The 144,179-nt window shown below is 35.6% G+C and overlaps 1 protein-coding gene across 1 annotated transcript; it reads left to right on the top strand.

Moving 5' to 3' along the window:
• The first annotated feature begins 54,662 nt into the window (after positions 1–54,662).
• On the top strand, positions 54,663–56,698 carry LOC131026820 (molybdate transporter 1). Its single transcript, XM_057956813.2, is given in 1 exon segment — positions 54,663–56,698. A coding segment is annotated over 1 exon segment (1,488 nt). The 5' UTR covers positions 54,663–54,853; the 3' UTR covers positions 56,342–56,698.
• The last annotated feature ends 87,481 nt before the right edge of the window (positions 56,699–144,179 follow it).

The raw sequence follows: 144,179 nt of genomic DNA on the forward strand, positions 1-144,179 counted from the left end.
TTGATTTCACTTGTTCTTCTATTTTTGCTAGCATGTCCAAACCAATGCTAATCTTATCTTCTAGCTTATCCTAGCTTATGGGAGTTTGGTATTTCTTTTCATATAATGCTTCAAATAGAGCCATTTTGATTGTGGAATGATAAGAATTGTTGTAGGAAAATTCCACTAGTGGAAAATAATCCTCCCACTTGTACTCTTGATCCATGCAATAAACCCTTAACAAATCCTCCAAGACTTGATTAACCCTCTTTATTTGTCCATCAATCTTTGTGTGATATGTTGAGCTTATGTTAAGTTGAGTTCCCAGTGAAGTAAATAAGGCTTGAAAAAACCTCGATGTTATACAAGAATCTCTATCTAAAATGATCTTCTCAGGAACTCCATATAATCTGAACACCTCTTAGACAAATTTATGAGCAAAAACTGATGAACTATCAGTCAAGTTTCTAGGTATAAAGTGTGCTACTTTGGTGAGCCTGTCCACCATTACCAAAATAACATTATGTTTGTTTCTAGACATAGGACATCCTTGCACAAAGTCCAAGGTAATGACTTGCCACTTATTTTCTAGAATCTCATTGTTATATAGGAGTCATATTTTTTCAATTTGTAAGGATCCGCTAGTCCTAACCTTAATTAAACCATCAAATCCTATTAAAGTCTAACATGCATTTATACAAATGAATATAAATTACCATTTATATAAGTACAAGATTTAACATTCATACATAAGGAATTGAGATTAAGTAAAGTAAGAGCTAGATGTTAATGAGTTTGTAGGAATATGAAATCTCACGTCATAAATGATAAATATTGCAGCCTATAGTTAGTGTGCATATGAATAAGATAAATTTATCAATCTTAAATTAACATCATCATAACCATCCATCCTAAGCATTAAGCATTCATAAAAAAAAAAAATTTAAAACTCATCAAAGAAACATGTAAGCAATGAGTCATGCACATGATGGACACATGTTAGTAGGTTAGTGGGATAGTAGTTTTCCTTATTTTTATGTTAGTTACATTTACATGGCGACTTCTTGTCGCATCTACGACAGCAAACCGCATCTAGGTACTTTACATAATTTATTCATGAGTCCACATAGGTCATTTACACAATTACATCATAATTACAATCGTACAATAATATCATGATATAATAGTCTGTAGGACTTTACAATGCAATAAATATGAATCTTTGTCTCTGGATGTAGCATCTTCATTGCCATTGAATTCACCTTCATCTACAAACTAGAAGACAAACATATGACCCAAGTATTTTATCCATCAAACCAAATAAAGCTTTCGCTTCCTGGTGCTCATGATGAGCTCTCGTCCCTCACAACGAAGTTACCTAGCAAATTGGAACCAACTGTCAAGAATGAAACTTGTCTGTGCATGTAGTATCTAACAACCAAATTTTTGAATTTAGCTACATGTGTTATGGCAAGGAGAAGATCTATTAAGTTATTGGCCAATTTTAACCCTTTTGGGATAGGTGAAAGGAAAACCACCCTTCCCTTGTTTATCCCATAACCAAGCGCATCCTTCAATTACATCCATAAACAGATAAAAATAAAATTACTCCCTCCTGGTTAAATTTTATTTATTATTAATAATCTATATTTTGAATCATTCCCAATTATAGATTTGCACAACCTATATACAGATACATATATATTCATTTTATTTTGATTTGAAATCTAATCTTTACCCAAAAGAAAACTAAATGTATCGACCAAGAGACATTACTCGTTAGATATATATGCAACATAAACGAGGAAAAATGTAGAATCAATTTGCTGGCGAGATATAGATTCAATAAGATTTATATGATTGATTAATCTAAGAACAAAAATAAGTGGGTAACACGATTTGTTAAAGCAAAGAATGGCCAGAATTACACGCAGAGGAGGGAGAAGAAATAACCCTTATAAAAAAAAGGTTTGCCTAGTTTCAGGAAATATCGAATATATAAGTACAGAGATAAATTTAATCTCATTTTTAAGAGAAAACGACAGTCAAAGTGGAATAAGGATATAAGGCAAGGAACCAAGGTACGATTTTACTCAAGTAAAATCCACTATGTCCACAGGGAAAATCGCCTGTGACAGCAAACAAAAACAATCTGGTACAAATCGTAGACCATAAACAATGTAAGGGATGCGATATGCCAGTCACAGACAATGAAATTACCTTCCAAACTGTTTTGATGCCAAGTCAAAAGCTATGCCAACAATCAAATTTAAATTCAATATATATATTTGGATCGACCCATTCAAAAAAAACGCAGAAGAAGTGTGTGGGGCGGGATACAAAGAAATGATACCCTGCAAAAATTGTAGAGAGGAGAGGAGAATAGTGGTGTGGTCTTCCTGTAGGTAGTCCAACACGATTTCCCTATCACTTTCGAGATGCTTCAAAAGGCAGTTCGATCTCCTCAAATCTCTTTTGCGAACCAATAGAAATCGCAGAGAAAGAATGGAGAGGGGTGTGATTTTGAAGGGAGCCCCAAAATATCGATTTCACCCTATGAAAATTACATTTCTACCCCAAGTTCATGGTGAAGAAAATAAAAGCTGGCTCCTAAAAAAAATTGATTTTCAATCTCTTGCAGGCATACCAGAAATTCTAATCACCCCTTCCCCCAATAATCGAGTTCTGGATTGATATATAATGGCTCAAACTAAAATTTGATCCTTAATACATCTATCTAAAATTGATAAAGAAATAGGGCTGATGGGAAGTTGAAGAGGAGAAATTCTCATGCACTAGAGTTGGGAGAAGAAATTAGAGAGAGAAAATAGCCACTTACAAGGAAATCAAAATTGATGAACTTGTGCATTCCTAGAGATGACTTACTTATGTCTCCTAAATTGATGCAATTGATAGTTTATACTAGTCACACTAGTCACAGGGAGCTTATGAAAGAGAAAAGAATGCAAACTCATTAAATTTGTGTAATCAAGAGTTTAGACTATTAAATTTTCAAATTATATTTAAATTATAATTTTAACATTTTATTTTTTGAAACTTTCAATTTAGTATTTTAATTTATTTATATTTATCAATTATAAACAATTTAACTTTGATTTTATTATTTAATATGATTAATTAATTTAGTTAATATTATTATTAATGTATGTGTATGCACATATTTGCATTCCGCGAGTTACTGCTGACGAGCTAGGAGACCCCTTCTCGGTTATATGTCCGCCTTCGACGGTCGACCCTGCATCCACCTCATACTCAATGAAAACATCAGATCATCATAATTAACATTACACCACATAAATAATATCACAAAAAATATATATTTTTAATAGCATTAAATAACATAATGTCAAGTGTCATCATTATTTCAATGTATAATGGAATAAATTAATCTAAAAATTAATAGCCTAGAACTAGTCATGACATCCTTCCCCACTAGGAAGAGACACCATCCCGATGTCTTATTACATAAACATGCATGAAATAATAACTAAGTCCATCAAAGTAAATGTGGTAAAGAACGCTCAATATCCTCAGCGTTTTACCATGTAGCACTATCCTTTGAATATTGGTCCCACTAGACCTTATACTACAAGATCTCTCTCTAGTGCACCTGTCAATAATTCGAGTGGGCTCCACTAGCACCACCCCGGGTTCCAACTTCTTGTACCTATAGTGCATACCAATAAGGAATATGAGAATCATTTGGATGATAGGGCTTAAGCAATGAAACATGAAAAACATTTTTAATCCGAACAAGAGCAGGCGGTAGGACAAGTTGGTAGGCAACTAGATTAACCACTTATAGGATGTCAAAAGGTCCAACATATCTAGGTGCCATTTTTTAGGACTTCCCAAAGGAAATGGAGCTCTTCTGAGGTCTCACCCTCAAAAAGACCTTATCCCCTTCTAAAAATTGTCGGAATGTCTTGTTCTTATCTGTATAACTCTTATGTCTATTAGTTGCTTCCTTAAGTCTAGCCTTATTGACACCATATGTTCTTCCAAGTTCCTTAAGTAGATTAGGACCAACTAAAACTTTGTCTTCTACTTTGTCCCAATTGATAGGTGTTATGCACTTATGCCCATAAAGAGCCTCAAACGGTGTCATACGTATAGATGAGTGATAGGAGTTGTATATAAAATCAACTAAGGAAATAAAGTCCTCCCACTTGTACTGTTGATCCATACAGTTCATGTCCTTAGTAAGTCTTCTACTACTTGATTTACCCTTTCAATATGTTCGTCTATTTGTGGATGGTAGGTTGTGCTAAAGTTCAACTTTGTTCCTAAAGCTGCATTCAAAGTGGTCCAAAATCGTGAAGTCATTCTCACATCCCTATCTGAAATTATTGTCTCAGGTACCCCATGTAATCGGAAGACTTCCTTAATAATTTTTTGTGCTAGAACCGTTGATCCATCCTTAAGATTACCAAGTATAAAATGAGCTACCTTAGTCAATTTGTCTAATACAACCAATATCATGTCATGCTTGTGCTTGGACATAGGTAATCCTTGAATAAAATCCATACTGGTCACTATGCCATTTATAATTTGGCACATGGTGCAAAAATAATAACCCTGCTAGATGCATATGCTCATCCTTGACTCCCTGGCATTCAAAACATTTCCTCAAATAACATTTTTGGCATAACTGATGGTGTTGGCACAACCGACTCATCAGTTAGTATTGTCATTGATGACCAACACTTACTGGTGAATAAGGCCAAGCTCATAGGCAAGAAGATGTGGTAAACGTCAATGGTTTATTCATGGCTACAAACAGTATGGAGGATTCAGTGCTTCCCTAATATGCATCATTGACACACTTAAGCAGTGTGTCGGTAGAAGACTAATCGGTTGAAGGATAAACAGAGTAGTCGTTCGGTCAGTCAAGCACCCGATAGGTATTGAGATCAGTTTCCTAAAACTGGCAAATGAAATGATGATGCGGTCATAAGAGGTGACTCGGATTGTAGTTTAGTAGTCTTATGCACGACTGAAACCCTCTGGACAGACAAGTGATCAGTTTAATTGATGATTAGTGACCGGTGGCAAAAGGTGAAGAGTTACACCCATGAACCGGTGATACAAGTTGAAGGATGATATCCACCAGGAATCTCGGAGCAGTGTCCAGTAAGTTGGATGTGATGACCAAAGGTGAAACAATCATGGAAAGATATCATCAAACAAACGGATACTGAAGTCTACAATAGTTAACAACCAGAGATTTGTGCGGATTTTTCAATTCGCATTAGAAAGACAAAACACGACCCAGAGGTTGGTGAAATTATGAGTTGCAGAGGCTGTCAAGGATGAGTTGCTGGCGAGATTGATGGAGAGCATGCAGAGAGAGTGCAAGAAGATTTGGAAAGATTTGAATTTCATCATTTGCTGAGTGTTATGTGTAAACTGATTGAGGAATCAGTGGGTATGTGTTGGCGAAATATGGTATAAAGATTTTTGGCGAAAACCAACATGATTGATCGTAAAAATTGCAAAGTGTGATTTTGAGGAGAGGCGATCCAGTAAGGTGAGAAGAGGGCGGAACTGCTAAGTGAATAGCAGAGTGGTGAAGAGAGTTTGCAGAGCTCAAATAGTGTGAAGAGCAGAGAAAGAATGCAGAGCACTAGTAGAGTGCAGAGCAAATGTAACTAGTGGTCAAACTAAAGAGCTTCATTTGGATTTGATTAAGCTAAGAGTAGCTATTTCACCAGATCATTCTCTCTATTGTTTTCTAATAGCTACAATAGTAAAATCCCTTAACTGGGTGGACTTTAACAGGTCCCTTTATAAAATCCCTTAATCGGGTGACATCTTATATGATGATCCTAAGTCCTTTGACAACGCTACCTCTAACAGGGTAAAGGTTCTAACGGGCCTCCTTCACCAGGTGGCACCTAACAGTGTCTTTGTACTCTCCTAACAGGGATGGCTCCTCACCGAGCATACTCGACAAGAGTGTGGATTTTGTGAGTTTCTACTCACACCATGGTTTTCTCCCATTTGGGTTTCCACATGATAAATCTTGGTAGTCATGTATGTTTGATTGTATGTGTGCTTGTTTCTTATTAATGCAGCTTATACTAATAAGTGTTAAGTTTAAATAGAATTTTTTATTAAGGTTAAATCTAGTAAATATGGTATTGTGTTGATTCACCCCTCCCCTCTCAGCACCGGTTGGGACTAATAATTGGTATCAGGGCCTTGGTCCTTAGATTTAGAAGAGCTTAATAGCTTAAGGAAAGATCCAAGATGATGAGAAAGGAAGGCCCCAAGTTCTCTAAGGAGAATTACACATTATGGTGCAGTAGATTGAAGTTCTACCTAAGAACCCCGGGAGATCAATATTGGAATAATGTAAGCATAGAGTACAATGAACCTATAGGGGTCCTCACTGTAGATCAAATCAAAGAGAGGCAAGATAACACTGCAACTATGGATGTGATTGCTAGTACTCTATCTGATAATGAGTATGTTGAGGTTCAAGATCTGAAAATAGCCTATAAGCTGAAGATTGTTTATGGAGGAGATCCTCATGTACAAAAGACTAAGGTACAGTTTAAGAGGCAAATTTGATGAGATGAGGATGCAAGAAGGAGAAAATATAGAACAGTACGACAAAATAATAAAGGATGTGGTAAATTCCATCAGAAGTGTTGGAGGAAAACTTGAAGAAGATGATGTGTTCAGCAAAATCTTGAGAAACTTGCTACCATAATATGCCATAAGGGTTTCTGCAATTCAGGAACTCGGATCTTTGGGAACAGTTAATGTTTAACTTTATCCCATGATCTGTGTTGGTAAACAGATTTATCCCTTTCTTGAAACCTTAACAATTATCTTCTTTAAGCAAAATATGACTCTGTTTTACCCTTTAGAAAGAAACAAATATACCAACAGTTGGAAGAATTAATGAAAATTCAACCTCTGCATTAGAGGGCAGGTCCTCGTATGATTTGCAATGAATTTATTATATATGCTGACACTTTTTACTAGAAAGCGTTAAAAGGCCTTAACATTCATCCATCAACACAAATGAATGCGTTCAAACTAAAAATAGAGAAAACCTTATGAACATTTAGTGAGAGTTCACAGACTCTAATTTACAAACATGCTCACTGTATAAATCCAAAGCATAGCAAAAAACACAACAGTATTGATGCCTAATCGATTCTCTCTCATGCCTCATAGGACAAGGGGTATTAGCACAAATCAATCCACAATGGGTCTGCTAACAAGTAATGACAACATGAATTGGAAAAAACATAGAAATAACTAATAATAAAATGCTATCGTGCTCATAGAAAACTTCCTAGGAAATATTACTAATCTTCAAACACACAGATTTAAAGATAACACCATAACTTTTCATTAATTTCCAGTCATTCCAGTTTACAGCAATTCATAAACAAAACAAAATGAATATTAACTACTGGCGAAAAATCATAGTTTTTCCCCCCATATATATAGTCTCTCTCTCTCTTTTTTAAAGAGACTTTCAATTATCAATAACTGATTCTTGAAAAGATAATTAATTAATCTTTTCTTTTATCTTTTATCCTCTTCCTGATAACTTTTTTTGTTTTAAATCTTCAAATATTTTATCTCAGAAGTTTTATAGACCCGTACTCAGAGATAAATACCTTTTGATTGAGATAATATTTTCCTAATCGCTCCTATGAGAATTTAGAAAACTGGGTTTTTTAAAACATATTAAATTTTCAGCGCTATCCAGCGGTTCAATTAAAAGTTATGCCCCCCACACTGAGACATATTTTTTTGTCTCAGAAAATCTGTGGTTCTAGATTACATTGAAAATTACAAACATTAGCCATGCCAATGTTATTGGATTTTTGAACTTTTTTTTGAAATCTGGAACTCTCACACTTCCAACCTGCATCTGATGAATCTTTGAATTCTGAATTTGAACTTCTGAAATCGAACCTTGAACCTGCACGCTTGAACCTTCGTGCTTGAACCAAAGAAGGTTCAAAGCTCAAGTTCAAAGACTAAAAATTACAATGACCTCGAAATTTGAACTTTGAACCTTTTGAACTTTTTGAACCGCTTGAACTTACGGGGTTCAATTAGAAGGTTCAAAAACACAAATTGCACCCACATTATATTTGATTTATCACTTTGTTTTCATATTTGGCTGCACGTTGAACCTTTTGAACCTTAGTAGGTTCAAGGTTCAAGTTCAATGATAATTGTTCCTTTGGGCTGCCATAGAAAAACCTGCATAACTTTTTACTGAAAGCTCAGTTTGTTGTGAAATTTTAACTATAGAATAAAGAAGCTGAGTAAAGCATAACCCAAAAATCATCTTTGCATGAGACACATAAAACTTGGGATTTAATTGTTTGGGTATATGGGTAACCCAAAAATAAAACAATTAAAATTTCTCAGTCGACATGGAGTTTGGCTATAAAAACTTCAGCATTAAAACATTAACAATAATTGATTTTTAGCTAATTATGAGGCTTTAGGCACGAGCAAAAAAATATAGGGGTAACAATCGGTAAGTCGACTGCCTTTGAACTAAACAACTATGATAATAGTATGCCTAAAATTGATGTTGCCTTGAAATCTTCCATGACACTTGCACCAACAATGAGAAGAAAATAAATCAGAAGTAGTTCTACTGCAAGAACCGGTCATTCTCACGAATATGACAACTTGTTATCCGAAGAACAGGAACAAGATGAGCTTGAAGCTCTAATAGCAAGAAGGTTGCCAAGAGGAAAAGGGAAGTACAGAGGTAAACTACCCCTGAAGTGTTTCTCATGCAATAAAATAGGTCATATTGCATCCAGATATCCTGAAAATGATAGGAAGGATAATTTTAGAAGATACAAAGACGAGCAAGAAGGAGTGTTACATTGCACAAGAAGGAGTTACCGATAAAGAATCAGAAGGATCTGATGGAGAAGGGATTGTTTTTATAGTGGTAAAGGAAGATAGCACAGAGGAAAGTGATATGGTAGTGATTTCCAGTTTAAACTGGTGTGGAGACTGGGTAATTGGTAGTGGTTGCACCCACCACATGACTGGTGATAGGAACAAATTCCTCAGTATGGAGGACTGTGATGGAGGACCGGTGAGATATGGCAATGATGCTCCCTATGCAGTAAAAGGTAAGGGATCTATTTCCCTTAATGATAAAACTAATTGTGAAGATGTTTACTGGGTAGAAGGGCTAAAGTGTAGTCTGCTAAGTGTTGCACAACTTAACAATAAGGGTTACCGGTTGGAGTTTAATGAAGGAATATGAAAAATAAGTGATAAATCAGGAGGTCTGATTGCTATCGGTAAACAAACTAAAGGTAATATGTTCTACCTAGACACCACTGTAGGAAGTTGCCTAATGACAAAGGTAGAAGACAGTTGGTTGTGACACAAAAGATTGTGTCATGTTAATTTTGATAGCATAGTAAAGGTTAGTAAAATGAAGTTTGTCAGAGGTATGCCTGACATTATGAAATGTAAGAATGCTATGTGTAAAGATTGTTAGCTAGGAAAGTTGACCGGATCTAGTTTCAGTAGCAAATCTTATTCATCTGAGAATGTGCTAGACTTAGTGCATATGGATTTGTGTGGTCCTATGAGGACTAAGAGTTTCTATGGGGACTGGTACATCATGTTGTTTGTAGATGATTTCTCAAGAATGATGTGGGCAGTATTATTGAAAGAAAAAACTGAAGACTTTCACATGTTCAAGGTTTTCAAGGCTCGAGTGGAGAGAGGAACCGGTAAGAGTCTGAAATGTTTGAGATCGGATAGAGGAGGATAGTTCATCTCTCAAGAGTTCATAAATTACTATGAAGAATAGGGAATTATGAGGCAGATGTCTACACCCAGAACACCTCAACAAAATGGGGTTGCTGAAAGAAGAAACATAACTCTAATTGATTGTGTGAGGACTCTAATGATTCAGAAGGATATTCCACATGTGTTCTGGAGAGAAGCAATGAGTATTGTTGTGTATACCTTGAACCGGATACAGGTGAACAATGGGACAAATAAGACTCCCTATGAATTATGATGTGCAGACTCACCCAATGTGAGTTACTTCAAGGTATTTGGAAGCAAGTGCTACATCAAGAGGGATGAGTAATCTGGAAAGTTTGATCCTAAGAGTGATGAAGGAACCTTCTTATGTTACTCCACAAAGAGTAAAGCATACCTATGTTTGAACAAAAGGACCGGTAAGATTGTGGAGAGTGAAAATGTCAGAGTAGATGAGTTCTCTAAGAAAAATGAATAGGACAACAAGAGTGAGCCAGAGGACTATCAAGGATTTGATTACACTGTATCAGTCGAACCTACTGTAGAGAATCCTAATGTAGCTGCAAATGAGGAAACATGTGAAGTAGAACCTAGATAAATGGTAGAAGAAGATCCAAGAAATTAACTGGTACAACCAAGGTATGTAAAAAACAATCATCCTGCTGACAATATTATTGGTGACAAAAATGCAGGAGTATTGACTAGAAGACAAGAAAGGGAGAGTGCATGTGTGCTCTCTAAAATTGAGCCAAAAACAACAAAGGAGGCTCTGAAAGATGAAGACTAGATCAAGGCTATGGATGAAGAACTAGAGCAGATTGAGAAAAATGAAACTTGGACTCTTGTGCCCAGAACGGAGAACAGAAATGTAATAGGCACCAAGTGGGTGTTTAGAAACAAAATGAATGAAACCAGTCAAGCAGTAAGAAACAAAGCAAGGTTAGTCTGCAAAGGGTATGCACATGAAGAAGGTTTGGACTATGGAGAGACCTTTGCACCGGTGGCTAGACTAGAAGGAGTCAGAATCTTTCTTACTTATGTTGCCTACAGGAAGTTCAAAGTCTACCAAATGGATGTCAAATCGACATTCTTAAATGGTGTTCTAGAGGAAGAAGTGTACACTGAGCAACCGGAAGGGTTTTCCTCAAAAGATGGAAGAGACATGGTATGTGGGCTGAAAAAGGCTTTGTATGTGTTAAAACAAGCACCAAGAGCCTGGTATGAGAGGTTGCACTCATACCTAATAAGTATAGGGTTCATGAGAACAAGGGACAATAGTAACTTGTATTTGAAGACTGGACAAGAAGGAAAATATGTAATTGTAGACATTTTTGTAGATGACATCATCTTTGGAGGAGATGATGAAATGAGCAGAGGTTTTGCAGAAGAAATGAAGAAAGAATTTGAAATGTCCATGATCGGTAAAATAAAATTCTTCATCGGTCTGCAAGTATCTCAGCTAAAGAATGGTATATTTATTAGCCAGACCAAATATATAAGGGAAATATTGAAGACCTTTGGAATGGAAGATTCCAAACATGTTGGAACCCCAATGGTTACAGGTTGCAATCTCTCCAAAATCGATGAGGCTAATGAAGTGAATGAGACACTATACCGATCCATGATCAGTAAGTTGTAGTATGTAGTGTACAGTAGCCCAGATATAGCACAAGCAGTTGGCGTGGTTGCTAGATTTTGTTTAAATCCTAAAGAGACTCATATGGTGGCAGTTAAGAGGATATTTAGATATCTTAAGGGGACTGACGAGTATGGTCTCTGGTATTCACATAAGGGAGATTTCAAACTAAGTGTCTTCACCAATGTAGACTGGGCAGGGAACATTGATGATAGAAAGAGCACTAGTGGAGGTGCATTCTTTCTTGGAGACAGGATTGTGTCATGGACAAGCAAGAAAAAAAATTTCATCTCTCAATCCACAGTTGAGGCAGAGTATGTGGCCGCTGCAATCAACTATACATAGGTAGTATGGATTAAGCAGATCTTGGAAGGTATCCAAGAAAAGGTGACTGAACCTATGGTGATACACTATGATAATACAAGTGCAATCAACATATCAAAAAACCCGGTAATGCACTCTAAGACCAAGCATATTGCAATAAAATATCATTATCTTAGGGAGCATGTGCTGGACAAAAAAGTTAGAATGGAATATCTGCCAACCAAGGAACAAGTTGCAGACATATTCACCAAGCCGCTACCTAAGGATACTTTTGAGTATCTTAGAGGTAAGCTAGGGGTAATTCCCCTACATGCTCTAAGGTAAGTGAATATTGGAACAACATCAATCCGGTATGATTTTCCAAAAAAAATTATGTATTTGGATTGATGATTATGGACTACTCCTGTTAGGGGGAGTAGTCATTGTAGCATGTGAAATAGGGTATCTAGACTACACCTTTGGCATTGTTGTCAAAGGGGGAGTGAAGTTAGATGGAACATGAAGGAAGATGAAGTCAGATGTGACATGAATGGAAGCCAATGAAAGGGGGAGTAAGATCTTTACTCAAGATCAAACATAGCAGCAGATCAGTATAGCAGAAGTAGAAGTGACTGGTTGCTAAAAGAGAAATTTGAAGTGTTTCCATTAATGTCAAAGGGGGAGATTGTTGGCATAATTGATGGTGTTGGCACAACCGGTTCATCAATTAGTATTGTCATTGATGACCAACACTTATGAGTGAATAAGGCCAAGCTCATAGGCAAGAAGATGTGGTAAACCTCAATGGTTTATTCATGGCTACAAACAATATGGAGGATTCAATGCTTCCCTAATATGCATTAGTGACACACTTAAGAAATGTGTTGGTAGAAGACTACTCGGTTGAAGGATAAATAGAGTAGTTGACCAGTCAGTCAAGCACCGATAGGTGTTGAGATCAGTTTACTAAAACTGGCAAAGGAAATGATGATGCGCTCACAAGAGGTGACTCAGATTGCAGTTTAGTAGTCTTATGCACGACCGGAACACTCTGGATAGATAAGTGATCAGTCTAATTGATGATTAGTGACCGGTGGAAAAAGGTGAAGAGTTAGATCGGTGATACAGGTTGAAGGATGATATCCACCGGGAATCTCAGAGCAGTGACCGGTAAGCTGGATGTGATGACCAAAGGTGAATCAGTCATGGCGAGATATCATCAAACAAATGGATAGTGAAGTATACAATAGTTAAAAACCAATTAAGGTGAGATTTGTGCAGATTTTTCGGTTCGCATTAGTAAGACAAAACACAACCTAGAGGTTGGTGAAATTATGAGTTGCAGAGGCTGTCAAGGATGAGTTGCTAGCAAGATTGATGGAGAGCACGCAGAGAGAGTGTGGGAAGATTTGGAAATATTTGAATTTCATCATTTACTAAGTGTTAGGTGTAACCTGATTGAGGAATTCGTGAGTATGTGTTGGCGAAATATGGTATAAAGGTTTTTGGCGAAAACCAAAATGATTGATCGTAAAAATTGCAAAGTGCGATTTTGAAGAGAGGTGATCCAGTAAGGTGAGAAGAAGGAAGAACTACTAAGTGAATATAAAAGTGGTGAAGAGAGTTTGCAGAGCTCGGATAGTGTGAAGAGCAGAGAAAGAATGTAGAGCACCGGTAAAGTGCAAAGCAAGTGTAACCGGTGGTCAAACTAAAGAGCTTCATTTGGATCTGATTAAGCTAAGAGTAGCTATTACATCAGATCATTCTCTCTATTGTTTTCTAATAACTACAACAGTAAAATCCCTTAACCGGGTGGACTTTAACAGGTCCCTTTGTAAAATCCCTTAACCGGGTGACATCTTAAATGATGATCCTAAGTCCTTTGACAAGGCTACCTCTAACAGGGCAAAGGTTCTAACAGGCCTTAAAGAAAGTCCCTTAATCGGGTGGCACCTAATAGTGTCTTTGTAATCTCCTAACAGGGATGGCTCTTCACCGGGCGTACTCCAGAAGAGTGCAGATTTTGTGAGTTTTTACTCACACCGTGGTTTTCTCCCATTTGGGTTTCCACGTGATAAATCTTGGTAGTCATGTATGTTTGATTTTATGTGTGCTTGTTTCTTGTTAATGGAGCTTATACTTATAAGTATTAAGTTTGAATAGAAGATTTGATTAAGGTTAAATTTGGTATTGTGTTGATTCACCCCTCCCCTCTCAACACCAATTGGGACTAATAAAGCTATCACATCTCTCTTAAGTCCTGACCAAAAATATAAGGGAGTCATATTCGCAACCATCTTATTCACATCGGGGTATCCAAAATAAGGTATATTAAGCATCTCTTACATGATTAAATGCCATAACCCTCCTTTGTTAGGAACATACATCCTCTTCATATATCTAAGAAGTCCATGTGGCTCAAAAGTGTATCCATCAAAACGGTGGTTGGAAGGATTGGTCTCTAAGGCGCTCTTGACTAAGTCATAATGTTTGTCACCTTGGAGATTATCCAACATTTGATGTCTCAAGGTAGTTCTCATGGTTGCTATCAGTGCTAGGTGCCTTCTCCACCTTAAGGCATCGGCCACTCTATTTTCCTTGCCCTTGATGTAGTCTATCCCTAAATCATATTCACTTAATAATTTTAACCATCTTATCTGCCTCGCATTTAGATTAGGTTGGGAAAAGATGTACCTTAACCCATGATGATCAGTTTTTAGCTCAAATGGCTTACCCAAGAGATAGTGTCTCCACATTTGGAGAGCATGGACAATAGTAGCCAATTATAAGTCATGTGGTGCATAGTTGACTTATGTTGCTTCAACTTCTTGTATTCATAGGCTACCACCTATTCATTTTGTATTAACATTCATGTTATTCCTTCTCCTGATGCAGCAGTGATAACTATGAATGGTCCATTTGGGTCACGTATGGTAAGTACAGGTGCTAAGGTCAAATTCTATTTAAGTAAGTCGAAAGCTTGCTCACATTTCTCCATCCAATCAAATTTATTTCCCTTTATTTGGAGTGCAATTATAGGAGTTGCAATCTTAGAGAACCCTTCTATAAATTTCCTATAATATCTGGCTAACCCCATAAAGCTACAGACCTCAGAAATATTTCAAGGGGTTGTCCATTTTGTGATTTCTTTGATCGTTTTGGGATCAATGAAGACTCCATCTTCATAAATGATATGCCCCAGGTAATGGATTTTTATTTGGAAAAAGGTACATTTGGAAAATTTACCATAGAGCTTATATGTTCCCTTAACCACTACAAGACTAGCCTTAAGTGCTTTGCATGATCCTCTATGGATTTTGAGTAGAAGAAGATATCATCTATGAAAATCAAGACGAAATCATCTAGACAATCCCGGAAGACACTATTCATAAGGTTCATAAAATTTGTTGAAGCATTAGTCAATACAAAAGGTAAGACTACGAATGAATGTCCATAGCAAGTTCGAAAGGTTTTTTTGTGTATATCTTCATTCTTTATTCGTATTTGGTAGTACCCTTTCTTGACATCAATATTTGAGAACACGGTTGCACCTTTCATCTGGTCGAACAAATAATCTATTCTAAGGAGTGGGTATGTGTTCTTGATGGTGGCTTTATTCAACATCTTGTAATCAATGTACAAATGGAGTGTGCCATCCTTCTTGACGAAGATTGTTGGTTCTCCCCATGGTGATACACTTGGTTTGATTAGGCCTTTATCCAAAAACTCTTGTAACTGTACCTTCAACTCATATAATTTTGTGGTTGCCATTCTATAGGGAACCTTGGATTGAGGTTCGATTCCTGGATGTAGATGAATAGTAAAGTCAAATTCTCTCTTCGGAGGCAATCCTACCAATTCCTCAGGAAAGACATCTTGGTACTCTCAAAGGATAGGGTGTGCATCAATTCTAGTTTTATCATCCTCTAAGTTCTTTATGTCGACTGCACAGATTTCACAACCCTTCCTTTGGGCCCTCTTTAGTTGCATTACTAAAATCTGTCTAAGTTGTAAAGGCTTCTTAACTCCTTGTATCTCCACTTTATTTCCTAAATCATCAAGGCATGTTACAAGTTTGTCTTGACAATTCACTATGGCCTTATGCTCAATAAACCAATTGATTCCTGGAATGACATCATAACTTCCTAATGGATCCATATAAAGGTTTACTTATGTTAGGAAGTTGGGAAGTTGCAATTCATTGCATGCTAAACATCTGTCTACCCTCCGCTCTTCCTAGTTTCCATATTAAATATTCCAAGGTTTAGACATATAACGAGGCTTAATGTTCAATCTGGATACAATTTTGGGATCCACAAAACATTTAGTAACACCTATGTCTTTAAGAATGGATACTACATGACCAAAAATTTTACCATTAAGTTGAATTGGTGAAGCTTGTAATTCTTCTTGTCAGTTGTCAATGTTGGATATTGTTGCTGCTATGATATTTTCTTGTCATTGATGTCAACATATTCTTGTGTTTTGGTATTATGGAGACCTGTTTGGTGATCTTGTGTTTGCATTAAGTTGATCTGGTTGGTTTATCTGTTTGGGAAGTTGAATCAACTACAGATACCTCATTCTTTATTGATTTCATGATGTTGTGTTGATTTGATTGAATTGTGGATTCTGGTATGAAGGTTGTTCTTATGTGCTCTATAATTCATAGATTTTGGCATTTGATCTATTATGCTCTAGTATGACTATATCTTTCGTTGCGGTTTTGGGAAAGTGTTGTGGATGTTCACATGTATCTATATTTCATATGGTTCATGATTTGATGCTCTGCAAGTTATCTTTCAAGTCTGAATTGCTACTCTTTAAGTGTTCTTGAGTGTTAGCGTGTTGATCGATGAAGATTTGAATAAGTGGTGCTGGTGCAACTATTGAGGATGGTTCTAATGTGCTTGTTGGTGTTTCTTGAGTGTGTCCTATTTGTTTTTGGTGATTTGCATTGATCATTGTGCGCAGTATTGGTGATTTTATCGATCCAATGATATTCTTCGTGTTATGTGATATTTTTGGTGGTGTAGCATATTGCGGTTGATCTAAGCAAGATCTCTAGTGGTGATGCATGTTCAATGATTTTATTTAGATTCATGCCATGTCATCTATGGCATTGTATTGGCTCAGTGATTGATTTAAGAATCGTGTGAAGTAATTATTTAATTGAGAGTTGAGGGTTTAGCCAACCTTGTAGTCAAGGTTGATGAATTGTATAAATAGGTGTTATATTCATGTAATTTGGGTGTTGATGTGGTGTTTGCATTATTAGAGAGTGGTGTATGTGTGCATAAGAAAATGTATCCTTCAGTATGGTGTATTGAGCAGAGATTGTTGCAAGGCAAACAAATGAGCTTAACTAGAACTGTCATCAAGCATTAGCGGATGTTATCTTTGTAGTTCATGTAATCCGGATTGTAGTCCAAATATTATTGTAAGGTAGTGAACCTTCCCTGAGGGTTGAATCCTTATGGGTTATTATATTTTGAGTAGTAAGATCTAGGTAGTGTGCCTGAATGCATGTGCATTCCCCATTGTAATATTGACACATACTACTGCAGAGTATCATCTTATTGTGGATAGGTTCCCACCTTGGTTTTTCCCTTAACCGGGTTTTCCATGTCAAAAATCTTGGTATTATGTGTGTTTTTGTTGTTATCTTTATCTTTACTTTTGTAGCAATTGTTAGAAATCTAAGATTGTGCTTAAGTTGTTAGATCTGGGGAAAACAGATTCATCCCCCCCCCCCTCTTAGTTTTCATTAATTGTTGTTGCCAACAATTTATATCAGAGCTAGATCCTCTGGAAGAAGCTTGATCACTTGAGGAGATCCGAGATGGCAACTTATGTGTTCAAGAAGGAGAGTCCTAGATTTGATGGAAAAAATTATACTGTATGGAAGGACCGGATGGAAGTTCGCCTGAAGTATCTTGGAGATGAGTATTGGAAGATTACAAAGAATGTCTACAATGTTCCTCAGAATGGACCAGTTATTGTTGTTGAGATCAAGGATGTTGAACATAACATAAGAGCTAAGGAAGCATTTTTGAGTGCCTTGACTGATTCAAAGATCACTAATGTGATGAGTTTGAAGACTGCACATGAAATATGGAAGAAGTTAGAGACCTTGTATGAAAGATATGCTCAAGTCAAAGTAGATAAGTTGCAGAGTTTGAAAGAGAAGTATGGGGCATTGAAGATAGGTGAACATGAAAACATAACATCCTTTATGGCTAAGGTGAATGAGTTTGTCATGAACATCATATGTGTCAGTGGAACTCTTGAAGAAGATGAGATTGTTGCTAAAGTGCTGAGATCATTGCATCTTGCTTACAAGCATAAAGTAGTTGCTATTGATGAAATCCAGAGTGTGACTACTGTGACCAGAGACATGTTGGCTGGAAAGCTTGTTGCATTTGATTTGAGTGAATTTGGAGAATCACATGGTAAATCTAAGACTGCATTCAGATCTTTTGTATCCGTGAAGAAAAAGTATAATCTGGGAGAAAGTTCATGTTGGGTTACTAGATATGAAAGAGAAAAGAGAGAGATGGAAAAGCAAGAAAAAGAGTTGGATGAGCTTGAAGCACTTATTGCTAGAATATTACCTAAGGGAGCCCGTAAGTATGATGGAAATTTACCTTTGAAATGTTTCTCTTGTAATAAGATAGGACATTTTTCTTCTACAAGCCTAACTAGAAGTTTAGATATCATTGATGAAGGTGTGATAGATGAAGAATGAGCGAATGGAAATTTAGAAGATAAGTTTGTATTTATTTCTATCAAGGAAGATGATCCGGTACTAGTGAATCCTACAAGTTACATTGTTGGGGAGAAAGCTTTGGTTGCTAAGATTGAAGAGAAAGATGAATGGGTAATTAATAGTGGTTGTTCACATCATATGACAGGTGATAAAAGTAAATTTGTTAGTATGGAGAGGTATGATGGTGGTATAGTAAGATTTAGAGACGATAAAACTTGTGTGATTTGTGGTAGAGGTTTTATATCCTTTAATGGTAAGCATAATACCAATGATGTCTTGTATGTTGAAGGATTGAAGCATAATCTTTTGAGTGTTGGGCAGATGGTTGACAAGGGATATGATTTGCAATTCAAGAATGGTAAATGCAAGATCCTAAATGCCTCCAATATAGAGATTGCATCAGGGACTAAAACTAAAGGTAATATCTTTCACTTGAATGCTAGTGAGAAAAGTTATTTGATTGCTCAGATAGATGAAAGTTGGTTGTGGCATAGAAGGATGTGTATGTTAATTTTGACTGCATGATAAGGATAATTTCTACTCAAGTTGTTAGAGATTTTCCTAAAATTGTGAAGCCATCTAATCTGGTATCTAAGGAATGTCAGTTGGGAAAGCTAACAAGAACTACATTCAAGAGTAAGTTGTATTCATCTAATGGATTGTTAGATCTAGTGCATACTACCTTATACATGAGTGAGAAGCATGCAGGGTGATATATACTTAATATTTTTGATTGATGATTATTCCAGGATGATGTGGGCTTCTAAGGGAGAAATCGGAAGTGTTGGAGAAATTCAAGATATTCAAAGCTAAGGTGGAGACTAAGATAGGGTTAAGTTGAAGTGCCTAAGATCTAACAGAGGGGGATAATTTACATCGGGAGAGTTTGATACATTCTGTGAGAGGAATGGAATTAGAAAACAGTTATCTGCTCCTAGAACCCCTCAGCAAAATGGAATTGTTGAAAGAAATAATAGAACCATTTTGGATGCTTCCAAGAATATGCTAATAGAAGGAAATGTTGCACAAGCCTTTTGGAGAGAAGTTGTTAGCACTATTGTCTACACATTCAATCAGGTGCATATAAAAGGTGATTCTGGTAAGACTCCTTATGAGCGAAGACTCCTTATGAGCTATGGTTTGATCATGTTCCTACAGTTAGATATTTAAGAATTTTTGGAAGTAAATTTTATATAAGAGAGATAAGGATATAAGAAAGTTTGATGCAAGATGTGATGAAGGAATCTTTATGGGTTATTCTACTAAGAGCAAGACCTACCTATGTTACAACAAGAGACTAAGAAAGATAGTAGAGAGTGTGAATGTGGAGGTTGATGAATATCTTGGAAAGCAAATTTGAGCATGTGGTTATGAGTTTGATGATGAAGATGTTGTTTCAAAGCCTATGTAGATTGAGATCTTGAAGAAGAATGATCCGATAGAGACAGGCAATCAGGATATTGTTGATGTCAGTGAAGAAGTTTAAGAGCCTGACAATCAGAATAATCAAAAGACTCTAAGGTATATAAGACTAAATCATTGAGAAAATCAAATTATTGGTGATAAGAATAAAGGTGTGATGACTAAGAGAAGGATTTATGCTAAAGAGATATGCTTGATTTTAAATATTAAAACTAAAGATGTTGCAGAAGCATGTAAAGATGAGAATTGAATAAAAGCAATGGAAGAAGAGATGAATCAAATTGAGAGAAATAACACTTGGGAGCATGTTCTGAGACCTAAAGACAAGAATGTGATTGGTACTAAATGGGTGTTCTAGAATAAACTGAATGAGGTCGGTGAAGTCATTAGAAACAAAGCAAGATTGGTATGTAAAGGGTGTTCTCAGATGGAAGGTATTGACTATGAACAGACTTTTTCTTCGATAGATAGAATTGAAGTTGTTAGATTGCCTCTTGCATATGCTACTTACAAGAATTTCAAGGTGTGTCAGATGGATGTCAAGTCAACGTTTTTGAATGGTGATTTGGAAGAGGAAGTCTATATTAAGCAATCAAATGGATTTTTGTTATCAGATGAAGGAGATATCGTATGCAAATTGAAGAAAGCACTGTATGGACTAAAGCAAGCCCCTAGAGCCTGGTATGCTGGATTGGATAAGTATTTGTTGAAGTTGGGATTTTGTAAAGGTACTTTTGATTGTAATTTATACTTTAAGGTTGATAATGATAACATTTTGATTGTTGAAGTCTTTGTTAATGATACCATTTTTGGAGGATATGATAATTTGAGTATGAAGTTTGTTGATGATATGCAAAAGGAATTTGGGATGTCTATGATAGGTGAAATGAAATTCTTCTTAGGATTACAGATTACACAAACTGACAGGCATTTTCATTTCTCAATCTAATTATGTGAAGGAATTATTAAATAAATTTGGGTTAGATGATTCCAAACCTGTTGGAACTCCTATGGTGACTTGATGCAAGTTGTCTAAAATGATGAATCTCATAAAGTTAATCAGACTTTGTATAGATCTATGGTTGGTGGATTGTTGTACTTAAGTCAAACTAGGCCAGATATTATGCATTGTGTTTGTCTTTGTGCTAGATTTCAAACTGATCCTAAAGAGACTCATATTATAGTTGTAAAGACTATTTTCAGATACTTGAAGGGGACTGTTGACGATGATTTATGGTATCCGAAGAATGATGATTTCATGTTATATACCTATACTGATGTTGATTGGGTAGGTGATGTTGATGACCGGAAGAGCACCTCTGGTGGAGATTTCTTTTTGGGAAAGAAGTTGATTTCATGGTCCAGTAAGAAGCAAGATGTTGTATCTCTATCTACTGCTAAAGTTGAATACAATGTTGTTGCTAGAAAATGTTGAAGGATGTTAGAGTGATTTATAATGAGCCTACTATTATTTACTGTGATAATTCAAGTGCTATCAATATTTCAAATAATCTGGTACTGCATTAAAAAACAATGCATGTATCAATAAAGTATCATTTCTTGAGGGAGAAAGTCAGTGATGAAGAAGTCAGATTGGAATAAGTATCTACAAAGGATCATATTGCAGATATTTTCACCAAGCCTTTGCCTGCAAATACATGTGTCTACTTGAGAGACAAGTTATGGGTCTTTTCCCCTCCTGATGAGAACTAGATGCATGAAGTTGCATCAATCCGGTGGATTTCAGAGCCTTATCTTCTTATCTGGGTTGATGAGTTGGTACTACTACTCAGCCAGAGTAGTCAGTGTATGGTTCAAGATATTAAGAGTTGGAATTTTATCCTAAGGGGGAGAGACTGTCCTTCTTAGAGGATGATTTTTGGGGAGAAAAGCATGATTTGTATTCTGTCTTTGGCATTGTTGTCAAAGGGGGAGAGAAGCATGTGAAAAACTATCTTAATCTTTAGAGCTTTGTGTGAATGATCTTAGGGGGAGTTTTGTCAGAGTTTGTTGGTGTTGATTCATTCCTTTGCATTGATTGTTTTTCCTATTCATATTTTGTCATATGCCAAAGAGGGAGATTGTTGGATATTGTTGTTGTCATTGATGTCAACATATTTTTGTGTTTTGGTATTGCAGAGAGTTGTTTGGTGATCTTGTGTCTACATTAAGTTGATCTGGTTGTTTTATCTATTTGGGGTGTTGAATCAACCATAGATACCTTATTCTTTATTGATTTCATGATGTTGTGTTGATTTGATTGAATTGTGGATTCTGGTATAAAGGTTGTTCTTCTGTGCTCTGTATTTGGTAGAGTTTGGCATTTGATCTGTTGTATTCCGGTATGACTATATCTTTGGTTGTGGATTTGGGAGAGTGTTGTGGATGTTCATGTGTATCTACATTTTAGATGGTTCATGATTTGGTGCTCCACAAGTTATCTTTCTAGTCTGACTTGTTGTTGTTAAGTGTTCTTGAGTGTTAGCATGTTGATCAATGAAGATTTGAATAAGTGGTGCTGGTGCAGCTATTGCGGATGGTTCTAATGTGCTCATTGGTGTTTCATGATCGTGTCCTTTTTTTGGCTGACCCGCATTGATCATTGTGTGCGGTATTGGTGATTTTGTTGATCCGGTGATATTCTTTGTGTTATGTAGTATTTTTGGTGGTGTAGCATGTTGCGGTTGATCTTAGCGAGATCTTCGATGGTGATGCATGTTCAAGGATTTTATTTAGGTCCATTCTATGTCTTCTATGGCATTTTATTAGTCTAGTGGTTGACTTATGAATTGTGTGATGTAATTTTTTAGTTGAGGGTATGGTGTATTGATCATAGATTGTTGCAGGGCAGACAAATGAGCTTAACGGGAAGTGTCATCAAGCATTAGCAGATGCTATCTTTGTAGTTCATGTAATCCGGATTGTATTCTAAATATTATTGTAAGGTAGTGAACCTTCCCTGAGGGTTGGAGCCTTTTGGGTTATTATATTTTGAGCAGTGAGCTCTAAGCAGTGTGCCTGAATGCATGTGCATTCCCCATTGTAATATTTACACATACTACTGCAGAGTGTCATCATATTGTGAGTAGGTTCCCACCATGGTTTTTCCCTTAATTGGATTTTCCACATCAAAAATCTTGGTGTTATGTGTGTTGTTGTTGTTGTCTTTATCTTTATTTTTGCTACAGTTGATTGAAATCTGAGATTGTGCTTAAGTTGTTAGATCCCGGGAAAACTTATTCACACCCCCCCCCTCTTCATTTTTCTTCATTGTTGTTGCCAACAGTCAACTATGGCATGAATCTGGTGTTGATCCTATCTCTTCCCTTGTGTTTTAGTTGTGCACTGATCGCACTAGTTAGCATAGTGGTTTCCTCCACATATAAAAAATCCATCTCTAGGTCCCTTCTTATACTCTGGTTTATCCTTCATATTATTGTGTCTATTGTTGTACCTGTTATTTCCATAGTTATTATTCCCTTTGTTGTTATTCCTATTGAAATTATGTCCTTTGTTGTCCCCAGTGTTGTTCTTCTTCATGTTTCTGATATGATGAGTTCCACCCTTCTGATTATTGTTTTGAAATTTCATCTTCTTGAATTTTGAGTTTTTGTTCCTAGCTTCGTATATCTATTTCAATTTCTATTCCTTCATAGTGGCCTTCTCAAATGTTGTTGCCATGGTTTCAAGACTATGCATGTCAACTTCTCCTCCAATCTATCGTTTCAGTCCTAATATGAACTTACAGACCCTGAAGTTCCCATTCATTTGATATTGTGGTACATAATTTAGTAGGTGAGAAAACCTTTTGCAATATTGTGTTACCATCATGTCTCCTGGAGTCAAATTCTAAAATTCAATTATCTTTCTATCAAAGAAGGGCTATGGAAGCCACCTCTTTCAGAAAAGTTGGAGAAAATTCTCCCAAGTGAGTTCCCCATGTTGAAAGTTATTTTGTGCTTTTTCATTGTCCCATAATGTAGCTGCTTCTCCTAAAAGTTGATAGGCAGCCCAAACCCCTCTAGTCTCATCAGATAGATTCCTAATCTCGAATTATTTTTCCATCTCAATAATCCATGCTTCCACTCTATCACCTATGGTCTTTTCATCAAATTTTGAAGTAACTTTATTAAGGTCCTTTCCTAATTCTTTTGAAATCTTCCCTTTCTCATATTCTTCTTCCACCCTAGGTTTTTATTCTTGCCTTACTTCTTGTGTCCTAGGTCCTTCATTAGTATTTGTTTATTCCTAGGATTCCCACTAAGAACCTTTTGCATTTCTTGTTCCAAATTGTTATTTCGGGTCTCTTGACGATTGAGGGGCTCAAATATCTGATCAAATCTCTCACTAGGGTTATTGCTAGGTCATTCTTTGTTCCTTGTTTGCACCATGTTTTCCTATTAACTACCCTGAACATTAAGAAACTAAGTCTTAGCATAGAAGATGTGAGGCCCTAGAGTTCAAACCTATGGCTTTGATACCAAAATGTAAGGCCCGCTAGTCCTAACCTTAATTAAACCATCAAATTCTATTAAAGTCCAACATGCATTTATACAAATGAATATAAATTACCATTAATATAAGTGCAAGATTTAACATTCATACATAAGGAATTGAGATTAAGTAAATTAAGAGATAGATGTTAACAAGTATGTAGGAATATGAAATCTCATGTCATAAATGATAAATATTGCAGCCTATAGTTAGTGTGCATATGAATAAGATAAATTTATCAATCTTAAATTAACACCATCATAACCATCCATCCTAAGAATTAAGCATTCATAAAGGAAATAAAAGAATACTCATCAAAGAAAACACATAAGAAATGAGTCATGCACATGATGGACACATGTTAGTAGGTTAGTGGGTTAGTAGTTTTCCTTACTTTTTTGTTAGTTACATTAATATACATGGCAACTTCCTGTCGCATCTATGATAGCAAACCGCATAGGTACTTTACATAATTTATTCATGAGACCATAGAGGTCATTTACAAAATTACATCATAATCACAATCATACAATAATATCATGATACAAAATTCCATAGGACTTTACAATGCAATAAATACAATTATTTGTCTCTGGATGTAGCGTCTCCATTTCCATCAGATTCACCTCCATCTACAAACTAAAAGACAGGCTTATGACCCAAGCATTTTATCCGCCCAACCAAATGAATCTTTCACTTCTTGGTGCTCATGATGAGCTCCCATCCCTCACGACGAAGTTCTCCAGCAAATCAGAACCATCTGTCGAGAATGGAACTTGTGCATGCATGTAGTATCTAACAACCAAATTGTTGAACTTAGCTACATGTGTTATGGCAAGGAGAAGATTTATTAAGTTATTGGCTAATTTTAACCCTTTTGGGGTAGGTGTTCAAAGAAAACCACCCTTCCCTAGTTTATCCCATAATCAAGCACATCCTTCCCTTACATCCATCATAGAAAGATAAAATAAAAATTACTCCCTCCCGGTTAAATTTTATTTATTATTAATAATCTATATTCTGAATCATTCCCAATTATAGATTTGCACAACCTATGTACAGATACATGTATATTTTTGATAAATATGATACATTTGATTTTGATTTGAAATATAATCTTCACCCAAAAAAAATCTCCCTAAGTATGAATTTATGATGAAACCCAATTACTCAGCCATATAAATGTATCGACCAAGAGACATTATTGGTTAGTATATATGCAACATAAAAGAGGAAAAAATATTCAATGTGATGCATACGATTGATTAATCTAAGAAAAAAAATGAGTAACATGATTTGTTAAAGCAAAGAACGACCAGAATTACATGAAGAGGAGGGAGAAGAGATAACCCTCATAAAAAAAAAGGTTTGCCTAGTTTCAGGAAATATCAAATCTATAAGTACAAAGATAAATTGAATCCCATTTTTAAGACAAAATTGTTAATTTTAGATCAGATTGATAGCAATAATCAGAAATAACAAAATGAACACACAGAACACAAGAGTACCCTGGGAAAACCTCCCTCTTGGAGGTGAAAAACCTAGCAATTAATCTCATTATATATTAGGAAATAATCAATATGTGACTTTACAAGTTTACTTCAACACTTGAAGCAATATGAACATCATCATATACACAACAGTATGATGAACTTATCTGCAATATACTTGACTGAAGATGATTTGATGTTGCCGATCATAGGACTATTCGTTGATCAAGGAGTCAATTCACTAACCATGAATGATAATCGCTGATCCAAAATTAGTTCATTGTTCTTGGAGATGAATTCGTTGCCATAGGGATATGCCCGTTGATCTTTATGATGCAATTTGTTGTCCTTGTAGTTATATTCGTTGACTAGAGAATTTCATTGTTGATCAAGGACGTAATTCGATGTCTTCCATTGTGTAATGATGAATGAATGAACCTTGTATATATATGTGATCGTAGCCACCTATTTCATCCTAGATCAGCTCATAAGGATAATCAATTAATAATAATATGATGACCTAAACTTCGCGCCCAATATAGGGTCAGCCCCATTGCATTTACAAGTTACAATGTTCAATATAGGGTTAGCCCTATCCACAAGTTGCATCGCCCATTATAGGGCCAAACCAAATTAGAAGTTATATTTAATTTTGCACATTTAATGTGACTAAGGTCGATAGACCAATTAGTCACCCACAAGTTACATTATGAGTCACACCCAATTTTTATATTTGCAAGTTACATATTAACATCCTTAATGGTTACAAGTTACATAATGCATTTGGGTCCAGCCCAATACAAGTAATACTTATATTTGATCCAAACTAGCTATTATTTCAACACTCCCTCTTAGCTAGGGAGGATTCTAGCCAAATAAAAAATCATCATGGACCTTCCCATGATATCCATCTTGCATTGCCCACAAGGGATGGATCCAAAAACTTTATTATGCACACCTGCAAGAAATGAATACACACAAATATATAAATACACATCATGAAATTCTTTCATGATATCCATCTTGCATTGCCTACAGAGGGTGGATCCACCTTGCATTGCCTGCAGAGAGTGAGAAGAGGTCTTACACCTCAAAACTTCTCTACTGAGAAGAATAACCTGCCACATTGCTTTTTGCAGAGGGTGGAGGAGGTCTTTCACCTCAACCTTCTCCCAGAGAAGGATCTAATGTCACCTTGCATTCCCCGCAGAGGGTGACTCCACCTTGCATTGCCCGCAAAGGGTGGTTCCACCTTGCATTGCCCGCAGAGGGTGGAGGAGGTATTTCACCTCAACATTCTCCCAGAGAAGGATCCAATGTCACCTTGCATTGCCCACAGAGGGTGGAAGATGCAACTTAATGCATCACTAGGACTGAGACTCCCTCTCAGCCAAGGTTGTGTTCTCCATAATTTCCAAGACTATTTCTACACAAACTTCACTCGAACACAAGGCTTGGCAAGAACAACTGCAATCTGCTCATTGGTATTGACATATTTAGCTGAATGGCACCTTTCTGTACCATATCATGAACATAGTGATAATGAGTTTTCACATGTTTTGGCCTGTCATGAAACACAGGATTAACAAACATCTCAATACAATTTTGATTGTTATAATTAATGACTGAGGTTCCCAAGGTTGCCTAAACAACCTAGCAAGAATCTTTCTGAAGCCACATTGCTTCACAATGTACTCAGCTTCAGCAGTGCTCAATGCAACTCAGGACTGATTCCTGCTGACCCAAGAGATTAGAGCAGAACTCAAGTTGAAGCAAATTCTTGAAGTGTTCTAACACTTCTTGCCCAATCAATTTCTGAGTAGCCTTCTAGGGTGATGACAGTGTTGATTGGATACTTCAGCCCTTAGCCAACTGTTTCTCACAAATATCTCAGGATATCCTTGGTTTCAACAAGATGAACATGCTTAGGTTTGTTCATGAACTTCCTGAAGGGCACTCACTGCATAACAAATATTATGTCTAGTGTTAACTAGATGCATTAAGGATCCAATCAACTACCTGTACTCCGATGGATATGCAAAATCAGATTTAGCTGCAGATAAACTCAATTTTTATAGGAGTAGACATAGGTTTACAATCCATCATATCAATGGCATATTTTTCTTGTCTTAGGATAAGATCTTTGCTATACTTCTAGTCCTAGACAGTAATGCATTAGGCCTAGATCCTTCATTCCAAACACAATGGCTAATTCTTTCTTACATATAATGATGAGACTATTTCCAATGGTTAGAAATAAATCATCCACATATATATAAGAAACAGAATTAGCAGTTCACCATTGAATAATTTTAAAGTAAAGGTTAGAATCAACATCATTCTTGCAAGATCCTAAACTAATCAAATACTTGTCAATCTTCTCATACCAAGCCCAAGAAGCTTCCTTGAGGCCGTAAAGAGCTTTTCTTTAATGAAATTCTCTATTTTGATTCTCATAACCTTCTAGTTATTTAATATAGACAACATTAAGAAAATAGTCTTTATATCCAACTTCCAGCCTATAGCATTAGCTATAATAGTTCTAATATTAGTATATCTAGTAGCAAGAGAAAAAGTTTCCTTCTAACTATGAGCTACACATCTAGCTTTATATTTTCTTAAAAAAACTTCCATATGGAACTCCCTCTTGATTCTTAATGTAAAATTGTGGTAACCAAGTCTCATGAAGATTGCATAATATAAGAATCAATCAAGGAAGGCAACCAACATAAGTTACCATAAATCAAAGATGAGAAATGCCAATCTTTTCCTTACTTCACTTTTAGGAAATGGACCCATAGCACAATCATTATGATCATGGCATACCTTCAAGTGAAGAAACCAAGCTCCCTCTTAAGCTTGAAGGCATGGTAATTCAATAATATCTTGAAGAGAAGCATCAACATGATTAAATATCTCTTTATTGACTAGACTTCCACCATTGACAATATATGCCAAGATTGCTCAAAAGGATATTGTCAGTCTATGATCAGCTTCAATCATAGTGTAAAGCTACACAACATTCTTTAAATGTAAAAATTTTTTCCATAGTTGAATAACAGAGAGTTAGTTGTGCCTGATCACATCAGAAAACTAAGGCAAGTCAGAAAACTTTGACAATCTAACATTTTACAGAATCCATAAGAAAGGTATATAATCCAAATTTTCTTTCCAGCCAATGCGTAAAATCAGATATGACTATCAACAACTCAAAAGGATACACATTGTAGTTGAGCACAAGTGTGTGATCAAAAGACAACTTCAATAAGTTAGATACCTCATTCATCTTAGGTTTCATCATCACGAGAATACTTACTTCAAAAATGTAATAGGTAGTATGCTCAAATTGAAGAGATAATATCACAATGAATATTATGTGAGGATAGTGAAAGCCATGACTGAAAAATGCATTAGAGCTAAAGGCAATCCTCTACACAAGAAGAGCAGAGCAAGGTTATAATAAATGTATAACAAAGAACATGAGAGCCATTTATGAAGAGCTGAAGAGAACCAAGTGTTACACAGTCCCAGTCCTACATGCCAACCTTATTATAGAACAGAGACTACAATTCGTATGATGTTAGGAGACACACCAGCAAGACTATTAAGCATTTCAAGATTTAGATAGAATTTGATGCATCTGAACTATGCAACAACTATCATCAGAAGAAGATAGAAGGGTCATTATTGGGCATAGATACTAAATAGGATGACTAAGACATCTTACCTTCACATGCCTACCACACCAATGATTAGAGGACACTATATGTTTTCAACTAAGGTTCCATGTTTCTGAATCTCCTATAATTTTATTCAGCTTTCAATCTCCCTATTTGTGCTTGTTGTTATATCCATCATAATACTCCTAGTTTTATATCTGAATACACATGCTGAAATCTTAAGTGCCAAGGATGTACTTAGATCAATGCATCAATTTGGATCATTACATATTCATAGAAAACCATATCAAATAGGTTGAGAGATAAATATACTCAAAATAGAGAGTAGGGCATAACCAAATACTAAGTTCAATAATTCAAACTAGATTAGAACAAATTCTTAATACAAGAACAAAGCTCGAACTAGGGTGATTGTTACAAACCCTAGGAAGATAGTTATGCAACCCTTAAAGGAATAAAATGAATACTAAGATCTGAAAAACAAGTGCACAAACCAACATATGAAAGCACCCTCAGATGAAGTAGTTAACAAGCAAGAGAACCTTGTGCACTAGATAAGACACCAATAACAATAAGGCAATCAAATGCAAATCTCCAAACCAAGTGGACCCTACAATTGAGAATAGAGGAATGAGAACACCTAGAATCTTATTCTTGCTACCATCCATCCCATCGATGCCTTCAATTTGTCAAGCAGACATTGTTGTTGAACTTTTTGATTCACCGTAGACTTCTTCAACCCTAATCTGCACAAGAAGAAGTACATGTTCTTCCTTCAAGTTGTTAGGCCTTATAGAAGGAACTTGGCTCTGATACCATGTTAATTTTAGTGTTGGCATTGTGTTGTCATTGATGTCAACTGGTATGGGATGACCATCGGTAGAAGAGATGTATGTGCAACACTATTATGAAGGAGTACAGGATGTGATATCTTGGATATCACCTTGTGTTGTGTTACAGAACACTGGTAAGGTAAGGAAGAGTGATCACTGGTGACACCGGTACACAAGTTGGTGCCCAACTTGTGTGGATGGAATGGTAAGATTACAGATACCAGTATAGTGTATCCCTGACAAGGAGAGTATGTCAACTGGAAAATGGTGTGTTGACAATGAGAAGGTTGCTCAGATGGTTATTTGTGATGAAGAGGCAGAATGTTACCTAAATCACATCAACACTGGAGGAGAAGAATGAACAAGTCATAGGTATACTATGAGGTTGTTGAACAAGACTCCCACCGGATGAAGATGCTATCAGAAGTAGAATGACCTGACTAAAGATGAAGCCTTGAGAAGGTTGATGACATGGTGTCATCAAGAGTGGTAATCGGTATGTAAGCTCGCCGATAATATGGACAAGGTGCAAATACATAAGACTTCCCACTTGATCAGAATGTGCTTGCTTAGGTCAGTCATGTCTGAAGACAGGTTTAAATATTCCATTGATAGTTTAGTAGAGTGCAGACATGATGAGTGAACCGGTAGAATGTGAAATACCGACAGAGTTGGTAAACCAGTAGAAAGGAGGAACCAATAGAATGTTTGGTCGGTGATCCCATGAGGACCGAAATGAAAATTCAAGGTGGCAGAGTTGGTCGACTTGGATGCCACATGGAATCAAGGTGGCAAACCTGCACCAGATGAATATGGAATGTACACTGACGGGGTAGGTGTAGAGTTGGTTGACATTAAAGGAGATTGTGGAGCTCGAGGTGAAGTTGCAGAAGTGCGCGGCTCAAGATTAAACAGACAAGAGAGGATCGAGGATAGAGTGATCAAGCATATTAGAGTAGTTGAAGCAACCCATCATGCCATTAATGGTGATTGACCAAGAAGTATGCAGACAGACTGTTTGCAGGTTGTTGAAGAAGGAAGGCATGTTTTGGAAGGTGCGTTGATGGCGGACTTGTGCAGATGGATGTCAGGAAGATCAGATCGAGCAAGATCTAATTGGATTTGTTTTGCCTCAAGGATAGTGAGGAAACCCTAACCGCCTGGATTTTGATTTGAGCTTTGGCGGGAAAACCTAGCTATAAGTATGAAGGCCAAAGAGATTGTTTGTTGTTGCTGTATAGAAGAACATAGTGCTATTGCGAAGTGAGAAACTTTTGCAAGTAAGAGAAAATCAGCCAACTACTCAACGAGCATCTGAGAAGTAAGAGTGAGGGAGAACCTGGTTGAAGCGTTCAACCGATAGGAAGAGAAGAACTGGTTGTGGTTATACTAGCCGAGCAGAAGTGAAGGAGGTTGTAGAGAAGGTAGACTAAGAACTAGCAGAGAGTAGTACCAGTGAAGAGCATAGCAGTGAGGAGGAGATTCAATGAGAGCAGAACATAAGAGAGATGAACCGGTAGGGCTTACCGGCAGAGAAGCAGTAGGTGATGAGCAGCAAAATAAGTGAGTCGATGTAGCAAAGAAGGTATTTCACCGATAGAGTAAGATACATGATAAGGTTGCAAGATTCACTTGTAACAAGATAACTACTTATGTATTTGATGTTTATATTGTGAACACTGAGTTGTAGCTCGGTGCAGGGGTTGGTGCTCCTTGGGTGGATGCCCTAAAGTCAGGGGTTGGTGCTCCTTGGGTTGGTGCCCTAAGAATTGTAACAGTTTTCATTTTGAGGCTGGATTGGAGCAGTAGACTCTAGCAACATTGCTCATCGAGGTTTTTCCCATCTTGGGTTTTCCTCGTATATGTTGGTGTTATGTAATGTCCCCTTGTGAGTGTTTGCATTTGAGTTAGTCTCCTCACTAACTAGTAAGTCTGCATTGAGTTAGATCCATCAACCAGTATACTCACATAGGATTGCTAAAGGGAAAAGATTTAAGAACCATTGATTCACCCCCTCCCCCTCTCAGTGGTGCATTGTGTCTAACATTTAGATCAAATTGATAGCAATAATCATAAATAACATAATGAACACACAGAACACAAGAGTACCCTGGAAAAACCTCCCTCTTGGAGGTGAAAAACCCAGCAATTAATCTTAATTTATATTAGGCAATAATCAATATGTGACTTTACAAGTTTACTTCAACACTTGGAGCAATATGAACATCGGCATATACACAGCAGTATGATGAACTTATCTGCAATAAACTTGACTGAAGATGATTTGTTGTTGCTGATCATAGGACCATTCGTTGATCAAGGAGTCAATTTGCTAACCATGAATGATAATCGCTGCTCCAGAATTTTGTTCTTGGAGATGAATTCGCTGCCATAGGGATATGCTCGCTGATCTTTATGATGCAATTTGTTGTCCTTGTAGTTATATTCGTTGACTGGATAATTTTGTTGTTGATCAAGGATGTAATTAGATGTCTTCCATTGTATGTAATGATGAATGAATGAACCTTGTATATATATGTGATCTTAGCCACCTAATTCATCCTAGGTCGGCTCACAAGGATAATCAATTAATAATAATATGATGACCTAAACTTGGCACCAAATATAGGGTCAGCCCCATTGCATTTACAAGTTACAATGTTCAATATAGGGTTAGCCCTATCCACAAGTTACATCGCCCATTATAGGGCCAGACCAAATTACAAGTTATATTTAATTTTTCACATTTAATGTGACTAAGGCTAATAGGTCAATTAGTCACCCACAAGTTACATTATGGGTCGCGCCCAATTGTCATATTTGCAAGTTACATACACATATCAACATCCTTAATGGTTACAAGTTACATAATGTGTTTGGGTCCAACCCAATACAAGTAATACTTATATTTGATCCGAACTAGCTATTATTTCAACAAAAATGACATTTAAAGCGGAATAAGGATATAAGGCAAGGAACCAAGGTACAATTTTACCTATAAAATCGACTATGCCCACAAGGAAAATTGGATGTGATAGCAAACAAAAGTAGTCTAGCACAAATCGTAGAACATAAACAATGTAAGGAGTGCAATATGGCAATTACAACAATGAAATTACCTTCCAATCTGTTTTGATGCCCAGTTAGAAGCTATGCCAGCAATCAAATTTGAATTCAATATATATAGATCAACCCATTCAAAAAAAAATGCAAAGGAAAGAGAAGAGTGTGGGGTGCGATACAAAGAAATGTTACCTTGCAAAAATTGTAGAGAGGATAGGAGAATAGTGGTGTGGCCTTCCTACGAGTAGTGCAACACGATTTTCCTATCACTTTTCAGGTGCTTCAAAAGGCAATTCAATCTCCCCAAATCACTTTTGCAAACCAATAGAAATCGCAGAGAAAGAATGGAGAGGGGTGCAATTAAAAAGGGAGCCCCAAAATATCAATTTCACAAATTACATTGCCACCCCAAGTTCGTGGTGAAGAAAATAAAAGGTGACTCCTAAAAGAAAATTGATTTCCAATCTCTTGTAGGCGTACTAGAATTTATTTATAACTTGTTTATATTTATCAATTATGAAAAAAATTAACTTTGATTTTATTATTTAATGTGATTAATTAATTTAGTTATTATTATTATTATTATTATTATTATTATTATTATTAATGTGTGTGTATGCATAGGTTTGCATTTTGCAAGTTACTGTCGATGAGCTAGGAGACCCCTCCTCAGTCATATGTCCGCCTTCGATGGTTGAGCCTGCATCCATGATCTCATACTCAATGAAAATGTCAAATCATCATAATTAACATTACACCGCATAAATCACATTAATAATATCACATAAAAATAATGTCGTTAATAGCATCAAATAACATAATGTCAAGTGTCATCATTATTTCAATGTCTAATGTAATAAATTAATCTAAAAATTAATAGCCTAGAACTGGTCATGACACAATTTTTTTAGAACTTGTAATTGTTATTAGTTTAACAAGTTGGTAATTTGTGTTTTAGTCATGTTTTTTAGATTCTTGGAAGTTATAGTGATTTTTCAAATAATTTTGAAAATTACCTAAAATGGCAAATTTCAAATTTTGTAAGAATCTACCAAATAAGGAAATTTTTGGTGTGTAATTAAACAAGATTATTTTCATTTGTAGCGGTAAAGTGGTTGAAATATAATGAAGAGAAATTGATTTCATCCTTGGTTTTTTCTAGTTTCTTCTTGCTTGTTGTTAATGGTGAATGCTTGGTTCTAACTCGATTGCATCAAATAGGTGTCATATGTAATCCATTATCATTTTTCACTCTACACTTAGGGATAAGTTTAGTCCACACCATCCTGCCTACAACATGCTTCAGTATTCTACATCATCCCCTATCCACCACCCTATCTACATCCATAATCCCTTTTTGGCAAATTTTGTCTTGACAAAGCTAAGGATCTCCCTAAGCATCATTCACCCTATCTGCTACACCTCATCCACATCCTCGAATACATATCCCTTATCCTACCCATTACTTAGTTGCATATTCCATAAAAGGCATTCACATAGAGCTTGCATTCTCTTCTTAGCGATATTCGTAAATGAAAAATGATCCATACAACATTATGAAAAAGAAAGAAGAAGATTACATACAATTTCTCTCACAATAGACAGTTTAGGTATTTCTAGTTACTTGAACACTCTCATAAAATTATAAATTTCTAATTATTCTCTTCTTTAATAAAGAAAAATTACTTACAACAACAAGTTCAAGTATATGCAATTACCTCTACACCATAATAAAGTTACATACTTCTAATTATTCTCTTCTTTGATAGAGGTTGCATTCTCTTTGGAGCACTATTCCAAAATTAAAAAGAAACCATAGAACATTATTAGAAAGAGAGAATGAGCTCACTTATAATTGCTCTCCAATAGCAAGTTTAGGTATATGCAATTAGTTGTCACAAAGTTTTACACTTCTAATTATTCTCTTCTTTAATAGAGGAAAATTATTTACAATATCAACTACAAATAATGGATATCTAATTTGTTTCGATGCATTTGAATCTCGGGAATTAAAAAGAGGAGCTACAAAAAAACTAGAAGAAAGATGTATGTAACCTATCCAGACAATGAAGAAAATGAGCAAAAAATATGTACCAATTTGTATTACAATTGATACATGTCTATAGACATGTATGTTCTTTCCTTATTTGCCTATTGGCTTATCCCTTGCACCTCCTATGGCTGCAAGTGCTAGTATATCATGTCAAGTTCTAAGTGTGTTATGATTAAGTTGCCATTTACCTTGTAATCTTTCATATATTCTGTGTTTCCAACATTCTAAGAAGGTGTACTCTAATTCTTAAGGTGTAATTGAGGAAATAATTTTAATTTATTTCCAAAATACTTGGCATCTATTGTCATATGCATTAATGGAGTAGGTAGAACATAATGATAGTAGTTACAATTAACTTTAAGGTTATTTACTTAAGGCACTTTTCCATGCCTAGGCACTAGAGGAAGAAGTCAAATATTTGTTATGATAGATGAGGCCCACGTGTAAGGACCACCACAATATCAAATTAACATAATTCAAAAATTGCACATCAACAAGCATACATTAATGCCACGCATGTGCAAATATACAAAGATTAGAAATATAAATTTATATATTTCGACATAAAGTTAGAGTAAGTAAACAATAACAAGACTAAACATAGGGAAGCATACACCTTTGCAATAGACCACAAGGTTGAATACAATAAATGCATAAGGAAACAAAACATGATGACCAACATGACAGAAGCTCTTAACATTTGTCTCCCTCAAACACATCATGGGCGAGAACATTGGCAAAGCACATTTCCACTCTACCATGAAGTAGTTACACTTCTTCGAAATATTTCATGACATGAAAGATACTCATCCCGACGCAAGGAAGATTGGCAATGTGATACTAGCAAGAGTAATGGAATTTGTGCAGCATGATATATCCACATTCTAACACTAATATAATGATATCATGACACATTAGATGCATATAACATACATATGAAGATAGAAACAACAATCCTTGCTTAACTCTAAAATCATTTTAGGATCCCAATATCTCAATCACACAAAAAAAACATTACGACTTCATAATAATTTTCAATCACAAATAAAAAAGACATTTGTATACAACCATGCATTCATGAGCATATACAAGCTAAATGAGAAAAAGAGCATACAAGAGTATATAAGTGCACTCAAAATAATCATTCTATGCATGTCCACAATACTCCTTAACAATAATTGAATTCAACCTTAGCACAATTGTTCTATAAAGTTAAGTGTAACACAACAATGCATTTACACACAAAGTCAAATAATATTCTCATCACTTGTTGCATTATGAACTATATTATGCAACTATAAATATATATGTCAAAGGATAAAGGATTCTAACCTTTTAATAACCAACATCTTATCAATGCCAAAAGATACTAGTTTAACACTTCAATTCTTGATCTAAAGTCACCATCCTGATTAGTCAATTATCATAAGAAAATAAGGCTTTAATAACGATGTTTCAATCATTTCAATTAAGCATGTGATGATTATACAATAACCTCATATCTTAAGGTATTGTGGTTTTACACATGTATACCCCTTTGCTAGCTAAGAGAATAGCAAGATCAAGCCTATTACTAGTTATCTCAAGTCTAAGAACAAGTTTGAATAGCACAACATAAACTTATGAGATCAACATCATTATAGTTGATATAGACATGAATCTTCCGTAATCAATGATCTCTTATCTAACATTGGATACTATATTATTTAACATAAGAAAAACAATAGAGTATCCACTATAGATGTAACCTATGACTTTACCTCAACACTCAACATTGGTCAATATAGGAAGAAAATGACACAAGTCCCCTTTATCACATCAGTTTAGGGTTAGTAAATTAAGGAAGCTAATACAAGATCAATTTCAATCCCACAAACCAAGTTGACCCGGTACCAAAAAATAATACAAAGTGACACCATTCCTTATATAATTAATAAACAAAAGAGAATCTTGAGCGATTCCAAGGTAATTAATTAGCCAGTAGGCTATATTGTGTTGGGTTTACACCCAAACTTGTCTCACGCCTGAAACAAGTTGTGTCGCCGTGAAACCAGTGTTTAGACTCAAACAATCCTTCTGTAAGTCTGATAACTTGGGCCACCCTTAAACAACACACACTAAGCTTTGACTGCTTCGGTGGCTGTGGGCCCATTCATTCCCATCCGTTCCGTTTAAGAAACAATTACCGTTAAGATTTTGAATTTTGAATTTGAACACTTTTCCCGCGTGCTTCATTGCATAGAATAAAGCGAACGGAGAGAGGACTCTCATCTACCTCGCAGCTGTCATGGAATACCTCGTCATTGTGATATTTTCACAACCTTTCCTTCTTTATGCAGCGGACAGAAGAGATGGGCATCCTCACAACGTAGTCAATGCAGCACACAGGCTTCCATTCCGATCAGTCTTATTTGCCAACGTACTCTCTGCCTGTGCTAAAATGGGAGCTTTGAAACAGGGCATGGGCCTCCATTAAAGCAGAACGTAAGGACATCCATTAAAGCAGGACGTAAGGGCAATTATTATCAGATGCTACAATTGGAAATGCTATGTTTGACATGTTTGCAAAATGTGGAAGTATAGACAAGGTATAGGAACTGTTTGATCGGATGCCTCAAAGAAACATGGTCTCATGGAATGCTATGGTTGCAGGATATGCACAAAACGGATTTGTTGAAAAGGATTTAAAACTTCCAACCAAATGTGATCGGCGGGTATAAAGCCAGACTCTGCGACCTTTGCCAGCTGTGGGAAAATGAGAGCTTTGGAATAGGGTATGGACATCCATCACAGAGATGATGTAGCTGCAGCTACCATGGTAGACGTATGCAAAATGTGTAAGCTTAGACAAGGCACGCGAACTGATTGACAGAATGCCTCAAAGAAATGTGTTCTCATCTGAACGCTCTTGATTGCATGCTATTAACAAAATGGAGTTTAGGTTATCTTCACGGATTGCAAAAATATCCAAGGATGGTCTGTAAAACTACACCAAATGTTTGAAAACCTTAAATCTTTACTTTAAAGATGGTCTGTAAGTGTTCCTAGATATCATGCAAGAGTGGATTGAGGAGACATTTCAAATTTCTCATCATGCAATAGTTGCACTAACTATTGTTGAAGGCACCTAGACTTAACTTGGATCCTAACTTATGATTTAAGGTTGTCTAAGGTGTCAATCAAGAGTAATTTTCAAACATAAATTAACAATTTTCAATCCATTTTAAATATATTAGTATGAAATCAAAACGCTAGAAATTTTTAACCTTGGATGTTCAAATTTGTGACTATCGTCCTTGAAAATAAAGAAATAAATGATTAGGAAAATCTGATTAGTGACACCTTACATAAGACATTGTTGCAAGTTCAAGATGCCAAAATTTCTATATGACTTCATATCCAATTTATCTTATAACAAGGAAAGCTCCTTACCTTGGACTAGTTAAAGTTGGAATTATTGCCCTAAGGAAAAAAAGGTTTATGAGTCCTATCCTTAATTAGGCAAGACAAAAACATTTTAAAAAAGGATAAAAATGTTATGTTCTATTTGATCAAATTGATAGAGAAAATATAAAGAAATGTCTATCTCTAGAGGATACAACTACAATTGCAAAGTTAGGAAATTGGTTCATCTAATTTCTAATGTTTGCATATAGTTCCCACATATTTCTTCTACTCCCCTACAAACTTATGTGCAATATGTTCAAGATGCCAAGAGTAGGGGAAAGAGTCAAAAGAAGTCGATTCATCTCTTGTTGAATTTTTAACATGGCCTAATATCACTACCAAGAAAATAAAGAAGGTTTCTAAATCTTTAGTAATGGATTTGCAAACAATTTCAACAATGTTATATAAACCACCTCAAGAAAATAAAAATATAGTTATTTATCAATTTATACTAATACACCATAGACAAGGATTAAAAAATTGGTACTCTAATTGTGGATAAAGATAAAGAGATCTCCGACCATCTAATTATCAAGTGTTGAAGGTTAATTTGGGAGTATAGATAAGACAATTATAAATTGAGAATAATCTATCTATCATTACTTCCATCATTTGTAAAATGAATAAGAAATTAGACCAATCATAAGCTAAAAGAACAAGGGCTTCAATTGACCTCTTATATTAAACACCTAGTTAAACCTCTTCAATATTCTCAAGTGTTATTTTTTATACCTACTATTATCTCTCATGAGCATGCCTTAGCAATTGATGAGATGAAATTTATTGCTAATGTAACAAAGTAATGACTCATTGAATTCGTAGCTCATGGGTCCACATGGTTATTAAAGATTCCACAACCATACATTAAAGAGTGACAAATACGACACTTTGGCTGAAGTTTTAATTTTCATAAAATTCATTGCTCACTCACTTCTTACTCGACTTGGAGAATACTCTCTTCCTAGGGTTTGGTAAAAAAAATTGCAATCACAAATACTTAATGGTATGGACTTCCCCTTTGCATCTACAACCTAGAATATAGAGTATTTTCTCCTAAACAGTTGCCATTAGAGTCACCAATTAGCAAGCAATTCTTGGGCATAAGGAAGCTCGTGTTCAAATTCAAACTCGTCATTGTTCCCGCGCTACTGTAATAAGGTGTTTGATCACATAAAAAATGGGATAGCCTCTTATCAAATATGATTATTGTAGCGTATATAAGACATTGTTTTTGATAAGTTTAGCGCATATATATCCACACAAACTATTCTATAGGATACCTCAAATAAATGTGATCTCATGGAATGTCATGATTGTAGGATATACACAAAAGGGATTTGTTGAATAGGATTCAAAAACTTTCAAGAAAATGCAATTGGTTGGTGTAAACACATAATCCAAAACCTTTTCCAACATCCTCCCTTCCTATGCCAAAATGAAGCTTTGGAACAAGGTATGCAATCAATCAAAAGAAGTTAAAATTTTGAGTTCAACCTTTTTCCTCTTAATCCAATGTCAACAATTAGAAGTTGAGGCCCCATATAGGGATGGCTTTAGCAATCAATTTAAAGTTGCCTAACAAAAGTTATTACGTCCAATCAGGCCTGGAATTTGACGGCCACCCTTGCTTGTCATATGAATTTTTTATGACAGTTTAGTCATTCTAATGCCTTTCGTTTTGCGTTTTAAAAAAAATGTTAAGTGTCAAATGTTTTTAAATTTGTGAATAGTTTAATACAAATTCTTTATGCTTCATAGAATTGAAGTTACTTATTATAATTTTTTACGGCTTATTAATTTTAAGTGTCACATATACGATTTTTGGAAAAAATAGCCTATCGATAGATACGATCCACTAATTTAATTAGTTGTAATATATGATCTAAAAGTACAAAAACAGACAGCCATATAGCCTGTCAAATTCCAGACCTGCGTCCAATGTATAAAACACTCCACTTGCAAAGGTTATTGAGTCTGGCTTTACACTTGCCAATTGCATTTACTTGAAAGTTTCCAAGGCTTTTTTGGTAAACCCATTTTGAGCATATCCCGCACTTATTGCAGTCAAGGAAACCTCATCTCTGTTAGGCCTTCCTTCGAAGAGCTTTAAAGCCTCATAGGAACACCATTTTGCAGATATCCTCCAATCATAGTACTCCACGAAACACCCATTTTGCATGGCATTTTGTCAAACAATTCACGTGCAGTGTGTATGCTTCCACAGTTCGCATACATATCTACAAGGGTACTTGCAACTGCAACAGTCGATAAAAATCTGATTTCGATTATGGCTTGATGTATGCCTATACCTTGTTTCATATCACCCATTCTCAGCATATCCATTTTGTGTGTATCCTGCAATCATTGAATTCAAAGAGACCACATCTCTTTTAGGCATAAACTTGCAAATCTTTAAACCCTTTTCAAGAAAACCATTTTGTGCATATCCAGCAACCATAACATTCCGAGAGATCACATTTCTCTGAGGTATACTGTCAAATAGTTCATGTGCTGCGTATATGCTTCCACATATTGCATACATGTCTCTAAGAGCACTTGCAACTACAACATCTGACATACATGTCTCTAAGAGCACTTGCAACTACAACATCTAACAAATATCCCCTTTCCATTATACTCTATTCCATTATACTCTATTTTATTTTCACGCGCGGTTCCAAAGCTCTTAATTTGGCACAGGCTGGAAGTTCTGTTGTGGAATGTACAACCTTTCCGGCAGGAGGCAACATTTTGACCCACCACTACATAAGGAGACCTGCAGGAGCCCAAAACAGGGGAACCGGTTGCTGATGCCACAATGCAAGACATATTTGTTGTTCAACTCTTTGTTGAACTCAAAACCCTGAGCTTCCATAGTGAAAAACAAAAACACCCTCAACAGGCAACAACAGAATCGTTTTAGAATCAAATAAAACACAACAAAAACATTGATCCAGTTGCATACAGATTCCGAACAATAAAACTCACTCAGTCCATGGTAAGTGACTTACCTCAAGATCCTATGCAAAAATGATGCCGACAGAACAAATGGGCAGAGTTTGCAAGTAAAAACTACGAAAACATACCATAGAAGATATTTTTAAAATTGAGACAAACCAAAACCAATCTTCAATCTAGGGATTTTAGGGCTATAGATATCTGATAAAGATCAAATCAGATCTGATATGATTCGAACATCAAATCAAATCAGCAAACATAAATGTATTCAAATCAATCAGATGCGAGTAGTTGCAACTTATCGGGCTGGCTTAAACAGCACACACTAAGCGGTGACCGCGCTTAGGTGGCTGGTGGGCCCTCTTCAACCGTCCCATTTGCCGTTCACCATCTCCGTTTCCTTTGGCTTTCAAGCCCGCGCAAATTTTAAATTCTTTTGAATGGTTTTGAATGGTTTTATCCTGCCGCCCATATTATGTTCATACGTGACAAAAAACTTTTCAGACCAAATAGTTTTCATGCGTACTCCCGGCCTGTGCCAAAAATGGCAGCTTTGGAACAGGGTATGGGCGTCCCTCAGGAAATCCTCTTGTAGACATGTATTCAAAAGGTGGAAGAAGAGACAACGCATCTGAACTGTTTGAAGGATATGCACAGAAACCTAATCAACGAGCCTCAATTATTCTCCATTTACAATTTTCATGATTTCTCTCCTTTATCTTTAAGTATTCACCATCCTTCTAATTTGAGGATTCACTTTTCCTTAAGTCTAAAAAACTTGGGTCTGTTTATTTTCCCTACTCATTTTTCTCAACCCACTTCCCATCTCCCTTTCTTCTTGTGGAACCCATACTTGTAGGATTACTCATACCATCATACCGAAAAGGTATAAAGTATGTGGTAAAACCAATCTTTAAACCTTGAAAGTCTTCCACCTTATTTCCCTTGCCATTTTTTCTTCTACCAATAGATACACCACATTTATAATCCCTAACCCATTTCCATTCACCTAATGTATAAACAAAAATAAACAAAATATGGAGGATGACAAAAACTAAGGAAGAATCAATAGAATATTATGAACAATGATTCAAAAGTGTAGTTAGAAAGATAGAATATACCTTGACATAAAATAAATTAATTGATTATTTTATTTTAGGGTTAACCTCTCACATAAATAGATGAGAAGATTTTCTCTTGATATAAGGATGTACTACAATTGATTTCCACAATAGAATCATAGTCAAAGATAAGGGAGAATGGTTTAGTAGGAAAGGATGAAATTGATCAATTCAATTGGAGTTCATAAATGTAATGTTGAGTGATAAATTATAATGAAAGGTGAGAAAGATGATACTTCTCCCCCACCTAGAGGAAGTACTTGAGTTTTAGTTTAAAGATCACATTAGGGAAGAAATCTAAGGAATGAATGTTTGATAATCAAAGGCATGAAAAGGGCTACCACAGTAAGAGAACTTGAGAAATTCTCTAGAAAGATAGAAAGTATATATCATAAAGTATAAAGTGGGACAAAGATGACACAAATAGGTGTCCAATGTTACTTCATGAAGAAGAAGAATATGAACCAATAGTTCATGGATTGACTAGGGAAGAATTTTTTTTGAGGTGTATGGAGAGAACATAGGGTTTAACTATAAGAGCATTCAATGTTTGTTGGGCCTATGGCTATGGGAACTTTAATTGAGAGAAAGTATAAGACCACATAACAATATATAATATATGGTACTACAAATCAATATATATGAGCTTCCATGAGTTACCATGATAACTATTAAGGAGATGGAAGGGGAGGCTACCATGGTAATAATAGAGGTACCAAACAAAGGAACAAAAGACCAAGATATTATAACTATGGTAAACTAGGACATTGTGCTAATAAGTGAAAAATAATAAAAAGGAGGAAAATATTTATTTAATTTTGTGGTGATAAAAGACATGATATTTATAATTCTTCCTAATTGAATAGCTCTATAATAACATGTTGGCACCAATGATTAGACAATGAATAATTTTCTAGTCGAAATGTAACCTATGATGCTAAAGAAGGTATGAATAACTAAAATAGAGGAGAAAACAAATCAATTATAGAAAGTAAATGTAGAAAAGGAGAATCCTTATTGACAAAAGGAAATTTAAAAGTAATACAAAGGAGGAAAAAAAGGAAAACTCAAGAAAAAGGTGTCATGTAGAAAATTAAGAAAAATAGAGAAAAAGAAATTCAGTAGAACGTTACTAGGGTTGGATTAATAGAAACATATCCTAGGAGAACCTTATGAAGGTGAGGATGAAAAAACAATATTTAGTTAAAGGGGGGACATGATTCGGTGATAAGGAATTCCAAAGAGATAATTAAGAAAAATAGGTCTATATACTAAAAAGAATTGGTGAAATTTGTAGAATAAGAGGAGGCTAGGGTTCAATGGTTGGATAGGATGAAGTTGGATAATATTCAAAGAAACTCATGAAAGATAGAACTAAGGTTTGTTAACAAAGAGGAGTAATGAAAATTTAATTAGTTTAGTCAATTCTAGGCTTGGATTAAGGAGAAAACTTTAAGGTATTAATGTTCTTTGTAGAATTATGGGTTTCTTAAGAAGTGGACATTGTCAAAAAATAGAGGCATAAAGGTTAAAAAGATTACCTTAAAGTGATCTATCACCTATAACACAAGGCGGTAGAAAGTGTTATAAAAGTTGGATGTTTATGCAAGATATTTTGATAGCAAAGCTTTGGAAAATATTCATAATAAATACCCTCTTGATATTACAATAAAAAAGAACATAAGAGATCTATGATAGAGGGCATTAATAATAGAAGATAAAATCCATAACATCCTCATTTATGCCTTGATTATAGTACATCGTTGATGAAATTGACCTACTTGATCCTATATTGACTTGAATGTGTTCCATGAAAAGATAAGTAAAATAAAGAAAGAAACCCATTATTAGGTAGCTAAGGAGTAGAAACATTTTAAGATGTTTTCATTAATGAAGTGAGGAAAGGATTAGCTATAAATTGAACATCAAAGTAGTACTTAATGCACATTGATCTATAAAGGATTGAATGTGTATGTTAGGATCACTTATGTAAATAAATACATACATATTTGTCAGATGTTGTAGTTGCAAGTGCTCTTAGAGACATGTATGTCAGATGTTGTAGTTGCAAGTGCTCTTAGAGACATGTATGCAATATGTGGAAGCATATACGCAGCACATGAACTATTTGACAGTATACCTCAGAGAAATGTGATCTCTCAGAATGTTATGGTTGCTGGATATGCACAAAATGGTTTTCTTGACAAGGCTTTAAAGATTTGCAAATTTATGCCTAAAAGAGATGTGGTCTCTTTGAATTCAATGATTGCAGGATACACACAAAATGGATATGCTAAGAATGGGTGATATGAAACAAGGTATAGGCATACATCAAGCCATAATCGAAATCAGATTTTTATCGACTGTTGCAGTTGCAAGTACCCTTGTAGATATGTATGCGAACTGTGGAAGCATACACATTGCACGTGAATTGTTTGACAAAATGCCATGCAAAATGGGTGTTTCGTGGAGTACTATGATTGGAGGATATCTGCAAAATGGTGGTCCTATGAGGCTTTAAAGCTCTTCAAAGGAAGGCCTAACAGAGATGAGGTTTCCTTGACTGCAATAAGTGCGAGATATGCTCAAAATGGGTTTACCAAAAAATCCTTGGAAACTTTCAAGTAAATGCAATTGGCAAGTGTAAAGCCAGACTCAATAACCTTTGCAAGTGGAGTGTTTTATACATTGGTCGCAGGTTTGGAATTTGAAAAGCTATATGGTTGTTTGTTTTTGTACTTTTAGATCATATATTACAACTAATTAAATTAGTGGACCGTATCTATCGACAGGCTATTTTTTCCAAAAATTGTATATATGACACTTAAAATTATTAATAAGCCGTAAAAAATTATAATAAGTAACTTCAATTCTATGAAGCATAAAGAATTTATATTAAACTATTCACAAATTTAAAAACGTTTGACACTTAACATTTTTTTTTAAACGTAAAATGAAAGGCATTAGAATGACTAAACCGTCATAAAAAATTCATATGACAGGCAAGGGTGCCCATCAAATTCCAGGCCTGATTAGACGCAATAACTTTTGTTAGGCAACTTTAAATTGTTTGCTAAAGCCATCCCTGTATGGGGCCTCAACTTCTAATTGTTGGCATTGGATTAAGAGGAAAAAGGTTGAACTCAAAATTTTCATATTAGATGTAATAAATTTTGTTAGACAATTTTAAATTGGTTGTTAAACCCATCCCTCTATAGAGTAATGCCTTATCAAAGGTTATTGGAGGCGATTTCCAGAACCCAACAAAAATTGAAAATAGGGTATGCCAAGGTATCGCCACATATGTGTTAAACTCATGTATCTCATACCAACGCAAAATGTAGGTGTTATCCACAAAGTAACAAGAACACATATTAAACTAAGGGATTTGACAAATAACAACATAATTGTTTTAGAATGTAATACAACACAAGAAAAAAAAATGGTCGTGAAACCATGGCAAGTAACTAACCTCAAGAATTTGCTAAAATTGTGTTGTGATGTCAATAATGGCAATGAAAAAAATGGCTAGAGTCTTCAGAATTTTTTTAGCAAGCCATACCACAGTTAAAAAATTTCAAAATGAAGAGTACCAAACCAATCTCCACTAATCTTGCATTTTTGCGAGCTATAAAACACAAGTGAAGCTTACATGGTTAGGTAATTTTCTCAAACAGTTCACATGTTAAGTGTATGCTTCCACATTTTGCATACATGTCTACCAAGGCACTTGCAACTACAATATCTGACAAATATTTGCTTTGAATGATGCTTTGGTGGATATCTCCAACCTTTCTAAAGCTCCCATTTTAAGAGAATATATGAAAAAATGTCATGTAGTCTATTGTATTAGGTTGTAGGTTGTAAATAATACATAGTAACATGTCAAAACAAAAAGAAATTTAATAAAAGTATTACATTATTCATGTGGTTGATAAGGTGGATACCCAATTAATTAGACTTCACCTAATATAAATAGATTTCTACCATACAACTCTTTTAAGTTTACATTCAGCCTAAAAGTGGCCCTTAGACTTTTGAATAAGATTTTTAAGACAAAAAGATGTTCATGTCATTTATGTTCAAGTATCAGCTGAATCAAACCTTATGTAGGCACTCCATACCAATGTGAAATGTAGGTGTTATCCATTAAGTAACAAGAACACATATTAAACTGAACTAAAAAACAAACCAGTTGAAACTGTACCTCATGGTTCTCAGGTTGTAATTCTTCTTTGATATCCTTCACCAAATCCCCACGATTTCCTAGAACCCACTCACAGGAAACATGGATAATCATTACAGAATCAGGGTAGTTGAGTAAGAGAACATAATTTGTAATTGCAAAGATGTGAATCTAAAAGAATCCCTATCACAAACGAGGGAGCATATCTATTCCACACTTAAATAAATGGGAAAAATGTGGTTCCTTTATGAATAAACATAAAAACAACACTTTTCTATTGTAAACAACAAATTAAGTTTACATCATGACACAAATAAGATGCAATGCATTCTGACTTTAATATATTCATAACATAAGAAAAATAGAAAGGTGTAGCGTCGTAAAATTGTGACACTTGCAATTTCGATTGCATTTGGGTCTTCACGATGGTGGCGCAACGTTGAACCTGAATGGAGACCCCGAAACCTGTTTACGACATCAAAAACTGCATCTTTCTGCACCTTCGCCTGATCCTCCTTGTACCCTGCTGTCCCGGGATGTGGGACCATGGCACCCAGCGCCCTAGTCCTTTAGGACCATGGCGCCTAGCGCCCTGGTCCCTCAGGACCATGGCGCCCAGCGCCCTGGTCCCTGGCCCTATTTTGGGCCCGATCTCTTGTTGGGCATCGAGTCTTTAAGTTTGCAATTTGGAAAATAATGTTCCTGGGTCGGCCTAAGGTCGGAAAAATCAGTCTCCTAACCCTAATTGACAAGTATATAAACTACATTTCCTCTCCCAAAAGAGAAGGAAAAAACATATGTGTGCAAGATGCGGAAGCGATAGGCAAATATTCAAACATTCAAGCATTCAAGCATTCCTTCAAGCAATTGAGCATTCTAAGTCTCCATTCAAGGCTAAGTGTTGCATTCAAGACAAGGATTCAACCATTGAAGAGGAGATCACCTACAACATATAACATACAACATCATTACACCTTCGCATGTAAGAATACAAACATTCTTACAACAAGGTATCAGTACTTGATTACTTTACAAACACTTACATTTACAGCATTCTCATTTCTTGGTTAATTCCAAAACTGGGGTTTGACCTAAAGGCAAACCCCTAATCCCTAACCCCCCAATCGTCCTCTCTTTTCTGTGTGTAGGTTGCAGGTACACGGCTGTAATTGAAGATCTGGAATCCTTGTGCAGAGACGAACAGACCCCCCTTCGTTTCGCAGATTTTTCGGAGGACCGTGTGCACTCCAGGCGCCATCGTCCCGTCAACTTTCGCTCAAATTTGTAGGACAACTTCGTCTCGACATTTTACTGCTAATTTCAGGTCCGTAGCTTCATCCCGTGTCCCTATCTTTGTCTACAAGCGAATCTTTCTTACTTTACATACACTCCTAGTTCAATCCTTCTATCTACATTCTTTACAAAAGAGGGTATCCTTGATGTCTCCACCCTTGAAACTCATTTAGAATCCAGTCTTGCATTGTGTGGGATTGGATCTTGTGGGTTTCAACCCCTCATTTGAATGTAAAGTCTCTCCTAAGTGAAAACCGTCAACCCTAGTGACCTCCTTTCTCTCTCCTTGGAGTGGGGGAACACCTAGGGTTCGATTTTCCACTTTACAAAAGGTAATTATGTAAATTGGCATAGGAGAATTTAACTGTTTCAAGCCAACTTACACAGTGACACATGCACTTATGTGGCATAAGCAAAACTTCCACCATCCATAAGTATCTTTGTTGAAATGGCCAGTATTGGAACTATAGAGAATCTAATTCCTATTATTAATACTATAATTCTAATGAGATTCTGCCATGAAAAAGCCAAGTAATTGATATAAAATAGCACTTGTAGAGATGCAGTAGCTAGAGGATCTCTAGATGACATTAAGTGTGATGATAGTACAACTTCGAAGTTTTTGTAAGAGAATGAACTAAATGGTTGATAATGAAGTGAGGGAAGTATTCAAGTTGAAGTTGTTCATAAAAAATGCAAGATGAAAAGAAATAACAAACAACAAAAACCAAGAAATTCCAAAATTCTATATAGAATTTATCGTTAAAAATTCCATCTTGATGCATGCATCTTCCCTTATTTTGTTAAAATGGAAGATTTGGGCATCTACTTTTGTACAACAACAAGAAACCAACTAATTCAATAATGCCCTTTTGCACTTTTTCTTCCAACAAATCTAATCTCCATACATAAAACAATATTTCTTAGTGTTGCAACTGCCACGTTGATTGTAGAAGAGGTGGCTCTACATTTGGTATATTAACCTATCTTATATGTTTAATGATAACCAAATGGAGGAATAAAAAATATCCTTTATAGACCAGTTAGCTCAATGGAACACTGCAAGCTTTTGTTTTACTTTTGTATCTTCGATGTTTTTTGCATACAAGACATGTTTTTTTGAATTTAACCTTTCTTTTGGAAAAAAATGTTAGGAATCTTTAAATTGGCTCTATGCTAAGTTGGGGTTGCTTCACATGTAGTAGGTCTATGGTAAATATGGTTGAGTTGTTTGTCTCAATATAGCAATCAATGAAATACAAGGTTTAGATTCAGGGTGCATTATGGGGCATATAAAATTCAAAATAGTTTGAATATCCTTGAAACAACCTACTACATAGCAACAATGGCAATTTTTTTACATGTCATTATTTTTGCCTTCCAATATATTACCCAAATTATATCTTGTTATTGGCGTAACCCTTGCACCTCCTTTTGGTGCAAGTGCTAGTAATTATGAACCGAGATAGTTTTCACAAGCAATTTGTAATTCAAAACCCAAAAGATCACTATTTATATAAATTATGAGATACTCCAAACATGAAGGAACCATTAAAAAAATCCAAATGGTCTAGAACGACAACAAATAGTTGTATTTCTATTGCTTAAACAATATGCTTTGGTTACAGATTCTATCTAAAATAAATTTGGGAAAAGTTGTAGAAACAATGAAGTTTTAAACTTATAAAACATTCACCCAAGCTCAAGAATAGAAGGATTGGGAGGTAATATCATTGTCACAATCTTAGAGCTAATTTTAAACTAAGTCATAAGCAAATCCATATGCATGTTTATTAAGTTTCTATTTATTAAATTTCCTACTGACTTAAGTTTCTATTTATTAAATTTTCTTAAGATTAACTTTAAGTTTCTATTTATTAAATTTTCTTAAGATTAACTTTAAGTTTCTATTTATTAAATTTTCTTGCTTTCCTATATAAAACCGATGGCTTCCATTTAAAGAAAGCTTTTTATAACCCATTTTAATATCTATTCTTCTTTTGGTTAAAAACTTTACCTTATAATACTATCTTTATAAAGAGAAGCTTTTTCTTTATAAGAGAATCGATAATTTTTAGAATATATATATATAATTTATTAAGCTCAAGGCATATTACACTCACATAATGAATACCAAAAAAATATTTTATTTATAGTAATATCTTAATAATAATTTAATATAATTACAATATCATAATATTATAATAATTTAATATTAATTATAATATAATAATATAAATAGTTTTTTGTGTGGAATAATAAACAAATATGATATCTTTCACCGTACTTTACTTATATTTCTCTAAAGATAGTTATACTAGTATTTTATTTGATTTTCTAAAATATTTGATATATTCATGAAGATTTTATAATAATAGTAATATATTTAATTATTAATATGATTTCTATTTTATTACCTTTACCACTTTAAGTACAATTATTAAATAAGTATAAATTATTTTATTTTATAATAACATTTACAAAATGTGGTCTAGACAACATGAGTTAGTGGAATCTAAAAAAGAGCACTAAATTTGTGGATTTATAAGTCATCACTAAGTTATTGGTCAAAGATGTCTTCATAGTTATATTTTCTATTTGAAGACTCATTGGTTTATCCTATGTGACACCCATGTGGAGTCATTGGATTCATTTACTAGCCTTCTAAGATGCTCTCCAAGTTGGGTGTGATGTAACTTTGTACACATACCATGGTTTTGTTAAAATTATTTATGGTTTTGGTCTCACTCTTTGACTATATATTAAAGGTATGATGTGATCATTTCATATTATTTTTTAGGTTGGGGTCCCATGGAAGGGCAATGGCTATGCAGCGGACAAAACGGCCCGTTCATGCCATGCCTTACATTTTCCATGCCCCCATGCCATACGACCCCCGTCCCTTCAAACGGTCCAATCTGTCAGAAGCTCCGCCCCAAAAATCGTACTGTCCAATAAAATGTGTGGGCTACTCCATGCCTCGAGGTTTTTTTTCCTTATTTGTTCATTTTTATATGAAGTTTTTTATATGTTTATATTATTATTATTATTTATTTTTTTAATATGAATTTTTAAGTGTGTATATAATGTATTATTTAATATTTTTTCATAAATATGATATAAAATTAAATATGCATAATTAAAAAATATAAAAATATGTGTAATTTAGTTAAGTATTTTTAAGTAACTTAGTTATTTAATTTCTTTTATTTTTAGTTATAGTAAATTTTTTGATATTCTTTAACTTAAATATGTATAGCTTAGTTACTTAAATATTTGTAACTAAGTAACAAAGTAAATTTAATTTAAAAATAATAGCTAAAAAGTTGTAATTAAGTAAAATTTTGTGTAACTAATATAAAAATTTAACACATATATTAAAAAAATTATTAATATAACTTAAAAATAAAAGTAAACTATAGTTAAAAAGAAGCTTTAAAAATAATAAAAAATTTGTATAACTTAGTTAATATTTTTAACTAACCTAGTTACTTAGTTCCTTTTATTTTTAGTTTTAGTAAATTTTTTGATATTTTGATATTTATATGTGTAACTTAGTTACTTAAATATTTTTAACTAAGTAACTTAATTACTTTTATTTTTACGTTTAATTATAGATTATGGATGTTAAAATTTTACATTACTTACATTACTTACACATATTTTATTTTTATTTTTAAGTTATATTAATATTTATTTTTAATATATAAGTTAAATTTGTATATTAGTAACACAAATTTTGACTTAATTACACATATTTTTACTTTTATTTTTAAATGAAAAAATATCAAAAATATGTGTAAGTTAATATTTTATCTTAAATATTTTTAGCTAAATAACTTAGTTACTTTTAATTTTACTTTTAGTAAATTTTTTTGATATTTTTTAACTTAAATATGTTTAACTTAATTACTTTACTATAATATTTTTAACTAAGAAACTTAGTTAATTACTTTTATTTTTAGTATTAGTAAATTTGATAATATTTTCTAATTTAAATATGGATAACTTAGTTAAAAATATTTCAGTTAAAAATAAACTATTATTTATCAATTTATATGTATGTACAAAATTAAAAAATTATATTATTAAAATTTCTATATAATACATATATCTTAAAATCATCAATTACATATTATATATATTATAATATGATTTTTATTAAAATAAATAGAAATAAAAAATTAAAAAACATATAACTTATTATTAAAAATCTAAATATATAATCAACTATTAATTTATTATATTACTAATTGGAACTTATATATATATATATATATATATATATATATATATATATTAAAAACATATTAAAATAAGTGGAGGTAATATGATTTTTATTAAAATAAATAGAAATAAAAAATTAAAAAACATATAACTTATTATTAAAAATCTAAATATATAATCAACTATTAATTTATTATATTACTAATTGGAACTTTTAAATATATATATAATAAATTAAAAACATATTAAAATAAGTGGAGGCTACAGGACAGTACGAATTTTAGACGCAGAGCTTCTGACGGGACAGTTTGATTGGATGATGGCATCATGGCATGGGGGCATGGAGAAGGGAAGCCATGGCATCTTTAAAGTTCAATCTTTCAATATTAAACATTCACCAAAAATACAGAATCTTCCAATATTAAACATTCACCAAAAATAAACTTATCAAATCAAATTTTGAATAAATATATTTTAAATTTTCAATCTATATACAATATTTACAAAAATAATTATACTTATTAAGAACTTCTTACTTTTAATGTTTTTAATATGTACTTTTTAAAAATAAAATAATAATATTATTACAATTTTAAATTAATATATGTCTTAAAAACACAATATATTATGGATGTTTTAGTTCATAATAAATATTAAAATAAATAAATACAAATTAACATTAAAAATTAAACATATGAATTATTATTAAAAAAATAAATATATAATTTAAAAATTAAACTATTATTTACCTAATGTATTTTAAAAAGTTATAAAATAATGGTATTAAAATTTGCTTATATATTAAAATCACATAGTTATATATTATAATACAATTGTATTAAAATAAATAAAAATAAAAAACTTAAATATATAACATATTATTAAAATAATAATTTAATAAAAATAAAACACTAAAAAGAAAAAATAAAAAAAACATTAAAACATAAACAATAAAAATAAAATTTTAAAAAAAGTTAAACGAGTAAAACTTAAAACAAAATAAATTAAAACATTAAAGATTAATAATAAAAATAAAATTTTAATGGTCATCAACACAGATACCCTGCGCATAGCTCAGTTCGGTGATGTACGTTTGATTGGACCGTTTGAAGGGACGGGGGTCGTATGACATGGGGGCATGGAAAGGGGAAGGGATGGCATGAGCGGGCCGTTTTGTCCGCTGCATAGCCATTGCCCCATGGAAGGGCCTCCTAAAAAATAGAGTTTGAACTACTGAGATTCTTTGAGAATTTTTTTAAAGCTAACCCTATAAATTTTGTACTACAATTAAGCTTAAAAGTTTAAGCTCCTAAATTTAAGGTTGTAGGCAGTTCCATGAACCTTGTAGTGCAAATAAATTTAAATTTAAGCAAACTTGTGGTAAATAAATTTAGCTTTACCTCTAAAATTCAGATGATTGACAAGTGGCATAAAATATTCCACCCTATTTTCACATACAAATTTAGGAAAAGATTCCAAATAATCCCATAGCAACAAAATAATTTCTTCATGTGACCACCTCTTCCTCAAAAATAGAAGCTTAAGCCTTCCCATGGGACCCTCCCCATAAGACCCCTTGTCTTATAATACACAAGTGCTATCAACATTATTGTAATATAAACATGAAGCTTATAATCTAAATTTAAAATAACTTTACAAATAACCTGAACAGAAAATATTATGTATATAATATATTTCTAAATTAAAAATATAAAGATATAATACACAATTTACATTATTTATTTACATTATTTAAATAAAGCATACAAAAATATAATACTAAACCCTAAAAAGTCAAACGAAACACCTGATATTTTCATGCATATCATATTATCATAGATGTCGATTTACCGCATGCAAATCAGAGTTTACATTAATGGAAATGGGTAGATTCCAGAGAAAGCATTTATTAATGATGCTAAATTCTCATTGGCCTTTGTCGGGTATGGGAAGCCAAAGAGCTGCTAAAACAACACAAGAGCCACCGAAAAGATGCCTCTACAACCATATATGAACTGATTGACACAACAGACCAGACACCAGAAAAGCTGCATTTCAAGCTTAGAATAGCTTTTGTAGCAACCCAGACATGCCAACAGAAATCCCGCAGCATGGAGATAGGGAAAGAGAGCCCAGTGATAGACAAGACACTGAAATAAGGACTTTTGGGTCTCGATTGAAAGGAAGATTCAAGGTCAAGCCTCATAGTTTATGGATAAGATTCAAGAGCAATCTGCAATGTAAAGCCAAATGGGCAGAAGTCAGTGGATCAATGGGCGATTTGGGCACCTTCATTCCCATTGTAATTGCCCTTACTCTGGTGAATGGCCTAGATTTAGGCACCACTCTCTTGTTCACAGGGATGTAAAACATCATAACAGGTTTGCTTTTTGGTGTTCCCATGCCAGTACAGCCCATGAAATCCATTGCTGCAGTGGCAATTAGTGAAGGGAAGCATTTGAGTATTCCGGAGATAATGGCAGCAGGAATCTGCACTGCAGGAATACTGTTTGGACTTGGAATTACAGGGCTAATGAGGTTAGTTTATTGGCTTATTCCCCTGCCTGTGGTCAGAGGGGTGCAACTCTCACAGGGCTTGGCCTTTGCATTCACAGCTGTGAAATACATAAGAAAAGAGCAGGATTTTGCAAAGGCAAAAGCTGGGGGTGCAAGGCCTTGGATGGGCTTGGATGGACTTTTATTAGCTCTTGTGTGTCTTATCTTCATACTGCTTGTAAACGGCTCTGGTGATGATGATGGTGACTCAAGCCAAAAGAGTGAGGAAATTCCACAGGTTTCAATCCCCATGGATGAGTCTGAGAATGCCCAAGTAAGGAAATCAGTCTGGAACTTCAAGGTATTACATGCAATTCCATCTGCGCTTATAGTTTTTGTGCTTGGTATTGTGCTTGCCATTGCTAGAAAACCTGAGGTTCTTAGACAGTTGAAATTGGGCCCATCCAAGCCTCATTTGATAAAAATCTCAAGACATGAGTGGAAGACAGGATTTGTCAGGGCTGCAATACCCCAAATACCTCTCTCTGTCCTCAACTCTGTGATTGCTGTCTGTAAATTATCCACAGATTTGTTTCCCAACAAGGATGTGACTGCAACTTGGGTGTCTGCGAGCGTTGGGCTGATGAATTTGGTGGGCTGTTGGTTTGGGGCTATGCCTGTCTGCCATGGAGCAGGTGGCCTTGCAGGGCAGTACAAATTTGGGGCTAGAAGCGGGGCATCTGTGGTATTTTTAGGAACTGCAAAACTGATCTTGAGTCTTCTTGTAGGGAATTCCTTGGTTAAAATACTGACCCAATTCCCCATTGGTTTGTTGGGTGTGTTGCTGCTCTTTTCAGGTATTGAGCTCGCCATGGCCTGCAGAGACATGAAATCTAAGAAGGATTCATTTGTCATGCTCATGTGCACAGCAGTTTCACTCACTGGTTCCAGTGCTGCCCTGGGATTTGGTTTTGGACTTGTTCTCTATGTAATTCTCAAATTGAGAGAGATGGAATTTTCACACTGCATGACCATTTTCCGATCATTGTTCAGCAGAAGAAATTTCTCTTACAAGACCTGAACAAGGTGATGGACACATGACAGGCATCAATTAGTAATTATTCTTGTTTAGATGTGTTATTAGAAGATGCTAGCACATAATGAGTTGATGAATCAATAATTGAGGTGATAGACACCAAATAGCAGCTTACTAAGTTTTGAAGTACCTTTCTATGGAAGTGTTGTCCTTTATGCCCTATTCAACTTCCTTCAAAGAGCTTCTCATTTGCTAAAGCAGACATAGTAGTCCCTGTCAAACACTGTGTGTACTTAATTAGCTGAAATGTGTAGATATAATTGTATTGGCAGTGTTTCACTACTATTAGTTGCTACTTCAGTGTAATTTCTCACTTTGGTATGTAAATATGTTCTTTACAGATGCTGAGACTGTTTTGCATATAACCACAATACTTCAATGGAAGCACATTACCCTTGAAAATATTGTATGACTGTTTTTGGCTTGGGAATAGGATCAGATTTGGTAATACATTCGTCATCATCATGTATGTTTGAGCTGAGACTAAAATGTAATGACAAAATAACACCATCTTTTAAATGTGTCATAAACTAGCATACTTTTAATTTCTATTTTGAGCTGATGAAGCTTAGGGTTCAAAAGCTAACATGTGCTTCGCATGACTGCTGAAAAATTCTTCAACAGGGGTATGCATAAGTGATAAGAGGCCAGGCAATTCCCAAAACTTGTGGATAGAACTCAATGCTAGCAGTAATCACTTCATATCCCTGAAAACTTACATTAAACAATTTTTTTATATCAACCGTTTAGAGTAGCTTTTGGCATTCAGCAGTACAACTAAGTGGCCAATTTTCTACAGCTTACAGCCTCCGTTTAACTTTTCAGGCAACATAGCCGTACTACTAGATGATAATTTGTACTACATAAGTTCTGCAAGATAGATTTTCCTTGATCTAGGCATATTCAAGTCTTAACTAGATTTTACTTGCATCCAAAAGGACTAGTTGTTTTCCATTTGGAAATGTGAATAGAATTGCTTATAGCATATTCAAGATCATACTTACAACTCTCAGATAATTAGTGAATTTAAATAGGTGTCATCTGATTAGTGCTCTTGGGAAGTTGAAGATGATCTTTTGCTTCCCAAACCCACCTCATCAGTATGATGCAACACAAGCAAGATGACAAGCCCTAAGTTCCAAGAACAGAAGATGGTAATATGATATTATCCATATGAAGAGCATTAGAGAACTGAGAACTCACCCCACATGAATTTATGTTCTTAAATTTTTTTAAATGATGCCTGTATTTTTATTTTGCAGAACGCATCTTGTTTGGTTAATCCTTGTATGGTATTCGATGTTTGGGAGTATCCCAAAATAAACTTTAAGTAATCCAGGTTAGAATGAATGTTATCAGAATCTTAAAGCAAGACAAGTGATTCATAAGAATTTTACCTAGGTGCAGCGAGTACTTCATTGAAATCAGCAAATACAACAAGTTTTCTCCATCAGTAATATACAAAACTTGTCCTTGAAATTTTTGGAGAGCAACTTATTGAAGCAATTTCAATCATATGACAGGCCATTCTTTTCCTGATTATCTACGAACCAACTAACTAAAGTAGTCAACAATTGGTTCTATTCATCAATTTTTCATGAACATCTCACCAAAACCAAGCACATAATTGGTACTAATCTATTTCCTTGTGCAAGGGGTGCCAATATAATATCACAAACTATAAGATCTTGATGTTTTCTTAATTGATTTTTTTCAGATAATTCTGTCTGTGAGATTAGCCTGTTGAATGTTTGGCTGAGGTTCTTAATCCATCATTAGAGCTTATCATTTAATATATTATCGAGTTAAATCTTTAAGGTTTTCATAGGCAACATTTATCCTGATCAGTGTTATATTCTCTTCCCTGTCACATTTCAGGTCTTAAATTCTAGACCTCGTAGAATTGGAAGTTACTCATTTTCCCCAAGCACTATTTCCCAGATCCTTGCTGATTTCATGCCATTCATCATACCCAAAACAAAATCAATAGTAGCGATAAACTTCTTGTTTAACTAATGACAATGGTCTAGCTAGGAAGAACTCCCATTGGAAAAATAAGAAAGAAAACATCTTTAGACGAAGATATAAGATAGCAGCAAAATTGATTAAGTGTCCGCTCTGAATTAGCAAAGATTAACTTGATCGGTCTACAAGGATAAGGAGGAGCTTTGGCTTGACAAAGCCATACACATGCAAAAACACCTCAATTGGTCAATTGTATGGAAGGAAAAGAGGTAACCTTAAGAGAATAATAGTGCTAACTAGGTTATCTGGAGCTAATCTTAAGAGAAGAACGTTTCTAGTTAGATTATAAATTAATATAAATTAGTGATAACCTTAAGAGAAGAACAATGCTAGTTAGATTACATAAACTAAATTAATATCAATAGAATAACAACAACAACAAAAAATACATAATGAACATAAAGTTTATCTTGGGAAATTCATATGAGAAAAATAAGAACACTGCTCTAGAATATTATTTGAACAAGAGATTAGAATACATAGAGATTTTAGACACATGTTAAATAAAGACTTCAACCTATGCCTAGTGCAATTTAAATTGCATGCACTTGTAAATAAAAAACCAAACTCAAAACCATATCTAAATATTTGATTTATAGGCAAGGAGCAAACCATGAAACCAAGATTGATTTCAAAACCATGTGACCAAAAACATTAGCTCTCCCGCCAGGAGAATTTGAAACCGCAACTCCCGCCTGGTTCTCTCGCCTGCACCCCTACTGCTGCTCTCCCATCGGATCGGATCGAGCGATGGTCAATCCTGTGCGTGCTGGTCCATCTTGGGCTTCGGTGGTTGTTGGTGGCTCTCACCCTAACTCTGCTCGGGTTTCAAGGTCTCCCTCTTCATTTTTATGCAAAGGGGATGGATTAGGGTTTATCCCTATCTCCTGCGCCGCCTCTATCAATGTCAATGAGGTGTTTGAACGGGAAATAGAGAACAACGTGAAGATTTTCATGGAGCATAGTATTATCTGTAGATTCAAGGGTATCAGGCTCAGCCTACCGGAATTGCATAATTGGATCTCCCAACACTGGGATCCTCTCATTTCTAGTATTATTCACATTTTCCCTATGGCTAAAGGTTTATTTGTTGCTAAATTTGAGAATGCTAAGGATAGTAGAAAAAACATGTGCAAAACCTTTTTCTATGAGAAAGATAAAATGTCGCTTTTGGCCAAACCTTGGCACTCTGATTTTAACCCCCTTTTTTTGAGAAGTTCAACAAAAATTCGGTTTGGGTTAGGCTTCCTTACCTTCCTCTCCATTTGTGGTTTGATTCTCTCTTTGAGGAGATTGATGATGTTATTGGGAGCTTCATTATGGTGGATAATGACTCCTTTGAGCTTTACCATACTACTTTTGCTCGCATTCTGGTTGAGCTAGACATTTCTAAGGGACTGCCAGCTGAGATTGCCATTAATTCCTCTTTTGGCAGTTGGGTTGAATATTTGGATTACGAAGGTATTCCTTTCAGGTTGCGTAGATGCTTTAAAATCGGCAATGCGGCTAGGAATTGTGGGCTTGAGAAGAAAAATCATGTTGCCTCATGGTGGTCGGGGGCTTCTTACCGGCATTACACGATTAAAAAATCTTTGAAGACTTCTAAAGAGTCGTTGGATGTTAGGGTTTCTACTTTGGCTGGGTCGGATTCTTTATTTGTAATGAATTCTTTGGACACCACTACGGATGTTCCTGTGATTAAAGATGTTGTTATACAGGTTGTTGTTGTCTCTTCTATTGAAAATGGTTTGTTGTCTCCTACCCCGCCGGCTGCTTCACAAACTGTTGGCACAACTTCTGCCCCATCTGTTGGTTGTGATCTTGTGTGCGTGTCGGTTGTTGCTCTCTCTACTGACACTCTTTTTTCCAGTCCGAAAAAATCAGCGCTAGGCCCGTTAGATTGGACAGTTGTGGCAGCTAAAGTTGAAGATGGATGGATTACTATAAAGGAGAAGCATTCAAAGACATCCAAGCCTTCTTTTGATATGACTCTTCGTTCCCACAAGGCCAATTGCAAATCTTGAGGATCCTTGTAGTTGGTTGTTTGGGCTGGTTTTACTGGCCCTTTCTTTGTATGGGTAGCATGTTGTCTTTAGGGGTAGCCCTTGTTTTTTTGGTTGTTCTATCTAGCTGGGCTTTCAATGCTTTATTTATTTTATAATCTGATGTAAAGGGTTTTGGGGTCCCTTCAAAACCTTCTTTTCACTTAATCAAAAAGATTAGCTCTAATCCAAGGGTCAAACTAGTTGAACTAGATCCATGTGCCCCACCACATGAATGCACTTACCAACCTACATCCCAAGGCAAGCCTTGATTACACACTCTCTCTTGAGCCTCTTGTTAGATTATGCAAGAAGCAAGAAGTGATAACCAAGCCAAGATCTAATGGACCAGTCATAGATCACATGCAACTCCACTTGACAAATGATTGAAGATCAGAATAGTAGAATTGAGAGAAATCTAAAACGAGAGAAAATAGAGACAAAGCAAGAGAAATTAGAGAATACACTAGATACTCTCACTAAGCTATATCACTATACTACTAATAATATTGTACATATAGCAAAATAAGGGGAAATACATCCAAGAGGTGCATTAACTCCTATTTCCCATAAAAGGTGGGAGGTTCTACCTACTTGTTAAATGCCAAAACATGTGGCATAACCTCCTTATAAGAAGACAGAAAATGAGTTATGAAAGGTGGCACATAAAGCTAAAAGAGGGTCAGAAACCTAACTAACCCATAACCTACTTAGATAAAGAAAAAATAGTGGGTGTGAGAGGTAGCACAACAAGCCAAAAGAGGGTGTCTAACTCAACTACCCATGTGTGGGAGATTGACACATGTATCTGATGTATTTCACCATGTGTCCTCATATTAATCACTCCTAATAAGCTTGAGCAAGCTTAAATAATAGGTGTAGGAAAAACAAATACACTCTAATATGAGAAAAAATATAAAAACCTACACTAACACCCCCCTTAAGTGTAGCTTAGGTGGGTGAAAATATGGGTCCTGACAAATAAAGCCAAGTTAGGTACCCATGTACATGGAGGTCCCCCTCAAAAGAAGAAGACCCCTATTTGATAACCTCTAAATATAGAGAGAAAATGAAAAACGAAAAAGCCCCTCTTGAAGTAGACACCTATCACACCCGAATTAAAGTTGTCACATGAAGGAATTTTCAGCGGTTTGGTGAAGATGACCGCAATCTACTCTGATGTAGAAAAATACTTAAAAGTAATGGTGTCTTCCTAAATCAACTCCCACATGTAGTGCATTTGTATCTCAATGTGTTTCGTCCTCTAATGATGAACAAGATTTCTTGTGATCGGTATTGCACTTTGATTATCACAAAATATGATTGTAGCCTTTCCAAATGGAATACCAAATGAATATTTTGAAGCCAAATAGCCTCAATGGTTGCATTAACTGACATTTGATACTCAACCTATGTCAATGAAAGAGTTATTGCAAACTGGTTCTTCCTCAACCAACAAACTAGACCAAAACTAAGTGAGAAGCAATACCCAGAAGTAGACTTGTGATCTTGAGAACCACCTATTCAATTTGAATCTATGTGTCCCACCAAGTCAATAACCACACCTGTTGCATATTGAATCCCATAATTGTGAGTACCCTGAATGTAGTGGAGGATCCACTTAGTTGCTTTCCAATGCAACTCATGTGGCTCCTACATGGATTGATAGATCAAGCTCATAGTATATGAAATGTTAGGTCTCTTATGAGTAAAGTAGATGAAACTCTCAACAAGTTGTTGATATAAAGTGTCATCAACCAGGGGTGAAGAGAAGTTAGCCTCAAGTTTGATCCCTTATAGAAACAAAGTCGATGCAAGCTTGTAACCAATCATGTGAAATATAGATAGCATATCAAGTGTATACTTGGATTGTCCAAAGAAGATACCTAAAGATGAGTGAGTCATCTCAATCCCTAAGAAGTAATTCCAAAGACCCAAGTCTAACATCAAAAATGTATTATGTAGAATAGTTTTCACTACCTTGATAGTGGATGAGTGACTCCTTATGACCAACAAGTTATTAACATGGAGAACCAAAAATGTGAGAGTTTAATCCTGTTGCAGATTGTATATGTTTGGAGAATGGCATTGAGAAAAAATAACTATTAGAAGGAAGGAGTCCATATTGGAATACCAAGCCCAACAAGCTTGTTTGAGGCCAAAGAGAAACTTTCAAAGTCAACACACATGTGATGGATTCTAAACAAACCCATGTGCTTGCTCCATGTATATTTCCTCCTAAAGGTCGCCATGAAGAAATGCGCTATGCACATCCACCTAATGAACTTCACAATGATGGCTTGCAACTATAGAAAGGACTAGTCAGATGGAATTCATCTTACCAACTGGTGGCAAAGTCTTAGAGCAGTCAATCCTAAGAACTTGGGATAATCCTTTTGCTACCAAGTAAGCCTTATGCTTATCAACCAACCCATCTACTACAAATTTTGTTTGATGGATCCACTTGCATCAAACAAGTTTCCTTCCCTTAGGAAGAGGGACAAGATCTCGTGTGTGATTCTTTTCCAAGGAATTAAACTCTTTTTGCATTGCACCATCCCACTCAGAAATTCTTGAAGCTTCTAAAAAAGAGTGTGGATCAAAAGTTGAAGCAACGAAGAGATGTGGAGCTTGCTGAAATTGTGACCTTGTTCTTCTAATATCTGATGTATCACCAACCCAATCACCTGTTGAATCAAATGTTCAACAAGCCCAAAGAGGTATTGAGGCTGGAGAGTATGAAGGAGAGCCATTAACCTCTAAATAATGACTTGAAGAGGAATGTGAATCCTCATCATCATTGTCACCATTTGAAATGGAGGAAGAAGAATCATCATCAAAATTGGAGGATTAAGATCCTCTGAGGAACTATCATCTTGATGAAATGTCTCCAGTTGGATTGAGAAATGGTAGGAGAACTAAAAGACCTCTCTTCAAAATGAAGACTCTTCTCAATGAACAACTCATTAGTGGTGGGATGGAACATCCTCTAGCCTTTGACATCATCTGGATACCCAACAAATATGAAAGGCTTGCTCTATGGATCTATAGCCTTGCATTTATTAATTGGGATGTGAGCCCATGCAAGAGAACCAAACACTCTAAAGTGCTTAAATGTGTGTTTCCAACTAATACAAGCTTGAAAAGGAATTACGAGCATGTACACCAAGATGGGACACAAAAAGTGGCCACATGCCCAAATACCCAAAAATGAGCAAAACAAATTCAAATACCACATAGGTGTTATGGCTCAAAAAAATTGAACCACAATATGTACGTGTTTTTTTAATCAAAAGCACGCTCACGTTTTTTGAATCAAAAACATGCTTTTGTTTTTTAACATTCAAAACACGTAGGTGTTTTTATGAGAGAAAAATGCGTACATGTTTTGTTGATTTGAAGTTATAAAAAAAGCATGCTCATGCTCATGTGTTTAGATCCACAAAACATGTACGCATTTTGAATGTTAATTCCTTTGTCCTCCCCTTAAATTTTTTCATCAAGACATATACTTAAAATATAATATTTGAGTCTCACTTAAAATTTAATTTATATTCTATGTATATATTGGCAAGATGCTTGAGAATGGTTTCAGATCTCTAGGTGACATAATACAAAATCTAGATTTTAGGAGCTGATAATTTTTTAGACAGTCAAAATTCAATTATCAACATGCTCCTATCATCATTCTCTTGCTATTTTTCTATCTTACGCTCTTTATCTTCCCCAAGATGTAGACCTATCTATTTCCCTATCACCCGTATCCCCCCTCTCTACCTCTCTCTATCTCACTCTCTCCCCAAAATCCAAATCTTATAATTTCTCATACTTAGTCAAATTTAAATAATCATCTAGCTCCTATCATCATTCTCTCTTTATATCCATTTTATTCTCTTTCTCTCCCTCGATCTCTAGACCTATCTCCCTCCCAATCACTCTCCATCTCCCCCTCTTTCCCCCTCTCTCTATTTCGCTCTCTCCTCTCTCCCCAAGCTCTAAACCTATCTCTCACCCTTCAATCTACTCTCTACCTCTCCTCTCTTCTCTACCCACCTCACACACATTCTCTCCTCTTTGTCTCCCCTCTCTCCCCCTCTCCACATCTCTCTCCTTCCCTCTCTCTAATTATCTCTATCTCCTCTCTACCTCTCCCTATGTAAATCCTCTCTCTACCTCTATTTCTCTACATACCCCTTCCTCTCTCTCTCCCTTTCTCTTTGTCTCACCCTTCCATGCTCCCTCTCCACTTATTTATCTCTCACCCTTTCCTTCTCTACTTATGTCTATCTCTCCTCTCCTTCTCTCTACATACCTCTACCTCCCCCCCTCCCTCCCTTCCTCCCTCCTTCCCTCCCTATTTCTCTTTATCTCACTCTCTTTGTTTACCCTAAGATGTATATCTATCTCTCTCCCTATCACTCTCCCTCTCCCCTCTCTTTCACTCACTCCTCTCCCCCTTGAGATTTGCACAAATCTCCCTCCCTCCTTCCCTCTCTATTTATCTCTCTCTCTCTCTCTCTCTCTCTCTCTCTCTCTCTCTCTCTCTCTCTCTCTCTCTCTCTCTCTCTCTCTCCATACCTCCCCATCACTCCCTCCTTCCCCACTCTCTCTCCTCTTCTATCTCTATTTATATCTATCTCCCTCTCACTCTCTCTATAAATACCTCTCCCTCCTTCCCTACCCACCTCTATTTCTTTATGTACATTTTTCTCCCACCCTCTCGTTTCCTCTCTACCTATCCATCTATCTCATCTCCCTTTCTCTCTTTATCTCCTCTCTCTCTCTATCCATCTCTCTCCTCTCTTACTCTGTTTATCTCCCTTCTCCCTCTTTCTATCTACCTATCCTTCCATCCCTCTCTACTTTTTATCTCCTCTCACTCTCTACCTCCTTCCTTATACTACTCTTTATCTCACCTCACTCTCCCTACCTCTCACTCCCTCCCTCTCAATCTCTCTTACCTACATATATTTGCGTCTCGGCCTCCCTCTATCTCTTTCTCCTTCCCTCAATACTTGTCTCTATCTAACCTCCCTCTCTCTACATACCTCTTCTTCCCTCTCTACATACCTCTTAGGTTCCCTCCCTCACTCCAACTCCCCCTCTCCAATTATGTCTATCTCATGTCTCTCTATATCTCTCCTTCTCTCTCCACATCTCTCTATCTATCTCCCCCATCTAAACTTATCTCTCTCTCTCTCTCTCTCTCTCTCTCTCTCTCTCTCTCTCTCTCTCTCTCTCTCTCTCTCTCTCTCTCTCTCTCTCTCTCTCTCTCTCTCTCTCTCTCTCTCTCTCTCTCTCTCTCTCTCTCTCTGTTTCTCTACATATATCTCCCTCCCTGCAAGAACTCGATTTCTCCCCCTCCCTCTATCTCTCGAGCCTTCCCTTGCCACTTCTATCAATCTCATATCTCTCTCCCCACTCTCCCTTCATAATTCTCCCTCTCTACCTCTCTCTCAACCTACATCTATCTCCCTCCCTATCCCTCCCTCTCTACCTCTCTCTCAACCTACATATCTCTCCCTCCCTACCTATTTCTCTACCTCTCTCTCTTTGCTTTTCTCTCTACTTATCTCTATCTACCTACCTCTCCCTCACTCCATCCATACTCTATTCATCTACATTCCTCACCCTCTTTCCTTCCACATTTAGTTATACTATCTCTTTCTCTATCTCACCTCTCTCTCTCCTTCACTCTATACTTATCGATAGAGGTAGATGGAAAGAGAGAGATAGAGAGGTGAGAGACCTAGAGAGAGAGAGAGAGAGAAGGGGGGGTTCTAATGAGATAGGAGGGAGGGAGAGACTTGGAGGGGAGAGATAGAGATGTGTGTGTGTGTGTGTGTGTGTGTGTGTGTGAGAGAGAGAGAGAGAGAGAGATATAAAAGACTGAGGGGGAAAGGGAAGGATTAATAGAGAGGGACAAAGGTAGATGTGAGAGATCTAGAGAGAATGGTGAGAGATATAGAGCGGAGTGAGAAATGTGTGTAATGAGATAGAGAGGGAAAGGTGGAGAGGTAAAAAGGGAGGGATGGAGAGACTTGGAGTGGGGAGAGATAGAGAGGTGAGAGAGAAGAGAGAGAGGGGGAAAGGGGAGGGGAGAGAGAGAGAGAGAGAGAGAGAGAGAGAGAGAGAGAGAGAGAGAGAGAGAGAGAGAGAGAGAGAGAGAGAGAGAGATAAAAGAGAGAAGAGATGGAGGGGAAAGGGGATGATCAATAGAGAGGGACACATGGATAGAGGTAGGGAGGTGAGAGACCTAGAGGGGGAGAGAGAGAGAGAGAGAGAGAGAGAGAGAGAGAGAGAGAGAGAGGACGGAAAGTGGAGAGGTAAAGAGGAAGGGAGGGGGAGACCTAAAGAGGTGAGAGAGAAGAGGGAAGGAGATATGGGGTAAGGAAGAATGGAGAGGAAGATAGTAGGAGTAAGGAGGGAGTGAAGGAGAGGTAGAGAGGGAGAAGTTGAGAGACTTGAGAGGGGAGAGGGAGGTGAGAGGGAGGGAGAAAGGAAAGGATCGATAAAGAGGCATGAAGGGAGATAGGTAGAGAGCTTAGAGAGGGGAAGAGAGAGGTGAGAGACCTAGATGAGGAGAGAGAGAGAGAGAGAGAGAGAGAGAGAGAGAGAGAGAGAGAGAGAGAGAGAGAGTTATTTATTACTTGATTCATTAGGGTTAATTCGGGTTTATAAACCTAAATTAATGCTATAAAACTTAATACATAACCCTAGCAAACCCTAATAACACTAATAAACGCTAATTAAACTTGATAATTCTTAATAAACCCTTATATACCCCAATCTTGATAAGCCTAAATAAATCCTAAACCCAAATAATTCCTAATTAACTCAATAATTCACCTTTAATACCTCTTTATGGTATCTATTGGACTCTAAAATACAATTGCTAGTAATAAAAACATATAATAAGACACTTCTAGAAGTGCAATATCCTCACAACAAAATATAAAATACAATTAGATTTATCATATTTCCACAATCCATGTTGTTGATTACAAATTGTTTTCTAGATTTGACTGTTTAAGAATTTTTCTCCTACAACTGTTCTTTCATCCTAATGATGTTTCACAAAGTGTGACCCGAAACATCGATGCAAAAATTCTTACACAGTCAAATCCATAAAATACAATTGCTAATAATAGAAACATATAACAAGAAGACACTTTTAAAAGTGAAATATCCTTCCAACAAAATCCAAAGAACACTTTTAACCATGAAATATCCTTACAACAAAATCCAAGAAAATATAGAGTCATATACGCCTTGAGTCAAAATAAAAGCTTTTACAATTGCTTAGGATAGGAACAAACCTCCCCATTTTGATGCAGGGTTAAATTACAAGGAATTGTACACAAATTCTTTGAAAAATGATTAACATGAAGCTCTAAAATCTAAAATCTAAAGCTCTACCTATAAAACGATACCCTTAACACAAAACCTTCATCATTACAACCAAAAAAAATTGATATGAACCAGTTCTAAAAACCTACAAATCAAAGCAAAAACAAAAACATTTGATGCTCCTACATAACTAAGAACTCTCTTTACTCCTTATGTTAAAAATAAACTAAAATATTAGTTCATTTCTTTTCTACCATGTGGGCTTCACTCGATGAACTTGGGTTATATCACGTGCGTTCATGGCATACTAAAGAATCCCCCTATTTAAAAAAAATATTGCCCCAAACTCTTTTTTTGTCACCCCCTCCCAATACACAACTCGAATTAAAAGCCCCCATATTTTCACCAAATATTGAACTTTTTCATAGTCTGAATTAAAAACCCCCCTATTTTCATCGATAGATAATATATTGTACCCTCATTTTTTGGATATTAAACCTCCCAATATGAATGCACGTAATATAATATTGCCTAGCCAGTGAAGCCCCAATGCTTTCTACTCTTTGATTTGACAAATGAAGGGATGAGTGAATGAGAGATTTTAATAATGTCCACGAGGCCAAAGCAGCCTATGGGACACCGGAATAACACTTACACCCAAAAAAAAAGGGCACCAAAGCTTTAAACAATTTGTAGACTCCTCTTTAGACCTACCCTTCGATAGTGAATTTTGATCAGCAGGTTTGTTGTGTTGTCCAAATTTGTTTCCTCAAATAACTTGTTTAAATTTTCTATTTTAGAATGTCCTCGTACTTGTTGCGGATGCCATTGTATGTCGGACACTCCATGACAAAGTGTCACTCTCTCTCTCTACTACTCTTGTGTTGCAAAATAAGGATATTCTCTTTTCTTATTCTTACACAAGTATCATCCATCTACTTGTTTCACATCTCTCATGAGAGCTAGTTCTCAATTGAACTATCAACATTTTTACTCTCCATTTAATATTTACTCCTATTTAAGCTTTTTCCTCATGATCTTAAAAAAAAAAAAAAAAAAAATTTAAAATAACAACTATTAGATGAATATTGCACATGACCCCTAAATAGTAACGAACTCTATGCACTTTGATGTCGAGCCTTGGTTGGAAAGCCATATGATCATAAGCCACCAAAATGCCCAATTCAAAATAAACAATTGTTTATGCAGAGAGACATATGAGAACCCAAGCACTGTAACAAAGTCCGCCTTAATCACCAATAATCATTTTGTGACTCTGTCCTTTTGGAAGCAGAGCATGTCCCCTGCCACCACTGCCTCTGTAGCTTATCTGCAAATTGTTGCAGCCATTGTTACAGCATCCTCATATTAGTCTGAACTCGATAAACTGTCCTTCACGTCGGATCCGGCCCACATACCCTGCAAAATAAAGAATCTGTCGCAGAACACCATATTTTGTTCAAAAATTGTCCCCAAAACACTTTACCCCTACAAAAAGCCATGACTTATGATTTACATCAGCTGTAGCTGTTTTGTAGAAGTAATCAATTTCCATCTACAATGCCTTCCTGTTTGGCCGATTAAACGATTTTCATGGGAAAAACAGAAACTGCAAATAATCTTTTTAGCTGATAATGAAACCATTAGTCTAAGAACTGACATTGTAGAGCGTCTGTAGGCCCAATAGATTTTTCTGATGAGTTTAACTAAAGACTTGATGGAGTTTCTTGACAAACCTAAATCTGAACCCCGTTACTGAGAGTTCTTGCAGAGACAAAGCCTAAATCTGAACCGCGTTACTAAGAGTCGCGTGCAGAGAACAGAGATTCTATCTGCATCAATACTAATTGCTTTTAACAGATGCCAAAGCGTCTAAGTCTCTCAAGATTTGATGTTAGTGCTATCCTGACCTAAAGTATGCGTGGCCGAGCTGTCTCCCTGATTCACAAAATCGTCCGTAAGAATTATTAAAAAAGCCACCAGATCGTTATCAGAATAATGTGAGAATTTGTAAAAGGTAAGAAATAGCCGCCGAAAAAATATTTAGAAAAACAAACTTCTAAAAACCCTGTGTAACAAATGATACAAAATATTGCCTCTGTGATCAAAAGCGTTCGTTTTAAAGACTTGTTACCAAATTTTTTATCTCAAAAAATATTTTTCTATGATATTCAGAAAGTGTAAAAGCCTTACATCTCTTACACAAAAAAATAGATAGACAAAATGAAACAAAACCTGAATAGCCCTAGCCAAGGGTTTACAAAATAAATTCATCATATTGAGAAAGAGGCTTAAGATCCATACAAAAGCATAAGAAACTTGAGAAGATACATTTATTTTCTGAAAGGCTAAACAATAATCCGTGGACCAAAGAATATGTTCAATATCACACGCGCAGACCAAAAATGAAGAGCCATAGATAACAACAGAGATCTGATTAGAAAAATCCCTTTACACAAAAAAATAGATAGACAAAATGAAACAAAACCTGAATAGCCCTAGCCAAGGGTTTACAAAATAAATTCATCATATTGAGAAAGAGGCTTAAGATCCATACAAAAGCATAAGAAACTTGAGAAGATACATTTATTTTCTGAAAGGCTAAACAATAATCCGTGGACCAAAGAATATGTTCAATATCACACGCGCAGACCAAAAATGAAGAGCCATAGATAACAACAGAGATCTGATCAGAAAAATCCCTCAGTGAAAAAAGCAGGCAAAAAATGCAATGAGAGATCCAACAAAAACAGCTGCTAGAGAAGGCACCACCGCCATGTTAGCAGCACCTGTGATCAGAGATGGACTGGGCGCCTCTGCCTCCTCCGCACCAAATGCTGCTGAAATCAACACCATTATCATCATTACGGCCAAATTTAGGGCATAAGTGTTGCTGTGCGCTCCTCCAGCCATCTCCACCCCTTTTTATCAGAGATTGCAAAAGCCTAAAAACAAGAGCTGCCGCTTTCAGAACCTCCGGACCGAAATGTGGATATCAGACGAAAAAGTAACACGCTACGGTGTGAGCACTGGGAATGGATTGACAGGACCGAGAGAGGAAATGGATATTTATATACAGCTAACAGGCAATCAGAAAAACTACATTACAAATGAGGTACACATCTCTGCCGAAATTTTTGAAATCCAGTTGTTCCCCTGAAAAGCTGTTGTGGGGTAATGTTCCGTTGGAAGAGTGTGAGTGCTTGGTAATGTACAAGTGGCATAACCGGGTATATTATGTTCACATGGTTGTAAGATTGCTTTTCTTATAAGTTGGTGGCATAATTTAGATTTAATAAAATAAAGATGCTTAGGGAAGAGAGGATGGCGTCGTGAACATCTTAATTTCATATTTTTCAAAATTTTATGTGAAAGATTCAAATTATTTTCTTTTTTTTTTACAGCAGTTTATTTGGCAAGTCTTTTATTTATAATTAAGGTTTTAAGGTCACATTAACGAATATATGCCACATCAACATGTTTTGTTTTTTGTCAAGATGTCATAAAGGCCAACAAAAGGTGAGACTCATATTTGTGCATTAAGTCGTTTTTTTGGTGAGTTGAAGTGGCATTACATGATTTGTTGTTTTTTAGATCTAAAGAATACATTTCATTCAATTATGGGTAGTCATTGTGAACACTAACTACTTTAAAGTCGCAACTATTGGTACAATATTGTTAAAAATATTGGACATTAAATCAATGAGTGCTATAACAACTATTGGAATGTGCTCAACTAATGGGTCCACTATACCTTCACCATGCTCTCACCAAGAACTAATTCATTGTCCAATTTGATTTATTAAATAATAATTTTTAAATAACATGTTTTTTAATTAAGAGATTTATTTATTTACAACTCAAATTTAAATTTAAGATTGATTTTACATTTTTTGTGATTGTTATATACCAATTTAAGGTATAATTTTGTTTCTTTTATCTTTTGTGTGTTATTTAAACAAGAGGTCTTAATTCAGTCTAGTTCATCAAGTTATATAGATCCCCTATATTTCAAGAGTTGTCATTTACTACTGCATACATTATTATCTAGCTCATCTTGTATGTTTAAGAGTGATGTCTTATGTTATTTATCTAGTCTTTAAATGGGTATCCTTACATGTTTTGACACAATAGAAATAATTATCTATATACATCTAAATCTAATGCGAGAACTAGTTCTAATGCAAGGACATACTAAGAACATCAAGGTCAGTTAAAAGTGATGTCCTAAGATTTGCAATGATTGAATCCACGTGCCCATATCAAATCCATGACATAGATCAAATTTACACTAATGGGATTGAATTTGTAGTTATATAAGTGATAGAGATAAACATACAACATCCATTAGTTCTAAAATATTCATCTAATCCCCATGATTATATTTACAATATTGACAAACCAAATTTGACCATCTATCATAACGTTCTAGCCAAACATATTTTATTATTCAAATCAATTTTCAAACATTTAATTCATTTACAATTATAGGTTTTGACAACTCTTTAATATAAAAAAAGATGTTGAATACTTATTTATTTATTTATGCTAAATTTATGTAGAAAGGAGTTTATGCACTCTCTTTGAAGGTAGGGTTGTTTATTTTCTTTTTCACATAAAGTTTTGGAACAAACAATGGTAATGGACAAGAGATGGGTTTACCCACCTTTTCTTATTTCTTTATGCTAGGAGTGCACCATCCACTCCAGAAGTCCTTGCGAGTCCATTTTATAGGAGTGAAGAAGAATAAATGACACCCTACAATTATAATATTTATAAAAGGTATAATTTGTAAATCTAGATCAATCCTTAATTATTGAAGAAGTTGATAATGATAAGTTTAAATAGATAGATCTATAGGTTGAGACATAATTAAAGTGGTTTTATAATTTATAATTCTAGTTCAATCTTTAATTATTGAAGAAGATGATAATGATACATTTAAATAGGTATCTAAAAGGTTTCTACATAATTAAAGTGTTTATCTAGTGCATAGATATATGTTGACTTTCATTGCTCTGATTGGACTAAGTGTTGTGAGAAAAATGTAATAATTAAAAATGGTAGTAGATTAGTGAAATAGGGCATGTCATCCTCCATTGAACCTATCTCATCATGAATAATTTGAAGATGAAAAGCAATATTTTGATACTTTTGATGTTCTATATGCTCATAATAGGCATCATGGTTAAATTAGGCATTACTAGGAGTTAAGGTATTAGCTTCCTTGATGGAGAAGAAATTAAGGTTTGGATGGGGGATACACCAAGGGGTAAATATAAGTGAAAAGAGTGCAAGGACCAAGAAGACAAATGATATAGAAAATGGATAAGGTAGAGAAGAAAATGATAACATGATGGGTGTGGGGTTAGATGAAACGGTAAAGGGGAACAAAATGACAATAAAAGTGGGAAAGAAGGATTGAGAGTGTGGTTTAAGTTATAAATTGGAACTTGTTGGAAAAAGGGAAATGTAAGTAAGATAAGAAAATTGTGAAGAGGGTGTGTAGAAAGTGGCATAATAAGAAGGGGTGTTTGATATTAGAAAGGGAAACATAGTAGCATAGGAAAGAAAGACGTATATGATTAAGATAGAGAATATGTGAGAGAAAAAGAAGTGTTTGTGAGATTAAGTAATGAGGAAGGAAAGAAATAGAAGGAGGCTATAAATATATGAATGGGGGAAGTTTGATGGTAATAAATGTTCAATAATATGGAAGTGTAAGTACATCCATTGATTAGGCAAGAAGTATGGAACATAGCGGTGCAAATTTTTTCTACGTAGTCTAGGGTTTCCCTAACCTATGATTTCTCTATTTGTTTATTGTGTTGACGTGTGTGGAAGCTCCAGGAGGATTGGTGTGTGGTTGGTGCATGGGAGTGAGGGTGCAATTTGCAGGTGTAGGGGCGTGAGCAAGGGCCTGAGGTCCTTGGTTGTGTCGAATATTTTTACAACAAAGTGTGTGCAGTGATTGCGAGAGTTTCTAGTGGGTGTGGCTAAGAGTTGGTTATGTTGGAGTGGGTATTATTTGGTGCCTACGGGAATTCGTGAGCGTTTTCTCTTGTTTGCAGGGCTTGGGCAGCGAGTTTGGTCATGGCAGAGAGAGGAAAGATCTATCTTTAGTGGGATTGTACAATGTGTTTCCTTGTGTTGGGTTTTATTTAGAGGGCTTTTTTGTTTTTCCTTTATTCTTTTTTTCTTTGCTTTTGCAAGTGTCGAGTTTGTCTTTGAGGCTAAAGTGTCTCAAATGGCATCTTTCCAAGAAGCAGTGATAACTGAATACTCGACATCTACCTAGCCCCTATGATGCACCAACATCCTATGCATTCAATACATGTTACACATCTTATGCATACAATGCATGTTACACATCCTATGCATACAATGCATGTTACACATCCTATGCATACAATACATGTTACATATACATATAACTGCATGCCAGTGCATCCTAGGGGTTGGGAAGATGTTGTCGTCTTCTTCTATGTGTGTGGGTTCATTTAAATAAAATCTTATGCATGTCGAGACCTCACCTTTGGCGGGAGGGGTTCAGTTTCTGAAGTTATGGGTGTTTGGAAGGGTCCTAAGATAGACCGCTATTAGTTATTCAGTCAGATTCTATTGTTCAAGATGTGTCTTGTTTGACAAATCGCGCACTAATATGTAAATTCATGGGCATGAAGGATTCGCTCCCCTTTATCAAGTCATGGGTTCAAATAACATGGAATCTAGAAGGCAATATTAAGGTGATGCTAGCAAGGAACAATTTTTGTATGGTAGTCTTTTCATGCATGGAATATTGTAACAAAACATTTGAAGGTGGTCTCTATTCTTACAACCAAGTGAGGTTGTTCATCAAACCTTGGCATGTAAGGTTTAATCTAGTAGAGGAATTTCCTTCAAGAGTCCTTGTTTGGGTCTAGCTTCCTCGTATACTTTTGACTGGAGGAATGGCATTATCCATATGATTGGATTGTTGTTTGGTAAATCGGTCAACCTTTCACAACAAACAATGGACAAAAAGGTGATCATCTATGCTCGTGTTTGCATTGAGTTAGACTTAAATAAGCCTTTTGAAAGATTTTATGAAAATTTGGTTTGGTTCTTCATCTTGGATACAATGGCTAGATTATGAAGCTCTCTCGTTTAGGTGTAGAAGTTGTCATGAGTACAGACACCTGTAAAGAAAATGTCCAAAAGATGCTTCTGTAAGGGTTGCGACAAATGTGCCTCCCCAACAACCTTCCAAGGTTGATAAAGGGAAAGCTCCTATGTCAGATGGCGATGCGGAAAAAGAATAATTTATTCTAGTAAATCCTTGCAACAAAGGTAGAGGTCAAAATAGATCTTGTAGGGATAGGCAAATGAAAAGAGGTTTTCAACCATTTCGAAGTGATAGAGGATTTTGAGCAATAGGATGGGGATCCTCAAGGCATACATGTGACCTTTGAAGGGGAAAATCTTGAACTCCCAATGGATCCTCCCCTTTACAACATTGATTGAAAACAAACACTCAAATGATAATGGACCAAGTTCAGAATGGTTAGAGGGTTATGCAACTAGAAAGTAAAGAGGAGATGGGAGTAGAATCGGCCTTGGAATCTATGGAATAACATCTGTGTTTGAGCGAGAAGGCTTCATGAAAAGGAAACAAAAATTTTCCAACCTTGGGGATCTAGCAAAAGATAATAAAAAAGGGAACCCTTCAGAAATCACTTAAGGTTGGGAGAAAGAAAGATCAGGAGAAGTTAGAAGTCATGGGGGAGAATCTAGTGGAGTCGGGGACGATCAAGCCTATTGACTTAAACTTCTCCAATATTCACAAATGATTATTCTTTCATGGAATGCAAGGGAGATGAATAACATCCCAAGATAAAAAGATATTCAGGATTATGCATTCACCTCATATTGTGTTTATATAGGGTTCAAAGATGTTGGTTGATGGTAATTTCAAGATAGCTTCTAAATTATGGTGGAAAGGTTAATGTTAGTGTATTGGTGCCTAGGGCAATGTTAGTGGCCTTGTTTGTTTATAGGATCCATGCAAGATCTCTCCTATTTGGTGGCTTTCTGGCAGAAATTCGATGTCAGTAATGGCCTCTTGTCTTGATTTAGGAGAAGTGTGTTTATTCTCCTAGAATATGTATGCTCCAACTGATGTTGAAAAATAATTACTAGTCATTATTGTCTTGATTTAGGAGAAATGTATGTATTCTCTTATAATCCTTGGATCCTTGTTGGAGATCTCAATGCAATTACTAGTCTAGAGGAAAAGAGAGGTGAGGTAAGTAGATTGGATTCCTCTTCACAAGGGCTACAAGATAATATCCTCCTCTTGAATTTAATTAATATAAAACCCTCCAATGGGATGTATACCTAGAGCAACAAAAGATGTGGGAAATACTCTATCTCAGAAAGAGTGGATAGATTCTTGGTTTCCAAATTTTGGGTCAGAAACAACAAGAATATATATTGTAAAATTCTAGATTAGAAAGATTCAAACAATTGGCTAATCAAGTTGACTGCTTCTTTGGTTGGCACCTCAAAGCGAACTTCCTTTAAAATTTAACTTATGTGGTCAAGGGAAACTTCATTGTATGACCTTATTAGTATCTGGTGGAGAGGAGGAAAACCTGAGTATGGCACTGCAATGTATACTTTTGTGAAAAGATTGCAGTTTGTTAAATATCAACTCAAAAAAAGGAACAAACTTCTCTTTGGAAATATTTTTATGGCCAAGGTTGCAGCTCAAAGTGGGTTGGACTCTATTACTAGACATAAAAAAGATTTCGATCCTTTGAAAGAGTCCCTTAAGGAGGACACTTTTGCTTTTAAAGAGCTCAATGAATGGAAATTGAGGGAAGAAATTTACAAGAAGCAAAAATCTCAGGTTGATTGGCTTCAAGAGGGGGACAAGAAAACAACTTTTTTCTTTAACGTGGTGAAGGCTAGAAGAAATGAAAATATGTTCTTGTCCCTCAGATCATTTATTGGTCACCAACTTCTCTCTCTTCATAATATCTCTTTAGAAGCCATTCAATTCTATTGTAATATTTTCAAGGAAGATTCTTTGTTGGCTATTGATCAAGAGAATCAAGTTTTGCAATGTATCCCTCAAGTCATCTTGAATGAAATGAATGAGATGCTTATCAACCCAATATATTTAGATGAACTAGAAAGAACCATATTTCATATGAAAAAAGGGAAAGCTCTAGGCCCATATCGCTTCCCAATCGAGTTCTTCCAAGTGTTTTGGGAGATTATAAAATTAATTTTGTGGGAGGTGGTGTTGGAGTCTCAGAATGACAAATAGATGTTAAGATCTTTGAATGCCACTTTTCTTGTTCTCATTCCAAAGCATGAGGGGGCTAACAATTTGGACTTGTTTAGGCCAATTGCTTTGTGTAATGTTGTTTACAAGATTATTTCAAAGATAATTGTAGAAAGACTTAAGTTATGCATCAACATGGTTATTTATGAAGAATAAGGATGTTTTGTGGCAATTAGACAAATCTTGGAAGGTGTTATTATAGATTTTGAGGCCATACATTCTATGTCGACTTTTCAAGTAAAAGCTATGTTCAATAAAACTAGATATGACCAAAGCTTATATATCATGTTAAATGGTCTTTTTTTTTCTGAAAAGTTCTTATAGCCTTTGGCTTTGGAGCAGATTGGGTTAGATGGGCGATGAGTTGTGCCATGTTTGTTTCCTACTCAGTTCTAATTAATAGTGAGCCTTCTGATTTGTTTATTGCTTCGAGAGGCCTGAGGCATGGAGATCCTCTCTCCCATTACCTTTTCATTATAATGGCTGAAGGTTTGGGGAGGTTTCTAAAATTCCATGTGAATCAAGGGATCATTCATGGATGGAGTTGGGATAACAACTTGGCTTCGCACACTCACCTATAGTTTGTCAATACACTCCCTTGCTAGGAGTGGCCAAAATTTGCAAAGTTTTGAGCTTCAAATGGGCTTTGGACATTTATCTCACTGCCTTAGGTCAAAAAATTAATGAATACAAGTCCTATGTCTACTTCTATAATATTCATCCTCTTATTCAAACCAAGATAGCTCACATTCTCTAATTTTGGATCAGGTCTCTTCCTTGTTTGTATTTGGGCATTCCTCTTTGTTGGCCCTTTACCTAGAGAGACTTGGTAGAATGTTTTAGATAAATTTTGTGGAAAAGTTAATCATTGGACTTCTAGGTGGTCATCCTTTGCAAGTAGAGTGTTACTTTTGTAAAGCAATGGTTTAGGCCCTTCCCATTTCTAGATGTATGGTGCAGATAGCTCCTCCAAGTTTCACCAAGGACTTGGACTCTTTGTCAAGGCATTTTTTGTGGGTAGGTTCTTTGGAGGCATCAAAATGGAGTTTGGTTGAGAGGGAATCTATTTGTAGGCCAAGGCAGGAAGGAGGACACAGATTGAGACAAGCTTCCCTCATAGGTCAAGCCTTGGTTGCTAAACTCTATTGGAGATGGTGCACTTGTCAGGATCAAGCCTGGACAAAGATCCTTTCTTCTAAATATGTGAGAGGGATTGAAAGCATTGATATTCCTAGAATGAGCTTGGAAGGTAAAGGATCTCTGATTTGGGATACTCTAAAAAAGGGATCCAACTTGATTAAGCAAGTTTTGTTATGGGTTTGTAATAAGGGATTGGAAGCTTTGTTTTGGTATGACTCATGGGATGGTTATCCCCTTATTATTTTAGAGTACCCGCATCTTTAGGGCCTTACACAATGATTCATATTGGTGGTTTGATCTAGAGTGGAGAAATTTAAAGGTGTCCAAAGAGTGGGACAATTTGAGGTGTGGAGGTGGAAGGGGCTTTCAAAGTGGGCCACAGGGGGGTTTTGTTGAGGCTTGTGACGAACTTTCCTAGATCTTGGCAAGGAGAGTTTGTATCTCTTTGAGAGGTTGAAACACTTTGGCTTAGAGTCCCAATCCTAAAGGGGAGTATTCAATATCCTTTAGACATCAAGCCTTGGATAGGAGGAAGTATGGGGGAGAAGAAATCCTATGGTGGAAAAATGTGTGGAATAAGTTAGTCTGGCCTAAATGCAATTTCTTCCTTTGGTTGCCTACACACAATAGATGCCTCACCTAGGACAATTTGTGCAAGTGAGGGTTTCAAGGCCCTTCTAGATACGTCTTATGTGGTAACAATGAAGAATACTCTTCTCATTTATTTTTCCAGTGTCCCTTCTCTAAGGATTTATGGCATCGTTGGTGGATTATCTGGAAGGAAGCTTGTTTACATGCTTCTTCTTTTGTTGAATTCTGGAGGAATATGGGAAGGTCTCCATCTAAGGCTCTATTTCTTAGGGCGGTTTGGTACATTGGCCCCTCATGTATCTTCTAGCAAGTGTGACTTAAGTGGAATTGCAAAATCTTTTAGGGTAAGAATATGGGGGTCCTTCGGTTGTGGAGGAGAATCCTTGGCATGATTCAGTAAACTATTCTGGCTAAGTGTGAGGTGTTTATTCCTAAAGAGCTTAGATAAGTTGTTATGATGCAAGGGCTTGGTATTTGGAGAAATAGGTTGGGGCCTCCTTGGAGAAGGGGTAAGCCTGTTAAGAAAAACCAAAGATGGTAAGTGGTCTCCACCTCCTGATGACGTGCTCAAGATCAATGCATATTGGTTTTCTCGAGGAAATCCTGGACATGTTGGGATTGGAGGAGTGGGAAGAGATAGTTCTAGCAAGGTCCTTTTCTTATTTTCCATCTACAATGAGTAGATGACTAACAATCTTATGGAGCCTCTTGCTCTCTTGTACGCTTTCACAATGTTAATTGGATACAGTTTCTTTAACCCACGCCCCTCAGGAGTGGAATGGTGTTGTTGATTGTTTGGCCAAATGGGCTTCTAAGCAGGTGGGTGAGTGGAATATCAAAGATTAGGAGCATCTCCCTCTTGAATGCTCTAGTAAATTACAGAAATTGATTCATGAGGACATGAAAGGATAACAGGGTTGGTTTGGTTGGCTTTCTTGGGATATTTGTCCCCTTTCCTTGCCTGAGATGGTTGTTGGATTTGTGGCCCTTAATGGGGCTTATGCCCTTTGGATGTATTGATCGTTGCTTGATTGAATAAATTTTTACCCCTTCGATTCAAAAATAATTAAATTTACATCCATTTCACTTAAATGTAATGAAAATAGATAGCATCTGAGTGTCCAACTATGTCTTATTTAATGTATTTTTTGGAGTTTTTATTATACTTGGCATCAAATTTTGATTTTCCTTTTCAATATAATAATAAATTTTCAAATCTATGCTAAACATGATTAAACACTAAGAGTTGAGGATTAAAAAAAGATAAGAAATCATACTCAAAAAAGGGATATGGATAAAATGTGCGTTTTCAATTTAAATGTAAATCAGGGGGTGTTAAAAGGTTGAAGAAGAGGTGGAGAGGTGTTTTGGATGTGTATAATATTTTTTGAAAATTGTATTAGATGCTTATGACTTGACATATTTGTTTGTGACCAAGGGTGATATTGACCCTTTAGAGTGATGTCTATGGAGAGCTTGCAAGATTCTTTAGGTGCTTTTGTCTAACATGGGCATTGATGATCTCCTTTAGATTCTTATGTGCTTATTTCATGTACTTCTTCACATTTTAGGAATCACTTGCCTAATTTTTCCCTTTTACAAAATATTCATCTCAAGTTTATCCATTTGGGTTTGTCTACATGTGTGTGTGTGTGTGTGTGTGTGTGTGTGTGTGTGTGTGTGTGAGTGAGAGAGAGAGAGAGAGAGAGCATTTCATGTCAATAATCTAAAGATATCACATGTCCATGGGGAACTATGCTTGAGGTAGCATATCATTTGCTTATAGACTCAAGAATTCACCTTTAAGAATTGTTTCCCTTACTTATTGCACACTAAAATTTAATTACTAGTAATAGAAGCATATAACAAGAAGGCGCAAAGGCTGAATCCTAATTTATTACAATGGTCTTACAAAAAAAATATGGATTACTTTTAAAGTAAAATATCCTTACAACATTCGGAGGGCAGTATTGATCGGGTGGCATTGATCGGGTCTCGGGTTGCTACCATCTTGAAGCTTTTATAATATGGTGTGCGAAGTAGCTTTGTGTATTTAGGGAGTTTTTTCAGTTAGTTGGACTATGCTTGTAATATCTTTTCATATATAATATAGAGAGCTATCCCATCAAAGATAGTACTTGATTTTATATATATATCCTTACAACAAAATCCAAAAAACACTTTTATAAATGAAATATCTTAAAAAAAAAATTCCAAGAAAACATATTCATATTTATGTTAGAACAAAATAAAAGCTTTTACAATTCCTTAGAATGGAACAAACCTCCTAAATTTGATTCATGATTATACAGTCAATCCATTCGAAATTTAATAAACTAAAACCTAAAGCTTCAGCTTTAAACAATACCATTAAACAGAGAGCCGGGATGTTATTACAACAAGAAAAAATGATATGAACCAACAAAAAACTTACAACACAGCAAAAAAACATGTTTGATACAGGCATATCAAGGATGCTCCTATATAACTTTGAACCCTCTTACTGCTTATCAAACTTCAGTTGTGCTTATTAGCTCATTTTGTGACTCTGCCCCTTTTGGAAGCAGAGCATGTCCCCTGCCACCACTGCCTCTGTAGCTTCTCTGCAAATTGTTGCAGGCATTGTTACCGACTCCTCATATTAGTCTGAACTCATTAAACTGTCCTTCACGTCGGGTCCGGCCCACAAACCCTGCAAAATAAAGAATTTGTTGCATGACACAATATTTTGTTCAAAAACCGTCCCCAAAACACTTTTGAGTTACTCCCCTACAAAAAGCCATGACTTATGATTTACATCAGCTGTAGCTGTTTTGTAGAAGTAATCAATTTCCACCTACAATGCCTTCTGTTTGGCCGATTAAACAATTTTCATGGGAAAACCAGAAACTGCAAAGAATCTTTTAAGCTGATAATGAAACCATTAATCTATGAACTGACATTGTAGAGCGTTTGTAGGCCTAATAGATTTTTCTGATTAGTTTAACTGAAGACTTAATGGAGTTTCTTGACAAACCTAAATCTGAACCCCGTTACTGAGAGTTCTTGCAGAGACAGAGCCTAAATCTGAACTGCGTTACTAAGAGTCGCGTACAGATAATAGATTTTCTATCTGCATCAATACTAATTGCTTTTAACAGATGCCAAAGCGTCTACGCCTCTCAAGAATTGATGTTAGTGCTATCCTAACCTAAAGTATGCGTGGCCGAGCTGTCTATCTGATTCACAAAATCGTCCGTAAGAATTATTAAAAAAGCCACCAGATCGTTATCAGAATAATGTGGGAATTTGTAAAAGGTAAGAAATAGCCGCCGAAAAAATATTTAGAAAAACGAACTTCTAAAAACCTAACAAATGATAAAAAATATTGCCTCTGTGATCAAAAGCGTTCGATTTAAAGACTTGTTACCAAATATTTTATCTCAAAAAACATTTTTCTATGATATTCAGAAAGTGTAAAAGCCTTGCATCTCTTACACAAAAAAATAGATAGACAAAATGAAACAAAACCTGGATAGCCCTAGCCAAGGGTTTACAAAATAAATTCATCATATTGAGAAAGATGCTCAAGATCCATACAAAAGCATAAGAAACTTGAGAAGATACATTTATTTTCTGAGACGCTAAACAATAATCCGTGGACCAAAGAATATGTTCAATATCACACGCGCAGACCAAAAATGACAAGCCATAGATAACAACAGAGATCTGATTAGAAAAATCCCTCAGTGGAAAAAGCAGGCAAAAAATGCCATAAGAGATCCAACAAAAACAGCTGCTAGAGAAGACACCACCGCCATGTTAGCAGCACCTGTGATCAGAGATGGACTGGGCGCCTCTGCCTCCTCCGCACCAAATACTGCTGAAATCATCACCATTATCATCATTACGGCCAAATTTAGGGCATAAGTGTTGCTGTGCGCTCCTCCAGCCATCTCCACGCCCTTTTTATCAAAGATCGCAAAAGCCTAAAAACAAGATCTGCAGCTTTCAGAACCCCCGAACTGAAATGTGGATGTCAGATGAAAAAGTAACACGCTATGGTGTGAGCACTGGGAATGGATTGACATGAGCGAGAGAGGAAATGCATATTTATATACATCTAACAGGCAATGAGAAAAACTGCATTACAAATGAGGTACACATCTCTGCCGAAATTTGTGAGATCCAGTTGTTCCCCTGAAAAGCTGTTGTGGGGTAATGTTCCGTTGGAAGAGTGTGAGTGCTTGGTACTGTACAAGTGGCATAACCGGGTATATTATGTTTACATGGTTGTATGATTGCTTTTCTTATAATTTGGAGGTATGATTTAGATTTTACAAGAGACGCATGGAGAAGATGAAAGTAAAGAGAAGAAATAACTAAAATAAATTTTAAAATTAAATATAAATTGAAAATTGAAATATAATAAACTAAATGTAAATTCAAAATATATCAAAATCTAAATATTTAAAAAGTTTAATAATAAATAATAAATTTGTTTAGTTGATAAATAATTAAATAAAAAAGGAAGTAAATTATGTTATTTATCTTGACTATAGTTACAATGTAAATCTAAATTGGAAATAATGAACAAGGTTAGGGTTATTATTTATTTATTTTTTTAAATTTCTTAATAGCCATAATAAATATATATTTTTATCAATGTTAAAATTGTTTGATATTAATTATATTTTTTATAAATGCTTTTATTTATACTTAAATTATATTAAACTTAAAAATAATACTATTTTTATTTTTTATTAACTTAATAAATGTATTAAATACGAAAGTTACTATTATATATTAATAATTTTAATAATTATTTTTAATAACATTTATATTTATATTTTGATTTTGTTTTCTATTTTAATTTTTAAGTATTTCTAATTATTTATATCAATTCTAAATTTTTATTTTTAAATACAAAGTCAAAATATAATTATTTTATAATAATTTAAATTCTAATAAAAATTATGAATTTAATAAAATTGATATAAATAATAAAAAATCCCGAGCAAGTGAAAAGAACTCTAAAAACTCCGTGAAATGGGGCATGAATGCATAAATATCCAGACAGGAACTAATAATAACAATAAAACAATACTTCAAAAGGCAAGAAAATCTATTTAGACCAAGATTGTGACATTCCACAAATCAAATCTTAAAAAAAAGATTTAGTACCTACTTTATTAAAGACATGATGGTTTCCCATCGTTCAAAATTAAATGTCGTTGTGAGGTAATTAATTTTAGATTAAAAGCTACTCATTATTATTATCATTCCGTCATAAATCTGGCGATCTGGTGACAATTCCATCATCGTACTCTACAAAATGAGGAGGGCAGCGTGTGTAACACATAAATAAATTCTGGAAACGCGTGCAGTGATATAATTACTTTAACAGTAAGTGATGTCATAGTAATAATTATAGGAAAATTTTGTATTTTTTTTATAGAAATTAAATTTTATGTCTACTAAAATTAATGTAGACCAATCAGATGAGAAATAAATCATGTTTTAAAATATTTTTTGTTAAAAATTGTGCATGTCTACTTTTGCAAAAACAAAAAATTATTTTAGTTTGAAAAATTTTAAATACTGATTGGTTGTTAAGTACAATAACTAATAACTATTTAACACCATGGTGGCTTGGAGGAACTAATAATATAAAGATGCTCAGGGAAGAGAGGATGGATTGAGCATCTTAATTTCACATTTCTTTTAAATTTTAGGTGTAAGATTCAAATGATTTTTATTTTTTTACATCAGTTTATTTGGTAAGTCTTTTATTTATAACTAAGGTTTTAAGGTCACATCAACGAATATGATGTCATATCAATATGTTTTGTTTTTTGTCAAGATGTCCAAAGGCCAGCAAAAGGTGAGACCCATATTTGTGCATTAGGACATGTTTTTTTGGTGCGTTGAAGTGGCATCACATGATTTGTTGTTTTTTAGATCTAAAGAATACATTTCATTCAATTATAGGTAGTCATTGTGAACACTAACTACTTTAAAGTCGCAACTATTGGTACAATATTGTTAAAAATATTGGAAATTAAATCAATGTGCGCTATAACAACTATTGGAATGTGCTCAACTAATGGGTCCATTATACCTTCACCATGCTCTCAGCAAGGACTAATTCATTTTCCATTTTGATTTATTAAATAATTATTTATAAATAACATGTTTTTTAATTAAGAGATTTATTCATTTTTAACTCAAGTTTAAATATAAGATTAATTTTACATTTTTTGTGATTGTTATATACCAATTTAAGGTGTATTTCTTTTCTTTGATGTTTTGTGTTATATTTAAAAAAGTAGTCTTAATTCAGTTTAGTTCATCAAGATATATAGATCCCCTGTATTTGAAGAGTTACCATTTAGTACTGCATACATTATTATCTAGCTCATCTTGTATGTTTAAGAGTGATGTCCTTTGTTATTTATCTAGTCTTTAAATGGGTATCCTTACATGTTTTGACCCAAAAGAAATAATTATCTATATACATCTAAATCTAATTCGAGAACTAGTTCTCATGCAAGGACATACTAAGAACATCAAGGTCAATTAAAAGTGATGTCCTAAGATTTGCAACGATTGAATCCACGTGCCCATATCAAATCCACGACAAAGATCAAATTTACACTTATGGGATTGAATTTGTAGTTATATAAGTGATAGAGATAAACATACAACATTTATTAGTTCTAAAATATTCATCTAATCCCAGCGATTATTTTTACAATATTGACAAACCAAATTTGACCATCTATCATAAATTTCTAGCCAAACATATTTTATTATTCAATTCAATTTTCAAACATTTTATTCATTTACAATTATAGGTTTTGACAACTCTTTAATATAAAAAGAGATGTTAAATACTTATTTATTTATTTATGCTAAATTTATGTAGAAAGGAGTTTATGCACTTTCTTTGAAGGTAGGATTGTTTATTTTCTTTTTCACATAAATTTTTGGAACAAACAATGGTAATGGACAAGAGATGGGTTTACCCACCTTTTCTTATCTATTTATGCTAGAAGTGCACCATCCACTCGTAGAAGTCCTTACCAATCCATTTTGTAGGAGTGAAGAAGAATAAATGTCACCCTATAATTATAATATTTATAAAAGGTATAATTTGTAAACCTAGATCAATCCTTAATTATTGAAGAAGTTGATAATGATAAATTTAAATAGATAGATCTATAGGTTGAGACATAATTAAAGTGATTTTATAATTTATAATTCTAGTTCAATCTTTAATTATTGAAGAAAATGATAATGATACATTTAAATAGGTATCCAAAAGGTTTCTACATAATTAAAGTGTTAACCTAGGTCATAGATATATGTTGACTTTGATTGCTCTGATTGGACTAAGTGTTCTGAGAAAAACGTAAAAAATAAAAATGGTAGTAGATTAGTGAAAGAGGGCATGTCATCCTCCATTGAACCTATCTCATCATGAATAATTTGAAGATGAAAAGCAATATTTTGATGCTTTTGATGTTCTATATGCTTATAATAGGCATCATGGTTAAATTGGGCATTATTAGGAGTTAAGGTATTAGCTTCCCTAATGGAGGAGAAATTAGGGATAAACATGTTAAGGTTTGGATGGGGGATACACCAAGGGGTAAATATAAGTGAAAAGATTGCAAGGACCAAGAAGACAAATGATATAGAAAATGGATAAGGTAGAGAAGAAAATGATAACATGATGGGTGTGGGGTGAGCTGAAACGGTAAAGGGGAACAAAATGACAATAAAAGTGGGAAAGAAGGATTGATAGTGTGATTTAAGTTATAAATTAGAACTTGTTGGAAAAGGGCAATTTAAGTAAGATAAGAAAATTGTGAAGAGGGTGTGTAGAAAGTGGCATAATAAGAAGGGGTGTTTGATATTAGAAAGGGAAACATAGTAGCAAAGGAAAGAAAGACATATATGGTTAAGATAGAGAATATGTGAGAGAAAAAGAAGTGTTCGTGAGATTAAGTAATGAGGAAGGAAAGAAATAGGAGGCTATATATATATATGAATGGGGGAAGTTTGATGGTTTTAAATGTTCAATAATATGGAAGTGTAAGTACATCCATTGACTAGGCAAGAAGTATGGAATAGAGTTGTGCAATTTTTTTCTACGTAGGCTAGGGTTTCCCTAACCTATGATTTCTCTATTTGGTTGTTGTGTTGACGTGTGCAAGAGCTCCATGAGGACTGGTGTATGGTTGGTGCCTGGTGGTGAGGGTGCAATTTGCAGGTGTAGGGTGTGAGCTAGGGCCTGAGGTTCTTGGTTGTGTCTAATATTTTCACAACAAACTATGTGAAGTGACTACAAGAAGTCCTGGTGGGTGTGGCTAAGAGTTGGTTATGTTGGAGTGGGTGTTGTTTGGTGCCTAGAGGATTTGGCAGACATTTTCTCTTTTTTGTCGGGCTTGGGCAAGGTGTTTGGTCATGGTGGAGAGAGGAAAGATCTATCTTTAGTGGGATTGTACAATGCTTGCCCTGTATTGGGTTTTATTTAGAGGGCTTTTTCATTTTTCCTCTTTTCTTTTTATCTTTTCTTTTGCAGGTGTCGAGTTTATCTTTGAGGCTAAAGTGTCTCAAATGGTATCTTTCCAAGAAGTAGTGATAAATGGATACTCAAAGTTTACCCAACCCTTATGATGCACCGACATCCTATGCATTCAATACATGTTACACATCCTATACATACAGTACATGTTACACATCCTATGCATACAATACATGTTACATATACATATAACTGCATGTCGGTGCATCGTAGGGGTTGGGTAGATGTTGTCTTCTTCTTCTATGAGTGTGGGTCCATTTAAATAAAATGTTATGCATGTCGAGAACTCACCTTTGGTGGGAGGGGTTCAGTTTCTGAAGTTAATGGGTGTTTGGAATGGTCCTAAGATAGACCTCTATTAGTTATTCAGTCTGATTTTATTGCTCAGGATGTGTCTTGTTTGAAAAATCACACACTGATATGTAAATTCATGGGCATGTAGGCTTCACTCCCCTTTTTCAAGTCATGGGTTCAAATAACATGGAATCTAGAAGGCAATATTAAGGTGATGCTAGCAAGGAACAATTTTTGTATGGTAGTCTTTTCATGCATGGCAGATTGTAACAAAGCATTTGAAGGTGGTCTCTATTTTTACAACCAAGTGAGGTTATTCATCAAACCTTGGCATGTAAGGTTTAATCTAGTAGAGGAATTTCTTTCAAGAGTCCTCGTTTGGGTCTAGCTTCCTCGTCTACTTTTGGCTAGAGGAATGGCATTATCCATATGATTACACTGTTGTTTGGTAAATGGATCAACCTTTCACAACAAACAATTGACAAAAAGGTGATCACCTATGCTCGTGTTTGCATTGAGATAGACTTAAATAAGCCTGTTGACGGATTTTATGAAAATTTGGTTTGGTTCTTCATCTTGGACACAACAGCTAGATTATGAAGCTCTCTCGTTTAGGTGTAGAAGTTGTCACGAGTACAAATACATGTAAGGAAAATGTCCAAAAGATACTTCTGTAAGGGTTGCGATAAATGTGCCTCCCCAACAACCTTCTAAGGTTGATAAAGGGAAAGCTCCTATGTCAGATGGGGATGCGGATAAAGACTAATTTATTCTAGTAAATCCTTGCAACAAAGGTAGAGGTCAAAATAGATCTTGTAGGGATAGGCAAACAAAAAGAGGTTTTTAACTGTTTCGAGGTGCTAAAGGATTTTGAGCAATAGGATGGGGTTCCTCAAGGCATGCAGGTGACCTTTGAAGGGGAAAATCTTGAACTCCCAATAGATCCTCCCTTTAATAACATTGATCAGACAGACACTCAAATGATCATGAACCAAGTTTAGAATGGTTAGAGGGTTACGGAGCTAGAAAGTAAAGTGGAGACGGGAATAGACTCGGCCTTGGAATCTATGAAATAACATCCGAGTTTGAGCAAGAAAGCTTCATGAAAAGGCAACACAAATTTTCCAACCTTGGGATTCTAGCAAAAGATAATAAAAAAGGGAGCCCTTCAGAAATCACTTAAGGTTGGGAGAAAGAAATATCAGGAGAAGTTGAAAGTCATGGGGGAGAATCTAGTGGAGTCAGGGACAATCAAGCCTATTGACTTACACTTCTCCAATATTCTCAAATGATTATCCTTTCATGGAATGCAAGGGGATTGAAGAACATCCCAAGATAAAAAGATATTTGAGATTTGATTAAAATGCATTCACCTCATATTATGTTTATATAGGATTCAAAGATGTCGGTTGATGGTAATTCTAAGATAGCTTCTAAATTGTGGTGGAGAGGTTAATGTCAGTGTATTGGTTCCTAGGGAAGTGTTAGTGGCCTTGTTTGTTTATAGGATCCATGCAAGATCTCTCCTATTTGGTGGCTTTCTGGCAGAAATTCGATGTCAGTAATGGCCTCTTGTCTTGATTTAGGAGAAGTCTGTTTATTCTTTTAAAATATGTATGCTCCAACTGATGTTGAAAAATAATTACTAGTCATTATTGTCTTGATTTAGGAGAAGTGTATTTATTCTCTTATAATCCTTGGATCCTTGTTGGAGATATCAATGCAATTACTAGTCTAGAGGAAAAGAGAGGTGTGGTAAGTAGATTGGATCCTTCTTCACAGGAGCTACACGATAATATACTCCTCTTGAATTTGATTGATATAAAACCGTCCAATGGGATGTATACCTAGAGCAACAAAAGATGTGGGAAATACTCTATCTCAAAAGGACTGGATAGAATCTTGGTTTCCAACTTTTGGGTCGAAAAGAACAAGAATACATATTGTAAAATTTTGGATTAGAGAGATTCAAAGCATTGGCTAATCAAGTTGACTACTTCTTTGGTTGGCGCCTCAAAGCGAACTTCCTTTTAAATTTAGCTTATGTGGTCAAGGGAGACTTCATTGCATGACCTTATTAGTATCTGGTAGAGAGGAGGAAAACCTGAGTATGGCACAACAATGTATACTTTTATGAAAAGATTGCAGTTTATTAAATATCAGCTCAAAAAGTGGAACAAACTTCACTTTCGAAATATTTTTATGGCCAAGGTTGCAACTCAAAGCAGGTTGGACTTTATTACGAGACATAACAAAGATTTCAATCCTTTGAAAGAGTCCCTTAAGGAGGACACTTTTTTAAAGAGCTCAATGAATGGAAGTTGAGGGAAGAAATTTACAAGAAGCAAAAATCTCAGGTTGATTGGCTTCAGGAGGGGGACAAGAATACAACTTTTTTCTTTAACTCAGTGAAGGCTAGAAGAAATGAAAATATGATCTTGTCCCTCAAATCATCTATAGGTGACCAACTTCACTCTCTTCATGATATCTCTTTAGAAGCCATTAGATTCTATTGTAATATTTTCAAGGAAGATTCTTCATCAGCTGTTGATCAAGAGAATCAAGTTTTGCGATGTATCCCTCAAGCCATCCCTAATGAAATGAATGAGATGCTTATCAACCCAATATCTTTAGATGAACTAGAAAGAACCATATTTCATATGAAGAAAGGGAAAGATCTAGGCCCGGATCGCTTCTCAATCGAGTTCTTCCAAGTGTTTTGGGAGATTATAAAATTAAATTTCTGGGAGGTGGTGTTGGAGTCTTAGAATGACAAATAGATATTAAGATCTTTGAATGCCACTTTTTTTGTTCTCATTCCAAAGCGTGAGGGGGCTAACAATTTGGACTTGTTTATCCCAATTGCTTTGTGTAATGTTGTTTACAAGATTATTTCAAAGATAATTACAGAAAGGCTTAAGTTGTGCATCAACATGGTCATTTCTGAAGAAAAGGGATGTTTTGTGACAATTAGACAAATCTTGGATGGTGTTATTTTAGATTTTGAGGCCATACATTCTATGTAGACTTTTAAAGTAAAAGCATTCATAAAACTAGATATGGCCAAATCTTATTGTAGCATAGGAATTCGGAAATCATCACAAACAATATAAACATTAACCATTAGCTCAATCACGAAAGCTCAAATTGCAATGATCTATCCTAACACACTCAATAGAGACATGAAAATGAAACATTCAAAACTAAAGATTATGCAAACCAGATGTAGATCTAAATGCTTCTTTCATGTGGCTCCATTGTCCTTCTTTCCTCTCCAAATAGCCTTTGTTTGTGGATCTCACCTTCAAGTGCATCAACCTAATGTGAAAGCAAGATTGACAAGATATTGGCACAAGAGTACTCGAAATGTGATTGATTTGACAAAGTGATTAGAAATTTGATAATCTGATTATTTCGATAATGTGATTACCAATTAGCTTTGATTGATGAACTTAGTATCTCTTCCAAGTATCCGAACTTGTCCTTCTCGAGAAACTAGAAGGGTTTTTGGCCTCTAAATACAAGGTGTCTAGTAAGGATTTATGTTAAGCGTTACTCCTTGATGTCACGCAAGCGTGATTGAGACATTAAGCCCATCAAGATACCAAACAAATGTAGTCACGCAAGCACGATTTAGACCATGAGGTCCTACTTAGATGTTGATATGAGAAAGAGTTCAAGGGTCATCACTTCCCAAGTAACTGCAATTCCCACGTAACCCTTCCTTCAAAGCTTTTGCCCATCAGGTATTTGTTTATAGTGAGTTAGAATGCCAAGGTATTCTAGCCGTACTCACTTTGGGTCATTCCCTTCTCACGATTATCACTTGCTTGCAAAAGCAAAATGGTCGGGAAGGCAGGCCCTCTAAGGGTGACAAACAATCAAAGACATGAGCGTGGTATTGAAGATCTGGATTTCTAATCACCCTAAAAAGGACGAGAGCATACTCTCCTACTCCAATGTCAAACTCAACAATCAAAGCAAAAACATGTTCATTCCAACCTATTTAGAAATCACTAGGTGCCTAAAAATTAATTGCAAACACAAGGTTTAGTTGTTTCTCCGAGGCAACCTGCAAAACCCAAGTTAGAAGTTTGAGGTGTTTATTCTTTGACTATCGATTCTGCATAAAACATGTTAGTAGTTTCATTTGTTGTCTTTGCCATGCGTATGCCAAGATGCTACACAGATAATTAGTACCAAAAACCAAAAAACAGAAAACAGAATGCAAAAACAAACAAATTTCAAGTAAAACACTGCATTTTCACCTCTGTTTCTGGACTTTACACAGGCACAGAACCCATGACACAGGCGCATAGCTCATAACACAAGCGCAGAATGTCTCTAACACAAGCGCAGAATGGTAAACACAGGCGCAAGTTGTCTTACACAGGCGCAGAAGTCCCCAGAAAACACTGCACTACCCTGTTTTTGGGTTTTTGGCCCTCAAATCAACTCAAAAGCACTCAAAAACACAGTTAAGGGGTTAGATGGTTAGTGTTCACGTCGGGTTCACCAATTAATGTAGCATAGGAATTCGGAAATCATCACAAACAATATAAACATTAAACATTAGCTCAATCACGAAAGCTCAAATTGCAATGATCTATCCTAACACACTCAATAGAGACATGAAAATGAAACATTCAAAACTAAAGATTATGCAAACCAGATGTAGATCTAAATGCTTCTTTCATGCGGCTCCATTGTCCTTCTTTCCTCTCCAAATAGCCTTTGTTTGTGGATCTCACCTTCAAGTGCATCAACCTAGGTGAAAGCAAGATTGACAAGATATTGGCGCAAGAGTACTCGAAATGTGATTGATTTGACAAAGTGATTAGAAATTCGATTATTTGATTATTTCGATAATGTGATTACCAATTAGCTTTGATTGATGAAGATCATCCAATTTATAGAAAAATTGGAGAAAAGATCAAATTAGCATGAAATGGATATTAGAAGCAATTGATTTCAAAATGGCAAAATTTAGTGAAAAGAAGAAGGTTATGACACCTTCTATGTCATGAATTATGACATATTGCCAATGCAAAGCTTAGAGAACTAGAACCTTATGACATCTTGCTATGTCAAGAGTATGACACATGAAGCACAAAAATAGGGAGAACTAGAGACAAGTTAGAAAATAGGTGGAAATTAGGAATTAGGAAATTTAGAAAATTAGAAATTAGGAAATCAAGAATTAGAAATGATAAAATTAGGAATTTAGTGAATTAATTAATAATTTCTCATTTATTAATAATTCACAAAGAGGGAATTTTAGGAAATTAGGTAAATTAATTAATAATTTTTCATTTATTAATTAATTCACAAAAAGAGGAATAATTAGTTAGCCAATTAAATGAAACATTTAATTGCGACACGAAGACTTAGGATAAATAAATAATTTATTAATCCTAAAGGAAGAAATGACAAACAAGGTTAAATGATTAAATCACGAAACCCTAGAAGATGAATTAGCAATGCAAGGATGACAATTAGGTCTTGACAAAGGATAATTGATATCGATTCGATTTGACCATGATTTTGACTTGATAAAAGATCAATGTGATAAATGATTTGATTGATAAAATGTGCCGATTGACGAGGAACAATGACAAATTGATCCAAAATGACAAAATTGACAAGAGGACGAGGATTGACAGCAAACTAGATTGCAAGATGACAAGATTAAAAATGACCACGATCGATGACGAACCGATTGCAAAATGACAAGGTTGAACATGACAACGATCGATGACAAATCGATCGCAAAATGACAAGATTGATAAGAGGAAAAAACCCTAATTAGGATTGACGATGTCCAGAATGATTAGCACGCACATTGATGCGACAGGATAAAATCGATCAAAATCATGACTGGATAGTGTTGTCGACAAGACCAAATTTGAGAGCGAGATGATTGAAGAATGCAGAAGAAAGACTTGATGCTCGCAAATGATAAAGACCAAGTGCGCAACATGGAAGAAATGTTAATGCGACGCAAAAACCTAAAATGAGGCAATGCGCAAATGTTAAAGTATGATTCCGCAAGCGTTGACCATTTTTAGGTGTCTACACTTATGATCATGTTAAATGGTCTTTTTTTTTCTGAAAAGTTCTTATTGCCTTTGGCTTTGGAGCAAATTGGATTAGATGGGTGATGAGTTGTGTCATGTTTGTTTCCTACTTAGTTCTAATTAATAGTGAGCCTTCTGATTTGTTTATTACTTCGAGAGGCCTGAGGCATGGAGATCCTCTCTCCCCTTACATTTTCATTATCATGGTTGAAGGTTTGGGGAGGTGTCTAAAATTCCTTATGAATCAAGGGATCATTCATGGATGGAGTTGGGATAACAACTTGGCTTCACACACTCACTTGTAGTTCGTGGATACACTCCCTTGCTAGGAGTGGCCAAAATTAGAGAAGCTTTGAGCTTCAAATGGGCTTTGGACATCTATCTCGTAGCCTTGGGTCAAAAAATTAATGAAGACAATTCCTATGTCTACTTCTATAATACTCATCCTCTTATTCAAACCAAGATAGCTCACATTCTCTGATTTTGGATCAAGTCTCTTCCTTGTTTGTATTTGGGCATTCCTCTTTGTTGGCCCTTGACCTAGAGAGACTTGGTAGAATGTTTTAGATAAATTTTGTGGAAAAGTTAATCATTGGACTTCTAGGTGGTCATCCTTTGCAAGTAGAGTGTTATTTATGAAAAAAATTGGATTAGGCGCTTCCCATTTATAGATGTATTGTGCAGATAGCTCCTCCAAGTTTCACCAAGGACTTGGACTCCTTGTCAAGGCACTTTTTGTGGGTAGGTTCTTTGGAGGAATCAAAATGGAGTTTAGTTAAGAGGGAATCTATCTATAGGCCAAGGCAGGAAGGAGGACTCGAGTTGAGACAAGCTTCTCTCATAGGTCAAGCCTTGGCTGCTAAACTCTATTGGAGATGGTGCACTTGTCAAGATCAAGCCTGGGCAAAGATCATTTCTTCTAAATATGTGAGAGGGATTGAAATCATTGATATTCCTAGAATGAGCTTGGAGGGTAAAGGGTCTTTGATTTGGGATTCTCTCAAAAAGGGATCCAACTTGATTAAGCAAGTTTTGTTCTTCGTTTGTAATAAGGGATTGGAAGCTTTGTTTTGGTATGACTCTTGGGATGGTTATCCCCTTATTATTTTAGAGTACCCGCATCTTTAGGGCCTTAGCCAATGCTTCATATTGGTGGTTTGGTCTAGAGTGGATAAATTTAAATGTGTCTAAAGAGTGGGACAATTTGAGGTGTGGAGGTGGAAGGGGCCTTCAAAGTGGCCACAGGGGGGTTTTGTTGAGCCTTGTGACGAACTTTCCTAGATCTTGGCAGGCAGAGTTTGTAGCTCCTTGAGAGGTCGAGACACTTTGTCTTAGAGTCCCAATCCTAAAGTGGAGTATTTAATATCCTCTAGACATCGAGACCTAGATAGGAGGAAGTATGGGGGAGAGGAAATCCTATGATGGAAAAATGTGTGGAATGGGTTAGTCTGGCCTAAATGCAATTTCTTCCTTTGGTTGGCTACACACAATAGATGCCTCACCTTGGACAATTTGCACAAGCGAGGGTTTCAGGGACCTTCTAGATGCATCTTATGTGGTAACAATAAAGAATGCTCTTCTCATTTGTTTTTCCAGTGTCCCTTCTCTAAGGATTTATGGTATCACTGGTGGGTTATCTAGAAGCAAGCTTGTTTACATGCTTCTTTTGTTGAATTCTAGAGGAGTATGGGAAGGTCTCCAGCTAAGGCTCTGTTTCTTAGGGCGGTTTGGTCCATTGGCCCCTCCTCTATCTTCTGGCAAGTGTGACTTGAGTTGAACTGCAAAATATTTTAGGGTAATAATATGGGGGTCCTTCGACTGTGGAGGAGAATCCTTGGCATGATTCAATAAACTATTTTGGCTAAGTGTGAGGTGTTTATTCCTACAGAGCTTAGAGAAGTTGTTATGATGCAAGGGCTTTGTATTTGGAGAAATAGGTCGGGGCCTCCTTGGAGAAGGGGTAAGGCTGTTAAGAAAAACCAAAGATGGTAAGTGGTCTCCACCTCCTTATGACGTGCTCAAGATCAATGCAAATGGGTTTTATCGAGGAAATCCTGGACATGTTGGGATTGGAGGAGTGGGAAGAGATAGTTCTAGCAAGGTCCTTTTCTTATTTTCCATCTATAAGGGGTAGAAGACTGACAATCTTATGGAGGCTCTTGTATGCTTTCACAATGTTAATTGGATATAGTTTCTTTAACCCACACCCCTCGGGAGTGGAATGGTGTTGCTGATTGTTTGGCCAAATGGGCTTCTAAGCAGGTGGGTGAGTGGAATATTAGAGATTGGGAGCATCTCCCTCTTGAATGCTCTAGTAAATTACATAAATTGATTCATGAGGACATGCAAGGATAACAGGGTTGGTTTGGTTGGCTTTCTTGGGATATTTGTCCTCTTTCCTTGCCTGAGATGGTTGTTGGATTTGTGGCCCTTAATGGGGCTTATGCCCTTTGGATGTGTGTTAAACTATGTCTTATTTAATTTAATTTTTGGAGTTTTTATCATACTTGGCATCAAATTTTGATTTTCCTTTTCAAAATAATAATAAATTTTCAAATCTATGCTAAACATGATTAAACATTAAGAGTTGAGGATTAAAAAAAGATAAGAAATCATACTGAAAAAAAGGATATGGATAAAATGTGTGTTTTCAATTTAAATGTAAATCAGGAGGTGGTAAAAGGTTGAAGAAGAGGCTGAGAGGTGTTTTGAATGTGTATAATAATTTTGGAAAATTGTATTATATGCTTATGACTTGACATATTTGCTTGTGACCAACAAGGGTTCTATTGACCCTTTAGAGTGATGTCTATGGAGAGCTTGCAAGATTCTTTAGGTGTTGTTGTCTAACATGGGCATTGATGATCTCCTTTAGATTCTTATGTGCTTTTTTCATGTGCTTCTTCACATTTTAGGAATCACTTGCCTAGTTTTTCCCTTTTACAAAATATTCATGTCAAGTTTATCGATATGGGTTTGTCTACGTGTGTGTGTGTGTGTGTGTGTGTGTGTGAGAGAGAGAGAGAGAGAGAGAGAGAGAGAGAGAGAGAGAGAGAGAGAGAGAGAGAGAGAGAGAGAGAGAGAGAGAGAGAGAGCATTTCATGTCAATGATCTAAAGATATCACATGTCCATGGGGAACTATGCTTGAGGTAGCATGTCATTTGCTTATAGACTCAATAATTCACCTTTAAGAACTCTTTACCTTACTTATTACACACTAAAATTTAATTACTAGTAATAGAAGCATATAACAAGAAGGCGCAAAGGCTGAATCCTAATTTATTATAATGATCTTAAAAAAAAAAATGGATTACTTTTAAAGTAAAATCCTTATAACCAAAATCTATGAATATATATTCATATAGATGTTAGAACAAAATAAAAGCTTTTACAATTCCTTAGAATGGAACAAACCTCCCCAATTTGATTCATGATTAAAATTACAGTCAATCCATTCGAAATTTAATAAACTAAAACCTAAACCTTCAGCTTTAAACAATACCATTAAACAGAGAGCCGGGAGGTTATTACAAGAAGAAAAAATGATATGAACCAACGAAAAACTTACAACACAGCAAAAAAAACATGTTTGATACAGATATATCAAGGATGCTCCTATATAACTTTGAACCCTCTTACTGCTTATCAAACTTCAGTTGTGCTTATTAGCTTAGTTTGTGACTCTGCCCCTTTTGGAAGCAGAGCATGTCCCCTGCCACCGCTGCCTCTGTAGCTTCTCTGCAAACTGTTGCAGACATTGTTACAGCCTCCTTATATGAGTATGAACTCATTAAACTGCCCTTCAGGTCGGGTCGAGCCCATATACCCTGCAAAATAAAGAATTTGTTGCAGAAAATATCTTGTTCAAAATTGTCCCCGTAAAACTTTTGAGTTACTCCCTTACAAAGAGCCATGACTTGTGATTTACATCGGCTGCATAACTTTGTAGAAGTAATAATTTTCAATCTATTTGGCTGATTAAACGATTTTCATGGGAAGAACTGCAAATAATCTTTTAAGCTGATAATGAAACACTTCTGCAGGCCTAATAAATTCTTCTGATGAGCTTAACTGAAGACTTAATGGAGTTTCTTGACAAGCCTAAATCTGAACCGCGTTATTGAGAATTGCTTGCAGAGACAAAGCCTACATTTGAACCGCGTTACTGAGAATCGTTTGCAGTAACAGAGGTCCTATCTGCATCAAGAATAATTGCTTTTAAATGATGCCGTAGTATCTACGCCTTTCAAGAATTGATCTAGAGCAGCATTTTCAGAAAATCATCGGTAAGGAAAAACCAAAAGCCACCAGATCGTTATCAGAATAATCTGAGCATTTGTAATAGGTAAGAAATAACCTCCAAAAATATGGTTAGAAAAACAAACTTCTGAAAACCCTGTGTAACAAATGATGCAAAAGATTGACACTTTGATCCACAGCGTTAGCTCAAAAGACCCGTGACACAAATTTTCTCTCAAAAATTAGATTTATGATATTTAGAAAGTGTAAAAATCTTACATCTCTGACACAAAAAATAGATACACAAAATGAAACAGAACCATAATAGCCCAAGCCCAAGGGTTTCCAAAATAGTTATCATATTAAGAAAGAGGGTCAAGATTCAGACAACAGAATATCTGCGCAAGAATCTTGAGAAGATACATTTATTTTCCGAATGGCTAAACAATAATCCGTGGTAAAAAAATATTCTGTACAAGCCACTAAATAAAGTGGCCGAGCTAAACCATCAAAGAAGATGTAAAATGTCACACGCGCAGACCGAAAATGACAAGCCATAGATAATAACAGAGATCTGATTGGAAAAAATCCTCAGTGAAAAAAGCAGACAAAAAAAGCCATGAGAGATCCAACAAGAGCAGCTGCTAAAGAAGGCACCACCGCCATAGAAGCAGCGCCTGTAATCAGAGATGGACTGGGCGCCTCTGCCTCCTCCGCACCAAATACTGCAGATATCATCACCATTATCATTATTACGGCAAAATTTAGGGCGTAAAAATTCCTCTGTGCTGCTCCAGCCATCTCCAGACCTTTTTATCAAGGACCGCAAATGCGCAGAACAAGATCTGCAGCTTTTGGGAAACCCCCGACCGAAATGTTGACAGATGTTATATGTCAGATGAAAAAGTAACACGCTACAGAATAGGCACCGGGAATGGATTGAAAGAATTGAAAGGGGAAAGGGATTTATATACAAGGAACAGGCAATAAAAAATACTACGTTACAGAAGAGGCAGAGATGCCGAAATTTACGAAATCTAGTTGTTCTCGTAAAGAGCTGTTGTGGGAATAATGTCCCGTTGGAAGAGTGCGAGTGCTTGGTAATGTAACGGTGGCATAACCAGGTACGTTATGTTCACATGTTTGTATGATTTTTTGTGGTTATTTTTTATTATTTTTATATTGTAGAACATGTTTGTATGATTGGGGATGGCTTTTCTTATAATTTTGAGATTTAAGTATATAAAGGCATCACTTCTATTTGTTGTCTTAATGGGTCCGTCATTATCTTAGCTTCATCACTTTGTGAACATTCCATTTTTGCATTGTGTAATGGTGAAATATCTTTCACTTTTCAAATATGGATTTGTCTCGCTCTGATTATAAATAGTGTTTTTTTTAATTTAAAAGTAGATAGGGGAGAAGGTTAGGTAGTGGAGCAAGTTCCAATAGTTGTTATAGCATTTGTTGGTTTGATGCTTAATATTTTTTACAATATTGCACTAATAGTTGTGACTTTAAAATTGTTAGTGTTGATGATGACTATCCATAATTGAATGAAATGTATTCCTTATTTCTAAAAAGTAACAAATCATGTGATGTCACATGTATACCAATAAAACATGTCGTAATGTACAAGTATTGGTCTCACTTTTTTGGGGCCTTTTTTGGCACCTTGGCAAAAAACATGATGATGTGGCCCTGAAACCTTAGTTATTAGCATGAGACTTGACAAGTAAAGTACCATAAAAATTGGGAGTGATTTGAAATTGCCACGTAAGATTTTGAGAAACACGAGGTTAGGGTGGTCAACCACTGGATCCTCTCCCCTATATAAATTAAGTTTTATTTATTTATTTTTTATTCAAATGTAAAGTTAAAATTAGTTTTACACTTCTTTGTGATTTTTATTTATCTATTTGAAGTGTAATTTTTTCTTTGATCTTTTGTATTGTATTTAAAGGAGTTGTCCTAATTCATTTTAGATCATCAAGGTATATGTAGATCTCTTGTATTTAAAGAGCTACCATTTACTACTTTGTGCATTATTTTCTAGTAGATGTATGTTTAAGATTGATGTCCTCAATTGTTTATCTAGTCCTTAAATTGGTATTATTATTTGCATCCTTAGATACATTTTTTATATGTATTCAGGAATGTTAGAATTATTATGTCTTCAGACTTGAAACATATACGCAACTTAATCCATATTTTATTATTTCATACTAGTTCACATTGATCCTAAATTGAACTGTGTTATTCTTTTCCTCTCTTTAAGTTAGAATGTCAATAGTTCATGGGTCTAGATGGTGTGTCTTTCTTATCATTTAGGAAATTTGGTAGCACATTGTAAAATTTCTATGTATTTTAGCTCTATCTAGTCTTATTGTTTGGCTAAGTGTGAAAACCCTAACACTCGCCTTAAGCCCTAATTTATTTTCTATTGTACTTCCTCAATGACTTGCAATAGCCCATGATCAATTTTAAATTATGAACTCAACCCTTGTTATAACATCTATTATTGACCCCTTCTACCTAGCAATCAACTTAAACTGTCATATTTTAATCATTCTAGTCTATGCCTAATTCTTTAGTCTATGAGTGGAGTAGTGTGATGATGACACTTGGTCGCTTAGCACATGCCCACGATCTTCAAAGATCTATACTCTGTCAGAGTTACATTGTCGTGCTACGCTTCCCTATGTCTAGCAAGCTTGTCTTTAACATAGTTAAGAATTTTTTTTGTTCAACAGAGCAACTCCCAATCGGTTGCACGCTAGGGGAAGAGCATAGTAGCCATGTGCATTCTAATAAATGTGGACTCCTTTTGAACACAACCCCCTAGTTACTAACTTTAAAGAAACCAAATAAATGATAACTAAAAACCCATTAATAATTTTCACTTGTACCAATGGCCGCTCACTTTTAGCTTTTTTGTTCCATATTTGGCCCATTTATGCATGACTATTGGGACATTTATGCACAACTACTAGGTCATTTGTGCATAAGTATTGGCAAAAGTGCACAATCATTGGTGCATTTTTAAGTAAGTATCATGCAACACTTTGAAATGTGTACTTGTTGACCCTTGTGTGCAAGGAGTCCTATAGTGTGCTTCATTACTGTAGACACCTAAAATTGTCATGTCTAATTAAATAAATATTTTATTTATTTAATTATCTAAGCTTAATTCTTCTATTAATTAAATAAATCTTTATTTATTTAATTAATTCATTTATCCTTTTCTAGCCTTATTTCTTATTTAAATAAATACATTTATTTATTTAAATTATCCTTTTTTCTTAAATTAAATAAATATCTTATTTATTTAATTATCCCACTTCCTCTATTAATTAAATAAATCTTTATTTATTTAATTAATTCATTAACCTTTTCTACCCATGACACATGTCATTCATCTCTTAATTCATACACTACCTACCCCTTTCATTATTTTATTATTTCCTTTACCTACCCTCTAATCATAACCGACCTCCTTTTACACCTCTCAATCTTATCCCTCCATTTCATATAGTGTCTTCTATATAAGGAGATGCTTCCTTCATTATCAAACCCTAATGATGCATCCTAATGACCTAAGTACTTGATCACTTGACTACACTACGATCCTACTTGCAACCACATTCTGTTCTTTGTTGAGCTCTTGTGCACATAAAATCTGAGAGAAAATATATCAAGCAAGATCAATGGAGATAGGAAGAATGGAGATCCAAACCCTATTGGACATGTGATGGTATAATCTTTGTGATTTCGTTTGATTTGCATTGTCTTAGGTAATCTTCATATGTTATGGTGGATCTTTGTTGATTGTTAGGCTAGGGTTTTGTGGTTGGATTCATTTAGCCTTTCAATATTGTTATTATTGTTATCCATTTTCACCATATACATTTTGGCAAGCCCGGTGGGACCCTTGTCCCTTTTGCATTTAACTTCGTTGTTGCAGATTTTGTAATGTGAAGTTGCAGATCCGACATTTTCAGCAACATTTAGATATTTCCGCGTCTGCGTACTTTCGGATTGCGTTTTTTATTTTCTAGCGCGTCTGCGACATCTGGATCCGCGTCTGTGTTTTGGCAATATTTTATTTTGCAGGTTCCAGGAAAACGCGTCTGTGTTGTAAAGTCGCGTCTGCACTGATTTTAGCCGTGTCTGTGTCCAGAAGACGCGTCTGTGTTCTGTAGCTGCGTCTGTGTCTCATAGAACCGCGTTTGTGTTACCCAGTCGCGTCTGTGTTGAGGGTAACCGCGTCTATGTTCACCAGTTTCAAAATTTTGGGTTTTCATTGATTTAGTTTTTCGGATTTTGCATTTAGGGTTTCAGATCTAGTTTATTTTGAGCTAACATTTTTCAGATCTAGCTAACGAAATTGGTGCAGCTTGTCTTGAAAGCTAAATTGTTTGGTTGAAGGCCCCTATTTTCACAAAGTCTTTTGGGTTTAAAATTTACCTAACTTGTGTGCTTGCAGGAAGGGGTGATCATTTGAAACAATCCAAACTACTAACAACTCTTTGTTGCAGGTCCTTGGCAAGGATTTTTGGATTTTTTTTTTCTATCGTGTGCCTTGTTTTCATAGACTAGCAAACACTTCAATTGGTGCACTAAAATTGAATCATTATCTTTTGTGTCTTGAGCAATAGGCTCTTTTTGTTTAATCTTTAGAGGGCCTGTCTTCCCGTGTGGTCATTAGGACTACTAGTGAGAAGAGAACGACCCAAGTGGTGGCGAGGAAAACCCACCTCTTCCGAACCACTATAAACAAATGTATTCATGGTGAAAACTATGAATAACGTGTGTTGATTAGTTCATACCGACACTATGTCTCCCCATAAACCCGTTTGATCAAATTTATTTGATCAGTTGTAGGGCGTAACCCCTACCGGCTGGGAGACTTCTGTATTTACAGAGCTGAAAGTGCCGCATGTATGGCCACACGAGTGGATGCCCTTACCAGCACCTTTTTGTTTTAGAAGCCCAAATCCTTCTAGTTGTTGGGGTAGGAGGTCGGACCTCTGGTAGCGGCCCACACACATACGGTTCTTAGTAGAGATACAAAGTTCGCCACGGGGAGTTTTCGTGGGGACTGATGCTTGGCTGACCCGAGAAGTGAGTGTCGAGGGTGGAGCTAGTGAGGTCAAGCATCTAAGTATCCGCTCTGAATAGCATAGCCTCGGGGGTAAAACCCCATGTGGGATCAACAACTATTGTCTTGGCCAGCCATAAGAATTGTGCTTGACTTGTTTTAAACATTCAAAACATTCAAGACCAAACAGCAAAACATTGTGTCTTTTGTGTCTTCAAGTGTATGCAAAACATTTTTACATCAAACAACACACTTTTCTTGGAGTCATTTTGAGTCTAGACACTTGCAAACATTGGGTCTTCATCAATATTGTGTCCTCTTGTCATGAAAATCAGTCAAACAGTCAGATTTGGTAACAACAAAATGACTTCACAGATTGAAAAAAATTGCACAAATTTTACAGAAATGAGTCTTTGTCGGACATAATAGCGTCTGTGTCGTATAACCGTGTCTGTGAAGGGTAGAATCGCGTCTGTGTTCCAACAGTCAACATTACACTTTGCAAAAATCTCAGAAACGCGTCTGTGTTAAACAGAGCCGCATCTGTGTCAGGAAACCGCATCTGTGAAGTATACAGGCGCATCTGTGTCCAGAATTGAAAAACTGTTACAGTCCAGCAAACAAACACAATCAGTTTCGGAATTCTTGAGCTTCCTAGGTTGTTTCTCCAGGTTTTCATCTAGCATTCAACTTGTCTTTAGGTCTCACAAAATCCATCATTGCTTCACATTTCACATTACATTTACATTTGTCTAAACTTAAGTCAAAAGGTCACTTGCTTGTCCTCATCATACTTTGTCAACACACTACATACAACAACATTTTGCTAAGTGGTCCCTCATCAAGGTTTCCTACCTTTGGGTCTCATTTGGTCCTACTTAGAGTCAAGGTCAACTTACCTCATCAAGAGAAACTATCCTCTCTTTGGAAGTCACACCTACTCTACTACATACATACTTGGTCTTACACTTTGGACATTGCAAGTACACCTCAGATTCATTTACATTCCATCCAACCCTTGGTCTTCCATACTTTTTCCATTTTTCATCTAGTCTCACATATCTTGGTCAATACCTAGTTCATGGTTGAAACCCGCCTTCTAAAATCTAGGAGAGAAACTAAAGAGGCTCAAGAGTCCGCAAACATGAGTTCTTATGAGTTTGACAATGAGATCTTTTTCAATTCTGATCATACTACATTACCTGACATGGATGCCTATAGAAACATTCCAAATGTTGAGAACATGGACATTATAAACAACAATGCTATACACAATGACAATGTGGACAACTTTTCCATACATTCAGCAGATGTGGAAGAATCCATTATGAATCCCCATTTCAATCGATTGGTTGAGGAAATAATGAGGAGGGATAGACAATACTTTTTACAAATGATGGCACAAAGTGGAGCCAAGATACCTCGTGATTTTGACATGTCTCAAATAATGGAAAATCAACCTTTGCAACAACCTCACTCCAACATGGATCAAAGGAGACCTAATAGTGGAGGAAATAGAGGACCATATATGGTACCTGAATCACCATCAGCTTTGCTTCAAAAACCAGAGGTCCCACATACACATGGTCAAACATATGATACTCACCTTCGCAGACCATTATGGAAGTCTTATGGAGAGAAATATGCTCAATCACATATCAATGCTAAGGATCAACCACCAAAGCAATGGGATATTCAAAGGCATGCTCAAAATTTGGCCACAAGGAAACCCCGTGTCAAATTTGGGGGCAATACAATAGAACATGACATGCCTGTAGAGTATGGTATACATGCACAAAATAGATATGGTGTTCCTCAACATGAATCTATACCAAGTCGTCCATATACACAGCATCATTACAGACCTCCTCCATATGAACACGTGTATGATCAATATCATCCATATATGCAACATGCTCCTCCTCCAATTGGTGCCTCAAGCATGGGGTATGGTCCAAGAAGTCGATCTCCACCTAAGAGCAATTTGGAGCAACAAATCAGGGATTTACAAAAGAAAATGGAGGACATAAATACACCGAAGCCAACATACACAATGAGAGATATATGTCCTTATCCATTTGACAAGAGAATTCCAATGCCTCCTTTTCCTACACACTTTGTGATGCCTAAATTTGATAAGTATAGAGGAAAAGGGGATCCTAAGGCACACATAAGATAGTTTTTCACAGCTTGCATTGAGATAGCAGCAGAAGAGACATATTTGATGAGATTATTCCCACAAAGCCTAGGTGATCAAGCTATGGAATGGTTCTCCCAACTTCCACCTGGTATTAAGTCATGGTGTGACTTAGCAGAGGCATTTATCCAACATTTCTCTTACAACATAGAGATAGACATATCAGTCACTACTTTGTGCAACACCAAGCAAAAAGAGGGAGAATCTTTTTCATCATTCTTACAAAGATGGAGAAATCTAGCCAGCAGATGCTCTTGTGAAATTCCACAGAAACAAATGGTAGAAATGTTCACCCAGAATGTTAACAAAGACATTGGCTATGATCTAAGAAAAGCTTGTTTGTCCACCTTCAAGGACGTTATTGAAAAAGGCTTAGCGACAGAGAAGCTCCTAATTGAACAAGGAGTCATTAAGATATTCAAGGAAAACAAAGATGACTTTAAAGGAAAAGACAAGCCAAGATTTTGGAATAAAAACAAGAACACAGTCAATGATGGTGTTGTTGATGCCAACACAGTGCAACCCAAAGTCATCTTTTCAGGATCAAGTTCTACAAACAATCAAGTGAATACTCAAACAACTTCTAGATCACGAAGGAAGTACACCCCATTGGGAGAACCACTTGAGTCAGTTTTCAAGAAGCTAGTGGCAAACAAGGTAATCACAGTTCCAGATTTTCCTCCATATGAACCAAAGGTTAAACCAAATTGGTGGAATGATGATGATTATTGTGAATTTCATAAGAGCAAAGGTCATAAGACAGGAAATTGTCATCGACTGAAGAACATCATACAGGATCTCATTGATAGAGGTGACATTGATATTGAGGGACATTCATCTAATCAAGAACATGAGATGTTTAAGGAACCATTCCCAAAACATGACAAGGGAAAAGCTAAAGCCACAGAGGATCAAACCAACTATACCAGAGCATCTTACAACTATGATTCAACCATCAATCACATCTCGATGGACAATTATGTCTCTACCATTATCATCAAGGACAAAGCGTCTGAGAATTCTACTCAGAGACCCAGGATTGTCCTAAAAGGTGTTGGATCTTCTTCTGAACCTACCTCTGACTGTAATGTCACAACTCGTCGAGGTAAAATTACTTTGCAAGGTGCTCCAACTAAAAACACTGCTTCTTCATCAACCAAACCTGAGTATGACCTTGTACAACAACTAGGGAAGACACCCGCGCTCATCTCGATCCTTGAGCTCCTATGCATATCCCCTGCTCATAAAGCCATTCTTGACAAAATCTTGAGAGATACTGTCATCCCTACTGATCTAAACGTGGACCATATTCCACATTCCACTTAATTTCACAGAAGCCGATGACGCCTCTGTAAGTCAGCCACATAATGCACCACTACGCATTAAAGCCTTCATACACAAACATCGAATAAAAAGAGTCCTGATAGATGGAGGAGCAGGTCTAAACATTTGCACATTAAGCACTATTACACAATTGGGATATTCTGATAAAGCTATGAATTCTACAAACAAAATCACCATTAAAGCATATGATGATGAAGAGCGTTCATCCAAGGGTACAGTCATCTTACCTCTCAGAGTTGGGCCAGTTACAAAGGATGTGGTTTGTCAAGTCTTGGATTTAAATCTCACTTATAACATATTGCTAGGACGCCCTTGGATCCATGAAATGAGGGCAGTCCCATCCACATATCACCAATGCATTAAGTTTCCTCATAATGGAGTGGAAGTAACAGTTAACGGTGATCCAAATCCATTCATATACTGCAATAACCTGAAATCAAAGACTGAGACCATCATTCCCAGTAATCGTGAGGTTGTTCCTTCCTCGGCATACATTGATCCTGAGTCATTAAAACCTTCGACATCAAAACAAGGTGAGCTTAAAGGCAAGTTTCAAGACAAAGGCATGGGGGAATATACTTTAAATCAGACCATGTACTTACAACAAGTTATGAGTTCCCCAAAAGAATATGGAAGACCACACCCTAACAAGCAAATCTCCATCATGATGCTCAAATGGGACCCTACTACCTTTCAAAGATGGGGTGAACTAGAAGAGGAAGATTTATACAAAATGTTTTTCAGAGACAATGAAGAGGAAACACAAGATCACATCAATCTACCATGTGAGAAATATGGCAAAGGCTTCAAAATTCTACAAAAATTCGGGTATGATGGAAAAAGCCCTTTGGGATTACGAAAGGAAGGCATCATTGAACCTTTACAACCTGAATTGACTCTCAAGAAGGAATGCTCGAAAGGACTTGGTTTCTCAACTTCCAAGGTCCACACCCAAAGGACAGAAGAAGCCTTACAAATCAAAGCTGCCAAAATTCAACAAGAGGATTGCTATTCCATAGATTCCAACGAATGGGAATGGGGTTCCGACAAGTCTTCCAGTGACTACGAGCTCACCGAGATATTCAGAGAGCCAAATGAACCAACAGAAGAAGAGGCATTTTTTAACAAGTTCAGAGTTGGTCAAGAAACAACCCATGAGGAGTCTACACAGTCCTTGTCTCAAGATTCTAGGTTGAAATCACATAGGATGAGAACACCTGTCCCAGAATGTGCTACTAGTGATGATAATTTGGATTCGCTCGCGATCGAGACTGATGAGGAGAGTGCCATCGATGACCTCGATAATTACCTTGACATACCCGAATATAACTACATCTTCACTCTTAGCCCCGCTAACTTCGAAGACATTAACGGCCTTCCCCTTGTTCACCACCAACTCATTGACTGGGACCATGAAGGACCTGCATAGTTTGACACATTCCAAAATGATGAAGCTTTTATTGACTATCTGGGCATACGAGAAGATCTTCCCCCTAGAGACCATAAAGCGGAATACACTATACAACTCAATAGCGTGGCATATTTTGGTGAGGGTGTCGGACCTTCTAGTTGCAAAAATGTGAAAATAAGAACAAATCAAGGGTCTTATGGCGAAAACCACACAATGGCGCTGTCTAACCCCAAAAAAGTAAAAAGAAAGGACATATCTGAGGGTGAAAACCTCTCCGAGGCACCCGAAGATGGAAGGCTCGACATTCTCCCAGCATCATATGAGGAAAAGTCATCCATGTTGGTAGAAGAGACTATCAAAACAAACATTGGTACAGAAGAGGTTCCACACAACATATTCCTAGCTCAATCACTGACAGAGTCCGAAAGGTCAAAATTCATAAGTTTCTTCAAAGAACGACAAATCAAATTTGCTTGGTCATACACTGATATGCCTGGATTAGATCCGGATTTGGTAATGCATCATTTGACAGTCAAACTGGGGGCAAAACCAGTAAAACAGAAATTAAGAAAAATACATCCACAAGTGGCATTACTAGTCAAAGCAGAACTTGAGAAATTACTCGATGTCGGATTCATACGCCCAATTGATTATCCTGAATGAATCTCCAACTTGGTACCTGTTAGTAAACTGGATCGCAGCATCCGAATTTGCACAGATTTCAGAGACATCAACAAAGCTTGTCCAAAGGATGACTTCCCATTACCAAATATTGACTTGATTGTTGATCTCACAGCAGGTCATGAAATGTTATCATTTATGGATGGATTCTCTGGTTATAATCAAATAAGGATCGCACCCGAGGATCAACACAAAACATCATTTACTTGTCCGTGGGGAACTTTCTGTTGGAATGTCATGCCTTTTGGGCTAAAGAATGCAGGTGCGACATATCAAAGAGCCATGACTACTATCTTTCATGATCTCATGCACGTAACCGTGGAAGATTATGTTGACGACCTCTTGGGCAAATCAATAGACAGAAATACACATTTGGACATACTTTCAGTCGTCTTTGATCGGTTGGAAAAATACAAAGTAAGATTAAACCCCAAGAAATGTGTCGTTGGAGTAACCTTCGGGAAGCTCCTAGGATTCATTGTATCCAAAAGGGGAATTGAAGCTGATCCAGCAAAAGTCAAGGCCATCTTGGAAATGCAACCACCAAGAAATATCAGTCAAATTCGATCCTTACAAGGTAGACTCCAGTCCATCCGAAGATTCATAGCACAACTGGCAGATAAGTGTAATCCTTTTCAACACCTGCTACATAAAAACATCAAATTTAAATGGGATGATAACTGTCAACAAGCTTTCCAGATGCTCAAAGATTATCTTCTAAATCCGCCAGTTCTGATGCCACCAGTTCCAGATCAACCACTGTTACTATACATATCAGCTACTCCAACAGCACTGGGGGCACCCTTGGCACAACAAATGGCTGAAGGCAAGGAAAAAGCAGTATACTATATCAGTCGCACATTAGTAGGATATGAGCTAAACTACACACCAATTGAGCGTGCATGTCTCGCCGTGGTCTTTGCTTCGCAGAAATTACGACATTACATGCTTACTCATAAGACTAAGTTAGTTGCAAGGATAGACCCATTGAAATACCTTCTCAATAAAGCAACACTTACTGGGCGACTGGCCAAATGGGTAATGATCCTGAGTGAATTCGACATCGAGTATGTGGACAGAAAAGCAATAAAAGGACAAGCCATCGCAGATCAATTAGCAGATGCTCCCATGATAGATGATGTTCCTCTAAGTTTAGAATTTCCACACGAATCCATTTTGACAATGTCACATGCCAAGCCATGGCAACTGTACTTCGACGGCTCATACACACAACATGGGGTAGGAGTTGGCATCCTCTTTATATCTCCTCAAGGGGATTCTATACCAAAATCATACCGCTTATCATTTCCTTGCACTAACAATATAGCGGAGTATGAGGCATTAACAACAGGATTACGAATTGCAGTTCAATGGAAGATTAAGGAACTTCGTGTTTTTGGGGACTCCCAACTTGTCATCCATCAAGCAACTGATGATTACCAAACAAAAGATGAAAAATTAATGCCTTATAAACAAATGTGGACGACCTGAAACAACATTTCACAAAGATAGACTTTGAGCAGATACCAAGAGAGCAGAATCGCGCCGCAGATGCCATGGCTACAATTGCTTCCTTGATTGATTTACCTCCAAATGAGACCCGCTATGAGTTCTTGGTGGATAACCTTTTGGTCCCTTCATATGAGATCATGCCTACTGAGACTATATGCGTTGTTGGTCCCGAATCCCAGTTATATGGTTCCATTTTCACATACCTACGTGACAATACTTTACCTCCTGATCTATCAAATAACCAACGTCACACTTTCATTCACCAATCCTCTCGATATGTCATTTTAGCTGAGATCCTATACCGACGAGGTCTAGATGGCACTCTTCTTAGATGTTTAGAAAGCGACGAAGCTCAGATTGCGTTACGGGAAGTGCATGAAGGGATATGTGATCCACATGCTAGTGGTCCTACCTTGGCCAAGAAAATCATCAGGACGGGATATTACTGGCCCAATATGGAGAAAGACTCATATCAATTTGTCAAGAAATGTAAGCAATGTCAAATTCATGGAGATCTCATACATGCGCCAACACAGAACTTCAACCACTTGCGTCTCCTTGGCCCTTTTGTCAGTGGGGACTCGATCTCATAGGCAAGATTCACCCTCCTTCTTCAATTGGTCATAAATTCATTATCACTGCCACAAAGTATTTTACAAAATGGATTGAAGTTGTGCCTCTCGCACAAGTCACAGGAAAACAGATTGCTACATTCATCCTCAACTATATCATTTGCCGATACGGTATTCCTATTTCTATTATTACTGATAACGGGCGTCCCTTAAAAAATCAGGATGTTCGTGAACTCTATGACCGCTTCCATATTTCCCATCATTTCTCCACACCATATTACCCCCAAGGTAATGGCCAAGCTGAGGCGTCTAATAAAACAATCCTTAAAATCCTTAAGAAGACAGTCGACGATGCTGGTCGTAATTGGCATATCCAACTTAATCCTACACTTTGGGCCTACCGCACAAGTGTCTGCACACCTATAGGAGCTACACCCTATTCACTTGTTTATGGCGCTGAAGCTATCTTGCCTATTGAGGTTGAGCTACCCTCTTTACGGGTCTCTTTGCAAAACATCATCAGTGACGAAGACTATAGGGTTTCTCGCTTACAAGAGATGGAACTACTGGATGAACGAAGACAAACTGCTTTTAGTCATCTCAAGGCTTACCAACACGAATGAGTCGCAGCTACAATCACAAGTTCAAGCCTCGCACATTTGAGGTAGGGGACTTAGTTCTCAGAGAAAATCCTAAAAATCAACAAGACAGAGAGAAGAAGGGCAAGTTCGAACCAAACTGGCTTGGTCCCTACATTATTACAACAGCATATGGATCTGGTGCATATCAACTCTCAACTACAGAAGGTGAACCTTTGGAGGATCCTATCAACAGCATGCACCTTCGCCGGTTCTACACATAGCTCTTCGAAATATCCTAATTGAAAAATACAAAAAAATCAAAATTTCAAAAATACAAAAAAATCATAAAAACATAAAAATCGTTACTTGGTGAAAACCTGGCAAACAGGCGCCTTGTGACACAAAAAAATATTGAAAAATCGAAAAAAGTAAAGAGAAATAATTTCGTCCAACGGTGAAAACCACTTCGGTGGCGCCCTGGGCAAGTACCATGGTGAAAACTGGGTCACCAGCGCCATGCGTAGAGACATTGCTCTTCCCTCCTTCAGAATTCACTTTCATCCTTTCACTTTGCACACACTCACAACCTATCCATTCATAATAAACTTACCCATTCCCATCATGGCTTGTTATTGATCTACCCAAGATTGGTTAGCCATTCATAATAAACCTCCATTTCCATCCATAATAAATCAGATCCTATCTGTGGCTAAGGCAAATCCTACGTCTAGTGATGGGTGTGGAACTGAGAACATCACATGTTTCGAGGAGTACAGTTTTTTCCAACTTCCTTCAGTCTATCCGTGCACAATCCACAATAAAGCAGCATCTGCATCACAAATCTGCAATAAAATTTCGTCTTCTCCGCAATAAAGTATCAGTTTCATAGATTTAGTCAGTTTCACATGAGACACAGCAGCAACAATGGGCTTCAACAAATCAAATCTTTCAATAGACTCAGACAACATATGGTTCCGTGCTATCTATCCTTTCTGTGAAAGTAAACATTGTGACCACAATCAAATAAGACTTACACAAGTGACAAGAGACACTAAACTTGAGGACTACAGTGGATGTTGGTGTCGAGTCTTGGTTTTCTTTTGATTTTATCTTTTGGTGACATGTCTTTTAGCTTTTCCGGGATGTCTCTGACTAGAGATTTTATCTCCAGGATGTCTTTGACTAGAAAGGCGAGGATGGGGTATCGTCACCTATTGGTATTTGTTGTCCGTGGATTGTCTCTTAGTAATGCTATGACTTGTCCAAGGATATGAGGACACTGTGAGTCTAGTATGAACTAGGGCATTCCTTGTTTGCAACTGTCTTATCTCCATGCAAACAGGTACAATGACTTTCTGGGTCGAACATATGTCTCGATTGTCATAACCTATTTGCCATAATAAAGCTCAATGATGATAATGCACAAGAAGCTCTTTCACTTTCATATCTTCTGTCTTTCATCCCCCTTTCTTGATTGACTTCCATCATCCTTCTCGAGTCCGCGTAGCCTGCTATCACATGACTGATTATAATGACACACCAAAAACATTTGCATTTCATGTAGTTTCACCTGCATTACCACATATAAGCATTTCATACATACATATATATATCACAACTGCATCATATCCTGCACACAACACCTATTAGCACAATTTACATTTGCATTATCATATTCATTTGCATTACATACATTTACATTTGCATCATGCATAACATTTTAAAACATAAAAGAAAAAAAAATATTGCATTGCATCATATACATATTTGCATCCATAGCATAAAGCAAACATCACATAAGAGCATCTCATCACATAGGTACACATGCATATAGCTGCCGCAAAGATGAATCATCTCATATATACTCATAAAAGTGTCATGATACAATGATGTCAAAATCATATGGCTACAAAAGCACCCGTAGGTGTCTACATCATCATACAAAAATGGTACAAAACTGATACATAGGGAGCCCTCTATGGCTATGATGAACTCCCTCCCTCGGAGCCGCTTGGCCTCGACGAAATCTAAGCCCCTAAAGGACCCGCCCCAGGATCATCCCTCATGTCTCCTCTATCTGGTGGTGGTGGAGGACCCATAGCCCCACCACTCGATGCCTGTCTCCTCTGGCTCCCTCCCGTAGCTGTCGCTGTACGCGACGGTCTATGGAAGCTCCTCGCCCGCTGATCTGCTGGCACTACACCATAATAGAGATCTCGCCAGTAGGCAATCTCCTCCCCTGCCCGCAGGACATAAGCATATCTTGCCCCTGTGTCCTCTGCTGCCTGTCTCCCGGCCCTCAGTGTTGTCTCAGCCTCTGTATAGCGCTGAATAGCCTGATCTCGCTCCCACTCAGTATCTTTGAGCCTCATCCTGAGCCGATCCCTCTCCCTCTCCAGCTCCTGGATCTCATCTACCTGGCCCTGGCAGATCTCCCTCAGCTCTAGCAGCTCATCCTCCACCGGGTCAGCCCCCTCCACCTCTGCCTATGGCTCCCCCTGTATGGGTGCCTGCCCATGTGCCTGTACCTGTACCTGTACTGGTACCTATCTTTGTCCCTGTCCCTGCACCTGTACCTGTCGGGGAACCTGTGCTGCTGGCACCTGTAGCGGCAATCCACCGCAACCCCTCACCACCTGAGCCTGTCTCTCCTCACCACCCTCCCTCCGAGGTGCAACCCTCCTCTCTCCAACTGCTCCCCTCCTCCTCCGTCGGCCTCTGCCCCCATCACCTCCACCATCATCATCATCCCCACCCCCATCTCCCTCCAATGGCTCTCCCGGATCCGTCAAGCGTGGGAAGGGATGCTCTGCCCAGTATGCTGTGTACTCAGCATCCATGTCGGCGTCCTCGATCTCTGGCCACATGTCCCAGGGTAGGGGTATCATCTCTACCAGCCGTGTCACTGCCTGATCATATGACAGCAAGGGCCCAAACTGTGCCTGATCTCTAACTGTCCGTGCATACAAGCCTGAGCCCCGGGGCATCCTCTGAATCCAGCCAAACTGTCAGCCAATCCTGTCCACTAGCTGCCTCTCCAGCACATAGGGCGTCCGCCCAATCAAATACCTACTCCGGAAGGTGTAGGGAAGCTCAACTGCATCATCCTCCCACTGCTCGCAGCCCAGATATGGTCTCCATATGACCATGTCGATGTCATCTACCACTCGTCGCCAGTGCTCCAACCTGCCAATCCGTGGCTGTGATGTGATCATATCATATAGGTGAACAAAGCTGCATCCATGTCCCTTGCCTCTGAAGTGTATCGGCCTCATCATCGGTAGATGCTCATAGGCCCATACCTGCAGCAATGTCACTCCGCAGCCCAATCCCACTGATCCATGGTAGACGAACTGATGCAGCTCATAATAGAGGTGTGCCAGCACGCACGGTCCCCAAGCATATCTGGTGTGTTGCGTCACCAGTGTCTCCAGTGCTCCTCCCCAACCCACAGCCAACCCCCGTGTCGCCCTATCCGGACACAGGAATCCATTGATCGCTCCTCCTACCACTACTGGTAATGCTAATCCTGTGGCTGTCATGGTATCCCATGCCACATGTCCTGCCCCCATCTCCAGTCCTGGTTCCTGGAATATTTGTCTCAGGGCCTCCCTGTCTCCATCTCAATCATATGGGATCAACTCCCCATCGATCGGTATCCGAAGAATCCTGTATACATCCTCCAGGGTGACTGTCATCTCACCCATCGGCAAATGAAAAGTACAGGTCTCGGAGTGCCATCTCTCTGCCAGCGCAGTCAACAGTCCCATGTTCGCCCAAAACTCAGGCACATACAGAACATGTCTCAGTCCCATCTCCTCAATAGCAGCTCGCTCCTCAGCTGTCAACTCAGGTCGCAACCTCTGAGTCGACGGGAATCTCTCCCGTGACTCTAGCATTGGCAAATACTCCTGTAGTCAAACAAATTACTCATGTCAGTCATAGTGGCATTCACTCTTCATCACAAAATGCTACTTTTTATCTAAATGCACATGGCATTCTATCCTAGTGACACTCACTGTTCATCACAAAGTGTTGCTTCTATCCTAGTGGTACTCCCTGTTCATCACAAAGTACTACGTGTATGACACTCATTGTTCATCACAAAGTGTTACTCACATTTGCACTCCCTGTTCATCACAAAGTGCTAGTCATATTTTTAGTACTCCCTGTTCATCACAAAGTACTCTATCTTGGTACTCACTGTTCATCACAAAGTGTCTTGATTTATCCTAGTCTTCCCTAGAGGACCTGCTTGAGTGTATCCTCTCAACAGCTTATCCAATCGACAGCGTATGTTCATCACAGAACTGTCGATTTGACCTAGAAGACGCAACTTCACACTTTTTAAACACAAACGTGCTTACCTAACATAAACGCGCTTTTAGACTGCATAGACTCGCCTGAAAAACACAGACGCGCCTAATCAACACAGACGCGCCTAATCAACACAGACGTGCCTATGCTCTGCACAGACGCGCCTGGATGACATAGACGTGCCTTCTTGGCACAGACGCAACTGACCATCACAAACACGGTCGCATTTGACACAAACGCGGGTTCTAACGCAGACGCGCCTAGCACAAACACAGACGCACCTCGCGAGCACAGACGCGCCTGGCACCAATGCAGACGCGCCTGGACGTTTTTGGACACTTTTTGGACCCTAGTCTAAGCGCATTTATTACCCTATCTAGCATGCATGACTGACAAAATTAAATGCGTCAAAGTACGAGGAGGTTTTGCGGTACTTACCGGCTCTCCTGCCTCTGCTGGCCTCTGAAATCGGCGAACGCGGTCGAATCTGTGAATGAAGGCCATCGCTGCTGACTGCTGCTGCTCTATTTTCGCTCTGCAATCTGCTCTCGTGGACTTGTAGATGACAATGAGGATGTATTATCCTCCGTGGTCTATCTTATAGACTACCCCTAGCCCTCGTTTCCCGAGTCATTCTTCTTTATCCCGTGACTTTGTCACTTTATCCGGTCAGTCCATTCTAGTCTTTCTTTCTTATCGAGAGTCCCATCCTGGGGCAACTCTGTATCAGTTCATCTTATCTTTTTTGAAACAACGCGACAAGCCGCATTGTCTCAAAGAGAGGCAAAATGTAGACACCTAAAATTGTCATGTCTAATTAAATAAATATTTTATTTATTTAATTATCTAAGCTTAATTCTTCTATTAATTAAATAAATCTTTATTTATTTAATTAATTCATTTATCCTCTTCTAACCTTATTTCTTATTTAAATAAATACATTTATTTATTTAAATTATCCTTTTTTCTTAAATTAAATAAATATCTTATTTATTTAATTATCCCACTTCCTCTATTAATTAAATAAATCTTTATTTATTTAATTAATTCATTAACCTTTTCTACCCATGACACATGTCATTCATCTCTTAATTCATACACTACCTACCCCTTTCATTATTTTATTATTTCCTTTACCTACCCTCTAATCATAGCCAACCTCCTTTTACACCTCTCAATCTTATCCCTCCATTTCATATAGTGTCTTCTATATAAGGAGATGCTTCCTTCATTATCAAACCCTAATGATGCATCCTAATGACCTAAGTACTTGATCATTTGACTACACTACGATCCTACTTGCAACCACATTCCGTTCTTTGTTGAGCTCTTGTGCACATAAAATTTGAGAGCAAATATATCAAGCAAGATCAATGGAGATAGGAAGAATGGAGATCCAAACCCTATTGGACATGTGATGGTATAATCTTTGTGATTTTCTTTGATTTGCATTGTCTTAGATAATCTTCATATGTAATTGTGGATCTTTGTTGATTGTTAGGCTAGGGTTTTGTGGTTGGATTCATTTAGCCTTTCAATATTGTTATTATTGTTATCCATTTTCACCATATACAATTACTACTCAAAAGCCAAGACAATAGCTATAAGCAATTAAGTCACATACAGAGACAACAACAAAAAATCATTGAAATTCGATGTACCATTTAGAATCTATGGGTATGCAAATTTAGCTATAATGGTCACTAGTATGCTTACCCTAGCACGGATATAACATTATCAGATTCTATTAGGCATTATGTTGCCATAGTTTTATGTCATGTGCCTTGGCACCCACTAAGTAGTCAAACAAGTAGGGAGGTAGTGTGGGGCAGAAGCTAAATTGGCTCCAAAACAACAAAACCGTATGTATCGTGTTATTGATCGCTTGGAAAATCACAGTCGTAGCTTGCTAAATCAACGGTGTATAACATGCAACTAACTTTCATGTTATGCAATTTACGTGCAAACATACTATGTTTTTGGAGCCAGAATAGTTGCGTCTGATAGTGTGGTTCTCATGGTGATTGAGTGCAAGCTTGTAGTGTTAGAAAAGAGGTACTTAGTGAATGATGCAAGCATGTGATATAATGACACGCATACGAGATCATAGCCAAGGTGTAAGGTCTATATGTTATATAATGGAAAGTGATGTCTTGCATGGTAGATTTTAAATGGCCAAGACTTTTTAACATGCGCAATAGATTTTTCAAACCTAATCTAGTCGATTTGAGTGGTAGATCTTGTCATGCCAAGCCAAAACCAATGGTTCACATTCAAACTTCAGAACGTTTAGTTGCAAACACTTTGTTCGAGCATGTAAGCAGTAATGGTGAAAGTGACTATTGCCAATTTCATTCCAAACCATTAAGAGAAATAAAATATTGCATTTGGGTCACTATAACGTCCAATTTCAATTGCAACGCGAATTTGAGAATAATCTTCATCTTTTTTTTTCATGAGAAGTAGTGTTTGCAAGAAAAACTCAAGTTGTGATTTTGTTATGAAAATTATTTAATTTTATGTTATTTTTTGCTCTTGAGTTTTTGTATAGTTAATTTTTTGTTCTTGAGTTTTTGTATGTACTTGCATAAGTTTGAATTGTGTAAAGAAGGTCAAATTGTTTTAATAAGTGTATAAATGAAACACAAAAGTGAAAAGGAGGATCAAATATGGAAATAACAAATAAAATTATAAATTATAAATATGAAAACCCTAGCAATTAGTAGAAGCCCTAGAGAAATCCAAGTCACATGTAAGAGTGTACAGTTCACAAATGTAAAGAAAAACAACCTCTTCCTAAGCTAAATCTAGGCTAATCTAATAACATGTATACACACGCAAGCATAACTTAACCTAGATTATTTATTGAGAGATATGGCCCTAGATAGTTCAAAATTAAATATTAATTTAATTAAGAAAATGCAAAGTAGATAGACTTGCTTACCTGACCTTATTTGATGATGAATAATTGCTACAATTTTAAATTCTAGATTGTCTCAAGATTGGAAATAGATCTTTCTATTTGTGTTGTCTTAGATTTTGAATAGTCTATGCACTTTTTGGTAGGTCAAGTCTTCCCTTGAAGACTACTTTCCCATTCATTAATTTTTCCTAGAACTCATAGATACAATCTCGATGCTTATGTACTCATACTCCCAAGTTTATTGAATTCATTAATAAATTAGTTTCTCTCAATACCAACAATATTTTAAAACACTTGTACATGGTTGTGGGACCACTAAGGTATGTTCTCTCTGATGAATAATGATGAACAATAAATGCTCAACAGATACTGAGAGGGGGGGGGGGTGAATCAGTATAGACAAAAACTTTCTCTAACAATTTAAACTGCAAAGACTGCACTAACTGGTAAACAACATCACTGATTTAAATCAGGGCACTACCGGTAAAACACAGTGAGACTATGAAAGGCATAAACCGGTAACATTTAGATCTTCACAAAACCTACTATCTCATTTCCACTTCACCCATATGCTTAAACAAGTAATACATCAGAAATATAATGACCACTGGATCAACATGCATTACCGCTTGACAGAAAACACTAAAGCATCACATGAAAAAATATCACACATAACACATTGATTTTTCACATGGAAACCCAACTGGGAAAAAGCACGGTGGGGATGAATACCCACAAGTTGTTCTTGAACTCTTCTGAAGTCCGCTCTGTTAGGAGCCTAGTCCGGTTAAAGACTTTACAACAAGTTTTGCTAAGAACCAATCCTGCTAGGGATCACCCGGTTAAGGGATGGTTAAATACCCGGTTAAAGGTTAGAACCCTGTTAAAGGTTACCTCGCAAGAAGATTTGAAGAACTCAATGATTTTGAGTCACCCTGTTAAAGGATTTACAGAAAGCCTGTTAAAGCTACCTGGTAAAGGGATTTTCCAACTGCTGAAATGGCTAGAAGTCAACAGGTAATACACTAATCTGATAACAACACTCAATGCCAAGGCAGATCCACTTTAGTTCCTTTACATCTGCAATCACACTCTGCAGATCTCTACTCACTGCACCAGACTAGCAAGAATCAAGTATCTCTTAACTTGGATACACACATAACATTTGCCAACAACTTCACAATGCAAATCATCATCGACCTTATAGACAACAATTAGGTCGGTAGCCAAAACCTAAAACCCTAAGCATCTAGGTTAACAATATAGTTGGTCCAATCCTGATCGTTCAATCACATTGCATAAGGTAAAACAATCTTGAACAAATCTCAAGACGTTCTCCATCGTCCGTTCTTCACCGCTTCTGGAAGCTGATAACCCATCACGCGTTCTCCACTGTTTGCTAAGATTTTGCACATTCCCGAGGTGGATAGAATCAATCTTCTTCATGCAAGATCCTCAAGGAAATTCTTCACACGCACAAGGTTGACATGGCAACACAATCTGATCTTCATTCCAATGCTAACTCATCACAAGATGTCGTCGGTCGAATCACATAGACTTGAAATGCATCAATCAGGAACCCTGAAGCTGAGACTACCAATTGGTAGTAATATCAAATGAAACCCCGATACAAACTTTGCATATATCGGTTCATATTCCAACATACCGGTTCACCTTTTCGCATATACCAGTTCACATCATCATATCGGTTCATACCATCATACCGGTTCTCTTGCCAATTTTCTTTATTCAATATACCAATTCATATTTCAGCATATTAACATCAATGACAACATACAATATCATCATGTCATCCAACTCTGCACATATGCCAACACTCTCCTAGGTTAAACTTAAAAATATCAACTTTTTTGATCAAGCAAAGGATTAATATAAAACAAGTGATCATCTATGTGTTGAAGATTATATTTTATGAGTGTGCAAATTTTGATTTTCTTTGGTGCACCTGATTGAATTGTTCTTCTAATATTTTCTCCTTGGATTCTTTAGGATGAGAGAGGATACAAGGATGTGAAATGAAAATAATTGAGTTCCTTTAAATATTAAGACATAGCAATTGATAACTCATGCAAATTTGTGTTCGTTCAACTCATTATAGTTAGTCAAAAAGATATGAATCAATCAAATTTCAATTTAAAAATTGAAAATTCATGGGTCAAATTTAAGGTCACAAGATTGATCTAACACAAGGGAATGCCAAAATATGATAGAACAATAAATTACGTGCTCAACTAAACGAATGATTATGAATGGTGTGATATAGTTGTAATGTGTAGGAAAGTGTGTAAGATTGAATAAGGTGTGGATAAATATATGGTCCAATATGTTTGAATGGAGATAGGTGAATGTTGAGGAATGATATCAACTTCATACAAGATTATGAAATTTGTCAATATGTGAATACATTATTACATTTTCTCAATATGAGTAGAAAACTATATAGGAATCAAAAAATGATTGAATTAAGACCATTTTAGTGAGAAATTGGAGATTAGGCCTTCAAATGGGATCTTCTTATGCAATGAAAAAGCATCTAAATATCTAAGATATGCCTTAAAGGTTAACAAAAGGAGAGGGAAAAATTGAATAGAAAATAATTAAAAAATCAACAAGCAAAGAGTTGCATAGTGGAATTTTGATGGTTCTAGAAAAAGTGGCACTACAAAGAAAATAAATATGTTTTGAATTACAAACCTGCTTGACATAATAAATAATATTGCATTCCTTCCCTTACCATATACATATTAATTTACAATTTAGAATGTATAATGTCGATTATAGTTTCTTTATTAAATGAAAATTTCAACTTGAGGGTAAGGTATAACTACTAGATGGATTCCCTATCTAAGATATTTTTAAGAAAATTGATTAATGGAAGCAAAGATTTAGTTGTATAATACAATCTAGGCCTTTTCGTCACATCTTCCTAAGGGAATATTAATGAAATAGTATCATCCTTAGGCTAAATCTCAAATTAGTCTTAGGTACATCGACATTCTCTATTTAACATGTTTTTTTATCTTGATACATTGGACATAAGGTGTAACTGATATCAAGGAACTCAGAGGTCTTCCCTATTTCTATAGTAGGGCCCAAAAGATGCTTTTTAGCACCCCTAGTTTATTAAATGTAGTAATAAGTGTACTAAGTAAATTGATTTGTCAAATCTCAATTGTGAAATTAACTAGTGGATTGAACAATGTGGGAGTAAAATGTCTTAGAATGAAATGGTGGGTGCAACCTAGTTCTATTCCTTAACAATCTCAAAATTCATGTCATGTCCTTAAATAATCTAGTACCATTATGTTTTTAGATTTTTCTCACACCACTTATTTCAATCAAAGCAATGAAAGTCAACATCCAACTATACCCTAGATAAATAATTTATTTACGAGTCAACCTTTTAAATCTCTATTTAAATTTATAATTATCAACTTCCAATGATTAAAGATTGAAATAGAATTACAAATTATAAAACCACTTTATTTATATCTCAACCTTGTAGATTTCTATTTAAATTTATCATTATCAACTTCTTCAATAATTAAGAATTATAAATTATACCACTTATAATTATAATTGTAGGGTGCCATTTACTCCCCTTCACTCCTACAAAATGGTTTGACATGGAGTTCTATGAGTGAATTGTCCACTCATAGCTTAAATAGGTGAAAAGAAGTTGGTAAAACCCATCTCTTATCCATTAGCATTGTTTGTTCCAAAATTATCATGTGAAAAGGAAAATAAACGATCTTTCTTTTAAACGAGAGAGTGCATAAAATCCTTTCTACATAAATTTAGGATAAATAAACAAATAAATAATCAATATTTATTTTTGTATTAAAGAGTTGTGAAAATTTATAAGTGTAAGTGAATTAAATATCTAAAAATTGAATAAAATAATAAGTATGTCTGGTTAGAAAATTAAGATAGATGACCAAATTTGATTTGTCAATTTTATAAACTTGTTAGTGGAGATTAGATGAATATTTTGGAACTAATCAATGTTGTATGTTTCTCTCTATCGCTTATGTAACTATAAATTCAATCTTATAAGTGTAAAACTAATCTATGACATGGATTTGATTTGGGCACATGGATTCAATTGTTGCAAATCTTAGAAAGTTGCTTTTAACTAACCTTGATGTTCTTATTATGTCCTTACATAAAAACTGGTTCTCACATTTGTTTTGGATGTTTATAGATAATTGTTTCCCTTGTATCAAACCATGTAATGATACCAATTAAAGAACTAGATAAATAATACAAGACATTAGACAAGCAAGATGTGCTAGATAATAATCTATGAAATAATAAATGACAGTTCTTCAGATGTAAAAGATCTACACATATCTTGATCATCTAAAATGAATTATAACTACACCTTTAAATTTAGCACAAATGATCAAAGAAAAAAAATTACACCATAAATTTACAACATTTACAAAGATGTGTAAAATTAGTCCTATATTTAAATTGGAGTAAAAAATAAATAAATCTCTTAAATAAAATTTAAAAGAAAAAATATTCATAAATTAATTATAAAAAAAGAAATGAGTCCAAAACAGATATGAAAGGTCCGATGGTGAGAGGGGCACATAAAGACAACAAATAGGTAGCTATGACACCTTTACATTCTTACATCTCAAAATTATAAGAAAAGCCATCCCCAATCAGATACAAACATGTTTTACAATAAAACAAATAAAAAATAACAGACGAAACATACAAACATGTGAACGTTACGTTATGCCACCGTTACATTGCGAAGCACTCGCACTCTTCCAACGGAACATAACAACTGGATTTCACAAATATCAGCATCTCCGCCCCTATTTTTGTAATGTAGTCTTTTTAATTGCCTGTTCGTTGTATATAAATATCCCTTTCTCCTCAATCCTTTCAATCCATTCACAGTGTTACTTTTTCATCTGCTACATTTTCATCGGGGGCTTCACAAAGTTGCAGATCTTGTTCTACGCATTTGCGGTCTTTGATAGAAAGGTGTGGAGATGGCTGGAGCAGCACAGAGCACTAAAGCCCTAAATTTGGGCGTAATAATGATAATGGTGATGATATCTGCAGTATTTGGGGCAGAGGAGGCAGAGGCGCCCAGTCCAGCTTTGATTACAGGCGCTGCTTCTATGGCGATGGTGCCTTCATTAGCAGCTGTTTTTGTTGGATCTCTCATAGCATTTTTTGCCTGATTTTTTCACTGAGGGTTTTTAACATCAGTTCTCTTTTATTATCTATGGCTTGTCATTTTTGGTCTGCGCATGTGATATTATTCATCTTCTTTGATGGTCGAGCTTGGCCGTTTTGTTCAGTGATTTGTACAGAATTTCTTTTCCACAGATTATTGTTTAGCCACTCAGAAAATAAATGTATCATCTCGAGGTTCTTGCGCAGATATACTGTTGTATGATTCTTGAGCCTCTTCTTAATATGACAAATCTATTTTGGAAACCCTTGGTTTGGTCTATTAAGGCTCTGTTTCATTTTGTGTTGAAGATGTGAGGTATTTACACTTTCTGAATATTATAAACCTAATTTTTGAGATAAAAAAATGGGTAACAGATCTTTTTTTTTTAACACTTTCGATCACAGTGTCATTTGTTACGCAGGGTTTTCAGAAGTTTGTTTTCTAACTATTTATTGGGGGGCTGTTCTTAGCTTCTAGAAACGTTCACATTGTTCTGACTAAAACCAATCAATGAGATCAAGTAACATAGAAAATTGATGACTATTGACCATGATGAATGGATCTCAATTTGACGTGAACCAATGTTAGATCCAGGAACATTTACCTTAGACAAATAGCTTTCAATTTGAAATGTGAACGGATATTAAGCAGGATGTGCATGATGTGGAAGAGAGAGAATTAGAAGATTCTAAATTGTTGATCCAACTCTGTGATCTTTCATCATTAGAAGATTCTAAATAGTTCATTGTATTCTATTTAAAATTATTATTATAAAATATCAATATTATATGTCTTATTATGAAGAACCATTGGAATCGCGTGAATTATCTTTCTTGAGATTGTTCTTTAGTTCTATTCATTATTATAAAATACTAATGTATTGGTCCCGAGAGACAAGCACTTTATTTCCACACCTTATAAATAAAGGAAACTTAGATCTCCTAGTAAATGTTAAAATGGATAAGGTTTGAGTTGTGTGTTCAATCTCAAACTAAAAAACATACCATTTAAACTAAAAAAAACACATCATTTATAAAATTATTATTTCCGAAAAGGAATCAATAAAAAATGAGTTCAAGAAAAATAAAAAGTACAAACTAATAAGTTATAGTAGTGATATGGCACCATGAAGACAACAATAAATGTGGTACTCTACAAAGAGAGGTAAGAACCTGTACATTCTTTCATAAACATTAAAATATAACTTAAATATCAAAATTATAAGATAAAGCCAACATAAAGTATGCAAACATAATATACCTAGTTATGTAGCTTTTACATTACCAAGCATTCATACTCTTTGGATGAAACATTATGCAAGTGGGCCCACAACTATCCCTTTTTTTTTTAATAATTACATAGATATCAACATGTCTATTTTTTTGTAGAATGTAATGTATTTTTAATTTCCTTTTCATCGTGTACAAACATCCCTTTCCCCTCTCAATCCTTTCAATCCATTCTAAGTGCTTGCTCTACAATGTTATTGAGATTTTTGAATTGTGCAATACATGTGTGCTTTAAGACATTTCCAAAATGTTTAATTTGTGTGTGCTTTAATGCCTTCCTAATAGTGTATATGTTCTTGGCCCATTGACCTCACCATTGGTTGCCACCCCTAGGTCACTACTTCAATATTATGAAAAAACAATGAATATATAAGGGAACTACATAAACCAACTATGCAAATCTATTGATGGATCCATCATTTAGATAATATTAATTTTATGGTGAGATCAAGTTGATAATTTCTTCCTCCATAAGAAGACATCTTTTTTAAAAACGAAAGAATTCACCATGCTATTTAATGCACCTAGCCAATATTCGTTGAGATTTTATACAATTTCTAGTAACGTACATAGATTCACCAAGAAAATAAATATCTATTAAAAAAAGGGAAGGATTCATCATGAGAATTTATTTAGTTATTTTAATAAGGAGTTTATACAAACATTTAGGCGACTTTTCTTAAAGTTATCACTAACCAAAGCCTTAAAATTAAGTGTATGTATGAAGCACAAAAGTGAAAAGGAGGATCATATATGGAAATAAGATGTGAACTTAAAAATTAAAAATATGAAAACCCTAATAATTAGTAGAAACCCTAGGAAAAACCAAGTCATGTAAGAGTGAACAAGTTCACCAAAAACGAAAGAAAAATAATCTCTTCCTAAACTAAATCTAGGCTAATCTAATAAGACATGTCTGTTCATGCAAACTTAGCATAACTTAGATTCGTAATTGAGAGTCGTGGGCCTAAGTAGTTCAAAATTAAATACTAATTTAGTTAAGTAAATGCAATCTTTATATTAGTAATTAAGAGCCATGGGCCTAAATAGTTGAAATTAAATACTAATTTAGTTAAGTAAAAGCAATCTTACATATAAGCTTGATGATGAATAAATACTACAATTTTAAAATCTAGATTGTCTTAAGACTCAAAAAACATATTTTTATTCTTGTATTGCCTTATACTTGGAATAGTCTTTATCTTCCCTTAAAGATCACTTTCCCCTTCATTTATTTATCCTATAGCTCATAGATACAATCCTAGTGCATGTGCACTCCTATTGAATTCACTAATTCATTTTTTACTTTCAATAATAAATATTTTAAAATGCATTTAGATGGATGTAGCATCACTAAGGTACATTCTCTTCTAGGTTAACCCTAAAAATTGATCAACCTTATGATCATGCAAAAGAGCAACAAACAATAATTAATCATCCATATGTTCTATGAATTATGATTATGCAAATTTTGATTTGCTTTAGTGCACCAAATTAAAGTGCTCTTGTAATAATTGCTCCTTCGATGATTTAGGATGAGAGAGGATATGAGGATGTGAAATAAAAAATAATTGAATTTCTTTAAATACTAAGACATAACAATATCTCTACAAACTTGTGTTTGGTTAACTCACTATAGTTTGTGAAAAGGGAAGGAATAAACCAAATTCAAATTTAAAATTTTGAAATTCATGGATCAAATTTGTGGTCACAAGATTGATCTCACACACAAGAATGACCCAATATGATGGAACAATAAATTATATGCACAAAATAGATGCATAATCACAAATTATATGATAAATGTGGAATTTGTAGGAAAGTGGACAAAATTGTATAAGGTATGGAGAAATGTATGGGACTATGTGTGAATGGGCAAGGTGAAGGTTGAGGAATGAGACCAACTTCATACAATATTATGTCATTTGTCAATATGTAGTTGCAATTTAATGCATTCTCTCACAAAACTATATATGAATCAATATGTAATTGCATTAAGACCTTTTTAGCGAGAAATCGGAGCTCGAGCCTTCAAATGAGATCTTCTTATACAATGAAAAAGCGTCCAAAGATGCAAGAAATGCTTTAAGAGTCAACAAAAGGGAGAGGAAGAAATTGCACATAAGATCTTTGTAAATTTTTAGAGTGTCACTTTTAGCTAGCCTTGATGTTCTTAGTATGTCTTTGCATAAAAACTAATTCTCATATTTAACTTGGATGTTTAGACATAATTGCTTCCCTTGTATCAAACCATGTAAGAATACTAATTTAAGAACTAGATAAACAATTAAGGACAACACTCTTAAACACACTAGATGAACTAGATAATAATGTACAAAATACAAGATACCTACATATATTTTGATAATCTACAATCCATTAAGACTACTCCTTTAAATACAACACAAAAGATCAAAGGAAAAATTAAACTTCACATTAACACATAAAAATAACAAAATATCAAATTTTTCTTATAATTAAATTTGAATACAAATCAAATAAATAAAATTTAACTTTTATGTCTACTTTTAAATTATAAACACTATTTATAAATTTAATATTAAAAAATATCATAAAATCCAAAAGAAATATAAAAAGTTAAAAGTGTATAGAAGAAAGAAAGAAAGAAATAATTGTAATATCCACGAGACTAATATACTCTATGAGACAACCCAATTGATCAAAATGACTTTTGCAATTATGTTTGTTTCCTATGCAAGGTGATGACAAGAGGCCTCAACTTCTCAACAAAATCCTCTTTGAATAAATTATACCAAGATCTAGCTGTCAAGAGATTACAATACTTATCCTTGCTATCCTTGAAGGCCTCACATTCTAAAATGAAGTGTTCTTTTGTTTCTACTTTCGATGAGCAAAAAATTTTAAAATATAAAATTTTTTGCCAAATTTGGGGACGGGGGGGGACGGCAAAGGGGACGGCTATATAAAATATAGGGAAAATTCTAAATGTTCATATGAAAACATGGATAAAGCATGCGTCTATACATTATATTCATATGAAAACATGGATATAGCATGTGGATGATACTATGAAAACATTTTAGAATGCAAACATCGAACATAAAACATTATCAATAGACTCAATACTCAATATGCACTCATAATTCAGAATTTCAATTCAATCACATTGTCAATATGCATATCATAATAGATATTAAAGAAATAACATACATAATGGAGCCTAATTAGACTTGGAGGTTAAATTTTCACTACTTCCATCAGCGCAGTTTCCCCCAATATTTTTCGACAGGGGTTTGGGGGCAGCGCCCCCAAGTTGGGGTCAAGGGGCAGCGCCCCTTGCGCGCTCCCTGTCGCGATACAGGGCGGGGTCGAGGGGCAGCGCCCCGCGAGGCCAAAAATACTTTTATTATTTTATGTAGGCGTCAGGTGTTATTTTTCTATTGGCAAAAAACCCTTCATGAGATATTTCACTCCCTCAATTACGCAAAAAACATCATTAAAAAAAAATGCAAATACGACTTTTTTTATTTTAATATTTTTTCCTAGCCCTAGAAGTGGGGGACGTCTAGCCGTCCCCAATCCGTCCCCAGCCGTCCCCGGGACATACGGACGTCCCCCACAGCTAGGGAAGCCGTCCCCCCGTTTCGGGGACGTCCCCTCAAAATTCTGGCAATTTGGGGACGGGGGGGGCGTCCCCAAGTCCCCGAAACGTCCCCGGGACTGAGACGGGGGTTTTCAGGTAGGGGACGCGTCCCCGGGTTTCGTAGGTTATTTTTTAATAATCAAATTACAGTAGTTAATTGAACAATCTGATAAATTAAATTAATCGATTTTGTGGATCTTCCAATTCATCTGAAATAAGAACCGTAAAGAAGAACAGCACAAAACCAGCTTTACCCAAAAGCAGCCAGGTTAAAGCAACTGTACGAAGATCATGACAGTTAATTGACAACAATATACAGTTAACAATAAACTCATAAAGAGTTTTAGGGAGAAAAAAGTACAGAAAAAAACTCTAGCAAAGGATAAATTGTCTTCATCCAATTTAGTCTTCACATGTGAACTACAGACATCATTTTGCGAATTCACGAACATCATAAGACGCAATTCCTGGCATAAATATAAAGGCCTCTACATTATTAGGTTCAGGAGCAGAATATACAACAACAAATTCAAAAAGGTGCCTCTTTCCAGGTAGAATGACTATAGATGTAATTTTCAGCTCACGCAGGATTAAACCATTGATAGAATTAAGTCAATAAATTTAAGGCATTGATTCTGTATTCCCCTGAATATTACTTAGTTGATTTTAACTGCTCTTGCATGGTGAGTCATGTTACTCTGCTACCATCCAATCAATCTAACCCCATAAACATACTGTATACAATTATATTAAAAATATTGTGCAACATCAAAACATCTCAGAGAATAACCTAGTAATAACCTGGCAATGTAAGGTGTAAATCCATTGTAAATTCATTCCACAAACAACGAAACATCTTATACAAATAAGATGACAATGTAAAGTGTAAATCCATTGTAAAAATACACACATCTCATACAAATGACCCAACAATGCAAGGTCTAGATTCATTCTAGAAAAACCAAAACTTCTCACACAAAGGTCTAGATTCATTCTAGAAAAACCAAAACTTCTCACACAAATAACCCAGCAATCTAAGGTCTAGATTCATTTTAGAAAAACCCAAATATCTCACATAATACCCTAACAATGTACGGTGTATATTTATTTCAGAAAAACCTGAACATCACATAAGTTCCCTGGCAATATAAAGTGCAAGTTCATTAAAAGCACAGAAAAAATTCATTACGCTGACAGTTATTTGGGCTTCCTTGAAAAAACTCAAGAGAACGCATCCTCAGTACAAAAAAATGTTAATGCAGATCTAAAAAAATGTATGGAAACCCTAGTAATCAAGCCAAGATTTTCTGAAGGCAAATTTACCATAGAAAAAATTAGAGCTGAAAGGCATACATGCTACAAAGTAAATATCCACGAGGTCCTTGAAAAGACCCCTTATTTTCTTAATGCCTGAAAAAATACAAAAAAAAATCTGTATACACCACTACGCGAAGTGGCCTATCATGACCAGATAATCAACAGTAATACGCACCACATTATGTCACACGCAGATCAAAAAAGGCAAGCCATGTACAATAACAGAGTCATCAGATTAACCCTCCTGGTAATGAAAATAACATTCAGTGGCAAAAACACGCCAGAAACGCAATGAAAGATCCCAGAAAACCAAGTGCTAAAGATGGAGCCCCCGCCAAATAAGCAGCGCCTGTAATCGGAGATGGACTGGGCGCATCTGCCTCGGCAGCGAAGACTAATGATATCATGAATACCATCATTATCACAGCCAAAAGTAGGGCATAAATATTCTTCTGTGCTGCTCCTGCCATTTCTATACAAAATTTATCACAGATCACAATAAAAAGATTTGTAGCTTCGAGAGATCTCAAAACAGCTAAATACAGCCTCTGTGAATATAAACAAGCGTACGATTTGTGAAAGCAAAACACAGAGCCGAATCAAGGAAATGCAGAGGGAAAAGGGATATTTATAAGCTGTGGGCAACGGATATGCAATAAAAGAGAGAAGAGGTCCATGTGAAAAAAAGAGGCGCTTAGAGTTGTGGGACCACAGCTGGTAGCGTTACATCGAAGCAATGGAAATGCTAAGCACTTGGTCACATTGACATAATCATTATGTGGGGTATTTTTCGCTGTCATTTGCGTGTAAAATAGCAACGGCATTCAATATGTGATGGGTGTTTTGACAGGGTTTTCACAAGGAGTGTGATTATAAATTAATTGGAAAAATTGATTTTACCTTACGCATAATTTCTTTTTAATCTCTATAATTTGGTTTTCATAATTTAATTTAGTTTTGTTTTATAAAATTTATTTTTAACTTTTTAATATCCTTTAAATAATTCTTTAATCTAATTTGGAAGGGTTAGTACTTTTGTCTATGAGCAATTTCCTTTCATAAAACCTATCTCTAAACAATAAATACTTTTATATTTTTCATAGCACTCTTCTTATTTTTTTTTTTTGAACACATAAATGGAAGTTGCTACTTCTCTTATAGGGGAAGGTACTAGTGGCTCTTATAGCTAACTTCGAGCACCCTAAGTTCTTAAATTGTACATTGGATTTTGACAAAAAAAAATTGTTTGTCTTCATATGCTACTTAAGTGCTTATAGCTATTGTTTTCGCTTCTAGGTAGTTGCATGAACGTTGTGGGTTTCATTATGCATGCAAGGGTCAACAAATGGTCATTTTGAGTTGAAGTCTCATACATATTCCATATTTGCCCTATTAACCATTTGCTTTGACCTACAACAAAAATTGCACAATTGATCCAATACTTATGCATAAAAATGTCTCAATAATATTATGATATTAGTACCAATAAATTTGGACAATTAGTCTAATTACTAACTTTTTTTCAGCTATTGGGTATGCCAATGGATGTAGCTATTGACCCACCAAATGATTTTTAACTAGGCTTTTAATTAGCGAATTCCAATGAACAGTAATTGGAACATGGGCGGTAATTGGACCCCTTACCCTAATCCCATCTAACAAAACAAGAAACATACTACCCTAGGACAAAAATAAAACTATTAAGCTTTATCATGAGTATAGTTGCAAGTGCAATACAAGCGGTTGGGAAAAATCAACTATTTGAGAGCAAAGAGGATACTTGGTGGTAAACTACTGTAGAAAAAAAAGAGACATGGAGAAAATAATAAATATTTTGGTTATGCGTGAAAAATATTCATTATCCATAAAAAATAAGATTTGGTAAGATAAGTCTCTATATTAATATTTCCAAGCATAATTCCATAATTAGATTCCCCTTCCTATATTTTTCTTCAAGAATTTTAGCTCACCTATGTTAATATGTGCCCTAAGTTGCCTTTAAGTAGTGTAGAAGGAAAAGAAGAATGAATACAAATGAATAAAAGCATATTCAATACTAATATTCGGGATTCGTGTTATTAAGCTTACATGATTGGAGGTGTTATTCTTCTAACAAAAGTAAAGGAAAAATTTATCATACTTGCTTAGATGTTGAAACTTATTTGGAACAAGATCAAAAATCTTATACTTGATTGTGGTTATAAATAGTTTTGTTGTAGTCATAATAAGAAGAAATGAATCTAAATATATATTTTGTGTTCATTAATCCTATATAAGCTCATTGGTTATATTTTTGTTATAATTATAGTATTATTCTTGGGTATTATTTAATGTGATTCTTAAAAATTACTAGAGCTCCATGAGTATTGATGCACTACATAATTTAATGAAAGAAAACTTATAGTTTTATTTTTTCTATATTATTTATCTCTCCATTTGAACAACTTGTGGTGTAAGAGAACTAAAGCAAACATTTCCAATATCTTAAAGAAAATAACCTACTTTTCCATTCATGTTGCATTGCCATTAGTTTGACATTATGTAAGAGGGTTGTGATTTTGAACATTTCTAAGAAAATTAATTGAGACAATCTTTAGAACAAAAACACTAAAATTGAAATGTTAAGGGCCTTAATGCCCCTAACAAATAACACTTGTTCAAGCGCATATTGAAATTGTGTCAGGGATCAGTTGTCATGCTTCAAGAAACAAAATTGACCAATGAAGATTTTGATTTATTCAAAAGGAAAGTAAAAATTTGCAGTGGTTTTTTAGTGCATGCATAAGGGGCCTCCACGAGCCTAGTGATACTTTGGAATAGCGATACTTTGGAATCCTCAAAAAGTGGATGCGAATAAATTAGATGAGGATGCAAATTGGGTAAGTTGTAGGGCGAGGAGTATTTTCTCTAGCTTGCACTTTGATCTAATCAATGTATATCACCCAAATGCTTGCATAAGGAAAAAGGAACTCTAGATAGAGTTGGATAGATTCACATTGTCCTTGCATAATCAACACATCTATATGGAGGGGACTTGAATGTGATCCTACATAATAGTGAGAAATTTAGGGAACTTGGAAGCGAGAATCAATATCAGATAGATTTTGTTGACTAGGTGGATACAGATAATTTGAGGGAGATCCACTAATTCAATAGCAATTACGCATGGTCAAATCGAAGATCTGGTTTCAACCTTATTGCAAAGAAACTAGACCACTTCTTTTTTGGAGGAGACCTTATTGACTCCCAAAATGGATTTAAGTGTGTAACATCCTAAAATTGTACCCCTTGCAAATTTTGACTGCATTTGGGTCATCGCCTTAGTGTTTGCGCCCATCGGCCTAATCGGAGACCTAATTATGCTCACACATGTCAAAAACTTCTTGCAACTCAATGATGCACCTTGCCTGCACCTTGATCCTGCCCCAAATTAGGGCAGGACTAGGGTGTGGTGCCTTGGTCCTCACTAGGACCAGGGCGTGGTGCTTTGGTCCCCCTTAATGGAGACCTATCTTGGGCCCCTCCCCCTGACCTATCTCAAATTTGAAGTGGGAAAATCCTCTCTATGTCGGCTCATGTTGGAAAATTAGTCAATTAATCCTATAGGAAAGTATATAAGAGGGATTTCCCCTCTCATTTGATAATCTATCATGCACACACAAGAGGTATTGAAGCATTCAAGAGATCAAGCATTCAAGAGCAATTGAGCATTTTCAGTCTTCCTTCAAGTTTTGGAGCAGCAATAGTGTCTAGATTCCAAGCGTTGAAGAGGAGATCATCATTCTAATTCATGAAATCATAATTCCATGTGGAGGCAAGCAAAACTTCACAAGGAGTTATAAGCATTTCATTTTCAATCAATTCAACATCCCCTCAAAGAGGAGGATTTCTACTTTCAGTTACATTATTTCAACCACTTAGTTAATTCCAAAACTGGGGTTTGACCTAAAGGCAAACCCCTATTCCCAACACGTTTCCCTTTCCTTCTATGTGTAGGAAGAAGGTGCGCAGTTGTTCTTCTGGAGTTAAGCTTTATTTGCAGAGACGAAAAAACCCTTTTCGACACATGGAAAGTTTGGAGGACCAATAGGAGGGTGACCTGGTCTGGACACATGGTCCCTACAACTATTGATAGATTTTGCATAGTAGCTTCGAATCATCTCAAACTTCTCAGATCTAGGTGCACGATGAAATCATGAATCTGTACCTCATTGTTTCCACCTATTTTGTCTTCATTTCCAGCACTTAGTCTTAATTCAACTAGTCAACTTACAAAAGAGGGTCAAACACATTCCAAACATAACCAATCTACTTAGTATTCAGTCATATCATTTTAGGATTGGATCTAGTAGATTCACCCCCACTTTTGAATGTAAAGTCTCCCCAAGTGAAAATTGAGTTTAGTGAATTCTCCTTTCCCTATGGTGAATTTGCTAAGCTCCCAATTTTCCACTTTACAAAGTGTCAGATCTTGCCATGTTCAACATCTGATCATTTTCCCCTACAATTGGAAATTTTGGGAGATAAGAAACCATACTATAGCCCATTTCAATTTGAAAACATGTGGTTGAAAGAGCATATTTTTTTTCATTAATAAAGGAATGGTGTAGTCACGATAACTTTGATGACTCAAAGATGTTCATTTTCATATCCAAGCTAAAGAGGCTGAAGAAAAAATTGAAGGTTTGGAACAAAATACATTTCAAGGATATCTTTGAAAAAAGAATGAGCTAGAAACACACTTACACAATCTTGAGGAGTTGGCATGATTCAAGATGGGATGAATCAAGACTTGTTCTTGAGGGAGAAAGAACTTATGAACGAGTATGAGGATATCCTAGCTAAGGAGGAGATCTTTTGTCTTTTGGAAACAGAAATCATGAGAGACATGGATCGAGGAGGGTAACAACAACACAAAGTTCTTCCACAATAACATGAAGCAAAGGAGATTGGTAAATAGGATTTGTTAGATGGTTGAAAAATTGAGGATCCATACGAGATTGCTAGAGAGGTTGTGGGATTTTTTTAACAATCTCCTTTCCTCCTAGGAGGGTTCAATCCTAATAGCACAAAGGTAGATGATATAAAATAGTCCTCACTTGGTCACAGAAGCACAAAAAAAAATTCTCAATCAAGAATTCTCTTCAGTAGAAATCAAATCTATATTATTTTAACTACACTTGAATAAGGCCCATGGCTTGGATGTTTGGCCAATAAGTTTCTTTTCGTAAGTGTTAGGAAATCATTAGTTGGGCCCTTGTTGGGGCCATTTATGCATCTTGGAGGTCAAGGCATTTATTGAGAGAAGTAAACAATACCTTCATCGCACTAGTTCCTAAAAAGATGGCAGTAAAAACACTTGATTACTTTCATCCTATCTTCCAATGCAAAAAAGTTTACAAGGTTATAACAAAAGCTATGACAAACTGCATGAAACTCATCCTTTCGGATATTATATGTCGCGAATCGTTTTATTTAATATTGTGCAATTTAAAGATGTAATGTGATTTTGAAATTTAAAATAGATTAGATCATTCATAATCTAGTATGAGGAAATATAGTATGCTTTTTACTCCTGCAAATGATATGAAATTCAATATTCTTTTGGGTTTGTCAATACTGATAAATTTTTGAGTGCAAGTAATGCAGGATGAGGTGAAGGAGGTCGAAGGCGAGAACACAAATCAAGTAGAATTGCTTTTAACTGAACGACTTCGATAGAAAAGGGAATCTCTCACACACCACATTAGGATTTATAATTTGCATCTTGAAAATATGGATGATTTAAATGTTTATACATGTGCATTAATTGCATAATGTGAGTAGTGTTTGAATTAAATCTAAGTTGTCTGAGTAATTGTGAAAATATTATGCTTTATTGTTAAAAGAGATAAAATGTATAAACGATTCAAAAATGAATATTGACCCTAGGTTTAATGTTCTTTTTAGATATGTATAAATGTATGAAAATTGTACTTACGAGTTTAATTTTGTGAATTGAATAATAGTTTGATAGAGAGTAAGAATAGTTTGATAGAGAGGAAGAATAGTTTGATAGAGAGGAAGAATAGTTGGAGAGAAAGAGAGACTTGCGATCAAGGCATGGAATCATTTGACGAAGAACGAGAAGGTCAAAAGCTTACAATCCACTCTAAGTTTCCAAGAGGTTAGAATCCTTTGTTTATGTTTTATTTTATCTGTTAAATTTGGTATAAAATGGGTAGAAATGGAAGTTTAGATAATAGATATGTATGTCCAAATGGGTATCAATTATTAATATCGTATTTGAAATGCTTTGTAAACCATTGTGGAATAGAAGAAAAGAATTTAGAGAAAAGATGTTGTTAATATCGTATTTTGCACAAAAATAGTTAGTTTTAATTCTATTTTTAGAACGTGTTTGTGTACTTTTGGTTACATATGAGATTAATTTCATACATGTTTAACACCTTCTTTTGTATGTACTTTATTTTAGACAAAAGATTGATTTTAAGATTATTGCTTATAAAAGTTTGTCGTTTTCCAAAATACGAAAGATTGTCTTCGATAGATATAATAGACAAGTAATGATTAGTAAACAAAAAAAATGATCTCTTTTTTTGTTTTTAAAGAAAGATTGTATTCTCATTAAAATTTGCGTTTGAGGGAATCAAGCTAGGGTTAAGCTTGAGTTGGAAAAATTTACCTTTCGGGACGGGTGCCGAATGTGGATGCTTTAGGGAGACTAGTTGCTTTTTCCAACTATTATTTTGTTGTGCATGGCATATACTTGGCCGAGTTATTGTTTGAATTATCCGTAGAAAAAGATGGAAATTCCTTATTTATGCTCTCTACCACATCCTAGTATGATAGCGAATGCTTGTTTCTTAGAATGAAGTAGGAAAAATGAAAATGCATATATTATCTAGGCATGCACCAGATTCCCTCTTGCTTTCGAATTCTTTGGTTAAACCAATTTGTGCAAGGTCGGGTATTTTTGATTGACCAAGAATTCCGGGGAAGCGTAAGCTTCAAGGTTGGGCGGAAAAAGCGCCTGATTCTTGTTCTCGTCTGTGTTCAAAAGACAGAAGGAAGCGACTCAGACTAAAAGATCGACGGATGCATCTTCTTGTATATTCTTAAGGCAATTTGGAAGCCTAAGTAGGAAATAAGAACTTCTTAGTATTGGATATTGTATTATTCATGTGCATTATTATGATATATTCGATGTTTGCTTATATCTTGTATAAAATATGCTTAGAGATTGAAATTTTAAGTTTATTTATGAATAAAGCGTAGTTTAGGGTTAGATCCTAGATTGACGTCTTTACATTATATCGGATGAACAAACTGGATTTGTGCCTCATAGATTCATAATGGATGGGGTCATTATTGCTCAAGAGGCAATACACTCTAGTCAAACAATAAAAAATCCTAAGATAATCATCAAATTGGATATAGAGAAAGCATACGATTGAGCTAACTAGAGATTCTTGGTCAAGACCATGCAAGGTTTGGTTTCAATACAAGATAGTTAAATTAGATTTATATGTGTATCTCTACTTCAAGATTTTATGTCTTGGTTAATGGTTCACCAAAAGGGTTCTTTGAAGTTTCCAGAGGCATTCGTCAAGGTGACCCATTGTCACCATTCTCATTTATCATAATGGTTGAAGTTCTTGGTAGAACCTTGACCAAGAGTGTCAAAAGAGGTCTCATTCAAGGGCTGGAAGTTACAAGTTCTCTACCCCTATTGTCAAATCGACAATTTATGGATGATACCATGCTATTTGGTATTGCTAAGTAGATGGAAGTCTACTGTATGAAGAATATTTTGAATTGATACGCTTTGGCTTTAGGTCAGGAGGTTAGTAGAGACAAATCATTAGTATTCTTCTTGTAAGGACTCTTCCCTTTTAACTTTATCTCACAATAAATAAATACTCATAAATTGCAATAATACAAAAGCAAAAGATAATATATATCAATATTCATGTTGAATGTCAAATACATCTCAGTGACATAGTGCTTAATCCAGGTGTTAGCACGTGAAAAATAATATATCAATAGTACATAATTAGGCATCACATGCCATGTGTCCAACTCAATACCATATGTGGTATAATACAAAAAAACATATAAGAGAAGATAGAGATTATATAGACAAAAGGTTTTTGAATGCCATCGACCCCATCAGTCAACCACTAGCTCGAGAGACGAGAACTTGGCTCAGACGCTTTTCTGCCCAACCATGAAGGTTATGGTCCCTGAAATCTTTCATGAAACAAAAGATACCCAACCCTACATGAAATTCCTAGCTACTTGGAAACAATAGGCAGGAAGGAAACCCGGTGCAATTGGATATATCTATATGCATTTGTTTGTATGAAATACAGGTTTTACTATCAAGATATGGCAAAGAAATATGATAAATAAATTTTCTAGGCTAATTCATCTATTTCAATGAACGCAAGACTTTGATCAAAGTACTTTTAAAATAACGAAAGTTCATGAAAAGAGGACCATCCTTCTCTGTTACCCATATTCGACACCCATTCCCAAGAACATAAACTGGACAAATGCAAGAAAAAGAAAACTACTTGCTTTAAATAAAATCATTCATGCATACATGCACATATAAACGAGGTCTCTTTCACATTTCATGCATAAGATAAGCTTTGTGATTCTACATGTAATCAATCTTACCAAACGAGATTACGCATCTAATGTATATGAAGTAACTTATAATGCTTATTGTAATCTATCTAAATCATCAAGCATGTGATTGTTTGTATTCATGCTTAGTTTATTATGATCATGCATATAATTCCTTAGGCTCTAACCAATTCATGTACTTATAAAAATAGGTAGATGATTTCATATAGAGAAATAGAATAACACGTATACAAAGTATGTATACACATACATACATCTATATGGCTTTTATATGAATGTAGGTACTTATATACTCAAGACACGAGTCTTTATTAACAAAGGAGACTGGTATTATGCAATTTACTCATAAATCAATTGACTTTCAAACAAAATAAGTTCCTATAATTGATTTCTAACTTAAAACATTATTGATTTTATTTATATTTTTATCTGAACATAAGAGTACTAAATCTATTCGTAAATATATATTATTATTTATCTTCTAATTTGTAATCAACATGAAAACAATGATATACTAATTCTGATATTGGATTTGAACAGTAACATCATTCTGTAAATTTCCCAAAAGAAATATTACACTATGGTACATGTCTAAAACAAAAGCACAATATATCGATTTACAAATTAAATAGAAAGAATAAGAGAGATCTACATACGATACACAATAAAGTGATTTTATCTAAATCAAATAAAAACCAAATCGTGTTGCTCCCTGAACTTTTTGGAAGCTTCTAAAAAATTTTTGTCTCCGTTCACCTATCGTTGCTTTCCATAAGGATTTCCTTTGCCTATAATTGTATTCCTTTGCCTATAATATATCCAAAATCCTAGTACACCAAAGGTGAAACCTTCATCCCATCATATTTTCATACTAATCTAAATTCATCCATCACAATTATTCATATTAAACATATATCCACTCATCTAAATTATAAATCATAATCAACCAACTTAATCACAAATTCAAATCTAAAACCCTAGGTAATCCAAGACAAAACAAGCAAAATCTAAAATCCTAAATAGTTTTAATCAACTCCCATATACTCTCATAACTCATCTAGTTCAACCATAACTTCAACCTATCCAAATCAAAACCCAAAACCAAGTTTAAGACCTTATATCATTCAAAATCCAATCAAACTCTAAGTCTTTCATTTTATCTTAAAAATCATCCAAAACAAAACAAGCAAAATCTAAAATTGTAAATAGTTTTAATCAGCTCCCATCTACCTTCATAACTCATCTAGTCCAACCATAACTTCAACCTATCTAAATCAAAACCCAAAACCAAGTTTAAGACCTTAAATCATTCAAAATCCAAGCAAACTCTAAGTCTTTCCTTCCTTTTATCTTGAAAAATCATCAATACTGAAATCTTATTACTTAAAAACCTAACCAATCCTAAGCATACAAAATCAAATTTCTTAAAAACTTTGTCGTATAATAACAAACTGAATTCCTAAAATCTTTAATCATTGACTCAAAATCAAACCCAAAAACCAACCCTAATCACCTCCAATCCCATTCATAAATCTACCTAAAAAATCGTTTGATACCAAATGAACCCACCATCCATCCCAATCTAAATAAAATATCATAACCTTGTATTCTTTTGATTTGATTTTTTAGTTTGAAAGCACTTCTAAATAACCTAATTACCATTGTGAGAATAATTCAAAAAATATTCCAGTCAAATTTAAAATTCTTTAAGACGCTCTAAATACAAGTGGAAATACAAATTCGCCACATTAAAGCGCGCAGAAAGCTTGAAGACTTCTTTAAGTATAAAGATTTTTAATAATCAAATTATTTATTTACGAAACCCTTATTATTGAAATTATTTATCCTTTTTCTCACAAAATCATAAACTCTGTCTGCTCTATATCCTAAATAGTAAGGAAATTTAAATACCTGTTGATGAGCAATCAGATAATCTATATTTGATAAATAGGAAACATTTTCTACAGTAAGTCAAATTGTGATATTCTGTGTAGTAGTGGTTCACAAGAACCCATCTCTCATGAGAATGAACTACTCCTGAATCATGGGTCAATGAATTTGACTCGAAAACTACACAGTTGAATCCTGATAGCACTATCATAATCTATATTTACAAATATCAATAAGATTGTGTGTCTGCAAGAATTCGGCTGTTTCTTATCCATCTTAAAGCGTCTAAAACTGCAGAGAATAATAAACAACGAACAGAGCAGCAGAAAAAGCCAGCTTTAACTAAAAGCAGTCATAACTAAGATTTCTCCAGCAAAATCACTGACAGCACAAGTCACAAAGCCAGGCAGCTAGAAGAATACCATGCCACCAGATTGAGAACAATATACGGGTAACAATGCACTCATAAAGAGTATCACAAGAGCAGAAAATACAGCAATAAACTCAGCAAAGGATAAAAGGGTTTCCTCTAGTTAGTCTTCAGATGTGAACCACGAACATTATAGAAGCAATTCCTAGAATACATACCAAGATCTGTGCATTTATAGGCAGAATTATGAGCAAAATATGCAACAATAAAATCTACTAGAGGATACAGATGCTTTCTTCCAGGTATAAGAATTCTTATTAATGTAATTTTCATACACAAGATTAAACCATTAATGGAATAAGGCCAATGAATTCAACGCATCGATTCACTATTCCCTTAAACATTACTGAGTTTAGGACCATTATTTAAACTGTTATTGCATCGAATGCCCTGTTACTTTGCTTATGCCTGTAAAATACCTTGACAACACCAAACTCCCCATAAATATACTGTATGTATTCATATTTAAAAAATTGAGTTCCAGAGCACACCCAAACATCTCACACAAACAACCTGACAATGTTAAGTGCATATTCATTTAAAAAACACCAACCAAACATTTCATACAGATAACCTTACATTCCTAACAATGTAAGGTGTAGATTCATTTCAGAAACACCCAAACTTGTCACACAAATAACCTGTCAATGTTAGTTGTAGATTCATTTTAGAAACATCAAAACTTGTCATACAAATAACCTGTCAATGTTAGCTGTAGATTCATTCCAAAACACCCAAACATTTCATACAAATAATCCAGCTAGCTATACATGTAGATCCAATTCAGAAACATCCAAACATCTCACAAATACAAGTAACCCAACAATATAAGATGTAAATTCATTTCTGCATTTCATTTCAGAAACACTCAAGTATCTAACCAAAATCTAACAATCAACCTAACAATCAATGATGTATAAAGTGCGGTTTCTTTCCAAAACACCACACTCCAGAAACAAAACATCTCACACAAATAACCAACAATGTAGGTTATAGATTCCAGAAACAGTCAAATATCTCACCAAATAACCTAACAATCTATGATGTAAATTAATTCCAGAAACACCCAAAAATCACAATCAAATAACCTGGCATTATGGAGTGGGATTTCTTTCCAAAACATCAGAGTCTGGAACACCCAAACATTTCACATAAATAACCCAAATAACCCAACAATGTAAGGTGCAGATGCATTCCAGAATTTTATTTCAGAAACAGTCAAATGTCTCACTAAAATAACCTAAGTCTAACAATCTATGATGTAAATTAATTCCAAAACAACCAAAAATGCGATTGTTCTATTTCTTACCAGAAAGATGTCACTCAAACATTTCACACAAATAACCCAACAGTGTAAGGAGTAGATTCATTCCAGAAACACCCAAATATCTCACCAGAATAACCTAACCATCTATGATGTATATCAATTCCAGAAACACATAATAATCGCACGCATGGAGTGCGATTTCTTTCCAAAAACACCTAAACAAACTCACAAGAATTTCAGAGCCAAGATTTTCTGAGGTCAAATTTATTATATAAAAAAATAGGCCTGAAAGGCATACATGGTACAAAGTATATATCCACGAGGAGGCCCCTGGGAAGACCCCTTATTTCCTTAAAGGCTAAACAATATAAAAAATATCCTGTAAATACCACTAAGCGAAGTGGCATGTCATGACCAGATAATCAACAGTAGTACCCACTGCATTATGTCAAACGCAGATCAAAAGTAAACAAGCGGTGTATGATAACAGAGCCCTCCTGGTAATGGAAATAACATTCAGTGGAAGAAACAAGCGAGAAACGCAATGAGAGATCCCAAAAAACCAAGTGCTAAAGATGGAGCCCCCGCCAAATAAGCGGCGCCTGTAATCGGAGATGGGCTGGGCGCATCTGCCTCCGCAGCGAAAACTGATGATATCATGATCACCATCATTATCACACCCAAAAATAGGGCATTAATGTTCTTTTGTGCTGCTCCTGCCATCTCCACACACACTTGATCACAGACCACAATAAAGAGATTTGCAAGTTTGGGAGATCTCCAAACAGCTAAATAGGGCCTCTGTGTATGTAAACAAGCGTGGGATTTGTGGAGAGTCAGGCAAAAACAGAGAACGGTGTTTGGGAAATGAGAAGGGGAGGGGGAAATTTATAAGGTGTAGGCAACGGATATGCGAGGAAAAAGGAAAAGAGAGAAGAGGTCCATGTGGTAAAAGAGGTGCTTTGTCGTTGTGGACCAGGTCTATGAGCGGCCCGTTAAAAATGGAAATGTGAAGTATTCGATTGCCTTCACGCAGTAATTTACGTTGCGGTCGTATGAGGGCTTCAGGATCTATTTTAAGGGGGTGAAAAGTTGAAAAAGTAAAGAGAAGTAAATTAAGCAGTCTTAAAAAATAAATAGTTGTTTGGTTATATATAATTTTTTCTAGTCATTTATAAAAATCAATAAATGGTAATATAAGTCCTTAAAATATTTTTATAGGTGGTAGAATTACATTTTCCTTATTTATTTTTCTTCAAGTATTTTTAAGTCATCTATGTTAATGTGTCTTAAATGGGTCTTTAAATGGTGTCAAAAGAAAAGACAAATGAATATAAATGATTTAAACAAAAGTATCAATTTGTGAGATTCCTAGCATTAAACATACATGATTCAAAGTATTTTATTCCAATAAAATTAAAGAAAAGATATCCATATTTGATTACATGCCAACATATATTCAGAATATAATAACATATCTTATACTTGATTGTGGGTATAATATTGTGTATAGTTGATTGTGGCTACAATATTGTTGAAATCATAATAAGAAGTGAAACTAAAATATATATTTTGCATTTATCAATTCTATATAAGAACATTGTCTATTTTTTGTTATAATTATAGCAATATCCTTGGATGTTATTTATTGCAATTCTTAAAAACTACTAGAGCTCCATGAATATTGGCTCACCACGTAACTTAACAACGAGAGCAAACTCATTGTTTGTTTTCCTATTTTATTTATCTTTGCATTTGGACAACTCATGGTGTTAGAGAACTAAAGCAAACATTCTTAATTCTCTTGTGAACAACAATTGTTACT

The sequence above is a fragment of the Cryptomeria japonica genome, chromosome 1 (assembly GCF_030272615.1).
Source record: "Cryptomeria japonica chromosome 1, Sugi_1.0, whole genome shotgun sequence".
Taxonomy (NCBI): Eukaryota; Viridiplantae; Streptophyta; class Pinopsida; order Cupressales; family Cupressaceae; genus Cryptomeria; species Cryptomeria japonica.